The sequence below is a fragment of the Phoenix dactylifera genome, chromosome 18, assembly GCF_009389715.1.
Source record: "Phoenix dactylifera cultivar Barhee BC4 chromosome 18, palm_55x_up_171113_PBpolish2nd_filt_p, whole genome shotgun sequence".
NCBI classification, from domain to species: domain Eukaryota; kingdom Viridiplantae; phylum Streptophyta; class Magnoliopsida; order Arecales; family Arecaceae; genus Phoenix; species Phoenix dactylifera.
The window spans coordinates 1,385,323-1,491,691 of NC_052409.1; the positions used below are offsets into that span (position 1 = coordinate 1,385,323).

At 37.8% G+C, this 106,369-nt stretch overlaps 7 protein-coding genes and 1 pseudogene across 13 annotated transcripts; 3 read left to right on the plus strand and 5 right to left on the minus strand.

Annotated features, from left to right (window-relative positions):
• Nucleotides 1–4,165: 4,165 nt before the first annotated feature.
• LOC103706984 lies at nt 4,166–15,211 on the minus strand. The gene is made up of 10 exons (XM_008791293.3): nt 15,059–15,211; nt 13,322–14,499; nt 12,313–13,003; nt 12,056–12,142; nt 9,875–10,030; nt 9,723–9,779; nt 8,703–8,794; nt 4,927–5,026; nt 4,723–4,821; nt 4,166–4,630 (listed from the first exon to the last, which is right to left on the minus strand). Exons 2-10 carry the CDS (start codon nt 14,494–14,496, stop codon nt 4,553–4,555), a joined length of 2,535 nt encoding a protein of 844 aa, XP_008789515.1. The 5' UTR covers nt 14,497–14,499; nt 15,059–15,211; the 3' UTR covers nt 4,166–4,552.
• A 2,959-nt stretch (nt 15,212–18,170) lies between these two features.
• LOC103706985 lies at nt 18,171–31,848 on the plus strand. 6 transcript variants are annotated; one of them, XM_039115334.1, is made up of 8 exons: nt 18,171–18,307; nt 18,708–18,838; nt 18,982–19,218; nt 24,762–24,863; nt 24,949–25,680; nt 29,112–29,176; nt 29,326–29,947; nt 30,268–31,848. In XM_039115334.1, the coding sequence occupies exons 3-8, from the start codon at nt 19,039–19,041 to the stop codon at nt 31,693–31,695; spliced, it is 3,129 nt and encodes a 1,042-aa protein (XP_038971262.1). In that variant the 5' UTR covers nt 18,171–18,307; nt 18,708–18,838; nt 18,982–19,038; the 3' UTR covers nt 31,696–31,848. The 6 variants fall into 6 exon arrangements, with proteins under 6 accessions (XP_038971262.1, XP_008789520.1, XP_008789516.1 ...); XM_008791298.4 differs by lacking the exon at nt 18,708–18,838 and having other exon boundaries at nt 30,268–31,110; nt 31,210–31,848; XM_008791294.4 differs by lacking the exon at nt 18,708–18,838.
• Nucleotides 31,849–39,928: 8,080 nt separating this feature from the next.
• On the plus strand, nt 39,929–42,830 carry LOC103707031 (putative 4-coumarate--CoA ligase-like 8). The gene is made up of 6 exons (XM_039115647.1): nt 39,929–40,915; nt 41,002–41,188; nt 41,375–41,520; nt 41,613–41,680; nt 41,864–41,966; nt 42,448–42,830. The coding sequence occupies exons 1-6, from the start codon at nt 39,929–39,931 to the stop codon at nt 42,583–42,585; spliced, it is 1,629 nt and encodes a 542-aa protein (XP_038971575.1). The 3' UTR covers nt 42,586–42,830.
• A 1,426-nt stretch (nt 42,831–44,256) lies between these two features.
• On the minus strand, nt 44,257–55,639 carry LOC103706987 (actin-related protein 2/3 complex subunit 1B-like). Of its 2 annotated transcripts, none has more exons than XR_003385697.2 (15): nt 55,263–55,639; nt 54,299–54,384; nt 53,410–53,486; nt 53,196–53,290; nt 52,364–52,433; nt 51,048–51,117; nt 50,131–50,204; nt 50,005–50,047; nt 49,211–49,292; nt 48,284–48,372; nt 48,103–48,188; nt 47,652–47,715; nt 44,997–45,173; nt 44,840–44,898; nt 44,257–44,758 (listed from the first exon to the last, which is right to left on the minus strand). XR_003385697.2 is itself a non-coding variant. In XM_008791301.4 (15 exons), the coding sequence occupies exons 1-15, from the start codon at nt 55,330–55,332 to the stop codon at nt 44,700–44,702; spliced, it is 1,131 nt and encodes a 376-aa protein (XP_008789523.1). In that variant the 5' UTR covers nt 55,333–55,629; the 3' UTR covers nt 44,257–44,699. The 2 variants fall into 2 exon arrangements, 1 of the variants encoding a protein (XP_008789523.1); XM_008791301.4 differs by having other exon boundaries at nt 44,997–45,103; nt 55,263–55,629.
• Nucleotides 55,640–56,659: 1,020 nt separating this feature from the next.
• LOC103706988 (probable voltage-gated potassium channel subunit beta) lies at nt 56,660–60,849 on the plus strand. Its single transcript, XM_008791302.4, has 4 exons — nt 56,660–57,608; nt 57,870–58,013; nt 58,583–58,747; nt 60,492–60,849. The coding sequence occupies exons 1-4, from the start codon at nt 57,045–57,047 to the stop codon at nt 60,603–60,605; spliced, it is 987 nt and encodes a 328-aa protein (XP_008789524.1). The 5' UTR covers nt 56,660–57,044; the 3' UTR covers nt 60,606–60,849.
• Nucleotides 60,850–64,098: 3,249 nt separating this feature from the next.
• LOC103706989 (auxin-responsive protein IAA10) lies at nt 64,099–67,285 on the minus strand. The gene is made up of 5 exons (XM_008791303.3): nt 66,694–67,285; nt 65,584–65,906; nt 65,193–65,295; nt 64,887–64,948; nt 64,099–64,511 (listed from the first exon to the last, which is right to left on the minus strand). The coding sequence occupies exons 1-5, from the start codon at nt 67,170–67,172 to the stop codon at nt 64,456–64,458; spliced, it is 1,023 nt and encodes a 340-aa protein (XP_008789525.1). The 5' UTR covers nt 67,173–67,285; the 3' UTR covers nt 64,099–64,455.
• Nucleotides 67,286–73,102: 5,817 nt separating this feature from the next.
• On the minus strand, nt 73,103–85,608 carry LOC103706991 (annotated as a pseudogene).
• A 249-nt stretch (nt 85,609–85,857) lies between these two features.
• On the minus strand, nt 85,858–102,970 carry LOC103706990 (sterol 3-beta-glucosyltransferase UGT80A2-like). The gene is made up of 14 exons (XM_008791306.4): nt 102,816–102,970; nt 101,809–101,963; nt 101,058–101,300; nt 97,585–97,696; nt 97,304–97,474; nt 96,733–96,796; nt 96,463–96,520; nt 92,159–92,345; nt 91,398–91,528; nt 90,421–90,523; nt 90,244–90,320; nt 87,548–87,595; nt 87,294–87,443; nt 85,858–86,178 (listed from the first exon to the last, which is right to left on the minus strand). Exons 1-14 carry the CDS (start codon nt 102,907–102,909, stop codon nt 85,996–85,998), a joined length of 1,776 nt encoding a protein of 591 aa, XP_008789528.1. The 5' UTR covers nt 102,910–102,970; the 3' UTR covers nt 85,858–85,995.
• Nucleotides 102,971–106,369: the final 3,399 nt, after the last annotated feature.

The following is a 106,369-nucleotide window of genomic DNA, read 5'->3' on the forward strand; positions in this document are numbered from 1 at the left end:
ACCCTCTCATTCGGATCCAGGACCCTCTCATTCGGACGTACAGCAGTACACGCGTCGACGATGGCGTCATAGGGATTGATGATGGAGCCTTTGTAATCTTTGTAAAGCCTTTGATATTAATGAAAAATATATATTTTTGGTACATTTACGTGTAATCTTTGTAAAGCCTGGCCCGTTCTATTTTACACAAATATAACAGTGCACATAACAATCAATCTAACAATGCGAAGACAGATATTTTTTGATTTATATTGATGATGGAGTTTCAAAAATTGTACATATATAAACAATCAATCTAACTCTACTGTCTTGCCTCCACCTCCCCCTGAGGAGATGGAGTCCCGTGGGGGGTTTGACCCTGAATCTGATACGACTGATGTTCTGCCTCCACCTCCCCCTGAGGTACCTCCAAATGTTGTTCCAATCAAAGCTGACCCTCCAATGAGGATCTATGCAGTCGAGAGGAATGGGCCGACCTTCCACCCTGTACCGCGCAATCTGGTGAGCACATGGTATACCATGTGTGCGTCGAATAGCGCACCCACAATTTGAATCATCAAACCCAACTGAATTGGCTCGTTTCGATTGGGCGAGGACATGATTTAACGCACTTATAGATATGAAACCTCGCAACTCTTTGAATTCAGCTGGCTTGAAGTTGTGCTGCACTACCAATAAACTCTTCTCCAATGAGGCTTTAACGGAGCTGTGCTGCAACTCAATCAATCCATGTATTCTAGTCCAAGATGACTCGAAACTTCCTTGGCTTGATCCAAGCTGCTTTTTGAGCTTTGCATGTGCACTCTCGACCCTAGTAAACAAATGAAAGTTAGATATAAGAATTGAGGCAAATTAAATTTAAATGAGTCTTTATTTGTGATACCTATTTGTCGTCACATTTCCGTAGTGCCTGCATGTATCAGTCCACGCCGCAACAAATCTTTCCTTGTATTTGCTCAGCCAAGTATCTGACACATACTGTAGTGCATCTGGATAGGTACCGAACTCTCTCTGCAGTGCACTCCAGCGATCATTATACTCGTCTTCCGTGGAGGACAGCACTAGTACATTCCAACTCATAATAAATTTATCCCATTTCTCCTTCAATTCGAAAAATTTTTTGCACTTGGCCAAAACATTCCTACTAATATGCCATCTACATAATAAATGTCTAGCAGTAGGAAATACTCTATGAATTGCATTCATCAAAGCCAAGTCTCTATCTGTAACAATCAACTCAGGCAAAACATCATCAGCTATGACACTGCGCAATCTCTCTAATGCCCAAGTATAGCTTTCTTCCCCCTCAGAATTTAAGTATACAAAAGCAACTGAAAATGTCATGTCAGTAGATGTCACCCCCACAATCTCTAAGAGCGGAAGACGATACCTATTCGTCTTGTACGTGCAATCCATTATCAACACACGGAGAAATGCACGGAACAAATCAATGCTGCCAGGGTGTGCCCAAAATAAGTCATGCACAACATCCGTATTAGTACAATTCCTATGCCACTCAATATATTTAGCCTCTGATAATTTACCTAGTAGATGTTGCATTTCAGACCTCCCGGCTTTCTCTGCAACCTTAAACCGTTGACGTACATTGTAGATAGTCTTGATAGTCGTAACATTGAGGGCATCTCTTTCCTTCAATGTGGATAATATGTCCTTTGGACGAACCAAACTCTTCGACATATCCACTAACAATTCCGTCTCCTGCTCAGATAATCTCCCTGCATATGAGTGCCCCTCCAGATTCTCTGCAGCGGGATGATTGTGCACTCCACATACGACCAGTAATATCCAATCATCCGCAGTATCCAATTTCTTTCCTCTTAATGCAAAAGGGCATCCACACTTCTTTGTCCCACAGGCAGTCTTTATTCGCTTTTCTTTTGTGGTTCGGTACGTCCCACCCCTCTCACAACCTAACGTAATTCTGGGTTTCTTAGAAATGGTACCTGCATCGGATGATTTGATTACAACAACAAAACCATTTCGCCTCCCAGCTTCACGACACCAATTACACAAGTCCTCTCTACTCTTGAAGATCTATACATTAAACAATTTATGTAAGTACACAGTTGTAAAAATAGCTCGCTAAACTAATACAAAATTGCACAATATATTATAATACCTCGTAAGTTGTAAATTCGCTTGTGTAATCCAGTACAAATTCTGATCCAATTATACTCGATTCGGTTGTAGCATAGCCCTACATATAAAATAATTTATCACCAAGAATTAATGAATCAGAGGATCTGTTCGGCACAAAATTCAGCACGGCACGCGATTTGGCACGAGAAGGCTTCTGTTCGGCTGCAGAGTGCCGAACAGAAGCCTTCTGTTCGGCTGCAGTGTGCCGGACAGAAGCCTTATGTTCGGCACTGTGCAGCCGAACAGAAGCCTTCTGTTCGGTAGAGCGTTGCCGAACAGAAGGCTTCTGTTCGGCACTATGCAGCCGAACAGAAGCCTTTTGTTCGGCGATCCAGTGCCGAACGGAGCACGAACCGTGAAAAAAAAAAACTTTCGAAACAAGGTGGAACACGTACCTTTGCGGCCGATTCTTCGTCCCAAATCACTAGTTGCTTGTCCATGCTTCGAATGGGGCTTAAATCTCCTTCAAAGATCGCCTAAACGATGTAAATGGATCGAGGGGTTTAAGGGGGGTTTGAGGGGTGATTTTTTTTTTCCTTTTCAAAACGAAACGGAGGAGGAGACGGAGGAGGAGGAAGGGGGGTGTACTGAGAAAATTTCAAGGGCAATATGGTAATTACACTAAAGGTTAGTTTGGGTATTTTTTTTTTGGTTTTTGGGGGGTGTCCTGAGCAATCGGGGGGGTGTATTTAGAACTACCCGAACGCCGTCGGATCTCATGTTGCGGCTCGTGTGCTGCCTATGTGACTTCGACCTGAATCGCTATGTTTTTACTATCATGTCCCTTGGGTAGTTGGGTGGACGCCTTTTGTAAGTCCTAAATTCGTGAGAAATTATATTCTGCACCACCGTGAGCTAGGCCAATCATCGAGTCGTATGGAAAAATTATTTCCCACACTGCAAAAAATTAATTTTATTAAAATATATCTCTTCGAATGGTGGACGCTTTTTGTAAACTCTAAATTTGTGAAAAATTATACTCTATACTGTAGTGCAGTCATGCCAATCACCAAATTGTATAAAAAAAGAGTTATCTCGAAAGAAAAATTATTCACCAATCACCGAGCCGTATAGAAAAAGAGTACATCAAAAGAAAAATTATTCTCCACACTGTGTGGGAATAATTTCGCGGGGCTTAGGGAATAAAATTTCAGGTCGAAAGCTTTGCAAAAAAATCCAGATTGCTGTATCCCAAAAAAAAAAAAGAAAATTGGACTCCGATACCGACCGCCCACGTAGGTGTGCAAGTTAGACTGAATCTGGTGCCGCTCCACCGGGATCCAGGCCTGCTCGTCAGTCTGAACTTGTCCCTAAATACCATGCAGCATCCAAGAATTAGGGTACGATTTGGATAGGAGCAATTTATAGTCATATTGGGTGTATGGGCTGCGGCCAAGCATTTTAAAACTTGTGCCCAAGTATTCTACTCAAAAAGAAATAGTGCCTATTTAATTGATCTAGAAATGAAACAAATTACTTTTTTTTTTGTGATTTTGCTAAGCCGAAACTATCATTCTATAACATAAATTTCCTTGTTGTTCTCAAGATAATTCGTCAATGGCATTGTTTAAGTATCAAACATAATACGCTAGAGGATCCAAATCAAGTCCGGGTCATAATGAAAATGTGCATATTCTTAAATTACCTTGAAGAGTCTTTGCATATTGGCTCAAAATTATTCTTAAATACGCTAGAAAGATTGCTTTCATCTCAGAACAAGACCGGGTTCCTTCATCCTCATTGATTTTATCTCAGAATAAGGTCTTCCGCTTTTCGGCAATTAAGCAGATAACCACCCCCAAGAGACACCAACTCACTCACTCTTACCGAACTCGTAACCCTCATACTTCAATTGTCTACCGAGCACCAGAGCATATCAAGAATTCAAAACGAGCAATTACGACCAAAAACTACCACAATCTTTGAACCAAGGTGATCAAAGGCATCTCTAAAATGAGAAGCAAGTGCTCAAATTATTCACTTTATGACCACCTGCTATGATCAGTCATTAAGCTTGAAACTAAATTGAGCTATTATATCAGCATGAAACATAGAAACATCATCAGCACCAAAGGTCAGATCCATGACAAAATGCCGACAAAAGACTTCAACACATTCAAAACTAAGACTAGATGGCCTAAAGGTTGCTTTCTGCCAATGGGTGCCGAGTCTCACAAAATATGAACAAAATTGTACAGGTTTTTAACAGATGACTTCTCTAGCCCTAGCTCAAATGTTTTGAGTCACACCAGTTTTAACTTTTAGGAAAAACCGACAGACGCACTTCCCTCGCCACAGATCTAAAGGCTGAACCCAGCTCAAGTTTAAGATGATAAAACTGGTGGATCACCTCGTTCCAAGAAGCTTTCTTTGACTGAACAAAACAAGGCAGTCATGTGTCTGCAGCCAAAGTAATGCCACACTTGCATATTGGGCATAAGGTTCTCCTCTTGAGCCATGTGTCAATGCACTGTCAGTATAAGAGATGCATCAGTTATTTAACAAACACGTTTTATCATATACATGATTTTGTTAATGAATAAGCATGATAAGAGTATGTACTTCTTTGTGGAATTTATGTAAGCATGGTAAATGGCGAATGACATCTCCAGTGGAGGGGACCTCGAGACAGATAGCACATGCTTCTTTGATGCTATCACTCTGAGGCAAGAAAGGTAAAATGACATACAAAATCAGAGGTTAAGGCAGACGCCCAAACTTATAGTTCCAAAGGCTTCTGCCTACAAGAACAAAGAAAATTTGGACCTGTATTACTGACTGTGGCAAGCTATCAATCTGGCTCTCAGAAGCACCAGCATGTTGATGGCTGTTATCATCAACGGCAAACAGCATCTCAAAGTCATCCCTGGAATTTGGAGGAAAAAAATGCAATGCTTAACTGATGCCCAGGTTTTGCTAGTGACTACTCAAAACAACTTGAAACATCGGAATGAAATCAGGATTTTCTGTCATCAACAAATTACACCTGTGTTTATTGTAAATTGTCTAGACATCATATATAGGAAAGCCACCTAGGGTGCAAGAAACCCAATCATGAAAAAAAAATTAGAGAGAACCAAAAGTAGATTGAGAATGTAGAGTTCTCCCGACCACAAATTTAGACAATTTTATGAGGGAGAAATGCAAAGGCTTTTTGTAATTTTATTTATACTGTTACACTAGAGTGATAATAGCACAGAAGGATCATATAAAAGTGATTGTATGGTGTTAGCACACCTTTGCAAATTAGAATTTTGTTTAGGGTAATACTAATGGCAGAACAACTTGTCGTTCTCCCCTAAAAAAATCCAATGTTTCCTTCAAGTGATATGAATAATCAGATTTTCTTAGATAAGAAATTAAGCCATCAATTGGTCCCCCTAAAACTGAGAAGAGAAATGCTCAAAAGGAATATTTTTTTCCTTCAAAAACGACAATGAGAATAGAAATGTTTGGTGATGTAGTAAGATAATATAATCACCATGGACATTAATATAAATTCTTTTGAGATGATAAAAAAATAGGTAAGCATAGGTGTAGGAGACGCATGTCTAGTTGAAAGTTCAACCTGAAGATGAACTGATACTTAAAAAAAGACTAACCACAGATAAACTTGAAAGGATGAAGCCCAATCTCCCTCACGGATGAATTTGTGAACCAGCAGGGAAATAATATTAAGCATTTGGTTATTGCAAGCCTATTGGAATATGTGGAATCGGACAAATTGCAATGATTACCCAGATCATTTTGGGTTTGGTGATGCGACTAAAATTTTTAAGGAGTTTTTGATGTCAGCATGAAGCCACAAGAAATCAAACTAAATGAAACAAGAGATATATGGTCAAAGGTATCACTTGCCTGATATTTTTTTAGATAACCTTCCACCAGCAACAAAATCAGTACACGATATCAGGAGTTTATAACACATTGGTGTTGCACTTTTTCAGTACATGTTTTTCTCCTTTATTTATTTTTACTTAACTGATTGATCAGTAGCAATCCCCAGATATTTGTTCGTCCACTCTTCCCTCAATCTTTACTTTTTAAGACCAGACATGGTATCTTACCAAAATTCTTTTTCAAAAGGTTACATTTACACCTTCCTCCATCATGGTATTGTGCATTTTCCAAAACAATAGGGCACAGGAAGCCTTATGCTTAACATAGTTTATTTTTATTTTATTTTTTTTAAAAAAAAGGCATTGGATTACAAATCCTAAAGTAGATGGACTTAGAGCGCTCTTCCAATTTGGCAGCCAGTTATCAGCATGTCTTGATTAGTACCTCCATATCTGAGATTCCTATCATCTAACTAGCCTATATTGCTAACATACCATGTGCACATTACAGGCCTGTTTGTTTCCCTGCATGTATGCACAGTTCAGACCTGTTCGTTTCCTGGCGTCTGGCCTGTATGCAGGCTCAGTTGCAGTAACTAGACATACCAAGACTGTTTGGACCAGTGCATTTAACTGGGCCATGGCAACTTGAGCTGCTAGAACAGGCCCAGATTCAACAACTCATCCTGCAACCAAATTGGCTACAGGACAAGGTGCTGCTAGTCCAGTCATGCGGCCTGCTGTGCCCGACTCCTCATGTGTTCTCCTATCAAAAAAAAAGTGCTCATCTCTCCTTGAACACTCTCAATGACCTCGCACCCCCTCCCTCGCCTCTACCTTTCCTCTCTTAATCTCTTTTTAGTGCTATAATCAATGACTCTGGCAGCCCTCACAAGTCCTCCTTGCCTCCCCATTATTGCCAAAACCCTATGTACTCCAATTTCTCCTCAGTAATCCGATCAACGATTCCTCGCATCCAGGCCATCAGTAGGCCCAGTTGCAGTGACTAGACATACTAAGACTGTTTCGACCAATGCATTTAACTGGCACGCAGCAACTTGAGTTGCTGGAATGGGCCCAGATGCAACAACTCATCCTGCAACCAAACTGACTGCAGGATCAGATGCTGCTAGTCCAGTCATGCAGCTCGCTTCGCCCGGCTCAATGATCTTACGCGCTCTCCTATAAAAAAAATCACGTGCACTTATCTCTCCTCGAACGCTCTAGGTGACCTCACACCCCCTCCCTCACCTCTTTCTTTCCTCTCTTGATCTATTTTCCATGCTCTGGTAAACGACTTCGACGACCCTCACAAGGCCCATGCTCCGGCCTCCAAGCCTCCCTATCACCAACGCCCTACCAATCGACAATTTTGACGACCCTCCCACCTATGGTTTGCTTTGCCGGTACTGGACACCAGACCAGTTGCCCGGCGGCATGAGTCGGTATAGGCTCGCACCATGCCGTGCCAGGGCCTGTACCGACACAATAAAGAAGACAGGGGAGAGGGCAAACAAGAGAGAGGAAAAGAGAGAGAGAAGGGAGAGAGAGGGAGGGAGGGCGTCAGAGGCCAGTGGAGGGCAGGAGGCGGAGGCCGCAGCCGAGTCCCTGTTTTATTCAAAACAGGAGTCCGACCGTTAAAAATTTCGCAATTTGCCAAGTTCAATTGCATGCAACTACCATTGCCGCAATTCCACTTGTATGCAACTTCTATTTTAATGGATTTCTAATTGCAAGGAACCAAATAGCCCCTACCAACAAGGAGATATCACAATGGTATGGAACAGATACCTGGTATGCCCTTGTACTGAGTGTGGGAACCAAAAACTATACTAAACCAGCACTGTACCAGCTGGGTGCTGGTATGGCTATTAAAACTGATACCTAAAACCTTGAAACCAAGGGATACATATTTCTTAAATTTCCTCTCTATGGAACTTCAATAAGAAATTCCAATTATTTTTGAATAGAGAGTTCAGTGTTAATGCTACCATCAACATTTGCAATCAGACAATAACAAGAGGATATGAAATCGTCGAATCTCCTTACTCCGGAGTATATGACAGACCATTCCGAGTATTAACAGAATCAACTGATGTACATTAGAGATCATCTAATAAGCATCAAATCTCATTGTGGTCCGATAAACATTAGGAAAAATAGATGGAAAATTGGAACTAAATATTTTACATCTCTTCCGACAATTGCATGGTAAAATTCAATCAGTAAATCAAATATTTTCAGATAAAACCATCATTGACAAATCTAATACCTCCTTTTCTTATCAATAATTTACAGCTTCACACACCAAGTACTACAGCCTATATTCCTGGCCATGTTTGCTACCAACGAATTTTCCATCTTTTCTTGATAGAGCATTCTCCAACCAATGTCACGTATGTGGTCATACCCACTGTTTCCCACAATCCCACCATTTCAACCATTATCAAGGTAAATGGGTAGTCATATACAGCAAAATAAGGATCTAAAATAAAAGAAGCAAAAGAGACTTTCAAAAAACAAGGCAAGTAAACTCAGACTTTACACATGGTTAGTCAAAAGAAAATGCCACAGTGGTTCAATGTCTCAAACAGAAGTTATACTTGGGATACATAATTTAAATTGAAAGCTGCAGTAATGTGGCTCGTAAAGTAAGCCCTTAACACGTCTGATTAAAAAAATCAACAAAAAAAAATTGCTTACTCATCAAAATGATGGAGAATGGGGGGAAAATCATCTTCCATGTCATGACTGTCTTCAAATGCTGCTTCTAATGCTTCCAAGAAGTTAAGCCTCTGGACACAACAAAAGGGGATGACAAGAACATAAAATAAAATATTGTCACGGATATAACCATGACATGTATAACAAATATCTACCAAAACCAATGACCAATGAACAATTTAGAATATAAATATGAGTGAAAAGAGCAAGTGCACTATTGACAAGTAAATAGACAAGATCTCAGAGTGAGGCTACGGAGGAACATAAGTTTTTTGAACTTTAAACAATGAATTAACAAAATCTAAGACATTTTGTCCCCTCTAACTTGAGAATGATGGTAAGAAAACAGATAAATGAAAGAGAAGTTTCGATCCTTTCTACACAAAACTGTGTAATTACTAGAATTAACGCGATGATTTTAAAGCAATAATTCCCTCTCAAAGTCTATTTGCACATGATTCTGGCTTACACATCAAAATCCCCTTGCTATAATGTAAAAGTTTCTAATAAAATTTTAAGAAAGTTTACTCTCAATCATTTCATAGTGGGAGGGCTACCACTCTAACTGGAGAGTCATTACAAATAAAAAAGGATGGAAATTCTTTCTTACATGAGATCGGTGTTTCATAACTACACTAATATGGATGATTAGAATGAAAGTTTAAAATTAACCAAACTTCATCAAGAAATTTTGCATAGCACTTTACAGTTTTGGCAGTGAGAAGACTGAACAATAGCTTACTTTATCGTTGGATTAGAGTTAAACTTTTGTTAACCTAATGGTCACAACATTACATGTAATATTTGAAGTTCAATATTAAACATGTTGCTAATGGGATATTAGCATAGAAAGCATCAAACCATTGTTCATAAAACAGTTCTGTGTCAAGGTGTACAAGGAAAATTATCTTAGAGGAAGATGATGGACATTGAGTACACAACATAGTGATGAAAATCACTGAAAAATGCTGCATTCGTAATAAAAATAGAACAAGTTACCGTCTCAAAATCCATTTCAGCACTGGTGAAGCTTCTCCTCAATTCAGATATCATTCTCTGGAAATACAATGAAAATTTCAAAATAGAATTTCCACAAGTAGCATAGTAAAAGTTTCAAATATTGTGTCAGACACAAATATACAAAGCATTACCATCTCAAGATCCATTTCAGGACCATTAAAGTTTCTCCTCAACTGGGCCACTCTAGTTGATGCTGGAACTCGAGCAAGATTTGTTGATTGAGCAGAAACATTTCGGAATAGTGCACGCGGGTTCTGTGCATATAAATCTGCAATTGATGTTTCCCTCTGAAGAAGAAGAAGAAGAAGAACTACAAATGTAACGTTTTAATGTAAACAAATGTTAAAAAATAAGGAGAGGAGAAGAAGAGCGACAAGTTACATATTCCTTCACCTATGGAAAATAGGGGTGAGAAAATACCACTACTACTGGAAATAACGGATCTAAGGAGAGATTAGTCAAACAGAAAATACTGCCTAAGGGAAAAAAATGCAAAGATGATAGTGGTTGAGAGTTCAGAAATAATATACTTACTACCACCTTGGCATTTTCAGAATAAATGGTTGATATGGACCTTGAAAAGTCATAAGTTCTCATATGGAAAATGGGAATTGGCTTGTCATGAAGAGTTCTCCCTTGGTTGCATGAGTTGCACATAATAAATCACTTCGCAAACAAAAACGAAAGGAAAATTATGGTAATAATATTACCACCAGAGATAACCTAAAGAAGAAAAATTTTGTTCACTCTCTAACTTGCCTTACATATAATTTATAGTAAATGTTTATTTTCAAGGACTAAAAGTTGACAGTGATGACAGTTTTGCATCTTTGTCCTTGTCAAGTCATTTGCAGACCTTTAAGTAGAAATGTAGAATTATCTCGGCAATGTGGCTGACTCCCCAATGCATACACGCAGAAAATTTTTAGCAGGAAAACACTTAAAATTTAAAACAAAAAGATTTGAAGGACTAATTCCCAAAAGGCATAGAGAAATCTCTTTTTAAAAAATCCAAAAAGGTGACTTAAGTGTCCCCTGAGAGTGCCCATATGATCCCTGTGTTAATGTGATATGAAAGATGGGTTACATCATTGCTTTATTAGTTCAGGCAGCACTTGTAAAGTGATTAAAGTGTAGCCTGGGTAATTTTGATTATTGTTTATAGCCTCAGCAGTTATCCCAAATTCATAATTTGGCAAGGTAATCCATGATTCTCTACATTTTTTTATCTCAGAATGTAAAGAGGTCCTTAGCGGAATTTCTTTAAGCTTACTCTCTCATCTTCTCACAATTTCAATGGATGTCCAATATAGACTAAAATTTTGCAAATTGAGAACTGTAGAGTGCATCTCTTTCTCAGATCTTTTCTTACTTTTATCGTGGTAGATGCAGAGACCCACCCACTTTTATCAGGGTGAAGACAGAACTTGAACACAGGACACTCATACCCAATCCCTAACTATACCATTGGATTATTGCATCTCATTATCATACTGAGGTATCAACAATTTGGGATTCCCAGATGCATACAACTTATTTGTACTCAAGCATCTTAAAAACAATGCAGTCAATATCCAAAGGCTTATTTGTTGCTTACAGTGATATAGTCAGTTCAATGAATGTTCTACCACTGCATTGATTAATTTATTGAAGTAACCTTTTATTCTTTGCTCATTATACTGAATTTTTTGCAAGATAAGTACTAGTAAGTGTGCTATATGTAGATAATCATTTCTTTAAAACTGCTTTTCTTAGGTCCAGCAAATTAGGCAATACAAATTCCACCATTGACATGCAGAGCGGTGCCTGAAATCATTCATCAGCTGGGTGAACATTGCATGAGAAAACTGAGAGTACTGAAGTTTCATCACATAATTATAAAAGACAAGGTCAATTTAGCATGTCAAGCATCGCTTAAATAATAGAAACATTCAGAATTTTTGTGATTCTTAATAGCTGATGGTCACAGATGCATGCCATGGTAACAGTCTAACAAGGATGGAGAAATGTAGAAGTCCATGCAATATTAAGTTGTTTATGCTGTTTTGGTTACAGAAACCTCTTAAATTTTGCATACCCTATGAACATAATGGGTTCAGTATATAGATTAAAGTTTGTTACAAACTTACTTTGTTCAGACAAAGCAAGATTCAAGCTTCCATTACACCAAGAACTATGTGATATATACCAGTAAGTAAAGTCCAGTATATCAAAGTTTACACATTTCAGCTGAATAAACTGGAAAAAAAATTGCCAAACACAAACTTTGATAGTCATCTGTATTCATAGCTAGCACGGTTAGACCTACTTACAGAAAGAGGTTGACCCTGCCTTCCAATAGAGGCAGCATTTTGAGCATCCTCCTCCTGTTGTAACGACCATGCTATAGTTGCATCTATCTATTAAATGTTGGAACAACAAGAGCATTATATCAGAAACTGGCTTTCTTCTCGAGCATAGATACATGCATACATATAAGGAAAGAAACATATTAAATATAACTTGAAAGATATATGAATAAATGAAAACAGTATTCAACAACAAGGACAAAAAAAGAACAGGAAATAACCTCCTCTAAATCTCCAAATTCTTGTAACTCATGATAAAACTGCTCTTGGAGCTGGCGAGCTAATATCTCATCTGATTCTACCTGCCTATTTCTTGCACTAGAATCATCAAAAACTCCGCAACTTTCACCTTGAGGTTTGCTATATCTTACTTCTGGGGAGTTCGGCTCATCAACTTCTATAACTGGTTGCATAAATGTGTCATGGACCTGAGAATTATGAGCTCTTGTTGATTTTGTATTTGACGTTTGCCTAGAGGATTGGATATACAAGATTTCTGAATCCTCCAAAGTTGTACTGGAGCATTCACCAAAATGAGAATGAACCAAGCCACATTTCCTTTTTCCTTTGATCCTCTTGCGTCGCCTATAGTGTGTTCCAGTTTCTGATTCTAACTCAGAAGTTATAGAGAGCGGATTTGGAGTTGACCCATGATGCATCGAGACTATTTCAGGACTGTCATGTAAAAGATTTATGAAGTCTCCATCAACAGTTGCAATTTCGTGGTTCTGACCAGGTAAGATACTAGTGTCTTCCCTCTTGGAAGCACTGGAGCCCTCACCAAAAGAACTTATAGACGCTTCTTCTATATGAACCAGTCTTGTTCTCCAACCTATTCGTTTGGGAGATCTGAGAGTATCATCACCAAAATCTGCAATAACAGTCACCCCATTCCCTCCCATTGAACAAGCCCTGCACAGTCATTGTATATCAAGGATCGCAATGGACTAGTTGAAACCAAGTATCAAAATAATCAGAAAAATGATCGCCAACATTTTTCAGCCATCAAAAGACTTATGAATATCAAAAACAGGCATTGTCATTAATGAAATACGCTAGTATCAACCATGTACAACTTAAGGATATCAAAGTTCAATTATTTCTAAAAGATAGAATTATATTACTATGCGAGCAATGCATAGCATATTTTGTCGAAGGAATTTAAAACATCATTAAAATGCAGCAGTATCATTAATAAGCATTAGAAGCCAATTTAGAATTGAAGAAAACCTGCCCGCTTGAGGTTTAGCTTCTTTTTCTTGCATATTTGGTGCCACATTATTATCCAATATAACTTTCCCTTTCCTTTTATCAGCACAGCCGCCTTCAGAATCAGGACTAACAATGTGTACTTGACGTGGTGAGACCCCATCAAAAAGTTCATTAGACACCATATTTCCATCATCATCATTTTTAGCAACAGCCTTACCCTTTGCTACGTTACTTGCAGAGATGCAACCATTATGCACCAGCTTTCTGCGTCCAGTATTCCTAGGAGAATCATCACCAAACTGTGACCATCTTTGAAGCGATTGGCTGGTTTTGAATTGTGATGCATCGTGCACATCTCTTCCTTTCACGCTAACTTGATTGCTGATTCCAGGAAGCAAAGAATATGCCGTGCCATGAAGTGAATTCATGACATTTCGGTCATCAACCTCAGATGGGGCATCACTCTTTGTCATATCATGTGATGAGCTATAACCATTACGTATTGGCCTCCTCTGCACCGCATTCCTCTGACATCCAGCAAGCTGTGATGATTTTGATGGGATTTTATCAGTTCCCACTTGCAAATCACTGCTAAGATGAGTCCCCTTCCCATTTTCTCTACACCTCTCTTCTTTGCTAGTACTAACAGGCAATTTCCAAGAGAACCCAACACCATTCTGCTGCCTTCCAATAGATAATCCAGAACATCCACCATTCTCACTCTCAACAAACAGTCGTTTGCCATCCTTCCTTGAATCCCTATGCCTACTTGGATGGGAAGGGGGAAAAGGGTTTCTTGAACCCAACTCGACTGTTTTTGCACCATGACTACTGTAATTACAAGCCATGTTTTCTTCGAATTCAACCCTTGAGGCTTGGACCTGAGGGGAAGGCCTAGTTTCATTGATCTTGGAGCTCAATTGTCCTAATCTTGCTTCTGTAAACAGGTGTTCAGCATTATCTCGCACAGTAGTACTGCCAGGCACATCGACAAGACCTGAACCCCTCGGACAGGGGGCATGTTTTGTTGTTGCGGGAGCTATCCTTTGATCAGAATGGATTGTGTTGAACCTTTCCACGATATTTACTCCCCTTGTTGAGGGCCCCGATGACCCATCAACCGGCCGGACTATCATCAGTCTATCTGTGGTCTCCGGGACTTCTGACACCAAATTGGTGTCCATGGAGTCCATCCTCTGCGTGATTGGAAAGATCAAATTAATCAGCCCTCAGCCTCAAAACAGATTAACAGCAGAGCTCTGGCAACCGTATTCGATAACCAAGAAAACCCTAAAATCTAATCAAGAAAAAGATCGAGCAAGCAACCTTTTATAACAAAACATCGAATAGCAGTTCTAAGTTTTATTTTTAGATGTGACCAGATTAACTAAGCAAAAGCTGAGTTCCTGCAATAGTAATTTTTTTAAAAAAAAAAAGCAAAAAAAAAAAGTTAAACCTAAAATCTGATCAGGAAAAGATCAAGAAAATAACCTTTTCTAGTAGAATATAAAACAACAGTTCTAATTTTTATTTTTCAGATGTGACCAGATCAACAAGTGCAGGCGAAATTGGCAACAGAAAACACCACCAAGAAACCCAGTTCACATAAGATAAAATAACAGATAAATACTACAGCTATATAAAGAAAGCAATCAATCGCTCAAGCTCCCGGAGAGAAACATAGTTCGCAGAAATAAAACTCCAAAAAACCTGACGAAATCGGACGAAGAAAAAGGAAGAGAGGACGAGGAAAACCTCAGCGGCGCCGCTGCTCTCGATAAAATCCAGAGCGGAGAGAAGCTTGGAGGTGGAATCGAGGTCTAGAGGGGAGGCAGAATCCACGCACCGTCGAACCCCCCCCGCGCCCTTAGCCTCCTTCCCCCTCCCCGTTCTAAAACCCCTTTTTAGATTCATTGCGTCTTACTTCCAAATGACGATAAAGAATATTATATAGTACTTTTTTTAAAAACAAAACTGGCTATCTATTCTTACTATCAAAATCGGTTATTATGTTATTATACAGCCTTCCAAACTGGTAAATTTTTTATTAATTAATTTAAAAAAATGCAACCTTTTCGATATATTTCAAATAAAGTTTTTATCCAAAAATTCTAAATTAAAATTTTGTTTACAGATTTTTTTCAACTTTTAGAGAAGCCATATAAATTAATTCAAAATTTTATCAAACATTTCAAAACCATAAAAATATTTTTTAACTTTTTTTCATAAATACTTTCTAATTCTCCAAAAACCAACCATGCCAAATAGGGCCTAAAAGTCTATCCTGTTTGTGGTATCCTGTGCATCTTAAATAAATCAAAAGGTAACAAGTATCATGAGAGTGATTTGATCTAGAAATGAGTTTTATTTTCTAGTATATTTGGGGTGGCAAAAAAGTCAAGCCTTTTCCCTTTTATTAGTGTAGTTATCCAAGTAACTTGAGACTCCTTTAATTCGTAGGAAAAGAAAAAAAAGAAAGTGCAATCGACGAAAAAAAAAAAAGAAATACTTCGAAATCTTTGCGACAGGTATTATTCGAAATTTAAGTGTATCACATAGTAATTTATTTTAGTATAGTGGCAACCTTTGAGTATGGCTATATAATCTAGTGATTCTATCTCTATTCTACTAGTTACCGCTAGTCCAATAACTAACAATGGATGTGTGCATGATAGAGAAGCAATATCTTCGACAAATGATTGTCATCTCATCTAATTTAAAATGACATGGTGATTGTGATTGGTTAAAGATAAGCTTTGGTGCAACAATTAGGTTGCTTCATTGTGACTATCATTTCTTCTTTGAAGTATCTAAAAATATAAATATTCATGATTCTAACTAGTACGGAAGATGAAGAGGTAGAGAGAACTAGCGAAAAGATGCCAATTCAAAATTAAAAAAAGCCAGGTAACCGATGAGAGAAGAAGCAAGCAACTAAGAATATGTTTATTTAACGCATCTAAAGATAATTGGGAGGAGAAAATAAAGGAAAAAATAGATGACTTTATACATGACAAAATATAATAGAAAGCAGAGTCTTTTTCCTTTTTCTAAATTTCTCTACTTTTAAGAGACTCAAAAAGTGGGTTTAAGACAAACCTCTTCCCTCCTCTCTTTATTTAATTAAATGAGAGATCTTGGTTCTTTCTTCTTCTCTCCTAACTAAAAATAATGGATTATGGTTTACTCCTATTTTCTTGTAACCAAATGAGTGGTTGCGACTCTCTACTCTCTATTCCTTTCTCTCAATATTTCCAAATCTAATAAGTTTTTGATTGTTTGCTTGAATGAAAATACATTTTGCTCCGCAAGGGTCCAAATGAATCAACTTAGTGGTAAGGTGATTCAAGTCAAAAACTTGGCAAGATGAAAATTGTTCCACTATATTATGCATTACTTATAGTCATGTGTGTGTTATGACTCTTTGATGCGATTTAAATGCACCCAAGTATTAGCATTCCTTTGATTGTTTATACGCATATAAACCATGCTCATACATAGAAACTCATGATAAAGCTTTTAGGCACATTTATGGATTTCTAGCTCTATTTTACAAGCCTTTTCCTTTCATGATATATCTTCAACGATACACACATTAAATCTATTAAAGTTGATTAACTAAAGTTTTTCATTTTCCATGTTGTAACAGTCCTTATACCAGTTTGCATGTTTCCTAATGATTTCACCTTAAGAAAACTCATGGGTGCTTGTGTTCTACATGGCACAGAAAAATATATGTCTTTTTTCTTAAATCTATTGATGTCGTTTCCACTCAATAAAGAGATAAGAGAAAAGTATTGGCATCACAAATATATAAAAATTATTTTTATTTATAGATGCAATATGATTACCTATTGATGTTTCAAGTAGAGTAGCATATAGGTGGGAGAAGAGCAATTGATTAGAAGAGAAATATGTCTATACGCAAATGAAACTAGAAATCTCATGTCTTTTGCATGATGCAAATGCTCGACCTTCATTTGGTGAATATACTTCACTAGTCTTTCTTTTTTTTTTTAAAAAAAATAATAGATGTTACTTCCTCTCAATAAAAAAAATAAAGTGATAAAAGAAAAGTATTAGAATTACAAGTATAAAAGTTATTTTTATTTATAGATGGAATACAATTACCCACTAAAATTCTAAGTAGAGTAGCATATAGATGGGAGAAAGGCAAGTTATTAAAAAAGAAATATGTTGATATGCAAATAAAATTAGAAATCTCATGTTTTTTGCATAATGCCATTGCTCGACCTTTATCTGGCACAAAATACTTCGCTAATATAAATATTTTTTGTAAAACTCTCGTGCTAGAATAAATCATTTTTCTTCGCTACTTCAATAAAATTGTTATATTTCTCAATCCATACAAATAAAAACCCTCAATGACAGATTTTGAAATTCAAACATTTATATCAATTGATATGATCACAGCCATCTATTGGCTTGCTTAGTCTGGACTGGTCACCTGCATTGCATATGCTAAGTTCAGATGCATGGATAAATGCTGTGATATCCTGGATATGCATGAATTAACTTCATGTAGAAAGCCTCTAAAGGAAAGGAGTAAATTCGGTGACAACACTACTCGGCAACGTATTTTCGTCCACATCCGGGCACGCGTTTCCCGTAATGGCAACTAGAAGCAGCGCAAGACATACACGTCCACGTGCTCTGCACGTGCCGGATGAGTCGGGGCCTCCGCGGCCTCGGACGCAACGCACGCACGAAATGACCTAAAGGCCCCTGATGTTAAGGCGCGGTTAGTGAACCAGCGGAGGGCATTCGAGTAAAAAGACGAGCTTCAGTCTCCCTTCGCTCCAGAAAAGGAAAAAATAAATAAAAGAAACCAGGAAAGGAGGCGGAAGAGGCCGCTCGCTCGCTCGCTCGCTCGCTCTATTCCTCTCGCTCCCTTCTTCTCAAATATCCAACGCCCTTCGAGACTTCGCCCAATTTTCCCCCTTTTTCTGAGTCGATTCCGTGAAAGGAGTTCGTGGAATTCGGGTATGCGCGCTTTCTTTCTTCTCCATTCGAGTTCTGGAGTTCAATTGCTTTGTTTTTATCCGATCGATAATGGTGTCTGTATCTTGAATCTGATAAACGGGGATGGAATCGTATTTTTAGCAGAGATTTCTCCGATAATTCGTGTTTATCAGCGTTTTTTTTTAGTTATTTATGGCATTGTATATGTTTTGAAGAGATGAAACGGAGGGAATGATGATAACTTGTTCAGGTATTAGTCCTTTAGAGAGATGGATTTTATATGCTATTTCTGGTTGATATTTTGCGATGTTTTGCTTAATATGATGGAATTTACATTCTTTATTACTGAAAATACAAAGATTTTGCTTTATTTTTTATTGCGGATCATATTGACTGGAGGGTTTGATGTTCATCTTGAAAGTTTTGATAAAGGATTCGAGAAAGCTTGTAATGGGACACCGTGTAACCCTAAACAGGAGGAAATGGTGTAGAATAACTCGAAATTCCAACCTGAAGTACTTGGGATGAGTTCTTCTCAATTTGGTTTATCAAGTAATGTGCTTGTGTAACTAAATTTCAGCTTTATATAATTTTATACGCTTGAATTTTTCTATCCATGGTTTTGTAATGCTAGCTAAAGGGTTCTAGCTATTGCATGCATGGTATCAGCAAGTTCTTCTATTTGCTTTCTGCAGACTGCTGTGAACATTGAGGGTTGTGGATTAAGGAAAAAGTGATTTCTCAGGGGCAGAATGATAGGTAAAAGAGTGTTACTAACATACAAACGTAAGCGCTTCTCATCTCAGCCTCATCATGGTAAAGGAATTACTGCTGATTCAACTTCAAAGTCTCCAACCGGTATACTTCTAGAGATATCAAGCCAAGAAGCTGAATCTGGTGCTGACAATGAGAAGCTGAACAAAGACAATACGGTGAAAAAAACTAATCCTATAAGTCTTGTGACATTTGTTTTTATGATTCTATAAGTCTTGTGACATTTGTTTTTATGATTAAAATGCACCTTGGTCTTCTGTTGTATTTTTTTTTTCGGGCTTGTTTAGCAAATCAGTGAATCTTTTTCACCTCTATAGGTAACTTGTAGTGCTTCCTCGTTATGTTTATAGCTGTAGCCTGATCTTGTCATGTTAGACAGTGGCTGAGCGAGCCAGTGGGTTATTCCGAAAATATCATTTCTGGGGTCATGTCATGGAGTTCATTTAACTGCCTTATGAAGTTAAGTTGTTCTGTTATGGACTTGTAATATAGCTTCATGTGCCAAAGTTTGTTCGCAAAAGAATCTACCAGGTCACAGATTACCATGCCTATTTAGAGACTCTTTGCAGAGAAACAAGAATACACTTGAAAGATCTATCTTTTTTCTCATGCTGTGTACTTTCGGTGGTTTGCTAACAATCATGTTGATTTTTTTAAAATCTAAATTGCACAGTTCACTCATCGAAAAATAATTACCAGATCAAAACCATCTAGATATAGGACATATGTTGAAGCTAATGACAAGATGTAAACATCAAATCACAATCGTACACAACCTTAAAGGGACGTATGGATTTTCTTTGTCCATACTCCTATTATATCTCTCATGTGTGTGTGGGAATTGGCTGCTGATGTGTGGGAGGGAGAAATAGGTGGGAATAGGGTCTCTGTTTGATCATTCTTTCTCACTCCTCAGCCCTTATGGACAATGCATGATATATCCAACATGAGTGGGAATTGTTTAAAGAGAGGAGATTGGGGGAGGTGAACAAAAGAGATCCTATAGTCCAAATATCTTTGGGATAATGAAGATACGATATTTGATTGTCCATGTTACCCTTAGATATGGAACACCATATTGTTGATACATGCACAATTACAGTAAACACTAGTTTTGAAGAGATGTGCTTTGGCCTTGCAGTAGTACAGGGTCAGGACTCCTGGTATGATCACTACATTCGTATCGTGCTAAACTTTATTTATTTATTATGACTTATTGTTATTTTAATGACAATGGGCTGAGAACAACCTTACTATCAGCAGCATCAAGCAGTGCCTGGAATTCAGTGACTAAGATAGCAGTCAAGGGTTACCTGTTGACCAAAAGAATTCCCTAGGCTGCTCCACATGCTTATTATGTCATACATTTTCATCAGTTCTTAAGGAAGAAACGTAATATCCAGATTTTAGATCTTCCAAATTTTCCTTTAGATGGAAAGTTAATTAGTTAACATGAAAAACTTTATTGTATGATAACCACAAGTATGAGTAGTTGGAAGAAAGATTTGCATGTCACATGCTCTTGATCCCCATGAGGTTGGTCTTCTTCTCTTTGGCTATCTCTCCTACATTGCTTTCCCCTTGTAGTGCTGAATTGCTGATAATCTACCTCTTCCGCATCCCTTATGCCTGCATCTTGATCTAGGAATGGGTTGAATCTCTCTCTTTCTCTCTCTCTCTCTCTCTCTTCCTCCCTCCCTCTCTTCCCCCTCTCTTCTTTTATCCCGTAAGCAACCAATCAATGGAGGCATGACCAAGGGACATGTTGTACAGAGGATATGTGACTATTGCTAAAGAAGATATGAATGCTGAACATCTACTGAACACACTCTTTCCAAATAAGTCTCTTTCCTAGTAATACCATCTCTTCTTGATTAGAAAATCTCAATTAGGAATAGAATTTGTTATCCTGTATCTAATAAATGGGTGTGCTTTGGTTCCTTGCTGCAATACGATATGGACTTAGATATTCATGTTCTTTTCCATTGTGTTCTGTAGTGCATTGAAGAGTGATTATGAAGGTGTGTATGAATCTCAATGTTCATTTTTGTATCACATTCATTGCTTCAGCGAAAACTCAATTTCCATCATGTAGCTGACCTAAACCATGACTCCAACAGATATTTCTTTTCTAGAGAGTTGATGTGAAGATAGCAAGTATATCATATCCCTCTTTTTAAGCTTCAAATTCTGTTTTTTTTAATATTTCTAAAGTTCACATAATTTTATATTTGATTAATATTTCATTTTCTTTTATTTCTTTATGTTTCATTTTTTTTAATAGTAAAAATGTATCCCTGGCGCCCATGTATTGGCATCAGTTTAAAGGACTGTGCTTAATTATAGATGCTCTGTGCCTTTGAATGCTCTCACCAGAACCTTAGAGCACCTTCTTCAAAATCTTGTCATTTGTCTTGCTCGATAATGCATTTGGCTCATGTCTATCATAAGTTACTTCAGATTTGGTGGATTTTTGATAGTAGTTGTTGAATAATGTGACCCAGATGCTTGATATAAATTTTGATGATGGGCAGGACAGGGTGATGGGTATCTCTCATCTGAAAACCAATTCATCATTACATCTGCTCCTTCCTTGCTATTTGCTCTTTTCCAAAGGTCTTTGATGATAGAATACCATGAAACACACACTATAGTATATATGTTGGCTCAAGTCAAGGGAATTCTAGCAGCTATTAGGTCCCTGTATTTTGCCCGTATAATGATAAAAACATAATAAAAATTTTCAGAGAACATGTCAGCTTTGAACCAAACTTTAACTTGTCCTGAAATATAATAAGAATCAATCTCCTACGATTGCGTTGATCTTTTGACTTAAGAGGAAAAGGAAAAAGGAAGAAAAGGAAATGCCATATAGAATCAAAATCAGGCTTTTTTGCCAAGAAGTCTTCTGCATAACTTACTTTGGGGCTAAAATTTAGTTTATCAATCTGGTGGTTCATCGTTATGCATTTAATACTCTTCATATGGTTTGGATTAAATTGATTGGTTTTTCTTTGTTTTTGTATCTTAAGAATGGATGATGAAGTTTTAGATGCTTCTTACCATTCTTTTTATAGCATGGACATAAGTCAATGGATCCATTGATCAATCGCAATCTTACTGTTTGAAAATAACATTCTCATGAATCAAGGATTTAAATACTGCACCATGCCCTACCATGTGGCCTTGTTGCCGGCGTGACATAATGTGCATGTCATGATATCAAGTGTAAAAGCTGATACAAGTAAGTATGTGATCAGCCTACTAGAAATACAATTGAATTTACTGCATTGCTTAATAAATATCCCACTTTTCCACTTCTAAACCTCTTGCAAGCTAAGGGTAGTCAGATTTGTGAGTCCAGAGGTTGAAGAACATTCAAATTGGGGACTGATTTAAGTTATGAGGATTTATGAATTTATCAAAGAGTTATGATAGTTTTTTGGGTATAAAATGTGTCCACATTTCTTCCCAAAACCTGAAAAAATCAAAAATAACCAAACATAAATCTCTCCATTGTCCTTTTTCTAAATATGGTTTTTAAGAGATGATCTAATCACCTATGGTTTGCTAGAACATGAATCTAAAATTACTGAAGATTCTATTTATGTTTGAAAGGGTCAAAGCTTTTGTTTGAAAGTTCTAGTTTTTAGAATATACAAAATCAGCCTTTTATGATAAAATAGTTTAATGAGTGCATCTTAGCATGCTTTAAGTGTACTTCTTTCACTATTAAATGTCTTTTCATGGCAATGTGTGTCAATGCTTGATGCATCATGGTTGACAGCTGTTGGCTGGCATAGGAATCATGTATGTCAAATAAATTCTTGATCCACATTCTGGCCTATTTGGTTGCCCATAAGTGGGCAATGGAAACTGACTTTAGCCCAGAAGTTGCCACTTTGGGCATTTGGTTAGTACAATATGAGCTGAAGTCAGGTCCTGCCCTGAGCCAAACTCAACCAACAACATCCGAAGCAACTTCAATTGGTGGGGTGCCAAAGTCCGTTCAGCTGATGTCAATTCCTACCCATTGACTTCCCGCAATCCAACATGCCCTAGTGGAAGGGGAAATAACATCAGTCATGCTCATTAATCCTAGCATGATCAATCTTTGAACTTTTTGTTTCTGCTTCAGATCAAGTTGAACCAACCTGCTTTAGTGTAGCAGAACATAATCTGAAACTGCTCTTAGTGAACAAGTGGGTTTTATGGGTGATTTGTTTGACTTAGAAGAAGAGATGTTCTATTATACATTAGATATGCTGTATTCTGTAACACCCTTTTAGATTGTTCATTATGCAACAGTATTTTCATTATTAAATTGATCTACATCCCTTAGTTTTGAGTTTGTAGTTTGAACTGTATTTTTGGACAACAATATATGATTCTAAGACAGATATTAAAGGTATCATATTTAAATCCTTGGTTCCTTCAGATATTAGGCTGCAATAAATAGTTAGAGGTTGTTGCTATAAGGGATTCTGCCATCCTGATGAATCTGGTGCTGCAACTGCCATTTTATCTGCTCCCCCAAATTATATTACATAGGAATCATCAATACATCTGCCAAGTAGATGAATCCTTTTTTCATTGTTTGTTTGTCTTTTTCAAGCCTTCTGTTTTAGGGCTAGTGTTTCTTACTGTGAAATGTTGAGCAAGTTCTTCACAATCGTTTTTTTTTATAGAGGTGCCCTTGACATTATCAACTTCATCTAGCATGGAGAATTTTTGAGATTGTGAAGAAACCGGGGAATAAGTCAAATGATTTGTTAGTCTTCATTATCAATAGAACAGTTATTGTTGTGAACTCAAAGTTCACTTCCTTCAATTGCCATCTCTAAGACTCTCTGCATGATCATGTGCCACATGAATGGTCCCGCGGTCCCACTAGCTATGAATTTTTAAAACTTAAAACTTAACCTATGAAGTTTACTCACAGTTGTTAAGTTTTCCCCAGTTATTTATACTCAAGGTTTGAAAATCTGACCATATTGCCGTACATTTCTGTACCATACTGCGATACATACCATGCCATACCCATGCCATAGTAGCAAACCATGAATATGCGATAGTATATAAACTACAAATGCATGACCAGTATACCCCCGTGCTGCAGTAGTTCAAACCTTGCTTATCCCTGCTGCCCTCTTCTTTGTAATCACTATTACTCATACGGGGAAATGCTTCACGTTGTAATAAAATTGTCTTTAATAGGTCAAATATTATTTAGACCTATGAGGTCTAGACACATTTTGTTAAGTTTTCCCTAGTTATTTATCCCCAAGGTTTGAAAATCTGACCATATTGCAGTACGTGCCCGCACCATACTGCGATACATACCATAACTACCTCATATTGCCAAACCCTAAACAGATATGGTGGTATGCGACAGTACATAAAGTACCAATACATGATCAGTATGCCCCCATACTGCAGTAGCTGAAACCTTGCTTGTCCCCCCTTGCCCTCTTCTTTATAATCACTATACTCATGCTGGGAATTGCCTCTTGTTGTAATAAAATTGCCATGCCAAGTTATATTCTAACGTTTTGTTTCTTAATAGGTCAAATAACATTGTGAACAGTAATGTTATTGCATAAATTGTATACTGTAGATTCTTCCTCTCTTTTTCCCCCCCTTAAATCTTAACAATATATTATAAATAACTTCCCATTATGTTTTCGTATTAACATTGCAGCATTGCTCTAGATGTGGTTCTGTTGATGTCAATGAGAACCTGCTGGGCTGCGTTAGATGCTTAAGGAATTATCATCTGCGATGCATCAGCCCCCTTTCGAAGGTTTACATTTAGTACTACTTAGCGTTAAATGAAAATTTTCAACAAACATGTTAATCTGATGATTTCTATCCTTCATTATGCATAGTGTATTCCTCAGGAAAAATGGCAATGCTCAGCTTGTATCAAAAGTCATGAATTCGAGGAGTCTATGCAGCAGCAAGTTCAAGAGACTAATGAAAATAAGAAAAATAAAAGCATTGAGGAGTCTGAGATTGGGCCAATTGAACTTCATTCACATAAAATGGTGTTAAGTACAAGACCATTTGGGGACAGCTCCGCGAAGACAAGTTCCTCCGCAAATGATGCATCCTTTAACAAGATTAAAAACATTGTACGGACAGATGAATCATACACAGATTCTGGTTCAGCATGCAAGGTCCCATGCACTGAAGGGAGTTCAAGCTCTAAAGTAACAGACTTGGAGATTGTAGGAAGATCAAATCCCATATGTTTGGATTCATTAACTGAAAGAAAAAGTAATTCTGGATTCCCAGAGGACTGTGTTTCTGTTTTGTTGATTTCAGATAAAAGAGAGAGTTTTTTATGCAATGAACAACGTCCAAAAGATAATTGCAGTACTCCCTTGATTACCTTTTCTAGGAGAGTGAGAAAAAAGCGTGATGTAGGCGAGAAATTTATGGGAGGAAATCTGAGGGCTGAGGAGATACAGTGTTCAACATGTACCTGGAGCAAAATAGGACCTAGTTGTAGATGCGAAGGATCAATCCCAGAATGCAACTTCATGGATCACTCGACTAAAGCTGTTTTACCAGAACAAGCTGACTGTAGACCGTTGCATGTGGTTCAACAAGCCATGGTATAGTTTAAACTTTACTATGGTCAGCTCTTTCTTTTTGTTATGGTTAAGTTTTGCATGTCTATCTGCTATAGTCTTGACTAGAAGCATTATAATATTTCTTTGACTGTGGTATAGTTTGATCCATGGTTCACTGTACTGGTGCGTGCTGCCCTATACTGCACCTACCAAATCGTACCGGCTGAACTTTACTGTGGTCAAGTCTTTCTTTGTTATGGTTAAAGTTGTGCATGTCTGTCTGCTGTTCTTGACTACAAGCATTATTATATTTCTCAACAGCATTTTGAAAAACTTAAGTGATTTCTCATATACTTGGTGCTGTACTTCCTTTTTGCCTTCTCTTTTTGCTAGTTGATTCACCAGTAGATTCTGATATAATATATGGGTGCAGATATTTTCTATATAGATTGTCCAATAATTGTTTCATCATGACATGTTCCGTAGAAAACAAAGCAAAGTTTATATTGCTGGTGCTGGAACATGTATTAATGCAAGTCATTGGGACACTAGCTTTAGACTAAAGCATTTAAGTTTTACTAGTATATCTGCACTTGCATAGCAATGATAGCATGATATGGCAAATAAATAAAGCATTTACATATTCCAATTAAATAAAATCTATTATATATTAATTAACACTTTATTCGATTTAAACTGATAATTGCAATAACAAATATACATTTTACAGATATTTCTATATTCATTCTCATCCTCCTAAATTAGATTATTATAAGTGTAGGATAGGTTCCAACTGAAACCTTGCATGTAGATGCATATGGATGGGAGCTTGATGGAGCTAGAAACTAAAGACATTTGAAGATGAAGTATCAGAGTAAGTGGTAAATTTGTTGCTCAGTATGTTAGAGTCGTATTCAATACGCTTTCATGAGTTCATCATATTTAGTGCAAGCAGAATAAAAGAAAATAATATAAGTAAGTGGATTAAAATACTTGTACCTGATTTTACAATGTTAAAAGTAAAATTATTGAAGAAGCGTACCGAAAATTCAAAATGGACCAAGTTAAAATGAAACTTCAAAATGCAAATTAAAATCAAAAGGAAATATGGCCTTTTCTTTTTCTTTCCTTTTTTTTATAAAATTTATTGCCATCTCTAAATATCAGAAGTTCAGAACAAAATTAATGCATAGGTAAGGTATAGGGGTTCTTTATGGGGAAAAGGAGATGGTATGATGGAGAGAGATTAAGAGATCTGTTGGTAGTTACTAGTTAGAGAATAAATTAGAGGGAGTTGCAGATAGTAATGGATGTAATCGGTGTCTGCTGTGCCAGTACTGGGCCTTGGACCGGTTGTCTAGCGGCACGAGTCGGTACGGGCCTGCGCTTTGCCGTGCCGGGCTTGTACCGACATAGTAGAGGAGGTGGGGGAGAGGGCGAATAGGGGAGAGGAAAAGAGAGAGAAAAAGGGGAGAGAGGGAGAGGGAAGGAGGGCTGGCTAAGGCCGAGAACTTGGGTGGTGGAGGCGGAGGAGGCTTTGCGGCCCGGTCCCCTGTTTCGTTCGAAACACGGGTCCGGCCGCTTTTTTAATTTCGCGATATTTAAGTAAAGTCGACAAATTGCTTGTCGACTTCACTTAAAAATCGCCAAATTAAAAAGGAGCTCCAGTTTCAAACGAAATAGGAGACTCAACTGCAAAGCCCGGAGGAGCCTCCTTTGCGCAGCTCGCCGGCCTCCGCAAAGATATAAAACAAAAATAATATAAATAAAACAGAAAACTAAAACAAAAGTTAAAACGCTACCACTAAAATTAAAAATATAAAATTGAGCAGAATGTTTGATGGGTGTTTGTAATTCCATCTATTGATAAATCTGATCACTTTTTAATGCAAATTGTTAAATAGAACCCAGATTTTGGTTTACTTTCTTCTTTCTCTGGAAAGAAAGAACAGCCAGGAATACACATGAATAAAAGGAGTGGATGTAACTATCTGTTTTTAACTGAAATAATTGTGACAACGAGAGGGAAAAAATTAGAGCCCTTTTTTGGGGGAGGGGAGATCTTAGTATTGTTAGGAAGGTGTTAAGAGACAAATCTAATCAATCTAGCACTGGTTTGCTAGGCTGCATCAGTAAGTTGTGCTTGAGAATTTCTTAGAGTCTGCTCTTTTTAGAAAAGAAATTATCAGTTATCAAATTGGTTATGATATATGGCAAGATGTTGGGTGCAAGCTACGTTACATGGACTTAGGTTCGTGTTTGGTCTGTTAGTTCATGTCTAAGCATCAGATCCTTCTAATATTTAAGAAATGCTCCTTATGGAGCCGTGTCCAGGTGTCATATTAACATCTGTTTTAAAGTGTTCGTGTGGGTACTTTAGGCTAAAATGAATGCTTGTGTAACATAGGGTGCTAGAGAGATGGATCTTAAATGCAAGCAAGTAGTCCAGTTTTCTTAGGAAAGAAACATATTTGTTAGCAGGAATTGCTTGAAGAGGTTTAGTTTGGGTTGACAGGGGGGATGAAATGATTGGTTTGAGTGTGTTTTCTGGGTGGAAGAGATATCATACATGCACACACAAAAAAGAGAGAAATCTATAATGCAATTGTTTGACATGAAGAACTCCAGAATATGGAGTGTAGAATATTTTGGGAACAAAAATTAACAGACATACTATTCGTAGGATATTCTGTAAATAATAGAAATTTTAATAATCTGCAAAACTTAAAAGAATTGAAAATTAGAAAAAAAGAATGCAAGCATTAGAAAGATTAAGAGGTATATGAATACATTTTGACAATGTTTCATTAAATTTCTATCATAAGGCATATAACGTAGCATGTTTTAACAAAATTTTGAAATTGTTTCAAGGTCCCAAGAGCAACTAGTCAAATAACGTGTTTTCTCATCCATCAAAATGGGAGGTAGGCAATAAGGCATAGCTCGAAATAATGACAGTAGATCTTTTGAATTAATGAATGTGATCCATAATAAGCAACTGTAAACACACCTAAACTGCTCTATCCCAGAGCTTTATTTCTTATCGGTGCCAACCTATGGACAAGGGCCTCCTGATTAATCTGTTCTACCGTACAACCCAAACTTTGGAGTGCAGTGTGTTCAAGTAGCTTTCTGCATCATGGTGTTTCCATGACTTTCAGCATGCGCATTGCATGTGCCATATTTATTCTAGGGTTGTTATTCTGGACTGTGTGCATTGCATGTGTCATGGAAATTTTGTAATCTGCTTCCCTCCTTATAGGTGTTTTAGCCATGTCAGTTACCTGAAAGCGATTGAGCTGCTGCAGGGTTAAAGTAAATGAAATGCCACATACATATGTGTGCTTTCTCTTTTAGAAATGATGATGGTCATGAAATTCTTTCAATTGAGGTTGATACAAATATGTATTGCATTTAATTCCATATAAATGATACTCCAAGGGAAAACTGTCTCATGTGAATATTGTGGGCAGATGGCTGATGTCGGAAAAGATGCTGGAGTTGAATCTGGACATGCAGATGCCCTTGCGACAAAAAAGTAAATTTCCTTTAGTTTATCTTTCTTTTTATTATTTTATTGGTACATCTTGGGGGGGGGGGGGGGGGGTCATTAGACCCAGCTTATCATTCTTTTTATATTGGTTGTTTCAACAGTAGATAACTGATATGGCCTTTTTCATCATATAGTGCTGGGGACACTGGTGACAAATTATCTCTTCAATGCTCTCATATTCTAGAGAAACCAAATGTGAGCCATCAGTATCCATTGCCTTCGCAGCCTGCGCGACATGTTCCTGAGGACCCATCAGAAAAACTCGCGGCTGCACATACAACTGATGTCATCAGAGACTCCATTTTAGTGCATGGGTGTAGGGTATCGAGCTCATTGGGAAATAAGTTAGTTGGTACTACAAATAGCTCTGAGAAAGCAATCACCCTACATGGTGTTTCAAAGGACAGGAGTCACCTGAGTGATTTGGAATTTTCTATTGCCCCTCCTACATCTAATAGTCTAACTAAGATAGAATCAAGTAAATCAACATCGAGTGTCCTGCCTGAAAATCTCCTGGAGTCCCAAAGTTCATTAGCTCGAAGTTATGGCATCATTATGGCAGATAAGGAAACCGATGGAAAAGTTGATGAACTCAAATGGCTTGAAACACTTGATAAAGAACTGCAGGATACGAAAAAACAAAGAAGTATATGCTCATCCTTGGAGCAAAGTGTTATCAACTGCGAACAAGCATCTAATGGAAGGGCTTCTTCTATGTTTCCAATCGGTTCATCTGTGAAGAGTCGACATGATCAGGTGAATTATAGCATAAAAATGAACTTATATAATTATTCCTTTTCTGGGCTTGCCAAGGCTAGGGTTGTCAGCAATCTCTGCAACCTTGAGGCATCGAATTAAATTATCACCAGACATTCTCTGGCCAGCTCTCTATTAAAAAGTATTCAGGCTTGCTTTCTGCATCTTGGTCCTTTGTTTTGCTATGACAAAACGATGGGAAATTTTTGAATAGTTGCCAAATTTAAAACTGAGTTTTAATATTTGAATATTTTCCAAATTGTACATTGTTTTTTGGTTCTAATATTACTTTCTTTTTCTTTGTTGGTACTTGATTGCAGGATGCATCTAGGGAGTTCGAGAATCAGATAACTGGATCACATGGAAGAGCATATTTAACAAAATCAGTTGAGACTGGCTTTGAAAAGCAACGACATGAAGAGACGACAAATAAATCTTCTTTTTCTACCGGTTTTTTAGGTCTATGGAATTCAGAGGGACCTGATGTCTCTGTTAAGGATTTCCAAAGCATGCATTCATCGTTGAATTTCAGTATTAAAGACAGTGTTCATGAATACAACAGGAGATTTCCATGGCCAAGCGTTGGCGTGAATGCATCTGTATCAAAGCAAAAGCAGATAGTTGACAATATTATAACTGGCTCACAGATGTTAGAAAAGAGACAAGCCCCTCTGTTAGATAAGTTTAAGAGGAATGCAAATGAATGGTCAGAAGAAGAATTAGATTTTCTTTGGATTGGTGTGAGAAGATACGGAGTTAACAATTGGAATGCAATGCTAAGGGATCCAAAACTTTGCTTCATGAAATCAAGAGGCGCGGAGGACATCGCTGAGAGATGGAATTTAGAGCAAAGAAAGCTTCTGAATGGCGCACTACTCCAGCCAGGAAGACTGTCTGTACGAGATCTTTCCCTGCCTCCTTTTATGAATGATTCTTGGCTAGCAAAACCGTCATCAAGTAACCACAATGGTGGGAATGGTGCCTGGTCAGGATGTTCAGAATTCCCAATGCTCGCAGCTGAGCCTCAACTTTCTCTGGGAGACGCATACCTTAAGAACGAGAACACCTCAAGGAGAAATCCACTTTACTCGTTAGGCCTGGGCTCAGCCAATCCTCTCACAAGTGTGAGCCCGCCCGCTGATTCCATCCAATGCAGCTTCCCGGTAGGTTCTTCTTACCTAGGGTCAGGACTCGATAACCATAAATCTTTCAATGTTCATAACACAAGGTATGACTATGAATCATCTTCTTCGCACCAAAAGCCAGTTGAAAGGCTGACTCAGGATCGCCAACTGACGAGTCTGCCAGCAAGTAATCTCCCTCATTGGCTCAGAGATGTGTTGATCCCACAAGCAAAGCCAAGCAATTCAACATTGCCTCCTCCTGTTTCAGCCCTTGCACAATCTACAAGCATGCTCGGTAATGACACGAGAGTGGAGCCAACTGCTCCACCTAAAGATTCCCGGGGACGGGGAATTCTGAAGAGAAAGAACGTCACATCTGGTAATCATGCCAGCATTGCGATGGTGTCTGAAAGATCGGTATCTACGAGCAAGCATCGGATGGGGAAACGACCTGGCGCTTTCCCAACCCTGGTTGGGAACTCTCAGACGCCTACATCGGTGAATACAGGTTCGAGTCTGAATGGTGTATCCAGTTTGAATAAGAATTCAGGTCCTGTCGGACCAAGTAACTTGGTTGTCATTGATAGCGATGCATCTTCTGAGGAGACAATATCGGACAGCTAGTTCGTTCTGTAAGAAACGGCACTGCGGTTGGTAAGTTGTACAGGGTTTTGTTGAGCCTGTACAGTTTTTCTATATTATAAATGACCTGTTAATTTTGTTGTCCCCGGCCTATTCTTTTAGGAACTAATCCCATCTCTTCTTGTTCACTTTTCATTTTTCACTAACTTGATGCATCTATAATTAGTTATTTGCAAGGAAATGGATTTTGTACCAGCATCTGCATCAGGTAGGATATTAACCCTCTTTAAGAGTTTAGAACAATTCAAGGCCCATTGGTTGCTGCAGCACAGAAATGACCCTACTTATCGCAGTTCAATAAATGCAACAATATGAGACCAGCCAAATTCTTCTCCACATACAAATCACAAATCCTTTGTGCGATCCAACAACCATTAGTACCGACACTGCAAACCTAAGCTAATCTAACGAACCTAAACTTTGAACAAGCAGCCAATCCCACCACGTCAGTACCTCTATTGATTAGCCCAAGCCCATCCAAATCCCATTGCCCTTCGCCCGTAAACACGACCTGATTAGCCTCAATCCTCTACAAGAACTCATAACCGGGATCTTTTGTTATCAGCTAATCCTCTGCGATTCACACTCAAGCTCGCATCCACGACATGAAATCCTTCCTATTTCACCCGAGCTTAACCCGTAGTCCATCCAAATATTGGACTACGCACAACTAGGTCAAGTCCAACTCAAATAGACTAAACCGGAAGTCCAATTGAGTCGGTCATGATTAATGGCTATTACTTCAGCCTGAAAGGACCTTTCACTCGATCTGGTTGACACCAATTAAGACCCATAGTTTCCTTGAGAAAATGTAGCTCGGTATTCTTGGGACCCATCTTCGATCCGCTTAAAAGCTTAATAGAAGGAACGATATAATAACAGATATTTATGCTGACTGTTATGGACGATGAGGCGCGTTTAGGTGTGTCGTGACGTGGAGGTTGAGTTTGGTTCGAGATTAATCACACGGTATCGGGATCGAACGAAAGTGGAAAGAATCTATTTTGGGAAGGCAATCAATCACACGGGAAATTAATTCAAACTTGTTCCTTGTATGGTTAGTACATGTTTTTTAATACCTTATTAGTTTGCGCAACGGATTTTCCTATTATGACATGATTTTGGGTTGGATCCTTTATCATCTCTAATTCGGAAATAATAAGCGTCCATTTTTAGTAATACGGTCATAATTAATCTCCTAGCTCCTACGTTAATTAATCTTCTCCTGGGACATACGTTCCATATTAGGGTTTCCTTAAAACTATACGTTCCACGGGGTTGTTGCTTTGAACTCCCCTTGCTTGATCTGAAAGAGAGACATCATGGCTTCTTCAAGCGGGATTGGTTCCCTGCAGTCGCCAACCGAGTGGAGTTGGTACGAGAACAAAATTTTCGAGCTTGCTCTCGTTGAATACCCAGAAGGAACGCCAAATCGATGGCCTCTGATCACCGCCAAGCTTCCGGGGAAGAGTCTAGGTCAAGTTTTACATCATTACCAGGTATTGATCGATGACTTGTACCTAATTGAATCCGGAAAAGTTGAGATACCGGATTATAGAGACGAGGAAGAAGGTGGCAATTCTGGCGATGGCCGTTGCATGACACCGAAGCAACACCCATCGGATGGCCCGAACATCGCTTCCGGGTCGCGACAACAGGGTCAGGAGAGGAAGAAGGGTAAACCATGGACCGAGGAGGAACACCGGTATATATTTTATTATTATTATTATTATTATTATTATTTTATCAAAGATTTTGCAATCCAATCAAGGCATGCAGCAGATTGGAGAGCATCGTGCAAATACATACAGCAAGTACTCGATCGGGAAGATACAAATTTCGGCAGGGATTTCTTCGAAAACATGATTTAATTTTACATTGTTGTTGCATGCATGCAGGTTATTTTGCAAGGACTTGCAACTCACAGGAGAGGGGATTGGAAGGCCATATCTCGAAATTTCGTGGTAACGAGGACGCCAGCACAAGTGGCCAGTCATGCGCAGAAGTTCTTCCACCGCCAACAACAAAACCAGGAGCACCAGAGAAGGAGCATCCATGATATTACCCAGCCTTAGATTTTCTTCCATGACGCATCTCAGATAATTTTTCATATAATTAGCAGCTGTTTTCTTGTTTCTTCGGCAGATTAGTTTAGCTTCCGAACTTGGACCTCGAATTATATGGACAAAGCTTAGCTTAGTTATAAGATGTTGAAGTTAGACTCGGGTTCTTCTGATTCTCAATGCAAAAGATGCTTGTGATATTTGTTCCTTTAGCATGCGTGTATGTACTTCTCCGTGCCAAATATATATGCTCTTAATTGTTTAAGATGTTGGGGGAAGAAATCAATGCAAAAGATGCTTGTGATATTTGTTCGTTTAGCATACGTGTATGTACTTCTCCGTGCCAAATATATATGCTCTTAATTGTTTAAGATGTTGGGGGAAGGAGAAGAAACAACGGGTTAGAGAAAGAACAAAAGAGAAAATCAGATTTTATTTCACGGAAAACAGGGGAAACTGAGGGTTTTGTTTTCAGCATGTGCACGCCAATCTGTAAACCATGTGTTCAATTTTTTTTACCAACAAAAAACACTTCTAAAAACGCATTCTTAAGGCTTACAACCAACCAATCACCTAATCAATCAGATAAACATATTCAAACAGAAACTAAAAGGAGAAATTCTATCTAAAAACCAATCTTATTTAGGAATTTAACTATGACTAAAACTCTTCCAAAACTCCACCCAAACTCTACTAAAACTCTTCCAAAATGTGGATAAACATTGCATGATATCCAACAACAAGCTTTGAATCAATCTTCAACATAAGAAATGCTTTCCTTTGTTCTTCTTCCGAATGGGACACGTTCGGCACTCTGCATAAAACTAAACTGGGGTTGTTTTGGAGTTCATGCATGCATTTATTGGGGCTCGAGTGTATTGCCATCAGCCACAGGATCAGCACTTGCATGGAGCTTCCGCAAGCAGCGCATGCAAGTCTTATAGATCCACGTATGTCGAAGGTTGGTCATAAACGGATCATCAATCAAGTAATACGTCGCCAATCATTAGGAGAGAACGGATGGATCATCATGTTGCACTCGGTGATCCAAGAAATCATTTAATACATAACAACTTCCTATCTCCTATATGGCATGATACCCTTAGGCATGGAAAATGTTTTAGGGACTAATATTATTTTACATGGATCCAGTAGTTGATGTCGTGCTTGGAGTAACCATTGAGGGACTTGTACTCAGCAAGGTTTTCTTTCTGGACGTCGAGAATGGGGCTATGTTATTTTCTTATGTTGGGATAATTAATAGTCTAGTTAATGTAATGGAGAACTTTTGAACTTCTTTATATCCACTATACGACATATACTTCAAGTCATGACTTAAAAAGCTTATCTATCCCTTCATATCTAAACTAGTCGAGTAAACCATGCAGCTAAGGCTTACTGCTACCTGCGATTCAACATCCTCCCTAGATATCTATACCTTTACCTTTCGAACCGGTGCTTCAAGTTCGGAAACTAGGTGATATTCTGTTATGTACGACCAATAATGCTTTAATTTTGTTCTCACTTCACCTGGTTCCATTATTCTTTTTGCCTCCTCTCTCTCTAATATATATATATATATATACTAATAGAAGCCTTCATGATCATTTTTCTGTTTCGTAGAGCTACCATCTATATATGCTATGCAAATCCTCAGTACATCTAGCCTTATACAAGCATTCTCCTAAAAAAAGACCAAAGGCGGAAGAGATGCAGGTTTCTAAAAAAAATTGAGCCAACTTGTGATGGAGCAAGGGAAAGATTGCAAGTTTACCATGTCTTGGGTCTACTAGATTGCAGCTGAATTAGCTTTTAGACAAGCGAACACCAGAACTTATTCGACAATGTTGCGTGCTTTTATGGTTTTCTCTGGTCAATAGTATTTAAACTTTGTTGTAATGGTATGACCTTAATTTGATAACGTAGAACATTTATCAGATTGAAATGGTCTTGGCCAGATTGTGTATGGAATAGATATATGACCATGAGAAACGTTTCCTACTCATGACATCCAAAGCTTTGACATATTGGTGTAATGCAATGGGATTAAATAGTGAAAATTTCTTGACAACAAATATGGAGCTTGGTTTATGATTTTCTTTTCATGTGCTTCAGATTAAACCATCTGACATTCTCTTTACTTCTCATGCTCGAGATTCTGACAAATTGAGGATTTGCTGCCCGAGAACTTCTTTTTTCTTTTTTTTCTTTTATCAAAGTTCAATAAAAATATGAGAAATAGTGACAAGAATTTAAGACCTCGCCCTAATTTATATTCCAAGCAGACTGGTGCCAACAAAAAAATCTAACCAGAATTGGCCCATATTGGCCCATCGGCCATGAATCCGAGCGTGGAGTGTACATCTCACGCGAAAGAAGGATGCATCTTCCTTACCGCAAATCCACCATTGAATCATTAGCCGCTCGCTTTATGATTTGCAATTATGGATAAACGATTAAGTTTGGAGTGCTTTAAGAGCTGTGCGTTGGATGATCCAATGGTTTTCATGCCAAGGTAGGTGAATCCCTTTTGCATGAAAGATACGACTAGATCTCATATGCAGGTGGCTTTGGAGAAATTATACTCTACACCGCATGCACTATATGGCGGCGCACCATGCCAATCACCTTATTTTGTTCTTGTGGGCTCCATTCATTATGTGCTCGTCTCTATAATTGGCCTAGACAGTGTGATTGGCGTGGTGCACCGCTACGTGATATAAGTAGTGTAGGGTATTTTTGGTGGCCTTGCGCACGATGCAAAGTATGATCCCACATCGCAAGTACAAGTCATTCTCATTAAATGTTACAAGTACTATGCACATCTTTTACTTAAAAAAGAAAGGATTTTTTGCATGAATACCCTCCTAAATATCGGATTTTGCATGAATACCCTTTTAAAATTGATATTTGCATGTATACCCTTGTAAAACACTTGTTTTGCTATTCCACCCTTTTTTATTTTTATTTTTGCATATGTACCCATTCTATTTAACGACGTTAAAAAATTAACGGTTTCAAATTAAAATAACTAAAATATTCTTAATGGGTAGACATGCAAATAGATCGCGATCCCGATAGCAGGAGAAGAAGACAGAACAATAGCGTAATTTTAAAATTTTATTTTATTTTTAATTAATATAAATATGATTTTTCTTAACATTGTTAGAACAAGAATATATTGCAGAGCATAATAAAAAATAAAATATATTAATACATAATATACGATATAGTATAATATTACTGTAATATAAATAAAACTATTATAATATAGTAATATGACATCGCATAGCATAGCATAATAGTAATATAATTATTAGAGTAAATTAATTTTCCATAATATAACATAATATTTAATTATTAAACAAAACATATTAATATATTATGATATAATGTAATATATATTATATTTATAGTATAATACAATAATAAAGGTATAAAATATTATAATTATTAGTATTAATTTATTTTCCATAATATAACATAAGATTAAATTATTTAAAATAACATATTAATGTATTATGATATAATATAATATAATATGTTTAGTATAATACAATAATAAAGGTATAAAATAATATAATTATTAGTATAAATTAATTTCTCAAAATATAACATATATTAAATTATTTAACATAACATATTAATGTATTTTAATATAATGTAATATATATTATATTTATAGTATAATACAGTAATAAAGGTATAAAATATTATAATTATTAGTATTAATTAATTTTCCATAATATAACATAATATTAAATTATTTAAAATAACTTATTAATGTATTATGATATAATGTGATATAATATAATATGTATAGTATAATAAAATAATAAAGGTATAAAATAATATAATTATTAGTATAAATTAATTTCTCATAATATAATATAATATTAAATTATTTAACATAACATATTAATGTATTATGATATAATGTAATATAATAATATATTTATAGTATAATACAATAATAAATGTATAAAATATTATAATTATTAGTGTAAATTAATTTTTTACTCTTCTAATGACCATTTATCTCTTTAACAGTTACTTAACTATTTGCAATGGTGACAAATTCATTGTATCTATCAATATCATAAGTATCAGATTATTTGCCACTCACTCATTATTTTCTTTTTATTTATTTATTTATACGTTTATTCGTATATATATTTATTTATGCATTTATTTATTATTTTATTCATTAAAATATATTTATTTATTATCTTATTTATTTATTCATTCATTTATTCATTTACATAAATATTTATTTATGCATTTATTTATTTATTATTTTCTTTTCTTTTCTTTTCTTTTTCCCTTTTCCTTTTCTTTTCTGTTTTTCTTCTCTTCTTCTCCTTCCTTCCTCTCCCCCCTTCTCCTTTCTTCTCCTCTCGCGCGGCCGGCGGCGCCTGCGGCAGTCTCAGGGACCGCGACTGGCCTCTTGGGAAGGGTTCTCCTCCCGCGAGGCCGACGGCGCCGAAAAGGGGCCGGGCCGTGGCAGACGCGGGAGGGGGGCTGGTCGTGACCGGCGGCGGCCGTAGGAAGGGGGAGGGCACCCCCTTTTTCTTTCTCTTCTTCGACACTTCCCCACCGTGGGGAACTCCCTCTTCTTCGGCACCTCCCCACCGGGGAAGGGGGAGATGGAGGGGGTGCGGCACTATGGTGATGGGGGAGAGGGAGGAGGTGCGGCACTGCAGCGGCTGGGAGAAGGGGGGAGAGGAACAGACGGTGAGAGAGGTTTTTGGGAGATTTTTTTTTTAAATGGAGGTATTTCGGTCAAAAATAGAGCTTCCCGACAAAACTCAAAATAGCGTTTTCGCAAAGCTCCAAAATGGAACTTCTGCCAAAAAGCTGTTTTCAGCTTTCCGAAAAAACCGAAACAGCTTCCCAAAAATTTTACCAAACACCATTTTTTATCTAAAAGTATTTTTGGAGGGCCAAAAAGGTCCAAAAGCTCCCCAAACAGGACCTTAAGTCATATTAAGTTACAAATTTTAATGATTGGCTAAAATTTTTTATTATTAATAGCAGTATTATTAATGATGACGATAAACTTGTTTTTCATATACCAGCATTATTGATACCGATTCAATGGATGCATTCTTTTCCCTTTTTTTAAACTATTTTTGGAATATTATATAATAATATAGTAAATTATAACAAATAAAATTTATTATATATTAAATAGTAAATTTAATAGTGGGCAAGCCCATTAATGGTGGCGTAGCTAATTCGAAGGCTATGCACAAAACGAGCCTCCAATTATATGAAGGACATTAATGCTAGTGTAATTAATTCCAGGCGTGACATCCCCTATTCCCATGCCCGTGCACATGCCTCCAGGTTGGACCACGAGCTAGGTAAGCCATGTACACTCTCTTGGCCACCATTAACGCTCTGCAAATGTAAATACATTGGCCGTGGCCGGCCTCAGCCAAGCGAGCTATAGAAAGATTGCTTGCATTTTTTTGATTCGGGATATCGGGTGCTTAGCAAGAAAATATATTTTTTTCTTAGATAAGGCATGTGTTGCACTTTTTTTTAAAATTTATTTATTGCTTTTTTTTAATCATCACTCTTTTTTTTCTTTTAAGTATATATATATATATACTTAATTTTCGAGCTCATTATTTTTTTTCTCCATTTTTTTTCTAAAAATAATCTAAATTTGGAGACAGGCGGTGTCATGCATCGCAGAGAATCCTTTGCTATGTTGTCTTTTTTTTTTTTTGATAAATATAATAATTTATATAGCTCTAATGCGGGTATGATTGTGCCAGATGGCTAGAGTTAGTTGCTTCGTTATAAAAAAGAGTTTGAAAGTATTCTGAATGGAACTACAAATTGTACGTACGTACTTTAGGCACGAATGCCTGTAGCTTTTAGAAATATATTATTATTATTATTATTATTATTATAATTTGTGATGTATCGGTGAAAAAGAAAACGCGTTCAGCTTTATTTGACGTATGTCACATCGGCAGCTTCTGACAACCATTTCATGCAGCTTCTCACAATTTTTTTTTACAGACACCATATAGCAGGCTGCGTATCAGTACTTTCGGCAACTTTCAACTCTCCCCCCACCTATTTAAGGCCTCTCAGGGCAGGCTCGGAGGCTCAGAGGCTCAGAGTCAGAGAGGGAGATGGAAGACTCCTCACTTATTAGACGAGAAGAAAGCGGCTTCTTCTGCCCCTCTACAGGCATCTACAACAGTTCATGGAGTTCATCGCTACCTCCAACACCATCTCTCTCCCTTCCTGAATTCCTCCTCTCCCACTTGGCTACATCCTCCCCATCGAAGCCCGCATTCATCGATGCGGCGACCGGCGCCGGCCTCACCTACGCCGACCTCCGGGCTCTCGCCGCCGCCGCCGCCAGTGCCCTCGCGGCCCTCGGCGTTTGCGGCGGCGACGTCGTCCTCGTCGTCTCTCCCAACTCCCTCCACTTCCCCGCCCTCGCCCTCGCCGTCATGTCCCTCGGCGCCATCCTCTCCACCGCCAACTTCCTTCTCACCCGCCCCGAGATCCAATCCCAGGTTCAAGATTCCAACCCCGCTCTCATCATAACCACCGCCGATCTCGCCCCCAAGCTCGACGGCCTCATCCCCCGCCCTCTGACCCTGATCGAGCAGTTCCTCGCATCGCTCTCTATCGATCAGACCGCCCCCGTCGAGTTCCCCGGCGTGAGCCCGGCCGATCCGGCGGCGCTGATGTACTCGTCGGGGACGACGGGGAAGAGCAAGGGGGTGGTGATCTCGCACGGGAATCTGGTGGCGATGGCGAACGTTCTGCGGCACGTGTGGGGGAGGGAGGAGGTGCACGCGTGCGTGGTGCCCCTGTTCCACATGTTCGGGTTCTCGGTGTTTGTGTGCGGGGCGGTGGCGGCGGGGGCGACGGTGGTGGTGCTCCATCGGTACGCGCTGGAGGAGCTGCTGATGGCGGTGGAGGAGCACCGGGTGACGCTGCTGCCGGCGGCGCCGCCGATGGTGGTGCAGCTGGCGAGGTCGTGCGGCGTGGCGAGGGGTTACGATCTGCGCTCGCTCAAGGAGGTGATCTGCTCCGGGGCGCCGCTCGGAAGGGACCACATGGAGCGCTTCGCCGACGCCTACCCCGGCATTGCCCTCTCTCAGGTCTCTCTCTCATCTATTAATTGACGACTCTTCTTCCTTGTAGAAATATTAGTTTCTCTTGTTATAACTTCGTGCTGGTGGTGCAGTGCTACGGCTTGACTGAAACAAGTGGTCCGATAACAGTTTGTCATGGGCTCAAAGATAGATTCCAAATTTCCATTGGAAGGTTGATCCCCACCGTGGAGGCCAAGATAGTTGACGTAAGTACGAGGAAAGCTCTTCCACCAAACGAACACGGCGAATTATTGGTTAGGGGCCCTCCTGTTATGCAAGGTACGACGACGCACGTCTGTGCTTACACTGCATGCATGTACAAATGCATATAAATCTATTCACATGCATCTAATATACCTACCGAAGTAGATGCATGCACTGTTTACAGATGAGAGCCATCAATATATATAGTTCGGTTTGTCATGATGCAAGTAAATTATGAAGCTTCTCGCACGAGTTTTGTAGGTTATCTGAAGAACCAGGAAGCCACATCTCTGGCCATTGATGAAGAAGGATGGCTCCACACTGGGGATTTGTGCTACATTGACAGGGAGGGGCTCGTCTACGTCGTTGATAGGATCAAAGAGCTCATAAAATACAAAGCTTACCAGGTCATTACTTTTGATGCTTGTCTCTAGTCTATCATGCAAGCAAATCTCTATGGAGCAACAATCTAATGCCGGTGTGCTTTGATATCGTATAGGTAGCCCCAGCCGAGCTTGAAGAGGTTCTTTCCACCCATCCAGAGATCCTCGATGTTGCCGTGACGCAGTAAGTGTAAATAGAAGTTCAAAAGAAGCTTATGTAAAACGCATAGTATCACCATTGATCCTGTCGATGCAACATATATAAAAGAAATATATTTATTGTTCGATGTCAATTGTTATACCTTTTCCTTTTTATCGGTATGAAAAGTATTGCTACAAATGGTGATTTTTTTTTTTATATACATAGGTACCCAGATGAGGTGGCAGGAGAGATTCCAATGGCATGTATAGTGAGAAAGGCAGGGAGCAAAATCAAAGGAGGAGATATAATTTCTTTCATGGAGAACAAGGTATTTAACCTAGTCGATCTCATTTTTACTGATCAATCGGACCAGACTACTTACTTGATTATGTCTCTCAAGTTTCTTATTTGAGTGAATGGAGATTCCAATATCTGGGCCAATATACTCGCACCTATATATAAACTGTAGTAAAGAATATTTTACCATGCAAGTAGACCAGAAGAAACGAGGAGGTCATAAAACAAAACTCTTGCATCTATCCTTCTTTTAATGAATGATAAAAGTGGCTGATAATATCAAATAATGCATGAATATCATGACCTGTTATTAGAGTCACATAAATAAATGCAATTGGACGATATGGACTTTCACCTACCATAACCTTCGGGCTTTTTTCCTTTACTACAAACCCTTCCGGGCCCTCTCTGTTTTATATGCAATAAAGCGAAGTTATTTCTCAAAATGTTTTTCTGGAAATAATATATCAGTTTTTTACACCAACAAACGGAATCTTTCAAACTATTATCAGGTTGCCCCTTACAAGAAGATCAGGAAAGTATTGTTTGTGGAATCCATCCCAAGATCACCCTCAGGAAAGATCCTCCGGCGGCATCTAAAGGCTAGAGTCATGCAGCATCAGAAACCAGGAATTTCTGCAAGGCTATAGAAAAAGTCTTCTTCAGTATCTTTATTCATTGAATTGTTACATGGAAAATTTATAGCTGATAGAGTTTTAAGTGGATGTTACATCGTGGCTCTACAACTGGTTCATTTGATGTTATGTTGGTTAGCTCCCCAGGGAGATAATTTCCTGGGACATTTTTTTTTTATTATTCTGAGAGAGAGAAATGAAAGGATAAAAAAAAAAATCCATATTCATTGTTTATAGCTTCCAAGAGGTGGTTTATTTGATTGATGCTTTAATTTGTGTCTTAAACAGTTAAAAAAAAAAAAAATCAAACTAATGGTTTTCGCTGTTCTACATGATTACTGCCAAAATCTTTGTTTTGCACGATTACAGTACAAAAATATGCATATTACAATGAGACAGTTAACACCAATCGAAAAATATCCAAATTTCCTTTGTTAATAATATTCGTTCAGTATAATTATTGTCGGAAGCTTAATATATAGTTGGTAATTACAAAACGTTGCAGTTGTCGCTGTTTAAGGATCTATATATATAACATAGGGAGTCCTACTATCATTGGAACTTAATAGTACTCATCCCAGAACCCAGCTCAATCTAAAGGCTTAAGTCATTAGATTTTTAGCCAATTATCTGTTTCATTGCTTCTCCTTTTCATTATTTATTCCATGAGGACTGAATCTACACGAGTCTCAACACTAACATGCATTGTTCATCCAAGGAAACAAGTAGCGAGATCATGATTCTGTGGCATCCCGTAAACTGTACAGTATAATCAGATCAGCCAAAAGAATGCTCTCCCATTTATTTTAATGGCTAAAAGCTTCATCTAGCGGCTTGTACGTAGCTTCACCTATGAAATATACACTTTTTCCAAGCACAAACTTCTCCTTGGCGACAATATATAACATTTTTTCAGTTTAAGTATACACTTAATTATCCATTGTCCACCAGATGCGTATCTCCATGGGCACTGCTCGATAATTACATGTTGAGCTTTATACAGCTTTTTCAATCCACTTGTAGAACAAGTATACCATTAGGAATGACTGAACTTGACACTAGCCACTGATGGGAGAATTGCTACTACATATGATCATCCCTTTTTCAGGTTGCTCCACATAAAAGGTGGCGTTTTTGGACTCCGTCCCAAGGTCACCATCTGGAATGATCCTCTGGAGAAACTCCAAATCCTACATTTCAAATAATCAATTGCTAAAAGCAGCCTTCAATTTGTAAAACAATATTCTATCAGGGAGTTTCATCCAAGAGAGATGCGCCCCCTCATCCACCCCTCAAAAACCACCCAAAATAAAAACGAAAAAAAGAAGGAAAGAAGAAGTATCAGACAATCATCAATAAATTCTGCGAATTAAGCATTCTTTAGGGCAAGCATTCAAAGAACATCATCTGAGATCTCTTCATCAGGTTCCTAGCTCAACGCACTGCACTTTCAATTAAACAATGAAGTTTTTTCGCATATTCATGCGGTTGTACGGTCATATAAAGATAGTAAGTCTTCTCTTCTGTAGCTTTTTTCACCTAAAAGCAGCCATTTCCAAGACATTAGCTACAATCACACAGGATCCTATCGTTAAGCCTCTGATCCATGTATCCTACATATGTAAGAATAAAATCTATTCCACATCAAAAAAATCTCCCTAGCGTTAAAAGGTGCAATGGGCAGGATAGAAAAAAATGATCGACTTTTAATAGAACAATAAGTTCTATCCTACAATGAGATCTCTCCAATTTTCGATGAGATCTCTCCAATTTTCGATGATGACCTGCGTAGCAGATTGACTTCATGCATTTTCTGGGAAGTTAATAATTGTCAGATAACCCAACAGGATTACAAAAACATGGGAAGAACCCATTCAATTGAAAATAAGTTCTAAACGAGCTGAGAATGATAAGAAGTTGCAGACTAAAAAAATTGCAATATTAGGTACAACTATTTAATATACAATACAAAAGAGGTGAAGGGGTGGTGGGGTGGAGGGTGTTGGTGGGGAATCATTCAAAGTTGGGTTAAGCTTTGAGAAGATCTGCCTGCATCACTACCAAGGATGCTGCAGGGCTGAAGCAAAACTTCCAATGTGATGAATCTTCAATGATAACCAACTTGGGAATTATTGCAGAAGATCAATGTAGTTATCAAGCTCCCAGATCACCAATTTACCATCCAACCCTGCATGAAATAATATAGCATGGATAAAATTTAAGGCAATCACGACCAGGAAAGGTAGGAAGTTTAGATACTTTATCTAACCTGAGGTGCTGAAACGCTTCACAACAGTCTCACCCCCTTTCCTCAGAGGCACGATGCAACTGGAAAAGCCAATGTTTTACATTAAAACATAATCCAAAAAGTTGGCACGTCAAAGATACAGCAAAATGCAACTGTTGCTTTCCACACAGAAACGTACGTTATGCAGTTCTCATGAGCCCCACCGCGAGGTCTTGATGGCTCAACTGTATCATTGCTCGCTCCCTGTTTTGATTGGCCATAAAGCTTCCCAAAGGCTTCAGAGAACTGAGAATAAAATTCCCGTTCTTATTATTTTCTTATTATTCCTGTTCTTGTATGCTGCAATCATAAGCAGCTACAAAGACAATTTTCAAGATATATAATCTTTATAACCAATAAATACATTTAGTTTATATGAAGAAATTTCACAAAACTATAAGAAATTTATTTCACGAAACACACTAGGCCTGAGGATAAGGGTCCTAGTTATAGAACTTTTATCATTTCAAATTGCATCAATGGAAGCACTAGTTTCATAAGCCTTTAAAGCACTTCAAAACATTGAAAATAGGAAACAGATCTGATGACTAACAAGGACCCTTGCACCGAGCACTGAGATGTGCACCCTACCAGCAAAATACTTGCTGGCTAGTGCTATATTATCTTTTATAACGAACTTAATCAGAGCCAAAATACTGACTAATTGGTTGCCACATATAATCCTTAAGCAATTTATATGGTACCAACTTAATTAGAACACACAACAGAAAAGTCATCTGAATACAGAAAAGGGCAAGATGGTCACAAAATGAATGCACTAAGAAATACAACTACATTTGTAGGTGAATCTCCAAACCGAGTTTACCTGACTAACATGAATGGCAAAAGAGTAAAATATGGACATGATCGAACATATACAAGCACACATATATATACATCCCCCTGCCGCCCAAATAAAAAACAACCAAAAAAAAAAAAGAAACACAAAAACACCAGTGCACCCACACAGACCCAAAAAAAATGGAAAAAAAAATCCATGCATATGTTTATTTCAGTCTTAGTTGTATTATGAGTCCATAAGCAGAATAAAATTTAAATGTTCATGTTATATATTTTATTTGTAAATTTTGGTTTTCTACTCTAGATAGACTCCAACCTAAAATGAATTTCTAGTTGATACGTTTCTTGGATAGGTCAAGAGTCAATAAAGGACTTTGAATCTACAGTTCTTTGGGCAATTTTTGGGTTGATTTTTAGGCTAATTTTGGGGTATGTCTTAATGTCCTATTTTGGGTAAGACTATTGTACATACTCCTATTTAACTGATTATTATGATGGGGATAAGTCCAAAACTCATGCAGATTGATTTTAGAATAACCTTTATATCTGAGAATTCATGGGTATCCAAATTTTGTAATTTTTTACTCATTATTTCTTTATTACGTTGGGGAGTCAGTTCAGGAAAGGGCTTAACACATTTTGAGCAATAATATGAATTATTTTCTTAAGATAAAAAGGTTCTACATCTCCAACTCCATAATTTGAAGTAGGAGTAGCAATTGGGTTCGTACAGGTCGGGTGGAATGCAATTCGGGTCAAATATTTGTCAACTTAAATCTAACTTATCTATTAAATGGGTCAAAAATCCAAATTCAAATTTGACCTTTTTTTTATAAACAGGTAACCCAATCCAGTCCACATAACCCATTTAATAAATGGATCAAATCAGGTTAAATAGGCTAAATATGTTTTAAACAGGTTAAATGGGTCTTAAATAAATTCAATAGATCTTAAATGGGCTAAAAGAGTCTTTACGGTCTTAAACAGGTTGGTCATGACCTGAACCAATTATTAAACAGATCAAAATGACTCAAGCGAGTTAGAACTCTAAACTTGATCCTAACTTGCTTAATAAATGAGTTAGGTCAAATCAACCTGTTTACAACCAGAAACATGCATGCAAAACTCGAATCCACTTAAACCAGGTCGACCGTGGGTCAGATTGGCGGGTCGGTCATAAATTGCTGCAGCTAATTTGGAGGTGTGACTATGTCAACCCTAGGTCAAACTACCATAGCATTTTGAAAGTGCAATTCATCCACCCATAAAAACGTGCAACTACACCTGTCTAATCCTTGTTCTACCTGCTAAGGTTTCAGTCAATATTTCCCACAACTCCACTGTGATTCATCCTTTTTAGCTTCTTAACCGTCTTCTCTTCTTGTCTTGTTGGTGGTTTATCTCAACACAGGTGGGATGACATAAATTTCAGCAAACCTCGAGCAAGGTAAATATCCTAAAGAATGATTTCACCAGCCCTTTGCACTGAAGGAAGATCTGAGACTTTAAAATCAACAAGCTACAAATTTGATAGCCAAGCTAGTAAGAGGTAAAAGTGAATGTGATTACTCTGCCTCAAGTTGTTCCAGTTGATTACTCTTCTGAAAGTTTGAATGGTTAAAACATCACAGAAATTTTTTTAATCATAAGGCAAGGGATCAGTTCAACCAGTCACAAGTCAAAATGGAGAGTTCAAAACATTCTATAGTCAATCTAACAACATTTGAATATCCAAAAGGAATAACAAGCACCAAATAGTATCTGAAATCCTCAGATACAAACTATAATATTCATCATTAAGATTGAAAAAATAATTGATAACACATATTTAGACAAAGTTAAATTCTCAAGATCATGTTGCAGATGACAAAAGGGTACACTTTTGCAGAAGATGATGCAATAAGAAATGGATGTTTGCTTAAAAAGGGAAAACTTTCAATATCTTATCAGCATTCCTTATGAGGGAGTAATATCATGTAAATCATGAACAAACCTGTGAACCATACTTCGAGCTTGATTGTGTTGTTTTCTTCTCATCTAAGAATTTGACAAAGCTCCTGTACCACAAAATGATAACATCATTCCAAAAAATCATCTCCTTTTCAATATAGTTTGCACCAAGGACAGCATCATGTGCTATCATATCCAATTCAAAAAATTCTTTTATTTTTTCTGCAACTACATATCAGGATAATATATAAAATATCACAATAGTCATAAAGGACCTGCTAATCATTGACTGATCTTTCTATTATGCATAGATCTGATGTCAAGAAAAATACAAGGAAACTACATTTTTCCTGAAAATAATGAAATACTCAGAAATGGCAAACCCTCCAGATTTCATATCAATGACTCATGATCTGACCTAGAACAAGTGCTCGAAAGGAGATTTCGACATCGAGGTGATAAAAGAAAGTTAATTTCACGAAACTATAGCATACCATAGTCCTGTTTCATCAGCAGCGAAAACCATGGGGTTGTAATCAAATCCCACACCAATTAGCATTCTCTCGGAAACAAAAAGGACCTGAAATATAGTTGGCAGTTGGTGAATAAGTTCAATTCAAACTTTAAGAAACATCTGAGTTGCTGATGTACAAAGTAGAGAAAATGCTGACCCACATCACGGAGAGGCAGATCACGGAAGGCTACAGTTTGTGCAGAAGGAGAAGATTCAACATCCTCGATGAAATAAATCATAGAGTTGTGCCCTAACAGTTAAATCAATATTAGGTCATGTAATGCACATGATTAGAAAAATGAATAGAAAAACTTGGTCGACTACATAATGAACCCCTTGACTATAAAACATTATTAAAAGATCAAACAGTTGCGTGCTGCCACTTACTCCTTATTTGATCATACAATCAATAAAAACCTGTTAGATATATCGTAGCCCAGTATACATGAATGGTTGTCATAATCAAATTTCTAGTTTATTTTTACATTATCCTGTAGCTTGGTTAAACATTACTTGCAGGTTGAGGACGTGGGAACGACAAGTGCTTTTTTATTACCAAACATCATACAATTAGAAGTCCTAATAAAATGTTCAGTTTGATTATTATATTGAAATAAATGTCAAAATTTATTGACAAAGAACACCAGTGTCAGGGAAGTTAGATTTGCACTGTGCTGGACCTACACTAGATATGGAATTTATCACCTCACCATTCACATTGTAAGCTGTCATTGCCATTCTCTTCTTTTGACTACACAAATTCTACTGCTTCATAAGCAAGATAATAAAAAGGATCCACAGAGTAGAAGATTAATGCAATTTTTTATGAATGCCCATCATTGTAGACATCTAACAAGTACTGAGTATAAAATGAACACCTTTAGCATTGGAAATATGATTCCAGTTCTCCTCTTAATACTTTTAGAGATCATATAATTTAAAAATATTCATGAAGCAGACAGCAGCAAATCATTAAATAAACTACAATACAACATGATAAAGGGATGGATCATCCTACACAAATACCAAGAAAATATGGAAGAGAGAGGGAGAGGGGGGGGGGGGGGGGGGGGGGGGGGAGATCTAACCTGCATAAGCTAAGGTATTGCCACTTGGAGACCATTTGACACCAAATGCCCAAGTAAATGAGAGATCAAGTTGTGCAATTTGCTGCTTTGAAACCATACAAACAACATATATAATAAACACCAAATTCAAGAACTATAACTAAAAATATGAAAGAAGTTTATAGGGGACAAGAAAGCAGAATGATGCCAAAGAATAAACATAAACATCCTCTACCAAGGACAAAGTTTCAAATATACAAATGATTTACTTAAAAAATATAGATTAGAAGAAGAAAGAACCAGCAATAAAATCATATCTCTGTGCTTCTATGCAATTATCAAACTCTTAAAAGTTATTAACTTTCAAATTTGAATCTCCCTAAAAGAATTCTATTGGCTCCACCTCTATTCATAGCAAATAGCAAGAGTTTTCCAATTGGAAGAAAAACATATCTCTGCGCTGCTATGCAATTATCAAGCTCTTAAAAGTTATCAAATTTGGACTTTGAATTATCCTAAAGTGAATTCTGTTGGCACCACCTGTAATCATAGCAAATAGCAAGAGTTTTCCAATCAGACGAAAAAGGTGTCAATGAGTAAATGCTTTCAGGCACTGCATTTTATGCAATCTGGTCATGATAGTATCATGTACCAAGATTTGGTCAAAGCAAATTGTAGCGCATGGAAAAGTTTGCTCAAAAGGTGCAAACTCATTATAATTTGATACATTAACACATGAACTAAATTGATTTTTCATCAAATGCGGAAAACACATCATTTAACGTATGTAAAAAAAAAAGAGAGATGATACCAACCTCTCCAAATTTTAATTCATTAGAAGAGCCTGCACCAGAATCCCTGCTCACAAGGCGATCAAAGATAAGCCATTTGTATATGTTTCAAAACTTTTAGCTGAATATTCACTAAATATTTATACTAACCTTGGATCTACACCCTTGATGAAAGTTGAAAAAACTCGACACTTACCATCAGTAGATGTTGTTGCAAGAAGAATCTGCAAACAATCAGAAGGGAAACAATGGAAGCCTTAAAAAAAAAATCAGAAGTTGCTCTTGGTTGAAGATTTCAAGCATTACAATTGTTCAATTACTACAAATTAATCTAGTAGCAAATAAATGTGCAGTGCATGCACATGTACACATGTAGGTGAAACCAGCCTATTTGACGTATAAGTTGAAGCTTCCCCCTTATTCAGTTTGGGACCTGCATTGCTGTTTCATTGGGGCCAATAAAAAGAGGGGAAGGACCACAAAGGTGATCATCATCTACATGCTCATGTAGGTCTAACAGCACAAAATAACTGTGGCAAAAAAAAAAATCATGATTCCCAAATATCAATGATCAGAGCTACATGACGAAAAAGAACAACTCAGAAAAGACCAGCATGCCATTTTTGTGTCGCACTTTGATAGAAAAATCTAGAAGGACCATAATTCCATATACTTTGGAAGATAAAGTTAATTTGCAACAGAAAGAAACCAATTCCCAAAAAACACAATATCAAAATATAATTAACATACATCAAGGAATGTAAACATAGGTCTAATCTGATGTTTCTGATTCCTGCTAATGCAATCCCAATCATTAAGTCCTGTACCACTTTTTTGTTACTCAATCCCATTGGACTGTTCATTCCATTAAATTACTTTCGAGCTCCCTTACTTCCTTTCAATGCCACATTATAGTGTGAACAACGCAAAACTAAGTGTTAAGTGTAAGTATATACTTGACTGTATCATACAGTATATATGTGCAAATTAGATATGGTCATAGTACACAATTACAACTGATGGTAAAACATGTAATCTGATATGAGAAAAAACAGAAAGAAACTCACGTTGTTAGGATGCCAAGCAACACCTGTAACAGAAGAATTATGCTTTTTCCTGATAAGCTTACTAACCCACCTGAAGGAAAAGGCAGTATCTAGAATAAGAAATAAATTCAGAAAAGAATTATATCAGGAAACTAAACTTGAACATCTGACTAATTCAGTGAATTAGATGACTAAGTGACCAACAGTCTTTAGTGAAAAATTTATTGAAACTTAAAAATCTAAGAGTATGCAAGCAAGGAAGAACTACAGCATTTCAGTTTTCTGAGTTAACCTTTTACAACATGCATATTGACAGGGAAATATTTTAGGAAAAGAAATCCAATATCCAGAATAGTTTACAGGAGCAACAAAAAAAGTCATCATACACCAAGAGTTAAGATATAATCTAGCACACTGCAGCAAGGTTTTAATAATAATGTATTAGAAAATTTAGCACATGCCCAATAAATTTTTAATGCATATGGTTATATCATTTTAGCAGAGGTAGACATAAGACAAGAGGAACAGGGAATAGCAGAAATAGAAAGAAGAAAGGAAAAGATAGGGCAGAAGGGACCGGAAGAGAAGGAAGAGGAAGGAGGGAGAGAGGGAGGAAGGGGTGGGAGGGAGGGAGAAGCTAACGGAATAGTTGGAGGGTCTCCGTGGATTATAGTTGGCTGGTCATGACAAAAGAAAAAAGTGGTCGGAGAACAATCAGATTATGGTTTTATTCTATTGTAATAAATAAATAAATAATAAAACTAACTTAGAAACCACAGAACTTATGTAGGATAAGATCTCCTTCACTTTAATTAAGTTATTCCATATCCAATATATGATGTCACATCCCTCCTTAAGAAGGCATAAATAACAAAATACTAAAAAAAGCACAAAGCATAACGAAATTCAACTAACAAGGCATAACTACTTGTTGTTTTGCTCACAATATTATCAGGTGAAGTTAGCTCAGATTGCTTCCCAGACCAACTAGCCAACCCTTGGCTTGACATTATTGAAAAATTTTCTGTCAACCATTTTTAACAGATTTTGTGTCCAAAGCATCGAGAAAGGGGACCAAAACCAAAATTCACCCCAAGTCCCACTACTGAGAGTGAATTAATAGACATCAAATGATTGATATCCATTGCAGATACAAAATTTTTCTGTATTACAATTATTTTCTAAACCGCTAGCTTCATTTATACATATATACCAGAAAACCACTAAAAAGGGGCAATCTTGTGAAACATTGCTATCTCTAAAAAGTTTTTCAGTTGATTGATCTGATTGTTGAATAGAAAAAGTAAGAAGCATGGAACTGAAAGAAAGCAAGTTACCAGTTATTCTCTTGCTCATAGTAACATACACAAACAGTTTTGGCCCCACTTCCAACAGCAAACTTGTTTTCTGGAAAATACATCAATGAGTTAATTGAAGCGTTAGAAAAGGAAAAAACATGTTCTGTTTTAACAAGCATCTCTTGACAAATCAACTCAGAAAAAATCAGGACACTGATAATGCTATTTATAAAGTGATTGAAGTAACATATTTTGTTGCAATGCGCATTTCCTATCAAACCTATTTAGTTTCGAACCAAATCACAACTTCCATTATTTATAAAGTGATAATTACATACACAACAAGTCAGTCCAATTTATTTGGTGTTGACCATTGAAAAAGTAGCAGCCAAATCTTCTAAAATAAACAGTGACCATTTAATAGCTTCTCACTTCTTTAATCCACGTCTGCAAACGTCTTCCTCTTTTTAAACTCAACCATTTAATGCTCGTCTTTACTATAGGTGTCACTAAACAGCAGAATACACAGCAATACCATCATAAGCAGTTCTTATGATGGTATAGCAATGCACTGTCACAACCTCAGCAAATAATTTATCCATAGAAAATGCAAGCCCAGGGCTTAACATTGATACCATGATCGGTTTAATTCAGTGGTGAAGAATAAAGAAATAGTTAGCAAATATAAGTTATTGAGATTGATTGAGAAAGTGCAAGACATCAGGCCTTTGGAAAGAGAACAGAAATATAATATCTATTAAGATTCAGGAAAGCCATTCGCCAGATCAGTGAGTACACAAAAAGGGTTAAAAGTTCACATATATAACAACACGAGCAGAAAAATTCATATACGCTATCTCTGCTCTGATACCTTTAGGACTCCACTGAACACAAAGAGCAGCTCGGTTTAGCCTGAGAATGACAAGGGTAGGTACCCATTCAGAAGCTTCTTGGTTCCAAACATACCTGAAAAGAAGACCATCAAAAATAGACCAAACCTGAAACTGTTAGTCATAACTCACCATAGTAAATCTGACTGTCTTAACAAAGAAACAAACAACATTAGTGGAAAACTAGATACTTACGAATTCCGGTCATGTGAAACCGTTACTATTTTATTGGATCTGATGCTCCAATCTATTCCGGATATGATTTGGTCGTGCTGTGAGATACAGATTTTAAGGAGCAACAAATATTATGTTATTAATGAATAGTGAACAAACCAGTTCAGGTCTACACAGAAGCACAAATAAATAAGCACCAGAATATCCTATATAAGTAGTTAGACTTGGGCAGCTTATTCATCTAGCTGCTAAAATTTTCTCAATTTTGGGGTACTTTTGCCTGCCTTGACTTTAAAATCATGTGTTAGAACATATGGAGGTCAATTCATAAGGTATACAAGTTATGGACTCTGTCTATAGAAAGAAAATAGTAAAATGAAGTAAAATAATGTTTCAATTAAATATGAAGATTATGCATATTATCTACTATGAAGCGAACGAAGATTCATGATTATGCCAGCAGTGCCATTCCACACTTCTTGGACCTGGCACTTTTTTTAGCAACTTCCATCCCTTTTCTATATGTATGATTTTAGCCGTTTAATATGCATGTGCCTTGTGAGGAGAAAGCTATATCGTGTCACTTCTTATGCATCATGTATATTCTGATATGTTTTACATACATAGTTACATCATTATGTATGCATATAACTTGATAAAAACAAAAGCGGAACTTGGAATATGAGAACAAGCAAGAACTGTAGATAGTATCCACTATCTTAAATATTTCATATAACAATAGGTTTCCTCATTATATAAGACCGCCTAAAAATGCTTGGTTGCTGCCTTGAAGTTATATAATTTCAACAGAAAAAAGAGTGAAAAATCCAATATGTAGCACCACCTATGTGAAAAAACTATACATCATGAAAAATTGAAAAACTAATAGAGCAAATACTGATAACGATACCTTGTAAAGAACATGCAGTTTCTCCCACCTGTCTTTAATGAATTTATAAATGTGTACTTCATTATTGTTTGGGCACAATGCAACCACTGCAAAAAAGAGAATGCTAATGTATCACTGGCTTGAAAATATTATAAAGTAAAATGCAACTGTTGAGTTCACCATCATGACCTATCATCACTTATCATCATTAGAAAACAAAGAATTAAAAATATATCTGTCGTAGAAAGCCATTGAAACACTTCGCTTTAAATAACAACACGTGAAAATTCAGGGAAAGAAAAAAAGTAAATTTATGATTTGGATAGCTGATCCAAATGCAATCTTAAAAAGTTTGATATGCCACCTGCTGCCCCTTCGACTTTTGTTTCTTTCCCAGTTTATTGTTTCCCCATCCCTGCTTTACTGTGGTTTGCTTTTATTTTTTTTTTTTGCTAAGGAGGATATATCATACTGTGGTTTGCTTTTGGGGAATGACTATTTCCCACCCAATATCTGCTATTCCTTTAATTTTCCCCTAGAATATACGGATTCTAAAAAGGAAAAAAATAACGAATTCTTCTCTTGATTTCTTGGAATCAAAAACCCATTGATCCATCAAACGAAAATGAATCTTGATGTCATTCAACAGACTGAACATACCCAATAGAATGTAAATAAGCGAATCAATCAACTCGCATAGCAACGCAAAATTATCACATGAAAACATAGCACATTCACCGTCCAATTTGACGGACAATAATACGCTCCGCTTCATCGTCATCACAATTAACATGCATTAAAGAACGATTGAAAGATTGCAACTAAGAAAGGAACGATTGAGAGACAGAAAGACCAAAAAAATTCTCACGGCATGGATCCGAATCTAGTAACGACTCCAAGATCAAAAAACTGGGCTCGCCGGGGAGGATTCCAAGAGTTGTAGGGGCAAGAAAAGAGAAAGAGGCTCGGGGAAAAGAGAGATTACTCGTCTGATCCGGGCTCCAGGCATGGCAAGTAATGCTCTGCGCGAACTGATGGACCGCGACCGCCGCCATGAGTCTCGCCGCCTCCCCTCCTACTCTTCTTCTTCGCCTTGTTTTCTTCCCCCTAGGTTTCAAAGGAGGAAACGGTGGGATGGTATGGGATGGGATTCTCCTCCAAACTAGGGAAAAGCAGACGGGAAATTGGGGAAAAGTTTGGGAGAAGGGAACCGACGAGTGGAGGACAAGGGAAAGGAAAGCAGCAGAGGACCAAACAAGAGTAATTGAGGCGGAAAGCGAGATATTTCGATTTCTCCGGCACTTTTATATTTAACCCCCAGATGCGCGTTGCATTCTCCCCGTCGAGGTGACCACCGTCCTGAATAGTAACTGATCTATGGCGGAATGTCCATGTCTATGTCCTTCTAATTAATAAATTGGTCGCTTGGCTCTTAAACTACTAGAATGCGGTGAATAGGGTTTGCAAAAATAAAATTAAAAATAACAAATGCATTTTAATTAGGATGGGAGTTAGGCATGAATCGGGTCTAAGAGGGGTAATCAAATTAGATCAGACTACAATACTACATACAAGTCTGATAGAATAAAGAATTATTAAAAATCTATCAATCCAATTTGATAATTTATTAAATAGATATAAATTTATATTTAATGGATGGAGGTGAAAAATGGAGTGGTCTTTCAGGCTAAGCATGTATTCAGAGAGACTAATAAGATCGCAGACTGGGTGGCTGTTTACGTGGTCTGACACTTTGAGGACATCTTGTGGGCCGGAAAGGATAAGTTGTCTAAAACACTCTTTAACCTATTATTTTTTAATTTTATTGGACGTATCCGTAAATATATGAAACATCTATTTCGGCAAAAAAATTAATATTTAAATTTAACTATTTTATTAAATAAGTAATTTAATATCTACTCTACAATGAAATTATATGGATTAAGTATTGGACCTCAAAAAATTATACCTCGAGTTTTATGCTGGGTTTTAGACTTCAAAAAATTCAAAGAGAGACCTTTTTTCGTAATTTATTTTATATTGGTATTTGGGCGAGAGAGTCATCTATTTAAGATTTTTGGCCATGAAATGAAAGGTCTAGATTGTTTATGTTTATGATTCAGCCAAATGCAAGCATGGCATTTACCAAGGTGCGGATTGGCTGTGCCAGGCTGCCAGCAACTCCCCCTGGGCCCTGGGTAACAATTCTCGCGGTAATCAGCACGCATCTCAAAGCATCCGCTTACCGTAGGGGGAATCAAATGCATGCTAGCTGGCAGCTTTATTCTGAGTTCTACCTTTCCCACGCTACCATCTTTATCGCGGAAATGAACAGGGACTCCAACATTCGCGCACCCAAGACGAAGACTCAGAAGGCCTCGAGCAGGGTTCGTTTCAGGGGCCGTTTTGCAGGTTTCTCAATCAATGGTCTTCCGTTCTCTCTCGGCTCAGCTCCGCGGCCCGGCGGAAATAGAGAGCTTCCTTTCAGGAAGCTTGCTCCCATGGTATCGGCGCGAATCTCAAATCTCACCGTGCATGGCATCCCACCCCACATTTGCAAACGTTGTGTTCTAGTGCCCTGCGAGTCCGATCCACCACCTGTCCCTTCGGTGTGCCGTGTTCGGTTCCCAGCCACCGCCTATGCGCCCGGCTTCCCCACAAGCGCTTGTTTCAAACGCATAAAAAAAAGAAGAAAAAAACTGCACCGGAGTTCGGAGCCTCGTCTCGGCCTGAGAGACGGACGGAGAGGGAGGGAGAGACGACGACGATGCAGTACAGGAATCTGGGGCGATCGGGGCTGAAGGTGAGCCAATTATCGTACGGAACATGGGTGAGCTTCGGGAACCAGCTGGATGTGAAGGAAGCCAAGGCCCTCTTCCAATGCTGCCGCGACCATGGCGTCAACTTCTTCGACAACGCCGAGGTCTACGCCAACGGCCGCGCCGAGGAGATCATGGGCCAGGCCTTCCGCGAGCTCGGGTGGCGCCGCTCCGACCTGGTGGTCTCCACCAAGATCTTCTGGGGCGGCCTCGGCCCCAACGACAAGGGCCTCTCCAGGAAGCACATCGTGGAGGGCACGCGGGCGTCGCTGCGCCGTCTCGACATGGACTACGTGGACGTGATCTACTGCCACCGCCCCGACGCGGCCACGCCCATCGAGGAGACCGTGCGGGCGATGAACCACGTCATCGACAGGGGCTGGGCCTTCTACTGGGGCACCAGCGAGTGGTCCGCGCAGCAGATCACCGAGGCCTGGGCCGTCGCCGATCGCCTCGACCTCGTCGGACCCATCGTCGAGCAGCCCGAGTACAATCTTCTCTCCCGTCACAAGGTCGCGTTTCCGAGAAACCATCGGACTTGTTTTCCGATCTAGGGAACTTCTTCTTGTTCTTCTTCCATTACTAGCTAGCGGGATCCAAGATTAGGATGCGATCTGGATTAATTTCATTCGTCGTTAAAGATTTCGAAAATAAAGAGCGGTCGCGGAACTTATTCGAGTCTCTTTATTATTCAAATTGAATAAAAAGACCATGACTTTGATTGCAATGTTGATTAATCCTCAATGTAGTAAGCTTCGTATAATTTGTTGCAGGTTGAGGTCGAATTCCTACCTCTTTACAGCGCCTATGGCCTGGGTCTTACTACATGGAGCCCGCTAGCTTCTGGGGTGCTGACTGGCAAATACAGCAAAGGGAACATACCGCCTGATAGTCGATTTGCCTTAGAAAACTACAAGGTAATCCCGAGTCTTTCACAGCTACATTAAAGTTGCCCATTGTTATAAACTTTCTTTAAGTGGTACTCTATTACGGTAATGGCTGTAATTCATAAACTAAGTCAAGGATTTGAATATGGTTTCATATAACTAGGAACTTCCATATCATTGCGTTTCAGATGACAGTTTGAAATATATCAGATCTTGGTTTTCTTCTTTTCTAATTTCATGAATTCTAGGAAACGGCATTGGTGGGATCATCAGAAAAGGGATACATTTATTGCTAGTAATCTTTTGGTGACTTTTGGAAAGATGGATGCACTTTTGGAAGCAATTGGTGCATAATTGTGGAACAAAACCCATGATGCAGATTCTGCGTTTTTAGAATAATCAGTTTCTTGATTTGCATTCTAGTGTTTGTATCCCCAAATTAAGAATACTTTGTCTTTTTACTGTTGTAATGCTCATTTCATCGTGGCAAAGTTTCATTCATGTTGATTGGCTCTGTGCAGAAGTTACTGATAGAAAGTCCTAGATTTTGTAGTTAGTGAAAAGCTACTAAAGCCCAATTGGTATGTTGTGCTTTGCAGAATCTGGCAAGCAGATCATTGGTAGATGATGTGCTTAGAAAAGTGAACGGACTGAAACCAATTGCCGATGAGCTAGGTGTACCTTTATCTCAGCTTGCAATTGCTTGGTGTGCATCAAATCCGAATGTTTCATCAGTAATTACTGGTGCTACTAAGGAGAGTCAGGTACATATTATCGACTACATCCAGTTTGCACAATTAAGCTAACATATCTTGACACCGAGTGTTGATATTGATTTCCTTTATTCTAGAGTTTTATATTATAACTTTGTTTCTCGTTTCGCCAAACATGAATCCTTATACTGGAACCTGTCTTACTTCGACTATCTCTGTCTCTTTCCAATGACTTGAAAAGCCAGTTGATAAATACTTAAATTATTACTGGAAAAAAAGGAGCACTACAATAATGTCAAATTATGCAATATTAATACATGCTAAATTGTATTAGATCTGTTATGGATATATAATCCTTTTTAATGTTTACTCTATACTTGAACAAAGCATCTTGTAAATAATTATATGGCTCACAAAATGCACAACATATAAGAAAAAAATTGTGATAAACAAACTTAGGCCCAAGCAAGGATAACTGAATATGAAAATTTAATGAACACAAGCAACCATTTCGAATACTCTTTATGGAGACAGTACTCCTCTTGTTTCATGCCAATACCAAAATAAGATATGTCTTAATCACTGTAATTATATCATATCATTATCATGGTATTTTTTAGGACAAAAATTATCTAAATTTTTATGGTGCTGTATTGAGCAATATGTAGGAAAAATCCTTTGTTTATCATCGTGGAAGAAGGAGAAGCAAAGATATCAAAAGATATAATTGAGCAAGACTTTGTTATGGGAAAAATGAAACATGTGTTTCTGGGTGGCCGTGTTCTGAAAGCATATATAACAAGCCATTGAGCTAAAGAATGATGGAAGAGTAGATGATACATTATGACTGAACTAGATCACTGGCATTTAGGGATGTTGACAGTATAATTGCTCGAAGAAGGCTGCAAAAGCTTTAGGCAGGTGCTGGGGTGAGAGTGATATTTCAACACTTGGGGGCATCCCAGGTGGATTTCTTGGATACAAGGGCAGAGTTTAGTAAAACAGATCAAGCAGATATAGATATAATGGTGTTGATGTGTGGGAGAACTAGGATTCTACAGCAGAAAAAAAATAAGTACTGAGGCGAAATCTGGGAGCTATCATCAAAAAAAAGAAAAGAGCAGTGAATAAAAGCAGGCTGAGGGAGCGATGAATACAGGGGCTTGCTTGCAGAATTTTGACTTTGATCATCTACTATGGTTTGAAGGGGCTTTGCTTGCAGAATTACCTCCAGACTAGTTACTTTTTAAAATTATTGTAGTCTTCAGTGTGATATTGCTGAATGGCGGATTAAAACCATTTTAAAAAAACATAGCTTATAATTAATGGCTTGGATGTGGCATAACTTATAATTTAAAAAAAAAACATATTGTCCAATTTAACATAGCTTTATAGTCTATGGCTGATCAGGTAGCATGATAACATGCAATGAGTACTCAAGGAGGCTCTGCAAAGAGGAGCCTGTGTTTCTGTAGGTGGGTGAAAAAACATGTGGTGTCCGAAATGTTTACTGAAAGCAATGCATACCATCTTTAGGTATTAATTAACAAATATGGTGTGTTTGTGTTTACCATGTCTTGCATGTGTTCTGCATGTATGAATACCTATTCATACAAATACCCTAGATAATCACCAGTCATCTCTTTTTGCCTCATTCTTGCTCTTAGTTAGCAAGAGAGCTTTTGGAAAGGCAGTGATAACCATCTAGTCTGTGAATACCTTAATATTCACGTTTCCTTTATGCTTTTTCTTTCATTTCACTATTTTTGAAATTTTCATTTTGTCACTACTACAGATAAAAGAGAACATGAAAGCTCTCGACGTCATTCCTCTTTTGACACCTGATGTGATCGAGAAGATTGAGGCAGTTATTCAAACCAAGCCCAAGCGTCCAGAATCATACAGGTAAATCCACAACAAGATCTGGTAGACACTGTTTTACTTTTGCTTCGTTTGAGAATGTGTCGAGCCCGGGAATGTTTATTCTGTTGTGATCGGTCTTGTTGAGCTTATCAAAAACATTGGGTTTGCATCACGGACATTATGACATTTTTATCGTAGTTGAAGACATGGTTTGAGATTATTTCTATGATGGAGGTTTCTGAATTTTCATGTTTTGCTGCTGTGCATTATATTGTTGTGCTATCATGTAATCTTTGTGGCGTGTGATTATTCCAAGGTAAGGTGATAAAAGTTGGCTAATTCTATTGTGCTGATGATTGTTTTCATATTGAGATAAAGAATTAGCCTACTTGATTCTTGCAAGATCAAACTCTAATAAATACTGTCAGTTGAAGGCTGCCGGATCTCTAGATAGCTGATGACTTTTTGCAGCACTAGTGGATCTTCTCTGCCCCCATGTGGTACAGTATAAATTTTAATCCTGTGCCATTTAAATGTGCAAAGTTGTAATGAATGTTGTCCAAATTGAATCCTATTTGAGCTCTATGTGAATGAAGGAAGCCTTATTAATTTATGCTAAACATTACGAGGGTCATCTATTGCTTAGCCTGCATCTTGAGTAATTGTAGTCTTGGTTCTTTTGAGTTTTTGTCTCTGTCAAGCGCTCTCCTTGTATTAATCTTTGTTGTCTTGCATGACCAACAGACATCATAGCCTATCTTCTGGCCTTTATTTGTGTTGAGAACTTGCTCTCTGCATCTCTTGGTCTTTATATGACAAATTTCCAACTTCTTTCTTTTTAGTCACCATTTCCTCGTTCAGAGGGCTGTCCTTCCCATCATCGTATCACCAATCTGAAAGTTCTGAGACATTTTAGTCTTACCAAGTCTTGGGTGTTGTCTAACTATTTTTATGTCTGAACATTTAAGATACCCGTTTAGAAGGTTCTTTGTGGTTTCTGCACCGAAGCGGTACTATGCATCTCCTCTATACTCTTTGGAAGGATATGCATTCCTGCTCTAAAATTTCATGGTACAGCTTGAGGTGACTTGGAACCAGGGTTTAAGCAATCCTTCATTCTCATCTATATGAGTTGATTTAGCTCGAGCCCTGACTTGGCTGAAGGGCCTAGGGTTAAGAATGATAGTGCTGTACTGGCTTATTAATACCCTTTATTTTTCTGTAGAGCCCAATTTTTTGCAAAGATTATCTTTGATGGGCTTGTAATGTGCCTGAAAACTTTTCAATGTCTGTTTATGTTCTTTCTATTTTAAGAATTCAGTCTGCATGGTAACCAGTCTTGATTCCTAATCTTTGGTAGAATTATTGCTGATTTACATTCATTTGTTTAGGCGTACTAAACCTTCGTCTTTCTTTTTTAAGTTCTGAATTGGTAATTGTGAGCCTATTGCCCCAACTCACAATTAACGAACCTTAATGATTTGTTTCCTAGTACATGCAAAAGCTAGGATTTGTTTGTTTATGTACCAGACACTTGTTCTCAATCGCTGGCCATATTTGGAGTTCTACTTGATTCCTCCCACTCTGTCGGTATAATTAGTAGCTGTTTTTGTTGCTGCTGTAAGTGATTGGAGCTAAACCTAGATCTGCTTTTGAGCTTAGATCTTCTTAGATCATAAACGCTTGAACTAAGATCTGCTTGGGAGCTTGGTTTGAGATACCTTCTCTGTCTTAAGGAAAAAAGAACGATACCTTTTTAGTTTGATGCCTCGTGCTTAGTGCAACTTGGCATAGTTTCAACTTTTGGCAGGTTCTTTGATTTGCTTGAATTACGTTAGGCCTGGGGTCCCAACTGTGCTTAGGCAGTGTTCAATGAAAACCAGTCTCAGCACCCAAACTAGTGCGCATTAGCTAAGCCAATCCAATGTTGGTTCCTTCATTTCGGATATGTTCTAGGCTGGCATAATTGGCATTCGTGCCTCCTCTTCATCCTCCATCGCGCATCCCCTTCTCCAATGCCTGAAGAGCGCAGAGGGCTGCTGAAAGGGTGGCAGAGCATCGTAGGAGGTTTTGAAGGCACTTTGCAACCGAGGCGCTCATTGATGCCAACTCGTAAGAGGAGTGTTACCATTTAAGCCGGCTGCTTGAACTCCTCTAATTCTCTAAGGGCTTGTTTGGTTCATGCGAAGCATTTTTCCTCATAGAAATATGATTCCTATGAAGCAGATTTCTGCAAAGAGGATGTCTGAAAAAGTACTTTTGATATGTTTGGTTGATCATGGTAAAGTGACAGATTTTCAAAGTACTTATGTTCGGTTGACCATTCATTTTTCTGAGAAAGTTATATATAATTTCTATTATATTCTTAATAAAAATTAGATCTTTAATGCTTTGAATCAAATAAAAAAATAAAAATATTTTAATTTTCAGCTTATGGAAAAATAACTTTTGCATGTTTCTCATGGAAAATACTTTCTTATGAAACGTGAGAATCATATAGAAGGAATACAACTTTTTCGTTTCTCTCATTTGAAAATTTCAATCAAATAAGAGGCATTTCTTTACTTTTTCGTTGACCACACTTTCTCTTCTTCTTTTTTCTCCGAACTAAACAAGCTCTAAGGTTTGACCAGCCATGGAGTATTCAAGGAAACAAAACAATGTTTGTCAGAAAGCTGCTTTGATTCAAGGAAAATGCCATGCCGTGCCGTTGCTATGCTGGGGCCCTCCGTCTCTTGCAGGAATACTACTCGCTTTGCATATAAGGAGAAGAAAGTCAGGGCCACATTTCGATACTATGACAGAAGTGTCCAAAAATTTGCAGGCTGCTCCTCGTGCTGGTCCTTGTCATGTGGATGCTCTGGTTTTACATGTCTGGCTCTGGCTTCAGAGGCGCCCAGTTGAGACGGATCCATCTGCTATCTAACCTTGGGCACGGATGAAACGTTGTCCTCGTACCAAATGAAACAGCCCCAGGCTCGTTCTGGCACGGCCGTACCTAAATCCATGTTTGGGCCAGCTCGTTAGTCAAACTAGGCAATGTTGAGGCACCCGACTCTGATCTGAGAGCGCATTTGGGTCGCAATCGGAATTGAAATTAGAACCGAAATGAATTGAAATGAGAATTAAAATAGCTTTAACCCTAACATGCTCGGAATGGATTGAAATGAAAATCAAAATAGCTTCGCCCACGGAACTGGAACCCTACAAAACATGCCCAGCCAGAAGATTGGCTCTTTGTTTGCCAACCAAATGTTGGAGTATGCTTTTGCTATTCCAAAAGCCGTGTACCCGAAATGTATCAACTGGAACAAGCCACTCAAAGCATAGCAGAGCTCAAGCAGAGACAGCCATGTTTCCAGATCCATTCAGAGGCACAAAGATTCCAAAGTACATGCATCTTCTATAGACATGCATCTGAGCCGCGGAAACATATTGGAAAGCCCCTGAAATGAAACTTGTACAAAGAAGAGAAATTTCTGATATAGGTGTAATTAAAAGATCCATCTAACCAATGCCTGAAGCATACATCAAAAAAATAACGGTAAGCATCCAAAACCATCTATTATTTCACTGGGATATGTGAAACGCATAAACTATTTCATCCCTCAAATATTGAAGCAACAGAGACAGAAATATTTACAGTATTGGAGGCACCGTTCATATACCCTGTCATACCTAGCATATCGGTATACCTAGCAAACCACCCAGGAAAAGGGGTAACCGACCAGAAAAGGGGCTTGGAAGGGCAAAATTAACAAATGGATAGTGGTCATCTAGGCTTGGCCCAAAAACAAAAGCAAAAAAGAAAAGACCTCGTTCTTAACTCAAGTTTTTTTACTTTTGCTCTTCTTTTTCTCTATATACTCAACAGCAGCTGTCCTTTCATCTCCTTTTCAAGGCTTGCTTCGTATTAACCCACAAGATTTGTTGGAGGATTGGAACCTTGGAGCTGCAAGGAAATCAGGTCAGAGTTAAAGATATCAATAAGGAGTAGTTATTCTATGCAAAACTTCACAACTGTGATCTAATTCTAAAGGGAAACCGCAAAGGGCCATGTTGGTCGGTCCCCTCAGACTTGAGGTCTTTCAATTGGATGAGCCATGGCCATGACAAGTAGTTCATTTTCGAATATCCCAAGCAGAACTATGTCTATAGAAAGCTTTGACGGTATAAAGATATTGTGCTGGCAAAGGCACATCAAAGTCTAATGCCATATATAATGGCCTGGATTGGTTTGAATCTAGTTATGCTCTTTATATATAACTATGAGAATACTAGAATGCTTGCACCTGGCTTTCCTAAGCTGATCACAAAGCTCACTTACCAAGCCCGCTGGCATCAGAGGTCCTCATGATTCTAAGTCTCTTGACAGTGTCCAAGAACATTCTGCAGTCAATACGCAAATCAGAATTAGAGAGTTAACATCTTGTGCAATTGTAGGAATATTGGTGTAAGAGCTATGTATGTATGAATATCATAGCCCAAGCACCCTATGCACTTTATTCTACAGAAACGGCGCATCATCATGTAAACATCAAGTGCAAGTAGGCTGCCATTAAGTAAATCGATTTATGATGCTGCCTTAGCTCATCTCTTGTAAGTACAAATGTGGAATGAGAAGAATGCCTACCCCCAAGGGACATCTCCAACCAGCATCCAGTCTCCATCCCTGTCTTCGTAAGTAAGAGCGAATTCAGAAGAGCCATCCAACAACATTGAGGCCTTCACACCATCTGCCATCATCCACTTTGACCAAATCATATTTCCATCCATGTCAACATTACCAAATTACCTAGTAAACAATAGGACTATGGAAACAATGGAGTTATAACTGCTTATTAATCTTATGCGCGATCCAGAATAAAGGCTTTTATTTTTCCAACTACAGTAATGCATCTTAAAATTTTTCAGCTAATGTGATATTTAGATATATACGGCAGCCTCAGAGAACATGGCCACAGAGATATTGATTCAACTACAGCTAAAGCAAAACCAAGGGAATTTAGGAGGCTGAAACTTACGGGCGGAGGTACTGAGGACCATGGTGGGTTTGTGAAACATGAGCTCCAGAGATAGTGCAAGGGTTTCATAAGACGGATGAGCATTGAGATCCACCTTCCTCCCAATGGGATCTCCATCCATGTTCACTTTAACAAAGCGAGAGCTCACAGCAGCCCTCCCATTGCGAGCCTGATCGTTATTCACCTTGGCTTCCTTCATGCTGGTGTCGTTGCTGTTGCTCTTCTTGGGGGCGGCAGCATCAGTCTGAGAGGTGTTATCTTTCGATTGGTTGAACAAGCTGTTCATCCTGAATGCCCTTATAGGTGGCCATCCCACCACCTGACTGCTTCCAGAGGAAAATTATTTGAATCAAAGAAAAAAAATGGTAAATATTCATCCAAATATTCAGCAATTTATGCCTACCATGTCTTCATCTTTCATTTATTTTTCCTTTTTACCTTCATTTTCTTTTTTCTTTTGATTGGCATATCTCTGCTATTACCAGCTTAGATGCATTATTCTCCCAACCTTTTTTGTTGTTGTTAAGCATAACGTAATTAAGAATAAGAGCGTCACTTTTTCCTTGAGTTCACACAATGTAGTTAAACATATCAAGAGGTTCGGAGTAGTAATAAAGCTGCCTTATTTGGAGAGGAAGCAGAGAAAATAATCAAAAGAAAACTGCAGCGAGAAGAAAAACTCAAGAAAAAAATAAACAACAAAAAGAGATAAAAGCTAAGCAGTCATTAGAAAATTGATAAAACAGCAAGTGCAGAGCATTAAAAAAAAAAGGCTAAGGATAATTAGCTAGAACCTGAGAACCAGCAACTTCATGGATCACAATGAAAGAAAGAGGATAAAGCCAAAAAAAAAAATAATAATAACAAAAAATGGAGAAAATTCACCAAAAAAAAAAGAAAAACATCATGTAGCAGAATACAAAATCGTAACCATTCTTTTTTCTATATATAAAATCTCAAACACGGGCAAAATCCAGAAGCATTTGAAGGTAAGAAGCAGAGAGAAGTATAAACAAAAATAAAAAGAAAACCGGACGAAGGTTACCTAAAAAACCATTTGGAGGGGAATGAAACAGAGCAGGCTAACCAAAGAGAGAGTCTAACGCTCACCTGGGTGGGTGACTGGGTCCGACGACATCCGGAGAAACGGAGTCCGCGGCCCTCTTAGTGCCGGCGACGGCGACGCCGCCGCCGCTCGCTCCACCACCCAAAGCAGCGGAGGAGGAGGAAACGGAGGAGGTAGAGGACGACCTCGGCGACGCACGGGGCACCAGAGAAGGGAAGTCCTTGGCGGTCAGAATTCTGCAACACTGCTCCCACGGCTTAGCCACCCCCGCCGCCGCCTTGCCACCACCGCCGCCGCCGACCTTCTTCGCCCCCAGGCTCAAACCTAGCTCCAGGTCCTCCTCCTCCTCCTCCTCCCCTCTCTCGTCCCTGCCCTCCGCATCCTCCTCCTCCACGGCAGGGTCCGAGGAGGCCGCCCCCGAGAGTCCCACGTAGTCCTTCTCCACCACCACCACCACCACGTCCGCCGCCGACGTCGACCCCGACGAAGCTACTCCTTCGTTGAAACCGCTAACACCTTTCATCTCTGACTCTCTCTCTCTCTCTCTCTCTGTTGGTGTCGTAGAAGTCTTCTTTCTGGGGCCTTAATAAGGGTAGCAGCAGAAAGAGCGGTGACGGGAACCGAGGGTGGTTTCAGCGCCGAGACCCCTTTTAAGCAGAGACGGTTTGGGAAGTCGTGTTTGAGTGAAAAGATGGGTGTCGCGAGGAAAAGGCGAGCCAGCCAAAAGTAAGGATACGGCGAACATGAGACCGTTGTCACCGTGGGCGTGGGACTGGGTACGTGACCAAGTGGTGCCTCTAATTAATGAACATATATATATATATATATATATCTTGTATCCTCTACTGGGTTTGCTTTTGGAATCGGACCTACTCCGTATAAGAGGAAATATAATGATAAAGATTGGGTTAACCAGTGGTGGGACGACACCAGCTCGACCGGGCAAGTGGTCGTGCAAGTGGCGGTCCCGATCAAAAAGGTTCCGAAGGTTAATTTTTCCTTTTTTTAGGGAGACAAAGCTAAGCGAAAGTAAGATGCTGTCTGTCCAGCGCAGGGGGAGAACGAGGAAATGTTGGCTGCAAGGCTCGTACAATCTAACATATAATATTTTTTTTCCCTCCGTTTAGTTTTTACAGAAAAAATACACATATATATTTGGTGCACCCACGTTACGAAACACCCAAATCGTGTTTGTTTGAGCTCGCGCCCGTCTTCATGCAAGCCTCACATTCTAAGGGTGCGCGAGCGGGTGCTGATGAAGTGGGCGCATCGGTTTTGTTACGGACATCGTTAGATTCTTCGTAGAATTATTGAACACATGTCGCACGACATATTAATCCTGCACCGACGATCAGAGTGATAGCTTTTTTTACCAAAAAAAAAAAAAAAAAATCCTAGCGGAGATTGAATTCGGCAGACGTAACCTTATTAAATGTAACATTTTATGGGAGCCCTACCTTCTTTTATACCTTTTAAGAGCAGGTCATGACAGCTCTCTCGACCATCTTGTTGATTAGCCAATTAATTAAACTCTAAATCTCCACCAAATCTCTCCTTGCTCCCAAGTGTGATTGTAACCAACTAGCCATCGACATGTTTCATTCTAGTGCATAATCTTCAGGCACATATATATGTGCTGGCATTTAATAGTAAGCGCCTGAATCAATTCAACAAAAACATTCATACATCTGGAGTCTTTCCCTGGGAAGCCAATGGAAAGCTCTCATCGTCCTATCCTATCCCCATTATTTATGTATTGTCTGCATTTGATATCTATATTTTATATGATACAGCTTGTGATTGCACTTTTTCTTTTTTTTTTTTCTTGCTTGTGTTGTATAATTTAGGATACCATTCTTAAATGAAGTTATGAGAAACCAATAACCGTAAAGAAAAACATTGGGTTCCTACTTGACTCCAAGTGAGCCCTTCATTACTACCATCCCATGTCTCTCAAATTATAAATGAGAACTCACTTTGTTATCATTTTAGGTCATCTTTTACATCCACCTATTGCTAATAAATTGGCATCTAGAATGTTAACTTCATTTCATTCATGTTATATATAATTATCTATTTAGTATTAAGCTCTTGTTGAGATCATAGATTATGGTGAAGGTTGGACTCTACCAATTGAACAAATCGACACCCTCCCTTTACATCCACCTACCTTTTGCCTCGTTGATGATCGCAAAACCATCTACTCTTTTATATGAACTTATTGATATTGGCATTGCGTAAGTTTAATTTCTAATTATAGTCGTCCGATTTTAATTATTTACATGCATCTATATATTCTAAATGATAGTGTAAATAATAAGAAAAGTCACAGATACATTTAAATTTTCAATTTATGCGATCATTTGGACCAAGCAATCTATTTTATAAATACATATAATGGAATATCAGGATATATATATATACATATATGTATATTGTTGTGGCAATAAATGATTATCTAATTCATCCAGGTCATTATTTGTGTGGCCATCTAGATACCTTTAAGAATTCTCAAGGCATTTTGGTTAGGCCCCTCAAGATGGCCTATAAGCTGGGATGAACAGATTAGAAGCAATCGACCTACAAAACCGAAATCCCTCAACTCATCCCAATGACCTCGACGACCAATCCGAGCCAAGTAGAATTACTTTGCAGTAGGAGCAATCCAGTCTCTTTATCAGAGTGTATACGTGGCTTCAACAATTCTATCATATGTTAAGTGATTGCAGCACGTCTTCTTCTTTCTTACTTCCTTTAAGAAGCTCTTTCTGACTTAAGCACCACACACACACACACACACATACACATATATATATATATATATATATATATATATATATATATATATATATATATATATATATATATATATATATATGAAAAAATGATAGATTTTTAGAGTGCTTATGTTTGGTTGACCATCTATTTTTCTGAAAAAGTTATGTGTAGTTCCTACAAGACCAAAGAGTCCATCAAGGTCCCCTCACCCTTCGTTTGTCGGAAGCTATACTCTTCCAAGTTCTACTTCAACGTTATCCTCCTAAGCATTGTTCAAACAACCTTATTAACTTCTCGAGGGGGGGACACTATATGAAAGCAACACGAAACCAAATTAAAGTCAGAAAGTGGCGAGCGGTAAAGAGGGAAAAGCCCGTTGCCTCCACCGTGTTTCCCTCTCAACACGGCTTTGCGACATGTTTAGTTGCCACCCTGTAACCCCACGGCATAACGCTCAAATAAAAAAAAACCAGCAACACCTCGCGAGAATCTCAGAAGAACTCCTGGTTGGGTAATATCGCGACGTCTCCCGAGAGACGGTGGGGTCCGCGTCCTCGTGGCCGCTCGGGCGACAAGCCGACATGGTGGGCCCGAGGCCCAACACGTGAGACGCCACGTGGCCCGACACCGTCGGCCCCGGGGAAAGCTGGTTTTTTATTATCCCGGGGGAGAGGGTTTTGAGTCCACGAAAAGCAATAACGCCAAGGCGAGACGGGACTGGCGAGAGCCGCGGTGCAACCAATAGCCCGGCGAAACGTAGCAAGAGGTCTCGTTGCTTGGGTAGGCTATTGGTAAGCTAGTTGGGCCCCAAAGCATTGTCTCGGTGTTTTCTGGGGTCACGGGGAGTGTCGAGAGGGAAGGGGACAGGCCCACCAGCCCATAAGTGAGGGCCCCACCATGAGGATATTCGCCATGATGAGCCCGGGATACGCCACGATATTATATATAGAGAGAGGGGTTCCCCCCGCCCGAGGCCAAGGATGTGCAGCCAATATAGTAATGGTTATTGCGTCTTGGGAAAAGGACTGTAAATGATGTGAGGAAATGTAAAAAAATAACACCAACCCATGCATCCTCACACTCTGGCACAGCTCTCTGTTGCTGTCACGATCAAGGGAGGATTGGGTGAATGTGAGTGATTGCTTCTGTGGTGGGAAAATAGATATTGGTAGTGATGATGTTGCTTGAGAGGGTTCTGCACCAAATAAAATTGTTGACCGTGACTGCTTTGAAGTCTTGCGAGCTGTGGTTCCATGCTCATGGCGTGTGCATCCCACGGCCACCCGTCGACGTGAATTGATCAAAGAATTGCTGCATGAAAAGCACAACCTTTGTCTTGCCTGATGGACTATGGAATGATGAATGACTTCGGATTGATGGCATTTATGTTCATGACGCGTTCGGAAGAGAGAAAACTGAAAACTATCTTTGCGGGAGAGGCTGGTAAACGTATTCTGTAAAAGAGGAGTAATGTAAGAATAATATATCAAAGATCTATTAAGACTAACCCAGTTGCATCATCTGGATCCTGGAGTTCTAAGATGGTTGAAGTGCATCAGTTGGGATATTGATGTTCCCGAAAATCGCAAATTTGAAGGCTGGGTAACCTAGAACTTACTAATCGCAAATTTCCCTCTTGCATTAGGCTGAACCCTGATGATGGATGGCAATAAAACAACAATAGTGATGCCAGTTTTAAGATGTCTTTGTAGAAATATGCACCATTTTTTGATCCATTAGTGACACCTATTCAGCCATATCTCTGTGGAGGCGCCATCTTTCCTTTTCCAAGGAAAAGAAGATCCACCAAAGCTGGCTTCAGCAAATTCAGTTGGGGAGAAGGCCCAAAGGGACTCGAGTAGAGCTGCTCCTTATGAAACATGGGAACAACTAGCAGAGTTGCTTGTCCATTTGAAGCATATTCTTTACGCTCAATTCATTTGCAATCCTCACACTAATCTTCCAATAATCCCTCAAAAAAAAAAAAAATAATCTTCTGCTAATCTCTTGAAAACACCTCACAACATTGTCAACTTGACTCATCACAAGAAGTTTTAAGATGATGACTCCTATTGCAAGCTCGTATCAGGTGATCTGCACCCGATGATCTGTCCCGTCCAGATTGAGTGGTACGCTGGTACTCAAAGAAACCAAGTTTCAAATTGGCCAAACCGAATCACAATAAATAAATAAAAAATCCGTTGGGACGTACAAAGTCTGTATTATTTTTTGAAAGAATAAAGGCCCCTTTGTCCCTAGCTGTGCTGATTTAAAGCAAACGATGTGGGTGGTTTAAAGGGAACATAAAAGCCTAAGTAAAGCATAAAGCTGTGTTAAGTGGTGGGTAGTATGATTAAAGGACCACATGTTGGAGGTTATGGAAGTCGGCATCCAAATTAACTCGGAAACCGTCATTTATAAGCTTTTCTGTCGCGTCTCTGTTCCATGAACCTCTTCTCTCCCATTAAAAAGTGCAAGAATAAAGAATATCTTTATATGAAACCAGGGATTATAAACATTCTTTATCCTTCTCTTTTTTTAGGTTCAGCCCGTACCGCTAAAGATTGTATCCAGGAATGGAATCATTAGATTCAAATTAAACGGTTCATGTGATTGTCCTACAATATCATATCATCACGACTCGCCACCTGAGTGTCCTAGTGCTTCCTATTTGATTCCGGGAGAGATTTACCCTTTCAATTATTTGCTAAGATGGGGTAGGGGCCAGTTTAGCTGCCCTTAAGATGGATTGGATAAGCCACTTCCGATTTAGCTGCATCGCCTATAGAGGAAATAAAAGAGCTATTCAAGTTGAAACTACAGCACTAGCTGCAGATGCAACTTGTTTAACGAAAATAAATAAGTCTTTTAAATAGAAATTAAATTAAGAATTAGATGAATTAATTTGGATTTTGGATCTTCTCTTTTTTTTTTTTCTTTTTTTTGAAGAGAAGATTTTTCTTCTTCTCTTTCCCCGCTCATCTCTACTAATCGAGAAGGGCACTTCCGAAAAAGATGCATCATTCTTCATAGTAGTAAATTGAGTTGCATTGATCTGTGACTTGATCCGGCGAAAGATAGGTCACGGTTAAATCTGGTAACTTGCCAAGCTATACGACATGTTGCCGTATGTTCTTGGAGCCTCCTTTTAAGGGAGATTGGAAGATCTTGTCGCAGCCAAAACAAGAAGCGAGGCCGGATAAATGATGTCCCTTGGAGTCATTCCTCAGGATCCTTTACGTCCCCCAACCAGGATCTCTATCATCTCATGACCGCAATGAGAACCTACGGATGTTTAAAGGATTTAACCTCTCATGGCACCGCTTTGTTGGAGAGGGAGAATAAAGCTCCTTTCGGATCATCCATATTTAATTATTTATCGAAAAGCAAATAGTGCAGCTGACTTTTTTGTGGCGCATTACTCTAGCAGGTTTCTTTCGATAAACTGAGTAAAAATTTCTTACTCTCCTTGCCATTTTTTTTTTTTTTTTTTAAACTTTGTTGGCTGCGTGTTGTATGAGGCACCGGTGTACCTTAAAAAAAAAAAAGAAAAAAGAAACAAACATACGGTACTACTACTATATGGGCCATAAAATACCATGATTTTGACACCATACAACCGCGAGCTATAAACCAGTCATTCAACAGACTTTGAAGTACCACCAGGAGGGAACGTAGAAGAAAATAAGAGGATTAATTCACGAGTTGCAACTTGCAAACTGACCCGCTTACATCGTTCACATGTGGAATATTTTAACACCAAGCAGCAGCATGGAAACTATTAAGGAACAGACGGGTACACTGGAAGGCCTCTATGGCAATTGCATCCCCACGGTGCACAACACAGTATTCTTGCTATTCAAGATGGCCTCATCAGATTTTAGGCAAGTCTTGATCAAATACATTCTAAAATTTTGTTTATTAACAGTATTACCGAGTCCGTTGTAGTTTTGATGGATGGCTCTATAGAGCGTCCTTGGACAGCAGGTTCTGCAACTGGATCTTCCGAACGTTGCAGAGTTCATCAACTCCATCCCCTCTTTCAAAGACAGCTGCAGCACCCATTCCCGAGACTGCACATGTAGAGTATAACAGATAGTTGGTCCAGTCAACACTCATAACTTCAAGAGGAGAGAGGGGCAGAGGAAAAAGCAACCAAAATGATCTCTCTGTTCCTGATGCAAATTTAAAATAACTAATATTTCAAACAACGAACATAGCATGCGCTAGCAACTCTTCGAAGGCAAATGGGTGTTGAGAATCCTCCAATAGCTACATTAAAATGTTAATTGCAATGCACAAACCTGCATATCTGAAGTTTCATCATAAAAATTTGGAAATGCTGTTTGGTCCAGCAAAGTTTCTATTTATTAGCCACTTAATACTTTTGGCTACCTTTTACACCAGAAAACCATTCCTTTTACATTAAAACACTATTCATTGCTACCTTAACTCTATAAAGAACAACTACCGGTCATCTAATCCTTGTAAGATTTTTTGTACTGCAAATTCATTAATTACTTTGATCTTGTGATACAGATATGATCCAAACAGTTTTTTATATAAACTTAGTTACAGAAAAATCAGAATCCTATGTTCTGTAGACATTAATCAACTGATATCCATGCTCTGGTCCACTACCTTATGCCTGTCAGTCTGCAATTACCAATCAAGGAAAAAATCCAAGTAATAATTCGAGCAGTTTCAAAAGGTCAAGCGGCTGGCAACCTGAAGTCCTCTTGTATTTTTCCCTTTTGAATCTAACTTACATGCATGGGTGGCCTTTTGACTAAAGGATTTATATTGCTGATCATCATAAACACAACTTACAACATATTAATCTAAATTCTAAACCATAAGTCAAAATCAAACCACTGTGTCTCACTCATAAAACTGTTTATATTGTAATTGGATGATGTATTAGTAAGACATCTCTGAAACTTTGACATTTGTTATTATATTTCTTTAAATATTATAGATCATAATTGATGGTGTGCATTTTTCATTTAGATGACGTGTCATTCTTTTTTCAGAAAAAGATGTAGTCCTTTTTCTGTCTGTCTACGAAAGGAACCTCTTTGCAGTATGATGGAGAAATGTGATGCTCCAAATTAGGAGGAAAAATAATGTCAACAGATGTCTAATAAGGAAAGCTAAAAATATGTCGTCATTCTTCACATTATGAAGCCAGTTCTGAAGTCCATGTTGTTCTATGATCCTCTAGTGCAAAGTGTGGAAATCAAGTTGACAATGAACACAATCATATGTTTGCAGGCAAAGGTTGTGTTAGGCCAATATTAACTACCATATACAATAATCTATAAATAATACTATATCATCAGAACAAGGAAAGTAAACATAGTAGTTCCTGACATTATTAACTGCGCATGAATGTCATCCCACTTAATTCAGAAATTATCTAATAAAATTAACATAGAGTTATATTCCATTACTAGTGCCATGACATACCATTATATCCTCAAATTCTTAAGGTTACCCGATTATTTAGATTTAGCACATCAATGGTATCATTGTAAGATGCAAATTGCAAATATAAAGTAAGCCAACACAAAAATATGTCAAGCATCATAAGTTATCTAGTAAGGATACAAAAATGTGTCATCCCTATGAAATATGTGGTACCTCCTAATGATCAGATATGATCATTCAGACATTACCTGTTGCACCCACTGGGTGCCCAAGAGCAATTGCACCTCCATTTACATTTACTTTTGCTGGATGTAGCTCCAGCTTCTTGCAGCAATACACAAATTGAGAGGCAAAAGCCTACATAAAAGAAAATAATAAGATTCAAATCAGTTTCATATTAGTGAAATGCAGAACAAGATCAAAACATTCTCCCTAAACTATTACCTCATTTAATTCAAAGAGGTCAATATCTTCAATCCGAAGACCAGCAGATTTTACTGCAGCAGGTATTGCGACAGCAGAAGCAATGCCCATAACAGCAGGATCCACACCAACAGAAGCAAAGCTCCTGCATGGATCACAACATAAATGTTGTATTCTTGTACAAGAAGAAATCAGCAAGAATGTTGTTAAATAAAACCCATAAGTTAATGGACATAATTTATGAACAAGATGCCTAAAGCCAAAGCAAAATAAATCTGAATTAAGACAATATGGTAGGGATCATGTCTGAAAGGAGCAAATCCAAAACAAATATCGGAGATTATATATAAATATGTTCATAACAAGTTAACAACTTCTAGAGAAAACAGAAAGAAAAAATTCTAGTGAGCTTATCTTATTTATAAAGGGTTGGCTTTATCAATGAACATTTGCCAGAGTTTAAGAATGTTTTCTCGCCATTTCTTCCTATGAGGACCCGTGCAGACGTATGTTTAATCCTACATTGTCTATACACTGGGTAGATCTTCGATACTTATACATAACTAAGGAACCCAAATAACACCTTTCGGCTAGCCTTTTTGGGTAAGGTCCTGGGTTACTACAAATAGTATCAAAGCAGACCCAGCCATAGCCCATGTAGACTAGGAGACAATGCAGTATGGGCCTATCAAGGACCGACCATGGTTGGTCATTGTATTTGTGATTGAATTTGGTCCACTTTGGACCCTTAGCTTGGAGAGGACGCTAGAACTTAAAACGGGAGGAGTATGTGAGGACCCATGGGGAGTATATTTTAATCTCACATCGGTTATTCACCAGGAAGATCTTAGGTATATATATAGGGCCAAGGAATCCAAATAACATCTTGGCCAGTCTTTTTGGGTGAGGTCTTGAGTCGTTACAAATAGTATCAGAGTAGATGAGATCCACAACCTATGTGGACTAGAGGATACTACAACATGGACCCTTTTGGGACTGAACATGGGCCGATCATGGTGTTTGTGATTGGATTTTGATTGAATTTTGATTGAATTTGGATCCTTAATTTGGTGAGGATGCTGAGGCTTAAACATAGGGAGCGTGTGAGGATCCATGCATGTGTTTAGTCCCCCATTGGCAATGCACTAGGTAGATGTTGCGTATATATATATATAGGACCAAAAAGCCCAAATAACACCTTTCAGCTAGCCTTTTTGGGTGAGGTCCTGGGTTATTACACTTCCTATGATGCCAACTCTCTCAACTGGTGCTGAATCTTGTAAGCTCTTAGCAAGAAAAGGTTAGCCATAAGACTTAAAGGACAATTGATGGATAGGAAATCCACCTCATTGATTATGGAATTTTAGCTCACTGAATCAGGGAGCAGTCCTGCATTGCCTTTGACTCAAAAAAGAGTTTAGCTGAAGAAGTAAGAGGGCAAGATCTGATGTACGAAAGGAAATCATCTTAAAAAAAATCAAGTGGCTGCAACTAGTTGATGCTAGTTAGTAGCATTTAGGATAACCAAAAAGTTAAGATTATGAACTAATTGTTGCAAAATCAAAGCTCCTAATACTTGAAATTATGCTAACATAAGGGAACCTAGTTTGATAGAAACACATAAGCTTAGCTACATGAGATCGGTATGCTACAATGAATGAACCTAGTTAGATGAACTAGCATAGTCAAGAGCAAGACATAAGCTTAGCTACATGAGATCAATGTGCTACAAGACTTGGTTAACCTAGCTCACTGAATTACTTTGTTCAAGTGCATATGGAAATTGCCAGGGGGAGAGTCTAAACCTGCATACACCAAGTATGGGGAACCCCTTCTGCATAGCCACATCTCTCCGCATGAGGAGGACTGCTCCAGCACCATCACTCACTTGACTAGAATTGCCTACAATAACAACATCATAATGAACATCCATAGCCAGATAATAACCTGATGCCTAGCCAAATCCACAAAACAAGAAATGTTTCAATACCAGCAGTTGTGCTCCCATCCTTTTTAAATACTGGTTTGAGCTTTGCAAGACCAGATAATGATGTCTCTGGCCGAATTCCATCATCCATAGAAATTGTCACTTGTTTTCCTTAGTTTTTGGGTCTACAATCTTCATAAGCGAGCATTATAAAAATTGACAAGAAGATATGTTGAGCATCAAAAATAGAGAAGTCTACTAAAGAAACTGGTGTAAGCATATATAGATGAATGCTCCTCATTGTCATCCTAGAGCGCTTTCTATGTTCTAATTTGTGGAACTTAGTTTGCAGCCAATGATGAAAGCACCACTAACACAACTTCTTTGGCTTAAAGAAATCAATATTTAATATCCATTAGCTTAATTGCATACTGCATTTTACCACCCAACTATGTAGAATGTGGAATTATGGTAATTGTCATTTTGCAACAGCTCATCTGCATTGTTCACATTAAAATGTGGAACGGTACAACCACCAAGGCAATATGAAACTTTTAAGCATAGGAAGCATCAAGATTGGACCATTTAGCAAGTTCTCACCTTTGTGGTCACAGGAATGATTTCATCTTTAAATTTACCAGATACGGTTGCTGCAGCAGTGCGCCTATGAGATTCAACCTGACCACAAATTTTGAGATAAGAATATGACTTTACATAAGAGAAGCATCAATGTTTTAGACCAAGTTAAAGGAAATCCAAAACTCACAGCAGCCTGATCTTGTTCCTGTCGGGTTACACCATAATGGTGAGCAACATTTTCGGAGGTAATGCCCATGGGAAGGAGACAATCTTGAGCTTTTTGAAGTGTATTTACCTGAAACACCCAAAAAATGAGAGCACATAATGGCCAACAATCTGATCCAGAACCAAGAAGAGTGTGAAGTTCACTGACATCTTAAGCAAAAAATAAATCAAAGACATACTTTTGGATTTATTGACCCTTCCCAAGCAGCTGAATTTGCAGTCATAGATTCTAGCCCAGCACCAACGCCTGCATGGGTAAATGAAATTTTAGCGTCAGGAGCTTGAAAAGTCAAGAACAATGACAAAAATGCAAAACATAATCTTACCAATGTCATAAAACCCAGCTTTTATGGAAGCAGCAACATCGGCAACTGCTTGAAGGCCAGATGAGCATTGTCGGTTGACAGTTCTGACGGGAACAGTTTCTGAAGAGTCCAGAGAAATAGTTTATCTTGCTGGGTGTAACAAGAGGTGTTAAATTCATATTAACCAAGGAAACAAAAATACCAGGAAAACCAGCATAGAATGCTGCCATCCTACATTCTGTTGCCCTTTGAGAGCCTGGTGCCAGGACAGTGCCGACCACAATATCACCAACTTCATTTGGATTCAGTTTAGTCCTGTCCAACAATGCCTATTACATAATTTACATATGACAAGCATAAATAAGATATACATTAGATGCTAGTAGTTTCCAAATCACGTGACAGTAAAAAGCTGAAAAATACAAACCTTAAGAACAGCAGCCAGCAGATTCTCAGGGTATGTGTCCTTAAATCCTCCTCTTTTGGACTTGAAAATTGGAGTTCGATAAGTGCTATATTGTATGGATAAGTGAATGAAAATTACCCAGCAGTTTATGCACTTTACAACTGTACTTCTAAGATATTAATGCAGAACATGACAAATCGTTGACATAAGATACTAAGTTCCTACCTACTAATGCTAAACCAATAGAACAGGTTCTGATGCCCCAGGAAGGATGAGATATACAAAATCATCATAGAGTGATAGAACATGACGTCAACAAGGAGGATAATGAATGCTAACATGATGTAAATACATTAAGGAACAAAGGAATCATAAACGGAACCTACATATTCATATGTGTTGCAGCTTAAGATATGTGCTTTGGGGCCTAAAAGGCATTGAAGATGATCATATACCATTTTCTTTTTTAATGGTAGCATTGAAGGCAGTACCAAAATATTCTTCCATTACTATCAGGGGAGGAAGCATGTGAGAAGCAACAAAGGAAGGAGAAGTGGCAGATGACGGACCACAAATAATGAGGAAAACATGATACGTTAAGGACAAATGAGAAAATAAGTATGCTGCTAAGATGTCTGATTGGGAACACCTAAATAACAATAACAAAATGATTGGGCATAAGAAAAGAGGGGTAACCAACCTCCTCTAGGTTATCCTACTTTGTAGGGGATCGAAATATTAAATATAATATGTCTTTCAAGCATGTAAGATCATATGACATAAAAATAGTGATAGCTAATACAATCTTCTCTGTAGTAGAAAAACATCACAATTTCCATACGTTTTGGGAGCATTTCCTATAAGTTTCGTGTTAACAAGGAAACAGTTCCCCGTAATGAAGATTATATACCATGAGTGACATTTATTTTACCTCATTCTGCCAATATGCAAGATAATATCTAGTACCATGACTGTTGATTGTGGAATAGTATCCCTGCTAATCCCATAAAATTCAGACAAAATCCTCACTCCTTTCTCACAAATGTGTAAACAAATATAAACTGTTTTTCTTTCTGAGGATCAAAACCACGGTTCCCTGTGATTAATACCAACTACAGATCAAAAGTGCCAAAATTTAAGTGACAACGGAACAGTTGATCAGATATAGATAGAACTTACGCCACAACAACGACATCATCTCCAAAGCAAGAACTCCTCTGATACGCCGCACTATCCCCGGCAGCACAAATAGAAGCCTGCACAGAAACAACCGATTCTGTAATGAATGACATGACAAAGAACCACAAAAGTACTAAAAAAATTAACCAAGAAAAGAACTTCACACCAAGAGAGAAGGGGGAGAGAGACAGCGACCGCGCAAAGGCCCATGTCCAATTCAGATAAGAAAACGTTCAAAAACATGAAACAAAATCCCACGACCAAAAGCAAAGACGAACCACAACCAAGAAAACCCAAAATCCAAATCAAGAAACGAATGAAAGATATCCAAAACACCTAAACTCACCACACACAAATAGCCAAACCAAGAAAGACATCCAAGAAGAGCCAAACAACACCGAACCTAACAGAGATTGTGATCAAGAAAGAAAACTCTGGGGATCCAAGAAAATTCAAAGAAAACGAGTTCAAGAGGCAGGAGATCGATTACCGATAGCATGGGCGAATCATTGGAGGAAGGAGAAGGGGTCTGGAGGTGCTGAAGGAGGAATCGCTGTCTGTTGATCGCCTTCTCCATCTCTTCTCCCTTCGGTTCGATCTCTCTCTCCCTCTCCTTCTCTCTTCCACTCGATCGCGGTTGGAGGAACCGCCATGGTACCTCTCTAAAGACCTCGGGAGGGGCCGAGGGCAATTCAAATACGCATTTGCTGCATATTGCTTACACAAGGGCCTTTTGCAATTGCAAAAATTCTTTTTCTTGTAACCTCTTATATAAATAGAAGGATATCATCTTCCAGAGGCAACTCATTGTAGATTAAAGACAGGTTCGGGTTATATCTTTCACGTGAAAGCTTCTTTCATGAAACATGTCAACATTTTTCTTTGACATCGTGAAAAAAGATGAATTGGACTTTTGCATGAAACATACAACCTGAATTCTTAAAGATGAGATGATGTTCCCTGATTAGTTAGTTATAGGTTTAGAAGGCCCTATATGGTATAGGCCGGGTGCATTCGCTGATGACATCTCCTCTCAAATGAGATGTTTGTGTCCATGTAAAGTTGCACACCATTAATAAGCAAGTTTTGGTTCAAACCATGATTCCACTGCATTGAATTACTTAACACATGAATATATTCAGTCAATTTATTTTCTGAAGGGATAAAAAAGGGAAGTATGAACAGTACTAGTGTCATTGTAGGAAATGTTTTTCTTTCCAACGAATTGTGCACAGAACTTTCAAGATATAATGATCATTTTTGGAGACAAAAACATCTAGATCTAGCATTTTTTTGAGCTATAGATATTTGGAAGAGGAAGAGGTTGTAGGTGTCTTTTATCATAAGTTTTGAAATATTAATGATGCTCAGCCTCTGAAGGTTATAAAACATGATTGTGATGTGAGTTGGATGGTTTCATGTTGGTTTATTAATATAATGTTTAATTCAAAATTTTGAGATTTTAGAACTCTATATTGGATATTTATCTAAACATAAACTTAGTTAAATATAAAAACATATTTTAGACTCCTAAATAACTTAGTTTTCTATTTTAATGTTTTCTCTTTATTTCTCTCCCATCTCTTAAAATTCTATGGACACCTCTATAATTGTTTCTCATGTGGTATCTTAAGTGTAGAGATGCTTTCTCTTCTCACAAAAAGTTTCGAACGGATGCTTCACAAACGGAGACTTGCGTAAATGAGGAGATGCATTCTCACAAAAAGATGCATCTGATCTGATGGTGATCTCAACAGGCACAACCCTTGATGAATGGATGGATAATGGGAAGAGATGCATTCAATAAAAGGATGCTTAAGCATCTAATTATACTCATCATTTCACATCTAGAAATAGAAAAGGGGTTGTACTTCCCATCCATCAAAACATCCTTTTCTATCTGAATAACACCAAATTAGAGAAAAAATTGAGAGCACTAACTGAGTGAACTCAAGTGCACCCATTAAGCATTTGAGAAGAGGATTGTGTCCATATATAAGAGGATTGAAAGAGACTGCTTCAATTAAATTTTCTAATTTTTAATGCATCTGGATTTGGCTAGTTCGAGTTTGATCATAATTCTCCTTTATTAGAGTGTATTTCAAGAAGAACATGAAGCATTTCGTTGGATCTTGACAGTAGACCACCATCAACTGTTTGCACCACAGCGGGACGAATTCTATTCTAAAGGAAGCACCTTTCATAGCATGCCTCGAACCGGCTAACATCAAAGCTTAATTTATTTATTCAGTGTGTGCAGAAAGCCATTAATTAAATATTAGAGATAAACAATAAAATCACATAAAAAAATTATAATATTTTAGTAGATAGATTTTTCCAACAAATTTTGACATCTTTAGATAATTACACTTCTACAAAATTAGAGAAATTTGACAAAATTTTAGCCACCGGCAACGCCAGATGCATTATTGGCTGACCTTTTTAGGATTATATTCGGTTATTAAAAATCCTAATCCTAGTAAGGGCACCACCACCTCTACCATTCCGGATTCAACAGCCGCTACTACCACCCCTGCATAATTAGATATAGAAAAAGATTTTATTTGTCACGGTAGAATTTTATCTACTCTTTCTGATACACTTTATGATATATATTGCACATTGCACTGCACGTGAGTTATGGGATGCATTAGAACAAAAATATGGTAAAGAAGATGAAGGTCTACAAAAATACATTGTAGGAAAGTTTTAGACTAAAATGATCGATGATAAATCAATAGTGAAACAAACCCATGAACTGCAAGCTTTGGTTCATGATATGACCCAAATAGGAATCAAGCTTGATGAGAAATTCTTAGTGGCTGCAGTTGTTGAGAAAGTACCTCTTAAGCAGAAATCTTTTGCCTTATTATTAAAACATAAAAGAGATTTGTCAACTACGAGTGATTTAATTGTTTCACTTGAAATAGAAGAAAAATATAGATAAAAGGATAAATTGTCCAATGATTTTAATACAAGATAAATTTGGTATCGAGAAACAAATATAAGAAATTTAGAAAAGAAAAATATAATAACTTAAGCCTCAATAAAAAATTAACAAAAATAAAAATACAAATAGAAGATGTTATGTGGTAAACACGAGCACTTTACGAGATATTGACGCTATCGGATGGATAAGCCTCTAAAAAATTAGAAAGATCGGAATAGCCCATAGGCAAACATGGTGACCCTCGGATCCAATTCACTTAGAGCCGATGAAAGGTTTGTTTCAATAAACTTTGAGATAAATCTATCATATCAATCTACTAATTAGTAGATTGATACTGGTGCTAATGTACGTGTTTGGGCTGATAATAAATTCCTATTCTCCACTTATTAGGTCTCCGATAGAAACACTATGACGATGGGGAGCTCTACTACTGCATATGTAAGAGGTGAAGGAAGAATAGAATTGATATTAATATCTGGCAAACTCTTACTCTTCACAACATGCAGCATGTACCAGAAGTTAAGAAGAATCTTATTAGTGGTTCTTTGCTAGTAAGGAATGGCTATAAAATGATCTTTGAGATAAATAAAGTAGTTGTAACCAAAAATGGTAATTTTATTGGAAGGGGTTATGTATTCAATGATTTATTCAAACTGAATTTAACAAAAGTTGAAAGCAATAAAATTAGTTCTTCTTTTGCTTACAATATTGTATCTTCTAATTTGTGGCATGGAAGAATTGGTCATATAAAGCATAATACTATTAGGAGAATGATGAATTTAAATTCAACTTTTTAAATATGGTATAAATGCAAGTAAAAAATGTGACATATATGTACAATCTAAGCAACCAGGAAAACCATTTAAAACAATATATAGAGAAACTAAACTTTTAGAATTAATACATAGCGATGTATGTCACTTAAACATTTTAACTAGAAATAGAAAAAGATACTTTATTACTTTTATAGATGATTTCTCTAAATGCTGTTATATATTTTTTATTAGAACAAAAGGCGAAGCTAAAATTCTTAGATCAACTTAATAGGAAAACTAAAATTCTTAGATCAAATAGAGGAGCAGAATATACCTCAAACGAGCTTAATAATTTTTGTGAAACCAATGGTATCGTTCATGAAATTACACCACCTTATTCATCCCAGTCTAATAGAATGGCTGAAAGGAAAAATATAATTTTAATTGATATAGTTTATTTTGTGTGTGTCGCGGGGGGTGAGGGAGGTAGAAAACCTAATTTAAATCATCTTAAATTGTGGGGGTGCTTAGCGAAGGTTAAAATTTCTGAAACTAAGAAGAGAAAATTAGATCATAAAATGGTAGATGGGGTATTTATAGGATATTCTCAAAATCATACTGCTTATAGAATTATGATCATAAAATCAAAAATTTATGGGATTGATGTAAATACTATAATAGAGTCTGGAGATGTTGTTTTCTTTAAAAATATTATGCCTCTTAAAGACAAAATTAATAAATCTTTAATCTTTCTAATCTACCTTCTAGTAGCAATTCTAATATAGAAGATATTAGTGAAAATGCTAATTCTTCATATGTAGAAGAACTTAGAAGAAGGAAAAGATGAAGGATTGAAAAGAATTACGAAAATAATTTTTACATCTATTTGGTAAAAGATGATCCTAAGTGTTATAGTGATGCAATTAAGTCAGTAGACTCTATATTTCGGAAAGAAGCTATTAATCATGAAATGGAATCTTTAATGAATAATGGAACTTGGGTTCTTGTTGATCTACTTGAAGGGTGCAAACCTATCAGTTGTAAATAGATCTTTCGAAAGAAATGAAGGATAGATGGATGTGTAAATAAGTTTAAAGCAAGATTAGTTACTAAAGGTTTTATCCAAAAAGAAGGATTATTTTGATATCTATTCTTCAGTTACTAAAATTACATCCATTAGGACTTTAATTGCTTTACGTTCTATTTTTAAACTTGAAATTCACTAAATGAATGTGAAAACAACATTCTTTACTGGTGATCTTGAGGAAAAAATTTACATGGAATAACCAAAATAGTGTGTAAACGACTTAAATCCTTGTATGGACTAAAATAAGCACCAAAATAGTGGGGCATGAGAAGTTTGATTAAATAGTTCTATCTCATGACTTCTCTACAAGTGAGGTTGATAAATGTGTCTATACCAAGATAAATTGTGATTCATGTGTTATTATGTCTATATGTTGATGATATTTGAATTTTTGGAACCAACATAGAAATTATTAGCGATACTAAATCTTTCTTATCTAGTAATTTTGACATGAAGAATCTAAGTCCAGCAGATGTAATCTTAGGAATTAAATTGATGAGATTACCGCATGAGATTAGTGTCACACAATTACACTATATAGAGAAAATGTTAAAGAAATTTGATAAGTTTGATTGTAAACCCTTGAGCATACCTTATGTCCATAGTGTAAAGTTCAGTAAAAATAGGGGTAAACCAATGACACAATTAAAGTACTCAAAAATTATTGGTTCATTGATGCACTAGACTAGATATTGCTCATGTTGCAGAAAGACTTAGTAATACTTAGATATTAAAGTACTCTCCTAATGCATAGCACTGGAAAGCACTTGATAGAATACTTACGAAAATATGGGCTGGCACGTGAGATTCTGCAGTAGAGAAGGTTTCCAATTGGGTGCACATCAGTAAATACAGCCTCAGAATTTCAATCAAGCCCCTCAACTGCCAGTTGATGCCTGAGATACATATGAAGCATTAAAAAAAATGGGCTCTCAGAATAAAAACAAACCATCGAATGTGTCCAATCGTCAGAGTTGCCTGCATCCGATCTGTAAGCCAAGGGAACAAGTATTACATTTTCATTCTGACTCGAAACATTGCTTCCAATATACAACAGTGTAAATCATACAGGCAGCAGTGAAATTAATGATGAGGCCCCAGCTCCTGGAAACGCCACTACATGGCTTTTACAACAATCTAGCTTGGCCAAATAATCCTACCATGTCAATCCGAAGATTAAATATTTAAAGAACAATGAATACAAAGAATCACAAAACCAATCTTCTAGAATGTGTGAAAACACATGATGGAAACTCTGGATTTTCAACCTGAAAGCTTTCATAGAAAATTTACATATGAGAATCAGGAATTGCCCAAGCATCCCTTTACAGGGTTGAAACAGGAACCAAAGAAACCAGAAGGCACTGGTGAAGGTGGTGTGTGCGGCAATTTCGAAGGGAAATGTTTGAAGAAAGCTTTTACTGCTTCTGTTACGCCATCCTCTGATTCCATGGCCTTGGCCAGTTCAACAGCACGTTCCTTCACCTACAGATTTGTAGAAACCAAATTGCTCAATCCTTGTGTTTCTCTTACATTAGAAAGCAAGGCCCACCTTCATGAAAGATGAGAAAAAAATGGCAATACACAGGATACTAATCATGAAGGAAGATATTTTTATCAAAGAAAGAAATGGACTTCAAAATTCTGAAATGACTCTCTTTGGAAATTCACATAATAGAATAGTCTATTGAGAAGCAGGCTGCTCCTAAACTCGCAATGTCCAGTATTAGCTGCAGGATTTGACTCCTCTGGCTGGCAACCCTCTTCTAAGCCCATGTTCTTGGGGAAGGTTAATGAATCGGGCGTTTACAATTTCAATAAAGTAATTGTCATTAACCCTGCTGTAATTGTCAATAAAGACAGTCCACTGTTTTATATTCAAGAAAAGGTTAATGAATCGGGTGTTTACAATTACAAATAAAGCACATGTGAGGTAAAACTAAAGGTTCTGAGAAGAGAAGAATCAAACCTCAAAGAATAAGATGGACATCACAAGGAACTGTTGGGGCCCGGCACAAAGAAAGGTTATATCTATGACCCATAAAATTACAAGACAAGGCTAGTTGGTTAAAGGTCAGTTTATAAAAGTTTCTGATATAAGCTGAAGCAGATCCCTATTTTAAAAATTTAGCCATTTTCTAGTTGGTTAAAGGTCAGTTTAAAAATTTGCATCAACAACACGCCTTACTGAAACCACACAATCTCCTAACATGCTTGCACATGAAGAAATTTAACAAACTGGAGATTGCATAAAGTAGTCCATATGAATGGAAAAATAATCATCACTACAGCACCACTGTGCATGACAAAGTCTATGTGCAATTACAATTATCAATATAAAACAGTGCCTACCTATCATGGAAGACAGACCATGGAAGACATGCCAAAAGGGAACCCAAAAAGAAGAAGAGGAAGAAGAAGAAGAAACAAGTGACTAGAGTAAAAAAGAAGTGATAAAAACAAGTGCTAAGTTTTTATTTCGTTGAGCTAGTGTCTATAGTCAAGATCAATACTTTGACCTTGCAATAATAAAGAAAACTTGGTATTTAAATCATGCCATGAGAAAAGAAAAAAGATAAATAAATAAAATGAACATTTACCTTTTCATCCAGCATGAATTTTATTGCATCAACAAGCCTTGACAGCGTAAACTGACCAACAGGTATAGGAGGCGGCCCTACTCCTCTAGCATGCACCCGATCACCCCAAAAAGGTTGATCTCCAAAGAAGGGTACAACTGTAGTTGGACACTAGACATAAAAAAACAGCCAATATGATTTCATCTGCAGTAGATTTGATTAGAACTAAAGCTGTAATGTGAACAAAAGGGGGCACATGGAATGTAAGTACATACTGCAGCTTTAAGGCCAGCAGCAGTTGTTCCGGCACCACCATGATGCACCTAAAAAAGTTCATGATAGAAATTAATATAAAATACAGAATGTTATTTCCTCAATTGACAGTTGAACCATGAAGTGATAATGACAAGTAGATTAAAGACTAGACATAAATGGATCTGCAAACTGTCAAATCATTGTGAAGAAAACCAAAAGGAAAAAAAGAAAAACAAAATCAAACACAAGGTTCAACTCCAAGTGTCTTAACTACCAAGTATGGCTTGTCTTGACATACACTCATTAACCATAAGACAATGTACATCTTATTTGCATTTATAAGATAAATTAGCAACAAATTTTCAGCCTGCACTATATGACATTACTTATGTCCCCCAAAAAAGGCCACTGGCAATTCCATCTATCCAATTCAAAACTGAAACTCTAACAATTATTCAGTTTAGTGGTTTTATTGATAGGCTACTGAACTCTTGGTTCACATTCATGAGATATGCCTTGCTTTTTAAAGAAGCTTTTATCCTTTTTTTTTCCTTTTGGCGAGAGAGGTGGACGCTACCTCCCTGAATTTCATCTATACAAAAAAGTGAAATTATTTTTTAGGAGGTTGATGGAACCATAAAATTTCTCCATTGATTAAAATATATAAGCACATATAAAAGGCCTGATCCTACAAATCCTATCATCGAAGTTCTCTGAAATAGATTTTCTTAAATAATTTCTTCCTAGCTCCATCTAATCTCCTCTACCCCACCTTTTGACCTCTCCACATGTATCTGAAGCCTAAACCTCGACTAGACAATGTTTGGCCTGCAGTGAAGTCCAAATTAGATGGTTCTTGACATCTCTAACTTTCAAGCTGTTTTCAAGACCTGCTCTCTATGGAGCCATCAGGATCTCCAAGTCCATATTTTTCAACCCTTCAAACTGTATCCTACTCCTCACTTCAGCAGTTTGTGGCACATGTTGCAAAATTTCCAAACCTTTTTGGATAGATGTTGATGCCATTCCTAAACATCTAATATACTCATTTCAAAATCCATCCATCCTACTTTACCACACCTCCAGCTACACTCATATTCATGACTTCTTCTCATTCCCTAAAATTTACATCCATAATATAGAGTTTGTATTTTATTATGAATAATAATTATGTATGAATTTTCTTCAAACCTTGAAAAAAGGGGACACTATTTTAGTAATCATAAATGAAAAATGCCACAGCTATGTTTAGGATCAACAAACAAGATAAGAACACAAAAGGAGAACCACATGAGACAAGAACAACGTATATCAATTTTGAAACCTATTTAATATCTAATCTGTGTTTTGCATTTTGAAGGATTTTTAATTCTCCAACAATTCAGACCTGCAAAATATAAAACCTGGAATATGACAATACAATTCTTCTTTCTGTTTCTTATTATACAGGCCTTGGATGGTATAATAGACCTACATAAGCTATGGGTGATTTGAAGTAATATGCTGGTCTACAACTAACAGGTAAAAAGAGCACCTATGTACATTTAGGCAACAGCAATTGCAGGAAAAAAACTTCAGGTGCAAAATATCATTTTAGCAGTTAATTTTATCCAAGGAAAGCTTGACCATTATGGCTAACTTGTTCAATCGAGGCATTAAGAACAGAACTTGGAGAGAACATACAGAATTAAGACATGGTTTATACTGACTTGGAGAGAAACAAATAGAAGTGATACTGGAAGCACTAAAGAAGAAATGGTTATAAAAGAACATGCAAAGGATTTATACAGGTAAGTAGTGACAGGCATGAAGGCTAGTTATAATGAAGGGAGTTAATTTTCAATTGAGAAAAGCTTGCAACCTTGCAATAGTAGTCACATTTGAGAAAGCTTTCACTGGAGGATATAGAATGCTTTTGAAGTTAGAGCATAATGATCCAGATCACTAGCCAAGAGATACTCCTATATGATCATTTGCATTAGAGTTCCATTTAAAATAGGAGAATTGAGGAGGTTTGTGATATACCACAGTAGATGGATAATATAAAAATGTATCTTTATGATTTTCACCACATGATGATTGGAGTTTGCAAGGATCAATAATCAATTTGTTGAACTCATCAAAGAATACATGCTTGGTTAGTATGTGTTTATTTATTTTTATTTTTTTAAAGGTGATGTATCGGCTTAAGTGAATGTGCTAAAGTGACTATGATACCCGGAGTTTGATGGACAAATAATATAAGACAAATATATTTCAGATCATCAAGTCAGTTTGTTATGGTGCCTAGGCTAGGAAAAGCACAGGAATGAAAAGGTATCAAAAAGGAGACATACACATAACAAAACCTAAATTACATGCTAGCAAACATTATGACGTCTTACAGGAATATTGTGACATCTTGCAAGAATAAATAAGCAAGGTAGCTAAGCCAGAATTTTCTCTATTCACATGCCTGTCAGTCACTACAGTTATATTAGTAACTAATCAAAAAAAGGTGACATATCAGCAAATATGGTGATATCATCATATTGTATAACTCATTTTTGACTGACAATTTACTGTCTATATAACTTCTGTGCAGCTTTTATGCTGTTCTAGGAGCATTTAATCATTTTGCAGCTTTCAAATTACAAAGATCAAACTTTAGCTATGTATTGTCCAGAAGAACTTAGTAAATAATTCAACGCAAATAAGATAAGAAAATGAGCTTTACCACTGCTTTGCATTGTAAAAATAGCCAGTCATGAGGAACATTATCCAACAGATATACATGTTCCTTTGGTTCTGCCACTGCCAGAATAATTCATGGTTAACATAGAGGCTCAGCAACAGGTAAAGCAAATAATTATGTAGAAGAAAATAGATATAACAAGAGGAACTGCACACTTACAGTTCCCAAGTCCACCCCAGCCCCTGTTAATGATGCCTCTCTGTCCGGTGATTTCCAAAGCCTCAACAATAATTTCTGTCATTTTTTCTGGTTCTTGAACAGGCTATGATGATAAAACCAAGATCATTTTTTTAAAAAATAATAAATGATTGTATTTCAGGCAACTATATGTTGATATTTTGACTAGGAAAAGTTATTACATACATATGTGTGAATATGCGTGTGTATGTATATGTATTGCCATAATTATTTAGAACATGTTATGGCACACTATAGATGTAATAGCAGTCCCCACCTAGGATCTTTCCTTTTGTTATAACCAGTAGATAACTAAAGAAGCATAACAAGGTTTGAAATGTTAAAAAAAATAAATACTTATGCCCATCCTAGCCCCTTGAATTTTCACTTTGGTGAATGGTTACCAAGAAAATATGCATTACCAGTTTAGCACTATGACACAGCATGACTCCGATAATCCAAGCACATGCTCTAGCTCAATGGCCCAACACTCTTAACACTTTGATGAGACTAAATAAAATGGTCAAAACCACATAAGTTTGTGTGATAGTATAGCATGTTTACAGTCTATGAATATTCAGCTGTCAAGTTGAAATGAGTTATAAATAATGTCTAGATGAACATAATCATAATTTACTTGGAAACCTGAAAGCCTCCTGTCTCTATATGATGCTGATATCATCCAACTTCATAATCACAGAATGTCAAGAAAAGAGCTATCTATGATTTATTATGGATAAAATGATTCACCTACTAAACAAGAGCACGCCATACAATTTTTAAATTATTTATGGACAAGGTCTTATTTCAATTTTTGCTCATTCTTAAATGTGATCAAAGAACTTATCAGTAAGTAACAGGGCAAGGAGGTGCAGAAATCAGTATCTTTGAGAACCATGAAGCCAGATATACTGCATAAAACAACACAAAATATGAAAAAATTGGGACTTATAACTTACAAGGCTACCAAATCCAACATAAATTGGCTTTCCTCCAGCTTCAATCCATTTCAAAAGTGATTCTGGGGGTTCATAGTTTGATGCAAGGTCAAGAAAGCAGAACCCAACCACATCAACTTTTGGTCCCCAGTCTGTGAATCAATAATTAGACAACTGCTCAGAATTACATATTGTGAAAAGTACGATTTTCATTTAAAGACTTCTTAAACTGCAATCTTAAAAATCAAATTAGAAGTCATATGGAAGTTAGCAAATATCACAATTATATCGTTAAATTTCAGATTCATGTCTTAACAGTTAAAGCCACATATGTCAATTAATGTGACTGCAAACTTGCCAAACATGACAAGTATGATTTTCATTTACAGATTTAAACAGCAAAACTGTAAAATCAAATTAAAAATCATAAAGAATTCAGCTAATATCATTATTATATAGACATATTTCAAATTAATGTCTTAACAACTAAAGCCACGCATATCAAGTAATGTCACTGCAAACTTGCCAAAACACTTTTTTAGGATGAAAAAGGATAGAAGGACAAAAGAACAAACAATCTCAATGGTTCTATCAAATAGATACTTTGAAAATAGCATTTGATGCAACATCAGCCGATACACTTATACTGCCTACCCAAAAGTTTTGTTAGTGAGATTCTGATTCAACAAGAAAGTTGGTTTCTGATATTTCTTATTTTAGACTCCAGTTTATCTTGTGATGTCAGTATTATTGGTTGTCTAAGCATATGAATGAAGTCATACCTTTTGGTTTAGGGACAAGGTGTGGGCTCCAGATATATCCATGTGGCACATCAGAAGCAGTATCATGTCTCCCCTGGGTACCACTTAAAAATGTGATGGGCCGCAACTTCAGCTTTCTTTTCCTGAAATCATTTATCATATCTCGTATTCCAAGCCAAATCATAGAGTCAACAATCTGGTAAGAAATCTGCTGAAAGAGTGAAGGAGTATTAACCAAATATACAGTAAGACCATATTATGAAACATAATTTAAACAAGTCAAAGTAGAATATAAATATGCTTATAAAACATAATACCAAAATTCAGAACCAAAACCCATAATACAAACCAAAGAAACATGTAATATATGGTGCAAAAAAGCAATGTAAGTGGCAAAACAAGGGGTAATAGTGCAATGAGAACCCATTTGAATATTGCATAGGGAAGTGCTGATAGATTGTTTTCTTTTAGATAAAACAAAAATGAAATTTGTAAGTTGGTGTAGGGGCCCGGTCCAAGGACTAGCCCATGAGCCAGCACAAATTTTAGTGCTCACAAATCTTAGGGCAAGATTGGGAAAAAAAATTAAACCTCATGTGACTGACTGGCACGTGAGGTGGAAGAGGGCTCCCGATGGGAGTCCGCCTCCTCCTCTGTTGAGTCCGGCAGATGAGGACTCCTAGAGCTCTTTGGATTCCGATGAAATCTTGGGAATCACTCTATAAAACCTCCCCCCTTCCCTTCTAAGAACTAAACCGTTGGTGTCAAGATTCGCCGTACTGGTACCGGTCAGCGTACCAGTCGCGGCCCGGACCGGTACGTACCGGTTCCGTATCGGTCTGTACCGATCCCGTACCGGTACGATAGTTGTACCGGCCGATTTTTCAATGAAAAGCTATCGGTACCGGATCCTACGTTGATCCGATATCGATCCCTGCCCGGACCGATTCGTATCGGCCTGTACCGGCCGGTATGGACCGGTACGGCATACCCTGGTTGGTTTTTCGGCTCATTCTTCTTCTCCTCTCTTTTTCGGCTCGTAGGCCGTCCTTGTTGTTGACAAGTCACTGGATTTCCTTTTTAGCAGGATCTCCCTTGTTTTTCTTGTTTTTTTCTTCCATGCCGCCACCAGCTGTCGGCCACCATGGCTGCTGTTGTCATTGTTGTCGCCGCCATCACCGGAGGCTGAGCCGAGGCGGATGTTTATCATCACCTCCTAGGGCTCTTCTACAAAATTACCAAGTTTGCTAGCATGAACTCCAAGCTTAAACCATCCTTCATTCCTATTGACCCTATTCGTCTAGAGAGAGAAAAATAAAAAAGAGAGGGATATGAGCGATATAGCTCAGTAAGTAAACTTTTCACTCCTTATCAGATCAAGCATAAGTTTATAGTCTCACATCAGTTATTCGCCGAGGAGATCTTGAATACTTATACAGGACTAAAAAATCCAAAAAATATTTTTCGGCTAGCCTTTGTAAGTGAGGTCCTCAGTTGTTACAAAATGGTATCAGAGCGAACTCGGCGTATAGCCTATGTAGACTAGGGGGCACTGCAATATGGGTTCATAGAGGCTGACCACGAGCCGATCGTGGGGGTTGTGAGTAGATTTGAATGGATTTGAACCCTTAGCTTGACGAGGACATTAGGACTTGAACAAAGGGAGTATGTGAGGACCCATGCAGGCGTGTGTTTAGTCCCACATCAATTATTCGCCGAAAAGATATTGGATACTTATACAGGACTAAGGCACCCAAAAAATACTTTCCGGCTAGCCTATATGGATGAGACTCCAAATCTTGGATTAACTTGACCCCAAATTCTATCTTTGAAGAAACTGATATTGAGAATAGGACCACTTGCTTTCTTATCTTTATTTGCTTCTGATAGGATCACCTTTGGTCTCTAACTGGGTTAGAAACCTAGAAGATGCATTCCTATCCTATAGATGGAAGAGTACACGAAGCGATTGAAAAGTAAGGGTCCTAGCACCAGCAATAGCTATTTGGCTTGTCTGAATGAATCATAAAATACTTGATGAAATACACAGATCTACATTAAAATTCAAGAGAAGACAGAGGCAAATATTCAGGCAGGAGTACAAATTGGAGTTATTCTTCATTATCACATAAGACTGATGTTCAGGCACAAAATCCTGAAAATCTGGAATTTTGTTGGGGAAAGTTAAGCATGAAAAGAAAGTCTATTAGCTAATGGCTTGTGAAGGTCAATCCCTAGCAATTCCAACTTTAGGCAGCAGGTTCATCCTTTGATGATCAAATAATTTTCTCATTCCAACTGGCACACTTACTGGCAAATGCATTTATTGGAGATAAGAGAATACATAGCTGGTTAGAACATCCATATTAGATCAATAGTAGATCTCTGTGAAGGTTTTGGCTGCAGACAGAGTCCAAAATATGCACTGGATGGATTACTAATGAAACATGGCATCAGTGAGATGCTATTTTTTATCTCCTGCTTGGAATATATAATGTCAAGACTGATAAATTGAGAATTTCTTACATTTGGAGGAAGGGCTAAGGAGCACCTGACCTCATAGCTAGAAACATACTTGCTACACCTTCTACAAATATAGTTGATACAAGCTATTACAGTTCTTCACATGACAGCATGTGCTATGATGTAACCACTAATTGCTACTTCACCCTTAACACCTAATCCACATAATCATATGAATAAGAAATATGAGTAACAGCACTATAGATGAAATGTATCGTTGCCATAAACTGGAAAAGCAATTCTCAATCATCTTACTATTATAACGGGAAGCAAGATTCGCCGTCTCGGTATCGGACCCTATACCGGTGTCGCACTAGCATAGTATCGGTATGGTACGATATGAAATTTTTTGGGCATGCTGAGTGTCGGTACGCCACTTGTATCAGATACCGGTATTGAACCGGTATGGTACACTCCATATCGCCTGGTTTGAGCTGGTACGGCGTACCTTGACGGAAAATCTTGAATGAGGGACTCAACCCCCAACGGACCAACCCCCACCCCAAGTTTAACTCCACATCTAGGGAATCGGGAGAAGAAATAGAGATGCACATGTGGCCCACTTGGATAATACCACATTTTGTCGGGAGAATAGAGATTACAAAGCTCACAAAGCTCTCTCTTCTTTCCCATGGACTCTAAACAAAGTTTTAAAGAAAAAAATACAAACTTACGTTAATTAGCTGTTGGCAGATCATGTGTCTCGATATTGAAAACAACATGAGTTATACCTACCAAAATTAGGATAGTCTTTGTTAAGTTATTCAAAATAAAAGGAAATTAAAACTATCCATGCCATGTGCTTCATCAGAAAAAAAGATATACAGTCATCCAAGCTAAATGCTTGGCCCACGTGCATCACATGAGCACATTTCTAGTAGTCATAAACTATGCAAAATAATGTTGAACAAAAACATTGACAAAAAAGGCCACATAATAAAGAATGTAGAGTTATTTTAGAGTTACACTACCCATATAACCACCCTTTTGAGGTCACAGCTGGTGTTGGGATCACAGCTTACTACAGGATCCAGAAAAACTGCATCGCATGGCACTAACCACATTATCCTCGAGCTACATGAGCTCTTGATCATAAATGCAATAATTATTCCATAAATTATGTGTCCCCATTCATGTTGGGATCAGAATATATGACAGACAACATAGCTGGAAACAACTACCATACCAATTGTATTTTCACCTTGGGAAAATGCGAGCTTTACATGACATAGACTAGTAAGTTGAAAAGGCATCGTTTGGCTCAGGCCATAACTGAATGATGACCATTCTAATTATAGTTATATTTTCTAAAGATTTTCACTGAAAGCACAAAGGACTTTCAAGGAATTGTTCCCAAAATAATTGTGGAAAATAAACATGCAGTGGTATGGTCACGTAGACAACCACTCATAGACTGGATTGTTACAAGAAAACAGAGAATGGTGACACTTAAGAAAACCAAGTTGATCAAACAGCACTAGGAATATAAGCATAGAACCGTTAAGATATCCATAGACCATGAAGATGAAAGAGAAGTGAACTCAAAAAATAATGTGGCTGTCCTTTCTATAACTCAAATTTGACATTAGCGACAAACATATAAAAGCTCAGCTATCTTCTCTCCACCAATTCTACTAAGTGGATTTTAAACTACTGAGTGTCTGACAGATCCAATCCATGCATCACATTGGCTCAGTTAAAAGTATAAAATAGTCAAATAACCAAATGAATAAACAAGTTAGCTAAGGGAACAAGCATAGAAATACTAAATGACAACTAAAAAAGTGATAGAATTTTCTCACTCTATAACCAGCAGGTTGCTTGACGCGAGAAAGAGGATGTGGAAATTCACTTGTTGGGCTGAACAGAGGGGGAAAAATGAGTCAATGTGACAGCACCATTCAGCAGATAGATTAAGTTGCTAATGCTTCTAGAAAAGAATAATACTGAGCTTCATGATTGCACCTAAAGAAATTGTTGAATCACTTTGAGGACCACAAAGTATGCATGTATTAAAATGAAAGAGAATTTCTTTTTCTTTTTTCTTTTTTTGCAAAAAGAACAAAACTCACGTCCATGGCATTGTGAAGAATATGTGAATCGGTACTTTTAGCGCCTCTGCTACATGCGTATGTCCTGAACAAGCATTTGTCCAGGTCAGCAGTCGGACTCAACATTTCCAATTTTGCATAAAGCAGAAATCTTACTAATTCCCTGTATTCAAAAGAAAATAAAAGAAAAGAAAAGAAAAGAAGAAAGACGTCATATCAAAATCGAACATAGGATGTCTCAACAGATCAAGAATGGAAAGTTCAGAAACTTCAGATGTCTTCCCCATTAAAATGTTAGTCAATGATAGGAGCAGAACTACAGCATTGGCTGAAGTATAAAATAGTATGAGAAAGCCAATCATACCATGGATCGATATTTCCATCAATGATGTACTTAATCCTCTGAATCAGGTGTTTTAAAATAAAAATAGAAAGCAGATTGAAAATTACATATTCTGAAGATATTGAACTGTGAAGTTACCAATCACAATAAGATACAGATTTTAATGGTGCTCAAAGTGAAAAGTGAGAAAAACAGGAATAGTGCTTTGCACCAATAACATTCAAAATAGAACTAGGATATAGGTCAGACCATATGCTGGAGGATTGGCAATTATGGCATCTGCTTTGAAAGGAATACCAGAATCAACATCTGGGTCCTTACAAGCTGGGAGCAATGAATAAATGATTTCTTTGATTTGCTTTCGTTGAATAGGAATCTCTGAAGGAGAAGATGGTAAGAAACCTTTATTCTTGACCATGTCTGTGACAAAAATTGACTACTATAAAGAAAAGTTCACCCAATATGAGGTTTTCTGTTAATTGTACAAAAAATAATAAAAATAATATATTGAATGCTGTTCACATACATACATTCAGCAAGAACCTTTGGGTCACCCCCTAAGGGGTAAAACTCCAGTCCAGCAGTCAAGACAAAATCTTTGAAATTACCATGCGTTGCTAATCTAACACGATGCCCATAATCCTGGGGAAAAAAATTATATAGCATCATCACTATCTACCCCATATGACATTCTCCAGTAAATTGAGTAGTGAACAAATCAGTATTGTCATTATCACAAAAAATGAATGCACCTAGTACACTTAGAGGGCTCAGATGAATCATACTGTTCAAATTGTGAAGAAAAATAGAAGTGGCAAAACGTATTTGAAAATAGATCCTTCTCTGCAACTTGCAAGCTATCTTGAAGTAAGCATATAGGTAGATAATCATATAAAAAGAAAAGATATAGACTTACTTGAACCAGTGATCACCTATGTGGCTATGCCTAGGCCAACAAGTCACAACCCATGTGTATGAGGTCAGATTTAAGAACATTCACTCACATGATCTCCAGCCACCATGAAGGAAGAAATAATTACCAAAACAGAGCTAGTAACTAGCAGACAAACAAAAACAGAAAACACGAACAAGCATATAAGTTACATCGATTACTATTCTACCTGACATATCCTTCAGGGAGCAGATCAATAAATCTCACATTTAATAAAATGACTTTCCATCAAAATAGAAGCCAGAGCAAAAGAAATGAACTTAATAGTTTAGAATAAAAGAAAAAAGCATTTCTATATGATGAAAATCAACCTTACCTATAAGACGGGTCAAGATAAATGAAGTAAATATAGGAGTTTCATTAGCAACCCCATGACAGATTACTATGGAAAAAGCAATGCAATCACTCAAGGACAATTAAAGCAAATGTTAAGAAACTCAGAATTTATAAAGATCATTTCATGCACCAATAGATTTCATGTTTAAGTTACAGTTTTAGAGGTGCACATAGTCCATATAAAGAGATTAATTTTCTGTAGAGAAACCAAGATAATAATTCCTAATCAGCAAGCCAAGGAGTCTGTTTCTTATTAATGTAGCACAACATATCAAAAATAAGCTCCCATATATTGTTCTTGCACACTAGTAGCCAGATTATATACGAAGAACAAGTAAAGCTACACCAAGAATCACAGCTCCCTGAAAAATTTACTGTGAGAAACTGTCCAAATTTACAAATGTCAAACAAAAAAAATGAACTTTCAGTTCTTTTAATTTTGATAAAATAAAAACAAATTTCAATGAGAGGCTAAAGGTCAAAATGGAGGCCATTTGATCAATGTGCAGAAAAGTTAAAATATAATACCATCGGATATAATTTAGTATGCATTAAATACAGTTTACTTAAAAAAAAAAGAACCTATTGAAAGAAGTGCCAAAAGTAGTTTCAGTAACACAAGTTCATTGCTAGTCGTTGGCCCACGATGAAGGTCCACTACAAGCCCATAAGTCTTCATAGATATTGTAAATATACTTCTGTGCATATTGAGGAAAACATGTAATGGTGTAAGCTATTTGCAAACATATGGTGATGAGGATAAAGTTAAATGCTCTATCAAACTCATGAAACAAAGTTTTAGAGGTTAAGGGCTCATATATTAATAAACAATATAAAAACTCAAATGTATGTCCAGCGTAAATTTAACAAATGTGGACAGAACATACAAACTCACTCCAAAGTGTACGCTGAAAGATACTACGCGTCTGACTAATTTACTATTTTGATTTATTTAACAAAATAATGGATCAATAGATGAAGTTGGGTACTGAAGAGGAAAGGTCCTTTTTTGGGATATCAAGAAAACCAAAACATGCCTTGGCAACTTCAGGGAACTTTTGATTAAAATAGGGGAAGAAGGTTTATTAGAGTAGTAGTAATCACCCCAATTGAAGGTAAGTAATGGAGAACTGATTAGAAGATAGCTTTACATGTACACAGAAGGCCTATGGAGAACCCGAAAGGATAAGAATTTGGAGTTGGTCAGCAGGCAAGGAGAGAAGAGGAGAAGGCCCCATGGAGAAAAGAAGGGAAGGTCTTAGGCAACATGGATGGAAGTTATCGAATAAGATTTGGAGATGCTTGCGGTAACACCATCTAACGAAGAACCAGGCAAGAAGAACTCATATAGACAGCACTGAACATTTGCGAAAAAGCTTGATTATTATGATTATAGTTATTATTGTGGTTACGACACATGTGATTTACTTATTCTGATTGGTACTAACTGTTTCTTATGTGAAACAAGGTGTACGATTATGTTTTTCCTTTTCTTTTCCCTTTTTTTGAGAAAGAGGGGGAGAGAGAGAGAACAAATATGTTTGGATGGTTTGATGAAGTCAGTTATGCTGATTTTAGCTTATCATTCTAATGAACCATAATACAACCATAATACAGGATAGCATGCTTATTTTTTGATGGGTTCAGATGAACAATATGTAGTATGTCAAATATCACTAAAGAATTATGGTGTTTTGATTGACTTTGTTAATTTTGTTACACACATATTTGCTCAGGCATGTGGAGATACTACAACATGTGATGAATTGAGAAGTACTCAATTTCAGTCAATCAAGCACCATATACAGCCATTATCGACAACTAAGTCATTGTAAGATTATTATTAATGGCAACAGACTGCATTTAAGATCTAATGTGTCAAAAGATGCTTCTAACTTCACTTCTTAATATCATCAGAGTTCGAAGTACACCTTAACCCTTTCTCTTTGCATTATATAATAAAAAACAGTATTATCTGTAGATTTGATCATGAAGGATATGTCCACTTTATTACATATTGTGGTCAGATTAGATTTAGAAAAAATTTTTAGAACATGGTGTGCATGTAGAGTCAATGGAGTTTGTCACAATAGCAAGGTTCCTCAGTAACAATATAGACCCTTACAGTAGCAATGAAGACTAAACAAGGCCTGGATTTGGTTGTTAAAATTAGAATTAGACTAATATAGCTGTTGAAGGCACAATACAATAGATAAGACCTGATCCCTGGAGTTACATAAATGTGTCTCATGGTTTTATTGCAAGACAAAGAGAGTCAGACTGTAGAAGCAAGAAACATCTTTTCCATTCAAATGGTGGGAAAATGGCGACTAGAGGGTGCTGCTCAACTTAATTCTCATTACAAGAAGGAACCAACAGGCAACTAAGACTACAAGAATGGTACAATCCAGGAGACAAAAAGCTACATAGGCCAACTAATTTGATCTATAGAAGCTAATAAACAACTTAGCTGTATGTTCTAATAAACAGACAACAGACTGGCCAATGGGACACCTAACAGTGAGGGACTATATTATTATGCTCCCGCAAATTCACTAAAAAGTATTTAGTTCAACATGAGATCCATGTGTATATATCAACATGCACCAAAGGATAATCTAAATTCTAGGCTTATGATCACAATATCTTAACAGCATAAGGATGTCAAGACAATTATAGCACTAGAAACAATGCATGCTTAGGTAAACTAACAACCTGTAGACGTTTTCCAATGGAAACAAATGGCTGCACATCTCCTCGTGTACCCACGATAAGAATAACTATCTGAAGAGGAGGTAAAGACTGAATGTCAGCTGATTCTACTAGTTCCTCATCAACTGCTTCACCATGAGCATCCTCTAACCCCAAATCATGTGCCTCAGGTTCAGCACTGCTTGGAACTTCAACAACTACACTTCCATCATCTTTTACAGTGGCTACTTGACTTAACATTTTGAGCTGCAGTGTTTGTAAAATTATAACAAAAAACAATATAAGAAAATATCATAAGTTAATCATGAATTCCACAGCTGCATGGTTAAAAAAAAAAGGAATATAAGAAACAAAAGACAGAGAATGAGGCTCAAATAAAGAAAAATAAAGGCAAGGAATTTGTGCATGCCCAGAATATAACAGCCAGCAAAACAAGACCTGTTATTTAATATAGCTCCGAACAACAACAGATATTAAAAGATCAGCATCAGACACATGAAGAATGTCAGATGAGTCTTATTTACTATAACGAATAAAAATTGCACTCAATTGGTTTTCTAGTTTTGAGTATGTTATAACATTCAAGCATCCTAAAGATTTTGACAAAATAAAATTTTAGGGTCATTTGGAACACAATGGTGATTGAAATATGAATACAAACCCGGGTGGCTCCTTTTGCCACCCCTTTACATCAAAAAAAAAAAATGAATACAAACAATTTGAAGTCTGGACAGAGATGTTTAAGAGCTCAAACCTGCTTCTTCACAGAAGCCTTATCATCAAGAAGCTGTGTTGCTGGATCAGCAGTTACTTGTCTTCGTCCCTCGGATTGTGATCTTTTCAAAGCCTCTGATATTTCAGCGGTTCTCAACTTGCCATGCACAGAATTCGCCCTACGTAAATTGCTCACTGAAAAAAAAAAACAAAACAAGAAACAGCAGAAATGCTTCTTATCAAGAAAATTACTCTCTCCCCAAAAATAACAACATCCGAGAACCTTGTAGCGAGGAAGAATGTCGACTGAGTTTCAAGAAGCACATTGATGCCAAATTACAGTAAATGGGGGCAATTTCTTAAGAAAGATAATAGTAAGAATGGAAAGTGGAATCCAGATTCAATCTTTTTTTGGTACCAAAGATTTGATAAACTAGCTCCCATGCAAATGTTCCATAAAGAAAGAACCTATTCTGGAAACAGACCTATTGGAAACAAGGACGATAACTACCAAAATAAAGCATCCAACAGGTAGAAACTCTCATTCTTTGATAGAAAAATGCTTAGAAATCTCGCCGTTCATATCTTTCCGAGAGAAGCGTCAAGAACCCTAAACTCGAGATGCAGCGAACAGAAGTTGCGCTAAATCAAAACTGAAATCAAGATTCATTCTCTTTTTTCCCTATCAGGGAGTTGAAGACAAAATTCAATCAATATTATGCATCTGTGCCATGAAGAAAAGAACTTTCCCAAAAAAATTAAACTACCGACACAATTATATCAAATACTGGACGCTTACAAAGATACAGCTTGGTAGCAAGGCAACATCTCATTCTGCGAAAAGAAAGAAGAGCCGAATTTGATAGTCCCGCCTTTCAAATCTCCCAGAGCAAAAAAATGGGATCAAGAAAAGCCAAAAGCCATTAAAGAATCTCAACAAGAAAAGAATCCAAGAGCCCTAACGCAAACCCGAGCGATCGAGAGAGAGAAGCAGATGGGCCAAGAAGCTGGGATACAAGAAAGCGATTAAAAAACAGAATAACGAACCAGACAGCGTCGAGGCGATGCCCTCGTCCTCCGTATCTTCCACGTCGCTGTTGCTCCCCGCCATGGCCGAATGAAAAGGCTCGGATCGCTCCATGGTCGATCTAGAGAGAGAGAGAAGGAGAGAGGAAAAGCGCGGAGCGACGTTAAGACAGGAGGGAAAGCTCTTCCTCGCTATTTATGGGGTCACGGCTTCGAAAGGGTCGCGTGGATGCGACGCGGTACGAACGGTTCTGATGTATTATGCCGGTGATGCGGACAGCTGATAAGAGTGTCCGCAGGGGAATGTTTATGCGTCGAGACGGAAGCTACTTTTGGAAGTGCCTAAACGGTTACGGGTTATTTGCCGCCGCTGTGACACGTGGCGGTTCTCGGGTGGACAGGGGCGGGGTCCACCGAGACCACGTCCCCGAGAGGGGCGTGAGATTTGAGCTTCGTTTCGTTCCGCAAGCGATCCGCTGTGGGGACTAACGAGATTTTTCTGTGGTAGTGAGTGGGGCCAAGCTGGGCTAGGGTGAGGGATGACAAGCCTTTCAAATCAAGCATGTATTTCGTAAAGCTAACGAGGCTGCAGATTGGGTGACTGATTTGTAGTCAGCCATTCCAACAATACCTGTGGGCAGGTGATGGGGAGTTGCCCTTGGCACTCCGAGATATTCTATTTTTCGACTTTATTTGGTGCATCCATAGTCGTCAGATATGATCCCGCCTAAAAATAAAAAAATAAAAAAAAAACGAGGACATGGGTGCGTATAATGATCACAAGGGAAAGATCATCCACATGTCAAAGTTTCCCAAGGTTGCATGTTATTCCATTGCATATAGGAAGAAAAGTGAAATATTACCTATTAGGTTTAGAGTCACTCGGCATCCTTTCTACAGTTGTTCAAACGGTGGGCTATCGCCCAGCGATTCCAACAAGCAACTACTGTGGTGACCTATATAGCTTATCAGATCTAGCTGTCTAGAAACGCCTCGACATTTGGTGAGAGCTGCTCCCCATTGAGGTTCGTGGTCGAATGGGCCCGACTCCAGGCAGCAGATATTGCTCACTCGTAGCTGTTGGATGACCCTTGATAGCTCGGGATACTTGGGCTCTATTTCTGCTCGTGGAGCGTTTTGTATGGTATTTTTCACCTGAGAGCCCTCCACTGCTGAGTTTTCTCAATAAATTTTGGCGGATGCATACTGGGTGGCAGAAGTAGGGGAGGTGTCAGCTTTATCATCAGAGACCCGAAGTCCAGAGTGATTGCAGCTGATGGTTGCTACATTTTCGAGACCTCGGTCCTGGGGGCTGAGTTGAGGACGGCTTGGGCTGGCTTGAGTTATGCTCGGCGGATATTGTAGGCTAGAGTCGTACTGATTGAAGGTGATTCAGTGACAGTCATTAGTTGGATCCCGCAGAATGTAGATAGGGTGGGCGACTACCGCTCGCTGCTTAGGAACATCTGGGATATGACCTATAATAGGATGTTCTTGCAGGCGAAGCATGTATATCAAGAGGCCAATGGGGCAACGGATTGGGTGGCCTCCTATGTGCCAACCACTCCGGAGATACTCTTTGAATTAGGGGAGAGGGCTATCTGGTGCGCTCCGGAATTTATTATTTTTCAATTTTTTTGGTTGTATCCATATCCATAATATGTGCTACATTCATTTTAACCAAAAAAAAATTATTACCAAATAATAGCATATTTATATTTTACTTGGATTGAAGTTCTCTTGGTAATTAAATAGGACAAAAAATAAGAAGGTCAAGTATTGAATGATATCCATGAGTTCTATTAAAATACTTTTTATACTCTATTCATGTGATCATGCATCCATGAATTCTAAGAATTTAAACTTAGTGTTTTGGATATTCTAAAGATCAATGTGATATTATCTCTAGAAAAATGAAGAAAACATACATATTTCATTATACATGTTTCCCATGTACAAGTCTTTTCATGATACTTTCTTTCATTTATATATGGTGGAAACAATGTGGTTGTGTTATCTTTACTGTTGTTATCAATTACATCATACATCAATATATATTATGAAAAAATACTTGCTGCAAAGCCATTTTCATAGAGCATTATTTGTCTTATATATGCATGCACACAATCCAGAGATCCCTCTTTAAGAAACTGCTTGGCTATAGTGGATACTCAATTCATATTACTTTTATCCATTCGAACATATCTTTAATTCATGGCTTTGAAGCACCTTTGCAACTTGCCACCTTGCAGAATGTAGAATGGCCAAAGAGCAAGGCAATCTTGAAACACCATTTACATTAGAAGTACTACAAACAGCGATACTAAATAATGCAGATTATATCATTATCAATACTAATTTATCAAAAAATGAGTAACAATCATCATAGTGCAGCAACATGATAAAATAATTTCTTGAATTTTTGTTGGTCAAGTAAAGAGCCATTGTAGCATCGTAACAAGCAACGAATTTTCCGAGCCAATACCGTTGTAACAGCTACATAATGGAATGGACCAAAAGATGCAAACCAAAGGAAGGATCCATCGCATATTTCCTTCGCAAAGTGGGTACGACGCAAGCAAGGTGTACCCTCCCTCAGAAAAGCCTTCAGTGGTAGCCCACGGCATGTGGGAAGAGCACTTTATTTGAGAGTCGGGAACTGACTCGTCCCAGTCGATTGCCCAATTCACTTCATAGAGACAGCACGCATTGGTCACTGTCACACTCTTTCAGTCAGCTGTTCAAGGTTGACGAAGGCACGCCCGGGCCACCAACGTAGAAGACATTCCCCATGAGAGATCCAATTAATTTCTACCCCCACCTTTCTATTTCTATCTCTCAACAACTGAGGTCAGCCAATTCATGCATGACCATCATATATAGCAACCAGCCACTGTTTCACCATTGCAATATGACAACACTATTTGCTTGTACATTTATAATATACATACATGCCGTGTTTGCTTGCATCATATGCTGCATATCGATGCATATACATGTGCATGTGGATGTTGATCCATTTGAGCATGGACAATGCCAGTGTCCAAGTGCTCGCAGTAATGTTCAGGATTCACCTGAAACAAACCCTGTCCCCACGCATAGAATCGCTTTTTCTTCAACTTGACAACCGGCACAAGCAAACGAAGGGCAATCAGAACGGGTGGGTTGATACATATCCGACACGACCTCCTACAAGTGCATCAAAAGATCGCCCGGGTTAACCTAAGGGGCTAAGGGGTAGTCAAAGGAGCCTACAGGGTCCTATAGGCTAAAGAGTCATCTTAGAATTCTATACTATGGATAGCTACCATATTATCTATCTTAGAGGACCGTTGGTTCTCACTCTGTCACTCATTTCTAAAATATGAGACGCCCTTAGCAGGATACATGGCGTGTCACGATTATGAAGGTTGGTTGCCCTTCCCCAAGATAAATAATGTGGCATGATGATACAGAACACTGTAGAACAAAAATGGCACCGCAGAGAATCCTAGGTCTTCTTGATAAAGTTCACAGTGAGTCGCACGCAACACAATTTTTCTTTTTTTTTTTTTAACAGTGACAGCACTGCGGTG

Coding starts and splice junctions, on each gene's coding strand:
- LOC103706985 (XM_039115334.1), top strand. CDS start 19,039: ATGATAGGTAAAAGAGTGTTACTAACATACAAACGTAAGCGCTTCTCA. Junction 24,864..24,948: donor GCATCAGCCCCCTTTCGAAG/GTTTACATTTAG, acceptor CATTATGCATAG/TGTATTCCTCAGGAAAAATG. Junction 25,681..29,111: donor ATGTGGTTCAACAAGCCATG/GTATAGTTTAAA, acceptor TATTGTGGGCAG/ATGGCTGATGTCGGAAAAGA.
- LOC103706990 (XM_008791306.4), bottom strand. CDS start 102,909: ATGGAGCGATCCGAGCCTTTTCATTCGGCCATGGCGGGGAGCAACAGC. Junction 87,596..90,243: donor TTTTACAATGCAAAGCAGTG/GTAAAGCTCATT, acceptor GAACTTTTTTAG/GTGCATCATGGTGGTGCCGG. Junction 87,444..87,547: donor CTGCTGGCCTTAAAGCTGCA/GTATGTACTTAC, acceptor TTTTATGTCTAG/TGTCCAACTACAGTTGTACC.
- LOC103706989 (XM_008791303.3), bottom strand. CDS start 67,172: ATGAAAGGTGTTAGCGGTTTCAACGAAGGAGTAGCTTCGTCGGGGTCG. Junction 65,907..66,693: donor GGACCCAGTCACCCACCCAG/GTGAGCGTTAGA, acceptor CTCTGGAAGCAG/TCAGGTGGTGGGATGGCCAC. Junction 64,512..64,886: donor CTCTGATGCCAGCGGGCTTG/GTAAGTGAGCTT, acceptor ATTTCCTTGCAG/CTCCAAGGTTCCAATCCTCC.
- LOC103707031 (XM_039115647.1), top strand. CDS start 39,929: ATGGAAGACTCCTCACTTATTAGACGAGAAGAAAGCGGCTTCTTCTGC. Junction 40,916..41,001: donor CCGGCATTGCCCTCTCTCAG/GTCTCTCTCTCA, acceptor CTGGTGGTGCAG/TGCTACGGCTTGACTGAAAC. Junction 41,681..41,863: donor CTCGATGTTGCCGTGACGCA/GTAAGTGTAAAT, acceptor TTATATACATAG/GTACCCAGATGAGGTGGCAG.
- LOC103706988 (XM_008791302.4), top strand. CDS start 57,045: ATGCAGTACAGGAATCTGGGGCGATCGGGGCTGAAGGTGAGCCAATTA. Junction 57,609..57,869: donor ATCTTCTCTCCCGTCACAAG/GTCGCGTTTCCG, acceptor AATTTGTTGCAG/GTTGAGGTCGAATTCCTACC. Junction 58,014..58,582: donor TTGCCTTAGAAAACTACAAG/GTAATCCCGAGT, acceptor TGTGCTTTGCAG/AATCTGGCAAGCAGATCATT.
- LOC103706984 (XM_008791293.3), bottom strand. CDS start 14,496: ATGGACTCCATGGACACCAATTTGGTGTCAGAAGTCCCGGAGACCACA. Junction 12,143..12,312: donor AATTTGGAGATTTAGAGGAG/GTTATTTCCTGT, acceptor AACATTTAATAG/ATAGATGCAACTATAGCATG. Junction 4,822..4,926: donor TGCCACAGTCAGTAATACAG/GTCCAAATTTTC, acceptor TTCTTGCCTCAG/AGTGATAGCATCAAAGAAGC.
- LOC103706987 (XM_008791301.4), bottom strand. CDS start 55,332: ATGGCGGCGGTCGCGGTCCATCAGTTCGCGCAGAGCATTACTTGCCAT. Junction 53,291..53,409: donor GTTTCACATGACCGGAATTC/GTAAGTATCTAG, acceptor TCTTCTTTTCAG/GTATGTTTGGAACCAAGAAG. Junction 44,899..44,996: donor GCTCATGAGAACTGCATAAC/GTACGTTTCTGT, acceptor TGGCTTTTCCAG/TTGCATCGTGCCTCTGAGGA.